The following is a 144,179-nucleotide window of genomic DNA, read 5'->3' on the forward strand; positions in this document are numbered from 1 at the left end:
TAGACTGTCATATTTAGCCTCATGCTGCAGGAAGCTGAGGAACTGGAGAAAATACAATTTGATAGTTAAATTGTTGAAGAAGGAATCTAACTTTCACAGTATGTGTATCCTGTATTTTGGAAGCCTCGGAGTAGAGATAGAGCAAATAGAAAAAACAGTAAGAACATGAGGGCCTTCTATCCTAAATATATGTACTCTTAATATCTATTTTTATATTCATTTATTAGTAGTTTGCAGCAGAGTGGCTTGCTTCAAGGCCATAAGCTCTTTAGAATGTAGATTTTATTTCCTATAGCTTGCATCTTGTAACATCTACAATACTGGCAATTAATGAAAGTGAAATGACTAGAAGCAATTACTCTGGCACCTGGGTTAGATAGCTTTTTGGCAGTACTTAATTCTTTAGGAAATATCTTGTACACCTCTCTAGAAATTGATGATTATACTGATCTCTTCAAAACTACCGTGACTAAAAGTGTTTATCTGGTTTTCTATGAAAATCAACAAGTAATCCTTTTAAAACTGCCTAGCACTGCAACTGTTACGAAGATAGTCATACCTTTGATTTTCCACTGCTTGAAACACAGATGTCCTATAAGGTCAAGACTGAAAAATATCTTGCAACCAACAAATCTTTTCCTTTTCAATGAAATAAGTAGTGACATTCACCAATGATCACTGGATCATTTGTTTATGAATGACCATCCAGCTTTTTCTGTGATGCAAAAATTGCATTTGAGAAATACTTTTGATATGGGCATCTGTAGGTACCTCTCCTGGTAATGTCTTTAATTTTCTTTTAAAACTTTCCTTTAAACAACCCATTTTATCCCTAGAAATATTGCTTTCCAGATTTAATTCCACAAATTCAATGTTTGCATTCCTAAAAAGGTTCTAAATATCAGAGATACTTATTTTTCAAAGCTTAACAACCCTGCCTTTAGTTACTTTATGTTCTTCATAGAAGATGAAAAGCTGAACTTCATTGTCTTTTCCTTCACCATTAGGGTAAAAGGTCTTCTTTTGCTTCAGTGTTTGCCAACCATTTCTGGGTGGCTCATCTGGAGTCTCTTATTCAAAGTTTTGTTTCCTTATCTGTGTTTACTTACTGGGATGTTGCCAGCTTAAATTTACAGATAAATTGTAAACCTCAACCTTTGCATTATAACATGCTCTGTAAGAGCCTAACCTGTTTTCATCTTCATTTTTTCTAATTGAATCTTTGAGTTTTCTAGATTTTTTTTTTGCTATTTGTAATGTTACTGATAATTCCACTGCTTTTTGGAATACAGCAAATCTTCCCTGTTTCTTCTGAGAATGATTCTCTTTAAACATATTGTTGATTTCACAAACAGGTCTTTCTTTAGAATGTGCTTTAAAGTACTTTCCAAGGGCATGATAGACCTTCACTCTTTTTAATTCTGTGGCATTTGATATCTATTGTAAAACAATGCCACTCATTCTTTTATGAAAGTAGATTTGGACAGCAGTGCTTGTCATCAATTTGTAGAGGTATCCAAAGGTGTCATGCATGTCTTATGAACTTCATTGTTTCCAAGTTAGTCAAAAACGTCTTACTTTTCTGACCTTTGAAATGGAAGCAAGACAGGAACTGTGTCCTTTGTTTCCCTATGTCGTCAGAGATGGCCTCAAAGATGTAACATTTAATCTTCCAAAATACTCTGTACTTCCCCGCTCCCCCCTAATTAGAAAAGTCACATTTTAATGTGTTGGTCCATCAATAAAAGGATGCTTTTGAGAAACTAGAGTAAATTTTTATTATAATGAAATCTCAGCAGTTTCTTTCTAGTATTCAACTTAAAGCTTGAGAAATGCAAGTGTGTTGTTATTGACACCTATGTTTTCCTTACTTAATTCTGACTTGCATCCAAAACCAAACAAAACAGGAAGAGAAACATGAAAAATTTAGAAATTTTTATTTCTTATATTCTACAAAAAATACTGTTTTATTTTTCAGTATTAAAGCTTATCATATTATTCATGATTTTGGATGTATTTCACTCTTTTGCAAAAAAGACAGATATACTACTTAACTTCGTTTTGTATCTGAACAGGCAATGTCATCCTGACCACTTTTCCTTACATGATTCTCGATTTTGTTAGAAAATTTCAGTGGAACCTGAGGCAGTATTTTCCTCTCAAAAAACTCTGCTAGCTCCTTTCCAGACTGTTGTCTTTATGTGGCCACTAATTTTATTTTCCATTGTGTTTTCTATCAAGTGCAAATAACATCCTACAACTTGCTGGATTTCTTCTGGTCTTCTTTAAAAAGAAGAAAGGCATTATTTTATTCACTTTTCCATCTTCTGTTATCAAGGCACTACTAGAGCAGAGATTGTATGTAGAAACAATTGAACTGAAAACTGTGGAAAAAAGCCTGGTCTTTCTACCTTTTTCCTCCTCTGGATGACACTGCTCTCAAGAGAGATGGTGCTGTGATAGTACTAACTGAAACAGAACAGGATAATATTTCACCTCAATGCCAATGTAGTAATATCCTGAAGGTGGCTGGAAGGTACAAAGACCTAAGAGCAACAAAAGCAGGGATGAAGAAAAGAACTCATCAGTGACACCTCCTCAACAATTCCAACCACTGCTCACAGGTTGAGCTGTAGGAGCTTTTCAGATAAAAATGGGTTATTTGCTACTCTGCATCACAAACAGACAGGTTGTGGAAATAAATGGAGAGCAAGAAAACTGAGGATTCTTTAGTAGTTCTATCAATCCAGGTGTTTCTTACTGTAGTTCAATGTTATCTTTTCTGCCATCATAATGTTCTTGAGGATCAAGGCTGAAACTCAGTGCTGCACTTACTTCTTCTTGCTCTACGTTTCTTAGAACATTTTTTTTTTCCAGTTTTCATTGATTCTTCAGGAAAGGTTGTTGTTTTCTTAGAAGTATTTAATCTACTATATCTTCAGCTTATTAATTAACAGTTGTTAAAGGAAACATTTATTTCACTGCTTGGGGTCTACCATGGACATTTTGGAGTTTGAGTTTTTAATGAATATTGTTGTTCTGCAGAAGGAATTCAATTTTTCTATTCAAAAAGCTCTGTCTTACCATCTTTCAGAAAGCTATCTCAAAATAGAACTGCTGAGAAAAATTTTACTTAAAGGTGTTTTGAATCATGCTAAATTGAAGAGCACCCAGGGGTTCTTTGTGAAAGGCACTATAGGATTGTATTGTAGTGTTGCTGTAACTCAGCTGGACTTCTCAATATCCTTTGCAAGTACCATTTAAGTATGAAATTATGATTACTCTAATGCTGATTTCACCCTTGTTCTCTTTTTTAGTAATACTTAGACATTTCAGCTTGCATTTGAGTAGAGACTTCAAGCTGCTACGTTTACTTACGTAATAAAAGCAGGCAAATTGTGCATTTTTGTGACCAATGAAGTGTATCTGTAGAAATGCCAAAACAGTTTTATTTTAAAAGAGACAGAAGATACTGCCATGCATCAAACCCTGTAAGTTTTAATTATATTTTACTTCTAATCTGTCTGAAATAAAGTGTTTATTTACTTTATTGAAGCAGTTTTATCAAGTAAAAAAGTTTCCATCGTCTGTTCTTAAACATAACGAGGTCTGCTTAATGTGTCCATTTGCTGTTTAAAACATCACAAGTTTTAGTGTAGTTTAGATGCATGTCTATCTACTTCCTGAATGCAATAAGTTGCAGACAAACACAGCAGAATCATTTGCCTTTCAATCATGGCTTGACTTTTGGGGATAGATTTACTTCTTGCAGCTTTTCAACAGCCATGTGTTGTTTTGGGTTTTTTTTCATTTTTTTATCTTGCTCAAATGATATTGAAATATATTCATAAAGGACTGTCACTGTTTAAGTATATATACATGTATATATACACATTCAAAAAGTTATATATTTAACTACATATTGTGGAAGAGAAGGGAAGTCTATAATGCTGGTTTAATTTGAAGGATTTATTAATTATCTGATATAAAATCTAAGACATTTCAGACTTTGATAGGAAGGTTTTTCCCTCTTAATAATGAATAAGGATAGGATTTAACAGTGATGAAACAAAGCATTGATATATTTTTTTCAAGGTAGTGAATAAGATCTCATTAAACTGAGTCATAATTTCTTTTATCCTTGAGCTGTATTGCAACTATGTGCTTTAGTTCCACAACAAAACTCAGTTTTCTGAGTTTTGAAAAAGAATTGTATTGCTTTCTGAGAAAGAAACTGCTATGACTTTCAAGTGGTATCTAGCTGGGACATACCGCTTAGTATCCATCTGTGTAATGTCACTTCTCTCAGTATGTTATCAGTGACTTATTTTGGTGTGTCATACCAAACTAATTATCATTTTGGAGCTAAAAGCTGAAGCTAACACAATACAAGATATCTATCCATGCATACAGGTGTTAATGTCTGCAGAATGCTAGACATCTGGAGCATTGCTTTACCTTGTGATTTTACTGATCTCTCATTAATAATACAAATTAAACTAGTATATTTAAATGACAGACATTATGGCAAAAACGGTATCTAGAGATTCTTCTGAAGACTCATCAACAAAGGAAAGGTCATTGTTTCAGTTGTACAAATGGCTGCAAGATGAGAAATTACTGTGTCCAATCTGTGATTTGTGAAACTCAGCCATAAGAGAGTTGATATTTGAAATTCACAAACAAGGCATCTTCAGAAACAAATCCCTATTTATTAATCTGACAGTGTATGGAAAACTTGCCTTAGCAGGAGCAAAAGTTTAATTTCTTGTTAATTTCACAATAGTGAATGAAGAGCGAGTAGAAAACTTTAAAGTCTCTTTCACTATCTAATACAGAGTTAAAACCTTTCTATTTTCAGCAGCTGAATTTCTCTTCCAGCACAAAATGCTGTTATAAATTTTAATACCAAACATATAGTTTCACTATTTATATCAACCTGTATTTAGAACTTACCTTTAAGATTTTTTTTTCAACTCTCCATTACTCATGATTCCCTTGCCATCTGCCTTTTCTGACCTCCTTTGAATACCCTTTACCCAGCAGGTTGAGCATCCAGCCCTGTTAGCCTGCTGCTGCTTTCACCTGCAGGGACTCAGCTGCACTGATCTGTGGAAGCCTTTTCTCCCACCTGCAACTGTCAACAGGAAATGCTGCTGAAAGGAATTGTGAAAACTCACTCATTTTGTATGTATAACCTAAAGAGTGACTCCTACTGCTAAGGAAAATTTCTTCATTGCTTAGATTTTAACAATATTTTCTTTTCTGAGGTCTGCTGCATAGTCTGAATTATTGCACTGTATACAAGGCTAGACAGAAGGATGGCAGAGGGGGAAGCTTTTTTGGTTGTGGTTTTGAGGTTGTTGTGAGGTTTTTTTGAAAGAAATTAATTTTGTTTCCCAGTTTCACTTTGTGTAGGTATCCGAATTAAGGGATAACTGCAGTCATACAAGAGCTTCTAGATCTAAATTCTCATGTGTGACTACAGGTGTTTTGAGTTGTATTTTGGGGTCTTGGATTAATTGTGACATTAAAAATGACAGAAAAGACTTCAGCAAGAAAATAATTGTTATAAGGTTTAATTTAAATGGCATAGTGCACAGATTTTATTCTTATCTCCAAATATATGCCTCTCCTGCAAAGGAAAAAAGTTTAGTTCAGTGGAGTTGTAATTTGGCAATCTAACATATTGAGAGTTGTATAGATGACTAATCTAGAAGGCAGCAGCTGCACTTACTCAATCAGTAATGTCATCTCCGAACGCATGCCTCACAATTCTCTTTCATCTGACAGAATTTCAGTCCTTTTCCTGTTATGATTTCCTTTGAAGATTATTATTGTGAAATATTTGTACAGTGCTTAAATATTTCTCTCTTAGTGCGAGAAAGCCTTGTTACTTGTATTTCATCTCCTGCAGCTTTGACTTGTAGCTCTTTGTGATCAAATGTAAGCACTTTGAACTTGTGTATTCTGTTCAGTACCTAAATGGCCTCTTTTTCCTCTGAGGGATGTGTAAAATGATATTCACCTGAAAATAGGGAATTCTTTCTTTGTTCTACTATTAACCGACGTAGAGTAATATAAATCTTTCACAGAATGCCATTTGGAATCTTTGTTTGCTTTAGAATCCTACATTTTTCCTTCAAAATAGTGTTTATCCTGTTCTTACAGATTGGTAGTATTAGAGCTCTCTTTGACTGCTTCCCTTTGAAATCAGTATCAGTAGGGACGGCAGAATAAGGACCTTCATTATCTAGATTTCTCTCCATAGCCTGCTGTCTGATTACAGACAATAGAAGTAAATATCCACTTAATTACTAAGTATATTGCAGCTAAAGCTGTCTGGTAACTACAGTTATAAATAGATTCTATCATATCATTTCATTTGTATTTGTAACTTCTTTTGTTTGCTTATAGATGAACATTTGGTCGAATTAAATTTATTTGCAAGCATGTTTGTGATAAGTACAAATGCTGCATATGGGAACTCGAGTAAATATTGGCAAAATACGAGACCTCAGAAAAGAGCTTTCATGACCACTTAAAGTTCATCTCTTTCTTCTCAGACAACTTCTATTTCTTCTTATGCTGCAAAATACTGGTACTGAAGTAACTTACAGGCTGAAAGAGTTGGGGCTGTTCAGCCTGGAGAAGAGGAGGCTCCGGGGTGACCTTATAGCGGTCTTCCAGTACCTCAAGGGGGCCTACAAGAAAGATGGGGAGAGGCTGTTCAGGAGGGCCAGTTGTGATAGGACAAGGGGTAATGGTTTTAAAATAGAGGGAGGTAGATTCAGGTTGGATATTAGGAAAAAATTTTTTACCATGAGAGTTGTAGAACACTGGAACAGGTTGCCCAGAGAGGTGGTGGATGCTCCATCCCTGGAGACGTTCAAGGCCAGGTTGGATGAGGCCCTGAGCAACCTGATCTAGTTGGAGATATCCCTGTTCCTTGCAGGGGGGTTGGACTAGATGACCTTTGAAGGTCCCTTCCAGCCCTAACGATTCTATGATTCTATGATTCTATGATTCTAACTTAAATATCATTATGCACACATCTTTCAACTTGGAAACGTATCTATAAAACTGTTACCTCTTTCTCCCTGCTATTCTATTTCTTCTTCCTCTAGCTGTCTTACCCATTTCAAACAACCTTAACAGATTTTATTTTGAACCTCTCACATAACAAAAACCAAGGATCTGATTAGAACAAAGCATGTGTTTTCTTTTAAAAAAAAAAAAAAATCTAGGGTCATGCTGCATAAAAATGTCATTTAGAAAGCTATGTGCTATGAATTAACAAACTGAACAGTACAAACAAACTAAAAAACAACTACGATGTGGATACACTCATGATCACAAATGCAATTTCTCAAGAATCCTAGGTCATGAGAATATTAAAACCTTTACATATTTCTACTGGAATATGAATCCTTTAAGGTTTGTCTACATGGAAAATTTACTGGCGTAGTTTTTACTGCTATAGTTACATTGCTCTAATTCTCCCTGTAGATGTTTATTTTAGAATAGGTACCATGAGAGACAGATATAAATACAGTAGTATGGTTACATTAGTATATTTTTTTCCTATAGATCTTCTTTCTGGTAAATCTTTGGTGCAGCACGTAATTTCTATACTCATTTCACAAAGGTACAGAGATTGTGGCTTACCAGCATAAAACTGTGGGGCTGGTAGCACAGCTGGGAAAAAAAAAGTCCTAATTTAATCACTGCTGTCTCTGTGTGTACTTAAGGGCTACAACTATATTAGTAAATTAAATTGCCTGAGAACATTCCCCATAAGTAGAACAAATTTATTTATGCAAGTAGATATTTAGAAATCCTACTTTCATCAGCTTGGCCCGTGCTAATCACCAATCTTCCCAAACAATTCCCAGCTACAGTTCAGCAGTTAAAATGTCTCTGGAACCTATTTCTGCCCTCCAACAATATTCAATAACTCCATATAGTGTAATCCCATGCACTCCTTCGTGCTGTTGTGCTGCTCTGCAGTTGCACTGGATAGGCACTTAAAGTATTATACTATGTATTTCCACTCTTAGGGGTGCAGAGCAGCCTCTCGTCCTCTCGTCCTCACAGCAGGGTAGAGTTACAGGGGAAAACAACCTAAGGTTTAAGGAAAACACACTGGATACAGCTTTGGAAAGATCTCTCTCATTACCTGTACTAGATTGCTCCATATATGTAGGTGGGATGCTCTCCTCCCTTGCCTGGAGGAGAACAGCCACGCTGCTGAGAAGATAAGTGGTAAGAGAAAAGGATAGGCAGTTCATGCTCTATTCTCTTCCAGATTTCTGTTTCCCTCATGTCTCTTCCCTACGTCTATGATATCCTTTGATGTGTAAGCATGGAAAATTCCCATTGTTGTTATGGTTTTCTTTGCCTGGAAAACAATGTGGGGTATATAGTTGTATTCCTTTAAATGAAGGAAGAGATTTGGGTGTTGTGATCGGGTATGTTGTGATTTGGTATGTTGGATAGCAGTGGCATGTAGTCGAGGTCAACGCGATAAACTGAGGAGAAGAGAAAATTTCCTAAACCCTTGTAACACCGTGACAGGAAAGCAAACATTTCATAAGAATGCCTGCCTGTGCCATATAGACATATGAGAAACAGCACTTTTGGCAGAGGTGCAAGTAAACTCTGACTCAGCATCTGCAACCTCCAAGTGTACAGTACAGACAGCTCGAAACAGTGGGATCTAGAAACTATTCAGCTGAGTGTGGGTGGTGGATGCCCAGGGCTCATCCAGAAAGTCTGTGTGTGAGAAGTCTGTGGAGGCAGGTGGGAAAGGGCTAGAACAGTTGGGAGATGGCACTGATTTAGCAGAATGAGTGTTGCACTTTATCGTCACCTATCAAATGGGCTGTGTTGCACGCAGATGTGGCAAGTGAGAGAAGAGGGGTCATTAAAAGCAAGTGGTCTATATTATATGACAGAGCATAGAGGGAGTGCCCATTATAGATTTTCAGATTGGTTAGTTTGTCTATTTCTTCTGGTGTTTTTGTGGTTTTTTTTTTTAAGTCTAAGGAATCAAGGTACCGCAAAAGAATGCATTGGTGCCATGTAGAGCACGGGAAAGAGGCCAGATCTATTTTTAAAACCTGCCTTGGGGTATGGTTGATGGAAAGCTGCTGCAATGCTCATGAATATTTTGATGGAAAAGCCTTCATCTAGACAGGGGCAGTGAGGTCAGGCAAGACATATATGAGCTAAAGGATCCAATCCTACTGTGAATCTTCCTTTGGAAATAGTTTGCCTGCATTCTTATGCAGATATATAAGGTGCTCCAGGTAAAAGGTGTTTGCACAGCACTAAGCGTGCTGATGTCCATCCCATCCCTCACAGTTTTCTATTTCAAAATCAGCAGGCCAAACACTGCAATGAGAGGCTACAGGATCACAGGTCCTGATCCAAATGCAAGTCTTGTAGTTGTTTGAATGGCTTCAAGTTTCAGGCAGAACCAACCACAGTATGTGTGATTCTTCCCTGAGAGGCTAACAGCAGCCTTCAGGATGCGTGACTATAAGACCCTTTAGTTGCTGTAGGAATTCTGCAGAGGCCTGTGACTGCAGAGAGAGAGGAAAGGAGTATGTATTTTCAGTGGGTTTACCAGTGTACCCATTTTAAAAATCCTTATGCGACTGGGGTCGTACAGTATCTTCGCACTAGGTTTGTTTGGCCTTGTTGACATTGTGACCATAGAATCGCTTAGGTTAGGAAAGATCTTAAAGATCATCAAGTCCAATTGTTAACCTAGCACTGCCAAGTCCACCACTAAACCATGTCCCTAAGCACTACATCTACATGTCTTTTAAATACCTCCAGGGATGGTGACCCAGTCACTTCCCTGGGCAGTTTGTTTCAATGCTTGACAACTCTTTCAGTGAAAAAATTTTTCCTAATATCCAATCTAAACTTCCTCTGGTGCAACTTGAGGCCATTTCCTCTTGTCCTGTCACTTGCTACCTGGGAGAAGAGACCAACACTCACCTTGCCACAGCCTCCTTTCAGATAGTTGTAGAGAGCAATAAGGTCTCCCCTCAGCCTTCTTTTCTCCAGGCTAAAGAACCCCAGATTGCTCAGCCGTTTCTCATAAGACTTGTGCTCTAGACTCTTCACCAGCTTTGTTGCCCTTCTTTGGACACACCCCAGTACCTCAATGTCTCTCTTGTAGTGAGAGGCCCAAAACTGATCATGGCATTGAAGGTGCAGCCTCACCAGTGCAGAGTACAGGAGGACAATCACTTCCCAAATCCTGCTGACCACACTGTTTCTGATACAGGCCAGGATGCTATTGACGTTCTTGGCCAGCTGGGCACACTGCTGGCTCATATTCAGCTGCCTATTGACCAACACTCCCAGGTCCTTTTCCACTAGACAGCTTTCTAGCCACTCTTCCCCAAGCCTGTAGCATTTTATGGGTTGTTCTGACCCAAGTGCAAGACTTGACACTTGACCTTGTTGAGCCTCACACAATTGGCCTGGGCCCATCGATCCGGCCTGTCCAGATCCCTCTGTAGAGAATTCCTGACCTCAAGCAGATCAACACTCTCACCCAACCTGGTGCTTACTGCAAACTTCCTGGAGGTGCACTCAATCCTCTATCCAGACCATTGATAAAGATACTAAACAACTGGCCCCAACACTAAGCCCTGGGGAACACCACGTGTGACCGGCCACAAACTGGATTTAACTCCGTTCACCACAACTCTTTTTGGGCCTCGCTGTCCAGCCTGATTTTTTACCCAGCAAAGAACATGCCAGTCCAAGCCATGAGCACCAGGGAAGCGGTGTCAAAGCTTTACTAAAGCCTAGGTAGATGACACCCACAGCAATTTTCCTCATCCACTAAGTGGGTCACCTTGTCATAGAAGGAGATCAGGTTAGTCAAGCAGGATCTGCCTTTCATAAACCCGTGCAGACTGAACCTGATCACCTGCTTGTCCTGTATGTGCCATCTGATAGCACTCAAGATGATCCACTCCATAACCTTCCCCGGCACCCAGGTCAGACTGGCAGACCTGTAGTTCCCCAGATGCTCCTTCCAGCCCTTCTTATAGATGGGCATCACATTTGTAACTTCTAGTGAACTGGGACCTCTCCAGTTAGCCAGGACTGCTGATAAATGATGAAAAGTGGCTTGATGAGCACTTCTGCCAGTTCCTTCTGCACCCTTGGATGGATCCCATCCAGCCCCATAGATTTGTGTGTGTCTAAGTGGTGTAGCAGGTCGCTAACCATTTCCCCTTGGATTATGAGGGCTTCATTCTGCTCCCTGTCCCTGTCTTCCAGCTCAAGGGGCTGGGTACTCAGAGAACAACTAGTCTTACTCTTAAAGACTGAGACAAGGAAGGCATTGAGTACGTCAGCCTATTCCTCATGCTTTGTCACTATGCTTCCTCCCCATCCAATAAAGGATAGACATTCTCCTTAACCCTCCTTTTGCTGCAAATGTATTTATAGAAACATTTTTTAGTCTTCTATGACAGTAGCCAAATTAAGTTCTAGTTGGGCTTTGGCCCTTCTAATTTTCTCCCTGCAGAACCTCATGACGTCTTTGTAGTCCTCCTGAGTTGCCTTCCTCATTTTCCAAAGTTCATAAACTTTCCTTTTTTTCCTGAGTTCCAGCCATAGCTCTCTGTTCAGCCAGGTCTTCTTCCCTGATGGCTTGTCTTTCAGCATATGGGGACAGCCTGCTCCTGTGCCTTGAGGATTTCCTTCTTGAAGAATGTCCAGCCTTCCTGCATCCTAAGTGACTCTGGTAAGTCCCCCTTGAGAACAAGGGCTAGCGATTTTGAGACTTCTTCCAGCTGCTTATAGAATATTTCGTCTGCCTCTTCATCCTGGTTGGGTGATCTGTAACAGACTCTCACCACAATATTTGCCTTGTTGGCTTTCTCCCTGGTTCTTACCAATTAACACTCAAACCTATCATCACCATAGAATCACAGAATCATAGAATGGTTAGGGTTGGAAGGGACCTCAAAGATCATCTAGTTCCAACCCCCCTGCCATGGGCAGGGAAACCCTCCACTACACCAGGTTGCCTAAAGCCTCATCCAACCTGGCCTTGAACACTTCCAGGGATGGGGCATCTACAACTTCTCTGGGCAACCTGTTCCAGTACCTCACCACCCTCTGAGTGAAAAATTTCTTCCTTATATCTAATCTAAATCTGCCCTCTTTCAATTTAAAGCCATTTCCCCATGTCCTATCACTACATGCCCTTGTCGCACATGAGCGCACATTGCCGGCTCACGTTGAACTTCTCATCAACCAGCACTCCCAAGTCCTTTTCCTCAGGGCTGCTCTCAATCCATTCTCCACCCAGCCTGTACTTGTGCTTGGGATTGCCTCGCCCCACGTGCAGGACCCTGCACTTGGCCTTGTTGAACTTCATGAGGTTCTCACAGGCCCACCTCTCAAGCCTGTCAAGGTCCCTCTGGATGGCATCCCTTCCCTCCAGCGTGTCCACAACACCACACAACTTGGTGTCATCTGCAAACTTGCTGAGGGTGCACTCGATCCCACTGTCCAAGTCACCAACAAAGATGTTAAATAACACTGGCCCCAGTACAGATCCCTGAGGAACACCACTTGTCACTGGCCTCCAGTTGGACATTGAACCGTTGACCACAACTCTTTGAGTGCGACCATCCAGCCAATTCCTTATCCACCGAGTGGTCCATCCATCAAAACTATGTTTTTCCAGTTTAGAGACCAGGATGTCATGTGGGACAGTATCAAATGCTTTGGATAAGTCCAGGTAGACGATGTCAGTTGCTCTTGCCCTATGCATCAATGCTATAATCTCATCATAGAAAGCCACCAAATTAGTCAGGCAGGACAAGCAAAGCATTCCCTAATATATAGGGCTACTCCACCGTCTCTCCTTCCTTACTTATCCCTTCTGGAGAGTTTATAGCCATACATTGCAGCACTCCAGTTGTGCAAGTCATCCTACCATGTGGCACCTATATCATAATTTTCCTGCTGCACAATACCTTCCAGTTTCTCCCTGTTTGTTGCCCACGCTGTGTGCATTGAAGCATATGCACTTCAGTTGGGCTCTTGATCCTGCCACCTTTTTATGGGAAAAAGCACTAATACCTATGTGACCATTCTCAGGTGCCTCCATGGTTTCTAACACATCAATAACCTTTGCATCTATGCTGCCACATGGATCTCATCCCCTACCTCCACTGAGATCGCAGACTGAAGGACCTCAGTAGCACACTGTCCCTCAAACATTGGCTTATCTCTAGTGAGCATGGTTTTATCTCATCATGAGTAGATGATCTGTATGATACTCTGGTATCATACAGATCTGTATGATACTGTACATGGTCATGATTATGACCATCTGTCATAATCCCGCCTGCTATGGACTATCTGACTTCAAACTGCTTGCATGTTGACTGGGAAAATTCACAGGAATGTTCCTTTCATTTTTATGACAGAGATGTGAGATGATAACTGAAAAGGCAAGTTCACGCATAGTAACAAAGCATAGTTTCTACAGTAGTCCTTTCCCATTTAACCATATCTTTTTCACGCACAAGGGAAAATCCTTATTGTCTAAAGATTACAAACGACAAGATTTGAAGAAGAGAAGAAAGGGGATAACTTTTGAGATGGTACTAGAGTAAGAACGGTCAGTTTAAAGTATTAAGTATTAACAAAGTCATACACTGTAGGAATACTGCCCTCAAAACTTAAGGGCGGTCCAAATGCTGATGAAGCATTCCTTACAAAAAGTCAGCATGAAGAGGAAACAGTTGTGCCTGAGTCAATTCCCATCGTGATCTTTTTTGCGGGCAGACCTCAGAAGTGCCTGCTTTGTAACTGATAGAAGCTGAAACTCTGCAGATATCCTTTACAGACAGTGTGTCCGGACACCTTCTGAGTAAGCAATTTATTTATTTCTATCAAAGTGCAGCCTGATGTCAGAGATGAGGTGTGAGCCTTTCCCCCTCAGCAATAACTCTGTAGGTTTTGGTTAGCATTTCTAATTAAAATGCTGTTCTGCTCAACTTTGAACAGATGTCCTATGTTTTATGTCTACACGCAGCATATGTCAGGTGACGATTTAAGCAGTTAAATGAGATTATAAGGCAAACACTGGAACTCAAAACTAGAAAGTATTAGTTTTTGTTAAAAAAGACAGATGTATTTTGATATCAGATCTTGTGAAGGATTAAAAAAATACTCTTTCTAATGCAGTTTGTTCCTGGAAATCAATTGTAGATAGCACTTTGTTCATGTGACTCACTCTTTTTATTAAAAAAAAAAAAAATGATTGATGATTGCTACTGAAAAAGAAATTAACTTTGGTTGTTGCCTTGTAGCTCACTCTGTTCTATCTGAGATGTCGTCATTGAAATGTTATTATTCAGAATAGAGAAATATTAGAGACCTACTGCCTTAGGCAGTGAGGAAGTAGAATGAAGGCTGTTTAATTGAACCTGCTAACAATAACGTTGACTATTCATGCAAAACAGAGGTGCATAATCAGAGGAACTGGCAGAAAGGGAATATATTAATTCTCATTCCTGGGACAAAGTAGAAGCTCCAGATGAAGACATTATATTTTATTATTTTTTTTAATGGGGCATTATTTTTCACTGTATGGAGAAAGTAGGCTAATAGACATATATAGTGGAGCAAATTTCTGTTTGAGACTCCTGCAGAAAAAAAACTGAAATAAACTACTTTGGTTCTTTCCTTTGAAAAGTATAAAGTAATAGATCTTAGTGATGTGCAGTATCTTCCCTCTGTCCTCTAGTCAGTGTGGCTGCTCGATACAACCTGTAGGTGACACTGTGCAGACAAAGGAAATCCTGCGAGTATAGACAGGGTCTGTCAAGCAACAAATCACGTCAAAAGGTTCTCTTTCTAGAGAATGTGGGAGCAATCATGCCCGTCAGTATATTGTAACATGAGTAAATTTACACAGCAGACAACGCACAGCCTCAATTTTTAATTACAACGCAAGTGAAGGCTGAAGTAGCAGGATCAGCTCCTGCAAAATAAAAAGCATTAAGACAGACTGGGGCTGCCTTAATGTTGGGAGGTGTAGCAACCCCCTGAAGTTCTGACCAATCCTTCTGTTTGGTGCCACGCAGGTGTTTTACACAAAGGCACTTTGCCTTTCGCTGCAAAAGGTGCCAGCTCATGGTGGCTGGTGCTCAGCATTTGCACTCCTTATCCTTTTAATGTCAAGGAAGGACACATCCTCTGAGTACTGCGCCCCAGTGCGATGTGGTGTACAGCACACTGTAAGGCTTCCGTGTTTGTTAAGTTTTACTAGGCTGTGTCAGCGTTCCGTGTTCTCCTGGAAACAGCGTCTTACAAAGCGAGAGGTAGTCAGTAGTCAGCCATCTTGATGCCCAGGCTGGACGTTAATATTGTGGTTGTCATGGCAACAACACAGTATTTAAAAAAAAATGCATCTTCAGAATGTGCAAAGACAATACATTTGTGACTAAAAAGAAATTAATAGAATTCTCAGTAAGAAAAAGGAGAAGTTTGCTAAAACTTTGCTAAAACTATTAAATTTGGTACTATGCAAGAGTTGTGTGAATCCCAAATACCATATCATAAAACACATATGAACTGGAGTATCTTTAGATGCCACTGAAAATAAAACAATTCCATGTTATGATAGCATGTAATGGAAGCAGGATAGCAGTTTGTAAGTGGTCCACAATTTTCCTCTGAAATATTGCAGTAGAATTGAAAAGGAGATGATTTGTCCATTGTTAAATATTTGAAGTTGATATTCAGTGACATGGTAGATGTGTAAACAAAGTTCACTCAATCAGAATGAATGTCTTAACTGTAAACAGTATGAAATTACAGCGTAGTGTAATTTTCAAGAAGTTAAAATTTTCAAATAAAGGACAAAACGGCCAAGAGATAATTCTTTTTAGTTCTTAACTAGTAGCCTCGGGAATTTCCAGACAAATCCCTTCGGAAGTTATTATTGTTTACTAGTCCATACTATTAAATATAAGAGATTTTTTGTTTCCCTGGTGAAATCTGAGCTCCCCAAATTAAATCAATGAGATGTAGTACATCCAACAAAACTATTTAAGTACTCAAGCGTCTAGTTTACAGTGCTACAGCTATCAGGACCCAGTTGCTTACTCAGATATTTTTTGGTTGCATAAAATTGTTCAGACATTTGTTTTCTAGCAAAATATTCCATACCAGAAGAGTATCTCTTCTAGTAATATCAATACTTCACTGAGGCTTGACTTTTTTACATTAAGGTTCTGAAAACAGAAGGAGAGAAAAAAGAACAACCAGAAGGCTTTGGGGTTTATGATAACTACAGAACAATAGAAAAAAATCAGAGGAAATATTCACAGCCTAATAGAGCAAACTTTAGGGAACCTCTGCATTCCATAACTTCTACTGACAAAAGCATGTTTTAAGAGGAGCTGTTTAAAAACTTTCTGTTGTTTATATATAAAGCAGGGGACAATAATGTCAATTTGTTTCCATTGCAGGAATATAACAATATAACAACTCATGTATGATTCAAATGGCAGATCTTAGCAGTCCTTTCAATGGGTGGGAACAGTGTGGTCTCTGAATAAGATTGATTTACTGAAAGGAAAAAAAGGAAGGGAAAAAAAACACTCACAAACCTCAAAGCAAAGCTGAGATGATACCTGTTGGATATTTTAATAAATTTTAATGCCAGACTAGGTAAAATGAATACTATATTGGTCTGATTCAGAAGAAAGCTAAATGACTATTTCAAAAAAGTAATTCTGTCAAAAAATAATTGTTCAAACTGTGGCTGTACATATATTTTGATGTAATTCCATTAAACTGTTGAAGCTCTTGACATCCTGCAGGATAATTAAATATTTAATCATCTAAGCAATTACGTATAGTACATGGTATATAGACCTTAAAATTTCATAAATTAAGTCACAAAAATTTATTTGAAAAGAGATTAAACTATTTTAAAAATATACATATTCTCTTCAATCATGAGAAAATTGTGTGTGTAAGAATGTGAGAGACTGACCTAAAATGTCACAGGGTGAAGCCTTCCCAAAAGTATATCTCGGATAAAATGAGACCTTGACTACGCTACCCAGCTCTATGTCATTAGGTGATGTTCGTATATGGGAAAACAAGGAAAACAGAAAATTTTTAAGGGCAGATGCGCCACGTACCTCTGAGTTATATCTGCCCTGCTCTGATATTTTAGGTATGAGTGTGAAAGAAACAAAGCCTCACAGTTTTACATCCCTTTAAAGCAAGTGACCCAGGAAACTGTGCTAACCGTCTGTAGATATAGTGAAGTTCAAAGGGACTAGCTTGGGGTGATATAACTAGCAAGGACACTGGTAGCTTGTGAGATGATCTAAGTCGGAAAGCAACAAATAGTGAACAAACTAGCCTCTCTGGAGAGGATATGTCCACAAGCATCTGAAACCATGCAGATGGCTAAAACCAAGGTGAAACAGCTACACATAGAGGCCAGGCCATCTGCTAGGACTCAAGAACCTCAACCAGTTGCAGGGAGTGTCCTTATTCGCCACTTGAATAGTGCTAGTCGCAGCTGGACCAGAGACCTTCAATGCTGTGCGCATACTTTGTACAGTGTATATGCGTGTGTGTGCATGTGTGTGTTTGTGTTAAATTGCTATTCACCCATCCTGCTTAATAAATAAAACTTGGATTTTATGTTACTGAGTGGCATGGCTACCTCACCTTAAATTCCACCATGATATAAATTTACCCAAGTACATGGTAAAGCCATAGTACATCAGAGAATCATGAGTGTATACTGTGCTCCCTTAGAATATGATTTGTGTTTCACCCTAGCTAAGTGAAAGAAACAGAAAAATTTTATATATAATTGCATATAATTGTGGCAAAAATCCATGAGGGAAGGTTGGGTTATTTTCAAGGTTCCTCAGAATTTTTAGTCCTTAAGACTCAGGGTCTTTTTTTTATGTACTTACGTGTTTAACAACCCTCTATTTTTTTTGCAGTTGATACTTTAAAAATTTGGTTAGGGAAAAGAATTACAAAATTAATTTTACTGGTACGATCTGAAGCCACATATGTCATGATCAATCTGTTTTCTCTACAGATATCTGATAGATTCCATACCAGTATTGTACCTGTTAATTTAAAATATTTTCAAGTCAGACATTGAAAGACGAGAAAACATTTGCTTTACAATGTTGTAATTAAGTATTAATCTCATGAGTTTTATTGGATTGTCTGAATCCATAAACCGTTCATTACTTCTGCTATCAGTGCCGGTAATAACATTATGAACCTAAACCTTCTTATCCTGCTTTCCATTTGCTACAATGTTCCGTAATTACTGTTGATTCTCTTAATAATAGCATAGCCTAACTGTTAAGCCAAAAGAAATTGACAATAGCAGTATATTTAATCTATATGAAAGAGGAACTAACAAAGAAAAAAAAAAGAACAGAAAGGTAGAGAAATTCTCTCATTCTATGTAATCTTTTCAGTGCCAACTCAAAATTAGGATTGTGTCGTGAAATAAAACTGCACAGTCCAAAAATCAGATGAAGACCTCTAGATTAAAAGTACATGAGAGCAAGCAACAAAGTAATAAGCATTAAATATGGTCTACAGGGTCTCACAATATCTGTGAGAATAAAATGGCATTATCAGAGCAGGAATTCTCTCCTTGTGCTCACATGTTTCTAGCTCTCTCCTACCACAACCTTTGAACCAGTAGGAACAGGTAAAGGCAATGTTTCTAGACAGTAAAAAAAAAAAAATGAACAAAAAACACACTAATAATGCTCTCTAGTGGAACTTTCATAGTTTGCCTGGAAGCTATTTATCTATAAGCAATGTTCCGTGCTTGAAGTTTTCCCTTTCAAAAACAAATGGATAAATGTCTATTTTGTGAGTGTGTGTTTTTCTTGAGCCTTTCATTTCCTATACTTTAATTCTCTGTTTGTATAACTCATTCGGTCTGTGTTATTCTTATAGCATTATAGGTATGTTTAGAAATAAATAATCTGTAAATTCATTGAACTGTTTTCTCTCTAATAATCTGGAAAAAAACTGAGAATATGTGTGGCATGTTTGTTTGTTTGGTTTTTCTCTTTGAAAGTGCTACCCTATGCTAAGAATGATTTAACTAATTATTCATAAATATTAAAAAAAAAAAATCTGGCATCACATTAGTAATGAAAAACTACATGAAATGTCAGAAACTCAATGCATGTCTAGAGAAGCCCTAGGTGTCAATAAAATAGAGAACTAAGAATTCAAGTCATAAAATTATTACTCAGGTAGATATATCTGGCTTTGTGTGAATCCAAGGTACGAGATATGTACATAAGGAAATAGCAAGAATTTGTTGTGAGGAATTTCATAGAATTTCTAGGTTGAAAAAGACCTTAGAGATCACCCAGTCCAACCGTCCCTAATCCCCCATTAAACCATATCCCTAAGTAGTTCATCCACCCTTTTCTTAAACACATCCAGGGATGGGGACTCAACCACCTCCCTGGGCAACCTATTCCAGTGGCTGACAACCCTTTCAGAGAAGAAATTCTTTCTAACATCCAACCCGAACATCCCCTGACTAAGCTTATACCCATTTCTTCTTGTTCTATCACTCATCGCTAATGTAAAGAGCCCTTCCCCCACTTCCCCACCATCCCTTCTCAAGTACTTGTAGGCTGTAATCAGGTCTCCCCTCAGCCTCCTCTTCTCCAGGCTAAACAGCCCCAACTCCCTCAGCCGCTCCTCATAAATGTTATTTTCCAGCCCCTTGACCAGTTCAGTCGCCCTTCTTTGGACCCGCTCCAGGGGCTCAATATCTCTCTTAAAGCGAGGGGCCCAAAACTGGACACAATATTCCAGGTGCGGCCTCACCAGTGCCAAGTACAGGGGCAGGATCACATCCCTGTTCCTGCTGGTCACACTATTCTTGATACACGGCAGTATCCCATAGGCCTTTTTGGCCACCTGGGCACACTGCTGGCTCATATCAAGCCGGTAGTCAACCAACACCCCCAGGTCCTTCTCCGCCAGGCAGCTCTCCAGCCACTCTTCCCCGAGCCTATAGCAATGCTTGGGGTTTTTATACCCCAAGTGAAGGACTCTGCACTTGGCCTTATTAAAGCTCATGCCATTGGCCTCAGCCCAACTATCCAGTCTGTTCAAATCCCTCTGAAGGGCCTCCCTACCCTCAAGCAGTTTGACACAGCCTCCCAGCTTGGTGTCATCTGCAAACTTACTGAGGGTACATTCAATCCCCTCATCCAGGTCATTGATAAAGATGTTAAACAGAACCGGACCCTCACTGAGCCCTGGGGAACACCACTGGTGACCAGCTTCCAGTCGGATTTAGCCCCATTTACCACCACTCTTTGGGCCTGGCCATCCAGCTAGTTTTTAACCCAAAGGAGGGTGTGCCTATCCAGGCCAGCAGTTACCAGTTTCGCAATCAGAACACTATGAGAGACTGTATCAAAGGCTTTTCTGAGGTCAAGGAAAACTACATCCACAGCCCTTCTCTCGTCAGCCGGGTGGGTCACCCCATCATAGAAGGTGATCAGGTTTGATTGGCAAGACCTGCCTTTCATAAACCCATGTTGACTGGGCCTGACCACCCAGTTAACCTGTATGTGCTCATTAATAGCACTCAAGATAACCTGTTCCATGACTTTGCCCGTCACCGCGGTCAGACTGACAGGCCTGTAGTTCCCCGGATCCTCCTTCCGCCCTTTTTTGTAAATGGGGGTAACATCCGCCAGCCTCCAGTCCAGCGGAACTTCTCCAGTGAGCCAAGACTCCCAAAAGATAATGGACAGGGGTTTGGCAATGACATACGCCAGCTCTCTCAGGACCCTCGGGTGGATACTATCAGGCCCCACAGACTTGTGGGCATCCAGCTGGCAAAGCAGATCCTTGACCCATTCCTCTTGGATTTGTTGCTCTTAGAGAATTTGTTGCTCTAAAAACAATTCTCTTGTTGCTCAAGAGAATTCGTTGCTCTTAGAACATGCACACCGGGATCTATTCTTGTATAATACCATCAGCTGCAATTCTGATCTTCACTGTCATAGCAAGGTCATGTAGCACTAGAAATTTTGTCTTTTCATCATCAGGTCATGACTAAAGTTATCATCTTGCAATGACATCACAAAGCTCATGTTGGAAGACATTGCTAATATAGCATCCTGGGATTGAGTCTTGCAGGGACAACAGTGCTGGGTTTAGAATAAAGAGGAGAGCTTTATACTGAATTTTAGCATAGACTTAAGAGTTGTGTTTATTGTTTTGCACCAGAAGATGCTGGTTCTTTTTGGATCCCAACAAGAAAGACAGAATATTCCAGAAATTCCAGAAAAGGTGATAGTAAGTTCTAAAATATTACATCCTTGATGATGAAAACCTGGGAGGATACATCACACAGACCTTTCTGGTCAGGGAATGACACACTGTGCAAAATTCCAGTTCACAGTGAGGTTTGTTGCTATTGCTGTCTTTAGAGCTTTTTAGGTTTTCTTCAAGAGGATGTTTTTATGAAAACATGCTCCTTCATTTCAGGGTAAAGACAAGGACATGTTAGTGACATCATCACTGATGCCAGCTGGGAACCAGCTGTAGGATCTTCCATTACAACTATCAAGCTGAGTTTATCCTACACCAAAGTATATGTGTAGCAGAGCATAGTCCATGTGGCCAAGTGATATGTACAGTACAGCACAGGCCTGCCCCTATTCATGCCAACTGTTAGTGGAGCTCTAAATCCTCTATATACAATAGTCTCTCCATCAAGATCACTACATTTATTAAGAATATTTAAGAAATATTTGGTGACTATTTTACCTTTGTCTTACCTGACCTTCAAAAAGGAGCTCTACTAGCAAGCTGGTAGCCCCAAAAGCACCACAGAAACTGTATCGAGCCTCTAGCTTATATCTTGTGAAAGGTATTCTAGACAAAGGACTTGAATTCAACTATTTTGTCTGGGATACTGCATTAGGGTATAAAAAGAGCTTAATGGTAACATGTAATGAATAGAGATACTCCTGGTGAGTTCTAAAAGCTGTCTCGCATGGCTAATTACCAAAACCAACTCCTCTCCTGCCTGCTACATGGTATGATAACATGGTATGAACATATCTGAAACATGGCTAAGAACATCTTGAAAAACCTCTTCTGCAACATTTTCTTTTTGAAGCTTTTTAGAGAAAATAACAGTCCATTCCAAAGTTGTTGAAAATAACTTTTAAGACTTTCACTAGGATTGACCTTTTTTAAAATTTCAATTTTTAAGCTTGGTAGTCTTCTAAATAATTTCAATTTTGGTGATGCTGTTTCAACGGAAAGCGCCGCTTTTTTTTCAATCTCCAAGCCTAACTTTCATCTGTGCTGCACACAAATGGATTTTCACCTCTGAAAGTTCCACTTGGCCCTTAATATCATCCTTAAATTTAGTGACCTGTTTGTTACATATTATTACTTACAGAAAAATACTACTTCTTCATCAAAAGAAGCATGGCCAGAAGGTTGAAGGAGATGATTCCACCCCTCTGCTCTGTTCTCATGAGACCCCACTCAGAGTACTGCGTTCAGCTCTGGGGCCCCCAACGTAAGAAGGACATGGACCCGTTGGAGTGAGTCCAGAGGAGGGCCACGAACACGATCCAAGGGCGGGAGCAATTCTCCTATGAAGACAGGCTGAGAGAGTTGGGGTTGTTCAGCCAGGAGAAGAGAAGGCTCCAGGGAGACCTTCTAGCAGCCTTCCAGTACCAAAAGGGGGCCTACAAGAAAGCTGGAGAGGGACATTTACAAGGGCATGTAGTGATAGGACAAGGGGCAATGGCTTTAAACTGAAAGAGAGTAGAATCAGATTTGATCTAAGGAAGAACTTCTTCACCCTAAGGGTGGTGAGGCACTGGAACAGGTTGCCCAGAGAAGTTATGGATGCCCCTTCCCTGAAGTGTTCAAGGCCAGGTTGGATGAGGCTTTGAGCAACCTGGTGTAGTGGAGGGCGTCCTTGCTCATGGCAGGGGAATTGGAACTAGATGATCTTTAAGGTCCCTTCCAACCCAAACCATTCAATGATTCTATGATTAAGAAAAATTTCATCTTGGCAAATCTATGTTTCTGACTCCTGATCACATTCTTGTCCTTCATGTGTTTGGAAACGGTCTCCAGAAAGACTTGCTTCATCACATTCCCAAAGATCTATAAGAGGGCTGATAAGGCTGTAGTTTCCCAGATTCTCTTTCTTGCACTTCCTGAAGATAGGATTGACACTTTCTTTCTTTCTTTCTTTCTTCCAGATTGCGAGAACCTCTCCCAATAAGCATGACCTGTGTGCAAATTGATTTGAATTTGGGCTTTAAAATTCACATATGTAGGTCCTTACCTTACACTACCAAAACTTTTCAACTCCCAATGATGACTATTAGCACTGTCAGTTTTAAGTGACACTTAAAACTTTTTGAAGAATGTAAGCCTTGATTGGTTTTCCTCTTCAATCTAATTCTCTGCTTCCAACTGTTTTTTTTTTTTGTCTCAGTTTTTCTGTTGAGTGCAAAGGTAGTTCAAAAACACTGATTAAATTTCACTCGTATTGGTTATTGCATCTCACTTCCTTTTGCTACTACGACTTTCCTACCTTTTGCCTATGCACCAGCACTCACATTTGCAAAGCAAATACCCAGTGATGTCTAGTTCTAAACCATCTGCTAGACAGGATTTGTGTAGCTAGGCAGCAATCCCATAACCAATCAAATGTAGCATGAAGGGTTACAAAGCAGTAGAGAGGCTCCAGATCTGTATTACAGGCGTCTAAAGGGCCCATCTGGAGAGAAGATACTTCCCTGTAGCAGCATAGCCTCTCCGCTGTGATGCAACTCAGTCTGCTTTTCATTTACTTCACACAACCCTCAAAGTGGCTTGATAGACAGGCTCATGCTTTTAGTTTCAACAAAGCTAATAACTTCCCAGTGTGGTCTGCTTTCTGATAATCAGTACTTATCTGCATATTAATGCCTCTGGATTTAATATATTTTTATAATATTTATATTAATTATATTAAACCTTCTGGTTTCAATATGCTAGAAAGTAAGGAAAAGTATTAGGAGTTGTAGATTCATTGTGAGTTGTGTGTGTGTGGATACTTAGACCTCGTAAATATTTAGATATGAGAATTAAATATATGCTGCCTAGGGCTTTGGAAAGAGCCCTCGCTGTAGATGCAGCCAACAGTATCCTGGGAAGTTTCCAGAGGAACAGAGCCAGTACATCAAGGAAAGAAATTAAGCCTATCTGCTTGGCACTTGTGACACCACACCTAGGTACTGCAGTCAGTTGCCCTCCCTTGTACCCCAGACATGTATTGCAGGAGGGACATTGGTTAACTAGAATGAGTTCAGCAAAGACCACAGTTGTTGCAGGAGGCTGGAGCACATAACATGTGAGGAGAGGTTGAGGGACCATGCCTGGAGAAGACTTCAGGAAAACCCCATAGCAACCTGCAAAGGCCTATAAATGGTAATCAAGAAGATGGATCCAGGCTCTTCACCAGCAAATGGTGAGAGTACAAGAGACAAAGAATTTGAGTTGAAACAAGCAAAAAGTTTCACAGTGGATAGAAGGAAAACCTCTTTCACTCTGAGAACAGTCAAGCAAAGGAGCAGGTTACCCACAGGTTGTGAAGTCTCTGTCCTTGCTTTACAACACAACTGGATAAAGCCCTGGGTAGCATGGTCTGACCTCATAGCTGACCCTGCGTTGATCAGAAAGTTGGACTAAAGACCTCCTGAGATCTCATCCAACATGAATTATCCTATGATCCTTTATAGTCGCTCACTTATAAAATTCTAAGTATATACAGGATGTTCTTCATCTTTTGAGCATTGTGTTCTTGAATCCTTTGCAGCTTCTTCCTTCCAAGGCAATTCACAGAGACTGAAATGCTGAAGCGTATTGCAAACCTACATTTCATTAGAAACTTCATGGTTTTTTGTTTTTCTTGTGTTTCCTTTCATTTGAAAAATAGATTACATTTTCTTTCTAAAAGAAAAAAAACCACTTGTTACAGATGAGTGGAGAGGAGAAAAAGCAAATGGAAAAGTTCTGTGCCCATTAAAAGACAAATTATCTAAAAGGTAACTTTAATAATATACTAAAATATTATAATAATTTATCAGTTTTGTTTATAGCTTTGGAAATGAAAAGCAGTCGTTTCTAGCAAAGCTTCACTTCATTTAAGATATTAAGATTAATATGTCATTACATATATGTATATTGCATTTTTATGACTCTGCTTTAACCATTGTCATCACTGAATAAGTATACTTTCTAAACAAATTTTGAACAATTTCAATTTCTTGTGCACCAGGTATAGTTTTACAAACTGTTAGTAGTACTATACTTTAATCAAAACAAATATCTTAGTGTAAAATTAATTAATAAAACAATGGTATTTTTAAAAGGAAAGTTAGACTTTTTTATCATAAATTAGCTTAAATGTCCAGAAGAATGAATTATGTTTAGTGGAAGCCTTCATCTTTATATCTATTTTATAGATATAACCACATTTAGCGGTTGTTTTAAATGTTCTAGATGCCTAACCCAGAATGGCATCTATTTGCCTTCAATCTGTTTGCCTTTATACTTTCTTCATTACACAATGAAGATGATCTTCTGGCTCAAGAAAGTCCATACAGGTAAATAACAAAACTTCCCTGAGGTTCACACAGTGAAAGGAACCCAAATAAGAGGCAGTTTTTTATAGAGTTGCTGAAATCTCCCAAAATTCTTGAAAAATCAAAAGATGTACCATCCTAAAAAAAAAAAAGGTATACTGTCCTCAGTCTGAACAGAACTCTAACTTGTGGAATATATGTAAGCTAACCTTCTAAGATGTCTGCCTCATGTAGTAGGTCACTGGGTGCGCTATCTGAAGAAAGTACTCGTACAAAAGCCCAAGTTAAGAATTGCAATACAAGAAAAGAAAATAGTGCAAGGAGGAATGAGCTTTACCTAGTTTTCTCTTTGCTAAGTATTTTTCCATTACATTTTGCCTTCTTCTGTGTTGTCTCTGCCTGTTCCTGTGAGCACTAAATTGCCTGTGTAGAGGCCAAAAGTTATACCCAGTGACTGCAAAAAAAGCTATGAAGACAGAACCAAGTCAAAATGTCCTTTAGCTTGATGGTTAGTAATACTTAGATCTGAACTAATAACAATTCTTATATTAGACTGTCAGTTGCACTAACAATAAAGTCTTGCCTATATATAAAGTATATTCCTTTTCTGCCCTTAAGATTTTGAGGGTAATACAGTTCATATGTTGCTGAACCTCTGCTGAGATGATGGCCTCATGCATATGCGTCACCTTGTTCCAAAACTTCAGAAAACATAAGCCACTTTTGAATTAGGCATAGCTCTTGCCTAATTCTTAATTTTTAACTTGGAAAAAAATCCTAGTTATGATGTTCTCCTAGGACTTCTGGAATAGAAATATGAGTCTTCATGACATTCTTCAGAAAAAAATAGTAAATAAAATGAGTGGGGAGAGGTTGTTTTTATGACTGCTCAAACATGTTCTACTCCACAAAGACTCATCTCATTTACTTATTATATGATAAATAGATTCAGATGTTTTTGTGTTACTACCTCTACACCTTGCTATTGCACTTTTGGTTAGCTTGATAATAAGTGGTAACAGCTGAGATCCATTGTATTCTATGGAAAAGGCATATGTGTGTGTATTATAAGCTCTATGCATGCACTTTTCTCTTACTGTATTTTTAAAAATACCTTTAACTTTAGTAAAAAGATGATTCCTGGTGAAACCTTATGCATAAAAGTTGTAAACTGGTGTTAAGAATGGTTTTATCAATAACAAACGTTCTTACTATATCAAGAATATACATTTTCAGTGTTTGTAGTTGCAATATTTTATTTTTTAAATACTTTTTCTCTGAGTGGTTATGGGGCTGCTATCTTGCTTGAGAGTTTACACAACATTATATATTGCTTAACAGACAATTTATCTATACGATGCTGTTTATACAGATAAAAAGTGGTTTCAAAACTACTTGCGAAAACCTCTGCATAGATTTGTAGTTACATGATGTGGTTTCTTAAACTTTTAAAACAATCCCTACTTGCAATATAGAATCTCAAGTTCTGTGTTTAAGCAAAACTTTCTACAAATACTTCAGATATATTTTAGGAAATTCCACAGTTTCTAATTTAATTGATAGCTTGCAAGAATCTACCGGACAAAAGAGCTGCAATGCTCTGGTGAGAGCCATAAGCGCGGCTAAGTATTGATTTACTTGAAATGTAATATGAGAGAGAAACACTTAATGTTTTGTTGCTATTATGTCTGATAACCTCAAGTATTCAAGTTTATCACCCTGAGAAGTGAAGTTTTTAAAACGTCATTCATTTAGCATTTTTAGATTGTATCAGTGCAAGGCTTTTTATGTGAATTAATTCTTCTATCCATTGGCTAATATAACTGAGAAAAAAATATTTTTAAAATAAGGAAGGAAGCAAAAATGCAGAGATAAGGATTTTTTACCACTTTAAATTATTGCCAGAGCAGAAATTGCATTGGTTTAAGTGATGAAAACAGCTATCTTGCAACTGAAGTTCTCAGCTTCACCAAAAATCTATCCTGTAGTCTGATTGTGTTTTTATTTTTCTTTTTAAACTCTTACAGAATATTTATTATTATTCACCTTTTCCACAACAGAGCTTGGGGATAATTTGCTCCTCTTTTTCTATATCGATTTTAAAGAGATTTTTCCAAAGTCAAAAGTATTCTTCCAGGTGAGACTTCACTTTTTCCAGATGGAGGAAAGATATTTGCACCTAAGAACTTTTTTATCTTTGTGCTTTAATATTCTAAATTTTTTTGCCCTGAGTGAGTCTGGAGCTTATGATTCCTGACTAAGTATGGAACTTTACATTTGTCCCTACATAGTCTGAGCTGCTTTTTTGGACCTGTTCTCCAGCTGTAGTTCTGAACTCTGGTTCTGTCCTTGGTGAAGGAAAGATCTGTTGAGCTGTACAAGCCTGGCTTTTTTTAAGCAGAAAAGCAGTTTCTGAGTACTAAAATTAATAGAACAGATCTATTATAAATCTAGTCATTTCATAATTTATAGACTGAAAGAATAAGCATTCAATATTCTAAGCACCAATACACGAGTCCTTAGTTGGGAACTCGTTCACAGCCTAGTCCCAGTTTACTTCTAATGTTTGTCATTTGCGAACACTTCCTAAGTGATGTGAAGAAATATTTTGCTCATAAACTTATCATGTTCAAATTGATTTTGTTTTTTGGAAGTTTTCGGATTTGAGGCACCTAAAAGCTGGGAAATCTTTATTTTTGATCTATATTTAGGCGACAGAAAAAAAATTAAACAGGAATACAAGGGCACCTGATCAGCAATGAATCTTGGCCTGGCTCTTATGCTGATCATTTTCCTGTATAGCAAGCAGTGTGTGTGTGACAGTGCTCACACACAAAACTGACTTGTGGGTTTTACTGACTTTGCCTTATGTGGTGGTATACTTGATAAATACTTAGTATTTTATTGTTTGATTGACTGATACCTTTTACACATATATAACTTTAGCATATTAAAAGCATTCATCCTCCATAGTGTAAAATAGTTCTCAGATGTTTGTTAAAGAAGGACAGAGGCAACACAATTTTTGACCTCTTTTGTTTCGACTAGGGATATTTTTGAAATGCTGATGTCTAAATATTAGTATTTGACTTTCTTCAAGAACTACAGTGATTATTTGGTCTCCAAACCCTGAGAACTTCCTAAATCAGTGTATTTTTATTTTCATTGAACTTTTGTCACATCCTATTGAGAAGGTTAACTGTGATTGCTATCTTTCAGGGAAATTACACACATGAGAATTTACTTCATTCATTGTGCTATTTTCTTGCTAACATTTGCGCATCTGAGTGCTGAATTGAGTACAGCTTCATCAAAGCCAGAGTGAAGAAATTGGATTTCTGGAAGACACAATTGCACAGACAGAAATAAGTGGTAACTTTCTACCTGAAGAAAATGAACCAAATGTGAAATATTTACTTCTGAACTTTAAAAGTTCCAGGTGACTGAAGGATATTTACAGTAAGCATAAATAATTCAATGGTTGAAACTAAGGCAAGAAAAATACTGAATTGCCTGTGTAGTATTTATTTGAACTAAGGTAATTTTTTACATAGTCTTGCAACAGTATCTTCTTCCTTTCATTGTGAGAATAACCATGAGAAATACACTATAAACATTTGGAGCAATATTGTCTTTAAATATATGACCCAGTTACTCTGATAATATGGCACTACAGTGGAATGGAGTGACAGGGAAATTAGTGAAGCAAAACTCAACTCAGGGTATTTGTTTATAAACCCTTTAAGCAAGTGGATTTTATGCATTCACACTGTCTCGCTCACATACTCTGGCTAGGATCACCTATGTGCAATATGAAAAGCATGCAATGAAGTCCTTATCTATTCTTCTTGACTGGAGATGACAAAAAAGTTCCTGGACAATTCTTTTGCAACCTTTTGGAGTCACTAGATATTATGCCTGAGATTCTTGCTGAGTACTGCTTTCATAAATCTTCGGCTAAATTGATGCCTGTTGTGTGTTTTCCCTCATTTGTGGGTACATGGTTAAAATACGTTTCCATAGTCTGTTCTTCTTTTGAGCAAATGGAAAAAAAGAATGATGTACCATCTGCAGCAAACTAGTTGCCATCTTCCTTGTGTGAAGGTAGTGGCCTTCAACTGGGAAGTCATCTGTGCTGTGACCTTTTCAGAGTGCAGGTCTTGACACAAGCAACATTTTCCTCAGTGCTAGCTATGAGAACAGTGCCTGGGAAAGGATGTCCTTTTATTCCCAGTGCAGGCCACCTTTTAAACCTTTTTCTGCTGTTCCTTGTGATGCTTACACACATGCGTTTCATTCATTCTGCATCAATACACACTGTTTCTGTGTGTTGGGCTTATGTAGTCGGGTTTTGATAGCGAGGAAGGGGCTGGAGGGACAGCCCCTGTAAGAAGCTGCTAGAAGCTTCCCCAGCTCCAAGTTGGACCTGCCACTGGCCAAGCTGAACCCATCTCTGGCTAGGGTCAAGCCAATCAGCACCTCCATGAATGACATGTTTTAAGAAAGGACAAAGAAACCTGCACCATGCGGAACTGCAGTGAGGAGGGGGAAGGCACATGCAGCTGTCTGTGCTGGCCTTCCCCCCACCCCCGGCCTCACCTGGTAGCAGGAAGGCAGCCGTGGCTTGGAAGCTCCGAAGCCCCCCACTCCTGGGATGTCCACCAGAGTTCATCAGACCAGCATGGCTGCAGCAGAGAGAGGAGTGAGATGTGAGAGAAACAATTCTTCAGACACCAGGTCAGTGAAGATGGAGCGGGAGGAGGTGTGTCAAAGCTGAGATTCCCCTGCAGGCCATGGTGAGATGGCACCGACCCCCCTGCCGCCCATTTTGATTAACAGTGGAGCAGTCTGAGCCAGAGCAGGTGGCTGCACCAGAAGAAGACTATGACTCCATTGGAAGCCTGCGCTGGAGATGGAGATTAACAGTGGGGCAGTCCATGAAGAGCTTCCTTGAGTCTTCTTGGTGCTTACAGGTGCTCTGTGCCAATGAAGTAGATTAGCAATGCTCTCAGGAAAGGGGGACCATAAGAAAGACATGGACCTGTTAAGAAAGATGCGGAGCTGCTGGAGTGAGCCCAGAGGAGGGCCACAAAAATGATCAAGGGAATAGAACATCTCTCCTATGAAGAAAGTCTAAAAGAGTTAGAGTTGTCCAGTCTGGAGAAGGGAAGGATCTGGGAAGAACTTATTGCAGCCTTTCAATACTTAAAGGGGGCTTATAAGAAAGATGGGGACGGAATTTTTAAAAGGGCCACTAGCAGTAGGACAAGGGGTAATGATTTTGCTATAATTTCACAGTTTAAAGTAAGAAAATACAAGTTTTGGATAATATTATATAATATATACATTCTGATTATTCTTTCTGATTCTTTTATTAATGTCTGATATGCATTTCCACTGATTAAATCATTATTACAATCTTTAGGACCTGGAAAATATACTCCTACCCTTTAATTTGTCAAAACATGCTCACTTAAGTTTCTATCATTTGCATTGTATTTCATTTGGCTGTTCACAAGAGGCCAGCCATACCAAGCCACTGGGTGTCTTACCAGGAAGGTTAGTTTTTACTTGCTTTTACATATTTATTTATATATGTACATATATATATATGAATATGTTGTAGATCTTGGCAGTTCAACACATCTCAATAATGACAGCAGGAGTTATTTTATAGATTTGTAAAACAATATCATCTCTGTAATGCGATGTGATGTAACTTTATATATAAAAATCTCTGTTACGGTACATATAATTAATCCTATGAATTATATATAGAGATTGGTGTTGCTGTGCTGTTGACAGGTAAAGTTAACCATTCAAATAATCCCAAAATCTGAGAGTCATAATGTTGACAATCTGCTGAGAAAAGTGGGAGTTGGGCTGGTACGTTGGTTTGGGCTGTTTTTTTCAGAGTCCTCTCAGTGGCTGCTACATGGTGGCTGCAAAGTACTTTCTCACTGTCAGCACACCATCTAATCAGGTTATCTTCATCGTCAAATTGCATAGCAGTTGAAATGTGGAGAAAATTGTCACATGAAGATAAGGGTTTAGGTTTTCTTTTAGACTATGTTTCTAGGCCTGGAATAAGCTATTTCACTGAATTTATCTAACTTAACTAATATATTTGGAGAATCTCTTGAAAAATATATATATAAAAACTCACAATTTCCCTAAACCAACATACTGAGCCCCCAGATAACATCTTAAGGCACAAACTTTTGTGGAAACTTCAAGTCTAAATATGATTCGGCTGCAGGAAAATCTAAGAAAGGAAATGAAAGGAGTTGTTTTACCAGGTTTTTGAAGTACTGAAGCTAAAATTATTCTTTATAGTCTAGATTTAATAGAGTGTAATAGAATGGATGATAAAACCAAAATCCATGGTTGACAAGTTGCTCATGATGTCTGAGCTGAATCATAGACAACCTACAATACAAATTTACTTAAGATTTTACACCAAATGAAACACAGGGGAACTCTTTTTTTGACTGTAAATTTTGAGCAAAGCCATACTTTCTTCATGGTTATGCAGACCTTGAGAAACCTTTCAAAACTTTGTATTTATGTAATCATAGAATCATAGAATGGTTAGGGTTGGAAGGGACCTCAAAGATCATCTTGTTCCAGCCCCTCTGCCATAGGGGATTGGCACATTGATGTGACTACTCACTGCTGCATTCATTAACAAAAAAGTAGCACGTAAGTGTTGCTGCGAGAATCCTACTGCTATTAATGGTGTTTCTCTGAAGAACAGGAAACTCATGTGCTGTTGACTTCCAGAGAGACTCTGAGTGCTGACCACGTTTCTGACTTTGACGTAAAAAACATTCTATAATTCAAGGCTGTTAGAAATTGGGCATGTTTGGCTGAGATAATAAGAAATGATTGAGACTGGTTAAAAGCATTGCAGCATGGAGAAAGGTCCTTTTAAACAAGCAGGCACCACTCCTGCAGCAATTATTCAGGGAGCTGGGATGGGTTTAGTTAGACTCAGAACAGCCGTAAAGGCTTTGGACAGACAATCAATGGATATAACTTGACAATAAGTGACTTGGCAAGAAGTTAGGAATTACAGCCCTGAACGTCAAACCTGGTACTGCAGAACCAATTTTTCAGGGAATGTACCTTCAGGAGGAACTTGGGAAGTATTAGAGTGAGCTTCTGAAAAGCAGATTACCTGACAATTAAATTATTAAGCTGTACTGATCTGGCGAAGAATCAGTAGTAAATCAAGAGGACACCAGATTTGTGATTACCACATCAGGCAGAAATGAGATGAAGAACTGGGGACACTTGCTTGGAATTTCTTTTTACTATAAATGACCCAATTAGGTGCCTTCAGTGCAGGAACTTCCTCAGTGAGGAAGAGATTGGTGGACTTGAACAATAGAGTCAGCATGACATGCCAGTTCCCATCTCATCCTCTACCAATGTCAATACTCTTCATACTCATATGCAGTCCTGCTCTATACACCTTACTTTTGTCTCTTCCCCTCAAGTTGTTCAGTCTTTCTCCTTTGTAAAAAAATTGGCCTACCCTTTCAAAGGGCAGATGAACAAACTAGCATCATTCTATCCCTCTGCATCAGTAGCTGGAACAACGGTTCTGACTGGACTTTTTTTGAATAATCTACTCACAATTACAATAATAATAATAAACCCAGCAATATATATTTTTTCCTCACAGTTTGATTTAGGTGGGGTTTTTTTATATGGTTGTACATATAATGTAAGCAGCAGTAAGAGGATTTTAACCTAATGTTGTGACAAGCTAAATAGCAGTATTATCAAATTTGAAATGCGATTAAATCTTGAAATCTCTTTTTGAAATGTCAACCAGGATGTTATGAATGTGTGCTGAGTTACAAATAAATAGCACACGAATCTACCCTGAGCTGATTAATATTGTTCTCTGTAAGACAGCTACCATAGAACTCTGCTAAGATTTGGAATTTGCAGCTTTTCATTAACTATTTTTCTGAAGCTTCTTTTTTCTCCATGTGCTCAATTCATTATTAACATAATCTAAAGAAAATATACAGGCTTTATTAGCCTCACCAGATATATATGACTTGAAATCTGTTTTATCTTAATTTTTGTATTATAAACGCAAGAAAAGTAGTGTAAATACAACAATTCAATTAAAGGTTTTGAAATAATTTATACCTACGAGGTGCCACTGAATTCTATCACTGCAGAGGTTCTAAACTACCTACCTTTAAAATCAGATGAAATGTGATTTGTTCTTTTGCAAAGCCTAAAACCATGAAGCTTTTATTTTCTACCTTCTTTACCATTTACAATAGTTTCATAGCTTCCTTGAAATAGATAAGCAGCTCTTTACAAATACAACTTTCAACATTTTAAATAGATTTAGTTCTTCATAACCATTAAATACAGTAGTTCTCCATCCAGATGATTTTTGTGATCTGGAACTAACCTGTGATTCTCTTATTTTCTGCATTACGTATTGTGACCAGGCAGTTGTCAGCATGATCTTTCGGAATTGAATTACTAGACTGAAATGACTTAAAGATATTATGTTAACCTTTCTTGATAAATAAATCCATGCCAACTAAGTCATCTGTGTTTATCTTATGTCTGCCCTCACCGACGTTAAATACATGATCTTACTCTTCTTTCATTAAGTTTCAGCACAATTGCATAACCTCCCAAGGAGAGCAAGCTAATATGATATACATGGATATTTACCAAGAGAGCAATATCACAGGTGACATCCACTACTTTGTGAAGCCCTTTTGATTCAGACGTGCCTAAGTGAAGAGCTGAAATTTGATGCTGCTCAAGAAACACTTCATTGGCCTAATCAGTCAAAAGCGTAACACAAATTATTTCCCAATTTAGACCAACTTGAAAATATCTTTACTTTTGTTTAAAATTAGAACTTTTGAAAAATTGAACGTAATTTTTTAGCAATACTAGATTAAACATTTGCAAGGGTTTATTTTTAGAATGACAAGAACACTATTGATTTGATATTAGACTTGTAATAGCAAGAGAAGAGATTAAAAGTAAAAGCCAGAATATGAAAAGGGTAATCTTAAGAATATAGAATAATTTTTTGAGTAACACATTTTCATTCATATACTTTTTTTTCAGATTTGTTGTATTTTTTATGTTTGCTATTTCTTATATTTCGTTGTAACACACTTTATGGTATCAAGGCCTTCTCTGTTTCTCACTCTGGTCCCCCAGCTAAGTAGGTGGCAGGTGGCGAGTGTCTGAGAGGGAGCACAGCCAGGATAGCTGATCCCAACTGACCAAAGGGATATTCCATACCATGTGACGTCATGCTCAGCAATAAAAGTTTGGAAAAGAAGAATGATGTGGGGGGACATTTGGAGTTATGACGTTTGTCTCCCCAAGTAACCATTATGTGTGATGGAGTCCTGCTTTCCTGGAGATGGTTGAACACCTGCCTGACGATGGGAAGCAGTGAAGGAATTCCTTGTTTTCCTTTCCTTATGCGTGCAGCTTTAGCTTTACCTATTAAACTGTCTATCTCAACTCATGAGTTCTCTTGGGCTTGCCCATTCAATTCTCCTTTCCATCCTATTGGAGGGGGGTGAGCAAGGGGTTGTGTGAGGCTCAGCTGACTGCCAGGACTTAACTACAATAGTAGTTCTTCAGGTTCTTAAAAATGAGTTTGGCAGAGCTATTTGCACCACAGTTCTAGTTATTCCTGATTCTTGTAGTTTTGGCCATCTCTCACTTGTTACCAAATAGCCTTTCTTTTTAATGTTCTAATATTTAAGTGATGGTTTATGTAGTTTAATATTTATGCATAATTATTGGGATGTATAAAATTAGCAGGATGTCCTAGTTTTGACTGGGACAGAGTTAGTTTTTCTTTTTAGCAACTAGAAGAGCTCCGTGTTTTGGTTTTAGTCTGGGATTTGTTACGAGAGGAATGTTGATAGCGCACTGATGTTTATAGTTGGTACTGAGACATCAAGGACTTTTCAGCTTCTCACGTTTTGGCAGTGTGCAGGTGTACGGCAGGCTCTGGGAGAAGCATAGCTGGGATAAAGGGCTCACAACTCCCCTAATGATTTGAACTTAGACTTAAGATTGAATGACAAATTGGCTAATGAAGTATTCCATATAGTGCAAAGTCATGCCCAGTATATAGATGAGAGTTGACGAGCAAGTACTCTTGGTCTTCCAGGAACTCTCTTCCGAGGGCTCTCTCAGACTCCTGGAGTGCTCTCTTTCTCTTGTTCTTTTTTTAGGCCTCTCGCTTGTCTGGGATTGCAGTGTTGGGACTTATCTGTTTTGAGAATCATTTACCAGGATAGGACATCTGTTGGTGACCAGGTCGTGAGCAATTACACTCTGCATCACTTGCTTGTATATATTAATATCAGTGTGTATACACACACACATATATAATTATTATTACTTATAATTTTGTATTATTATTATTATTAAATCATTCTTGTCTCAACCCACGAGTCTCTTTCCCTTTTCCCTTTAATACTCTTCCCCATTCCCCAGGGAGTCGAAGAGGATGAGTGAGTGGCTGCATGGCATTTAGCTGCTGACTGAGCTAAACACGACACAGGCTCATAAAATGTTTAAAAGAATTTTACAGAAATATAAACTGTAAGAATAAAGTATTACTATAAACATTTGCAAATGTGGGTGTATCTGTAACTGTGGGAACAAAACCCAGTGGCTTAGAATGTGGCTAAAAATTGCGTGTTGTATTTGCCCACTATTTAATTCCTTCAAAAGTAATTCCAAAAACCTTTCTAAAAATTCTTTAATTCTGCCAGTATCAGCTCCTTTAAAAAAAAAAGCCATAGTAGTTTCTCAAAGCATTTGAAACGCTGCTACGGCAATGGAAATTTCAAATAAGAATTTTACAAAAAGAATATAGTATGACCTCATTAACTATCCCATGGCCATCTGCAAATCTAGAACCTGGGGAAAAAAAAGCAGTGATTTAAGACATGTATATGATTGCTCTAACAACTCAAGCTTAAAACAATTTCCATATTCTCATGTGTTGGTCTTCTTTGGGATTTATTCTAATTGCTTTTTATCAATACATTTTTCTTTCATTTCATTATTCCTGTTATAATTCACAAGGGATATCCCACTCATTAATGAGAATTAGCAAGGCATTATTAAGATCAAGTGCCCTTTTTCTTTTTTGCCCTTTTGCTCAAGGGCAAATACTACAGATCTTTCTGATATCCTGGGTAGGAGTAAAAGTAATTTATTTCATGGTAAATTATCCTTCAGTACCAGAATCCCAATGTCATATGGGGCACTCGGTGACAATCCTGTTCACAATATTATCAAGAGTATTTAACAGCACTCTTTTACTGATGATTTCTCTCCTGAAGGTTGAAATGTCTCATTGCTGGAAGCAGCACCACAGCTGGTGTATGAGATGAGAGAGATAACCCTGCTCTCTGTCCTAAAGGCAATTAAATACAGCCCTGAAGGGCACAGAAAACTGAAAGTAGATTTTTATTCTGAATGTACAATTTCTGTCAAAACCCACAGGTGTGAATTCTATGTTATCAAGAGCAGTACTTGGACTGTAGCTTAGTGTGTTAAATCTACTACTGTTTTCAGTAGAAAGCAGCAAAGAAGATTCTGCTGTTTTTTTCACCCTTGCTAGAATTTAGTGCTTTCTTTTGCTCATACTATAATAAAATATTTAGGGCTATAATATAGAAAAACTTCTTGATTTAGACATAAATTCAAATTAAGGAAATTATTTGTATTCACAAAACTAAAGATCATTGTTTCTAGAAATTGTTTTAGTTGATACTAGATAGTGATTTGATCCAGTATGTTTTGCCTTAACAGCTTCCCAAGAGGTTTAACTATGGAGCTTCCTTGTTTTGAGTTTTGTTTGTTGGGGTTTTTTACCTTTTTAGTCCATGTAATTTTCTCAGCATTTACCTGGTATCAACCCACAGTAGCCTTCCAAGGGGCTGAGTTCATGTGGCTTTCTGTTATGTATACGAACATATGCACTCTGCATACAAGCCCAGTTAGATTTGTTCCAGCCCAGCTTAAATGTTGCTCTTTCAAGCATTTTTGGACCTTCACTTTTTCTGCACACCAACCATCACAATATTAAACTAATTAAGAGCACAACATACTCTGCAGATGTCTTTTGTATGCTTTTTTTTCTCCTGTTATCAAATTTAAGGAGTGCATCACACAGTATTTATTGTTTAGTCTGACATCACCTCATGCACAGTCATGTATTTTTGAATTTGCAGGTATTCTTTTCTCTTCTGTGGTTCATTGAGCTCCATCTGCCATTAAGTTGTCATTGCCTCATATGTTGCTATTTCAATTTAAAAGGACTTGCATATGTACTTCATTTTTTAATATGCACAGCGAATTTCCATTAGGTATAGACTGGCATTACTGATGAGAGCTTAGGTATGCAGAAATAAACTGGCCAAATGAGTCAATCAAAAACTAGGATTGGAAATTTGTGTTTTCACATGCCCACTCAACTGACTTCTTAAAAGACCTTCTTACCTGAAACTTGGAATTCTTTGGAAAGAGTGAAATGGTTAGTCTTGCTCTAAAAAAGTATTAAGTCCATCATACAGTGCCTAAATTCGGTGGTAAGCTTATAATTTTCAAAGTATACATAGAGGAGTAAAGGGCTCATTTTTTGTGGAATTTTAGTGTGTAAATTGAATGTCTGACTCCTTGAGGTACCCTTACAATTAAAGGATTTAAAATAATTTTTACACTCCTTGAGTGTTGTATTTATTTGTGACTGTGATGGTGAAACTGCACTTACGAAGTCTTGTGCTAACTTTGAACATTTAATACAAAAGTTACATAAGGAGTGAAAGGAAGTGATATGCAGAAATCATCTGTAGGCTTTGAAACAGTTTGTTGGTTTCTCTAATTACATCTTATCTCCTATTGCATCACAACTAGTTAAAACAGCAAGATAGAGATCAAAAAGATAATACAGATGAGATACTGTTCGCCCAGAGTTTCAAGAATTTTTCAGTCCCCTTAAAGCTAAGGTGTCTGGAAAAGGCAAGGAGGAGAAGTAAACAGTGCTGTCATGATGTTGTGGTTTAATCTTCTCTGGCAATTAAGAATAACACAGCCTCTCGCTCACTCACTCCCCCGCGATGGGTTGGGAAAGAGAATCATAAGGGTAAAAGTGAGAAAACACATGGGTTGAGATAAAGACAGTTTAATAGGGAAAGCAAAAGATACGCTGTCGTGGTTTTAGGCCGATCTGGCAACTAAACCCCACGCAGCTCTCCCAGTCCAGTAAAGTGGAGAGGAGAAAAATATAATAAAAGGGCTGAGGGTTGAGACAAGAACAGAGGAGCACCCACCAACCACGGTCCCGGGCAGAAGAGACTCAGTTTCCTTAAAGCAAAACAATTTATTAACAGCTACCTACAAAAAGAAAAGCAAACAAAAATGGTTACTTGAGAGGATAACAAGAAAACAAGGCCAAATACTAAAAACAACACCACTCCCCCCCTTTGCCTTTTCTTCCCGGCTCTACCTCCTCCCCCCAGCAGCGCAGGGGGCAGGGACTGGGGGAGTGCAGGTCAGTTCATTCCATGTTGTTACTGACGCTTCTCTTAAAGGAGAAGGAGTCCTTACACCATTGTCCCGTGCTCCAGTGGATCCCCTACTCACAAGGAAAATCCACAGACTTCTCCAGCGTGAGTCCTACCCGCAAGATGCAATCCCATTGGATTGCTCCAGGTGTGGGCTTTACTACAGTCTTGCATTCTTAGGGAGTTGTTGCCACTCGCTCTGGCATGGGTCGTCATACAAACTTTAAATGTGCTCCGGCGTGGGTTGTCATATAGACCTTAAATGCGTCTCCGTACAGACTTTAAAAGCGTAAATGCGTCAACGCGTAAATGCATCTTGACCTGTGCCCATTATTCACAATAGTCTCAGGCTCAGGCATCTCCTCTGAAGAAAACACCTCCCCATCGGCGGGGGTCATCCCACAGACTCTAGATGTGTACCGTACTCAGGCTCTGGCATCTCTTCTCGACGTAGGTTGTCCCACGGGCTGCGAGTGGGTCTCTGCTCCCCCAAGGACCGCCTTTAGCTGTGAGGGGGAGCACTCGCCGTCTTACCACTGGTTGCAAGGGGAACTCAGCTGCGGCACACATTGTCCTGTTACATCTTCACTGACCTGGTGTCGGTGTGGCCGTTTCTCTCAGATCTCAGTCCTCTCTGGGTGAACTTGGCCCGGTGGGCACCCTGGGAGTGGAGCTCTCCCCGAGTTCCCCAAGTGGCTCCGCCGTGGCCATCCTCAGCAGGTGGCACTGGCCTGACCCGGACAGCCGCCCGGCCGGCCGGGCACCGGGGAGTGGGGGCAGCGCCCCCCTCTCTTCTCCTTGCCCCTGGGCAAAGGGCACACCTTTCTGGTTCCTTCGTCCCAACATAAATAGGGCAATTCGCAGAGGCGATGATTGGCTCAAGCCCCAAGGGGGATGGGAGTCCGGTCTGATGAGCAGCTTCTGCCACCCGGACCTCCCCCCCCCCCATAAAACCATGACATGCGCACATGCAGGCAAAGCAAAACAAGGAATTTGTTCACCACTTCCCATTGCCAGGCAAGTGTTCAGCCATCTCCAGGACAGCTGGGCTCCATCACGCCTGATGGTTACTTGGGAAGACAATCACCATCACTCCAAACGTCTCTCACTTACTCCTTCTTCCCCCAGCTTTATATGCTGAGCATGACACCGTATGGTATGGAATACCCCTTTGGTCAGCTGAGAACAGCTGTCCCAGCTGTGTCCCCTCCCAGCTTCTTGCGCACCCACAGCCTGCTCGCTGGTGGGGTGGGGTGAGAAGCAGAAAAGGCCTTGGCTCTGTGTAAGCACTGCTCAGCAATAAGGAAATCATCTCTGCATGATCAACACTGTTTTCATCATAAACCCCAAACATAGCCCCATACTAGCTACTATGAAGAAAAATAACTTTATCCCAGCCAAAACTAGCACTCCCAACAAAATAAAATTTTACTAGATAGTAATAAAGTGTTTTGGATTATACTGAAAGATAGAGAAAGAAGGCCTCGCAGGGTATCAAGGACGAGAATATAAGCTTTTTACATAATACAGCTATCCTGGTCTTCTATCTTGTTTCCAAGGGGAACGAAAATATGACTAGCAGCTGAAAACTTAACTTTGTTCAAGTTGCCTGTTATCCTTCTGTATCACTAATTTCCAGGAGGTTTTTTTTGTTATTATACCAAGAAACTTTTTATTAATTAACTACATTTCGAGGAGACACAACTTTCCAACAGATGACTGAGAAGTCTCAACAATCCTACTAATTCCTGCTGATTTTCTGCAAACTCTCATCTAATGTCATCACTCTCCCTTCTCCAGAAAAAGGAGTGTACCCTGAGGCTGCTTATTTTCTCCACTACTAAAAATATTTCCTGCTGTCTCAAAATGAGAATCCTACTGGACAGGACAGAGACCCTTGTGACCCACAACAGAATTCTGGTATCCAGGGATCATGCTCGGAAAACTGTCACTCTAGGACTTTAAACGTTTGGGATGAAACTCAAGTGATGTCCATGCTCCAATCAGGTAGACCGCAAATATAAGGTTACAATAGCTAACAGTGCTTCCAAACGTATTTTAGAGTAATAGGCAGCAACAATGAGTAAATGAGCTGCTGAGTATCTCACCTTGTTCCCACTGTTGAATTAGGTTTTTGTTTGCATCCTTTGTTTCTGTAAAATGCTGAGCTGTCTAATAGATTACACGTTGCTTTAACCCATACTTTGTAATCATCAAATTTGTTGCGTTTAGGGTTGCATCTGCCATTTAATCTTTATATTCAAATATTCAAATGAAAGTTTTGTTTGATTTGGTTTGGCTTGGCTTGATTTGGTGTGGTTTGGTTTTGAAAGGAAGGAAAAATTACTACCTAGACTGAAAATATTGCCAATTTTTCAGAATTTTATTTGCTATTAAAACCTATCTGATAGAATTCACTATCATTTCATATCAAAAAGTTTATTTCTTATAAATGAAACATGTTTACTAGTGTGTTATTTCAAAATCCATATGGACAATATCGATTCCTCTTGCTGTTACTTATGAGACAAAATGCAGTTATTTCTATCAAAGGAAACTACAAAAAGTAGTATATTATGTGGTGGAGTGTCCAAGGTAGCATCAACTTTGAAATTTTGAAGTTAAACAGTATTTTCACCAAATTAACTCTATCCTCCAAGGCGAAAATTCTTCTATATTCTTAAGACAAAGTACTTTATTGTACACAGGACTTTTGAAATCACGCTTCTTATCACATAGTAGTTTTAAAGGATCTGCATAAAGTAAAGCAATTGTTTAGCAAGATTATTCAGCACGTCTTCTGATCCAATAAACAGCGTGTATCAAATTAAGATAACAGATGACAGGTTCATAACAAGCTAGAGGTTGTTTTTCCTGAAATGGGATGTTTAAACAGCAGAACTGTGTCAATAGGATATTGCAGATACTAAAATCACTTGGACAGATGATACAAGAACAAGGAATACATCAAGCATTATTAAGTATATAAACATCAACTTTGACTGATCAGTCATGACCCTTCTTAAATTCTTATTCTGCTTTCAAATAATTACTCCCATCAATACACTTCAATGCTTTTGGAGACTATTGTTTCTGTCTTGGCCACTCCATTATCAGGAGTGATTTCAAATACCTGTGTTCCTGCTGTCAGAGAGTGCTGTGGGGGCTTTATGCTACCTCCCATCTTGCACTGTTTCGCTGTGCCTGAGAACAACAAAGAAGCTGCAGTTGCAGGGACTTTGGAAGTCCTACTAAAGCTGTGGCACAAGCCTTTAAGACATTCTTAACCTGATTAAGAATGACTCTGCAATAGCCTAGAGTGGCATATGCTTATACTACTTCAATCATGTATCAGACACCGCTAGATCATTACGTCAGCATACCTAGGTTATTAAGTTTCTCTCTATTAAGTCCAATTCAGACTTTTTAGCAGAACCATGGAAAAGAGTCTGCATTGAAGCTTCTTTTGATTTTGGCAGCTGGGAAGGAATGAAAAATCTGTATAATTTCCAGTATTTCCAATAGGAAGATGCAATTTCATTTCTCAAGATATCTTAGCAAGTATCTGTCAGGGTTTGAGAATACCAGTTGTCACACAGCAGTGAGGCATATGGTTCATAAGATAGTGTGTTGATGTGCTGTGAAGAGCATCCTCTTGGGCACAGGAAGTAACATCTCCCACCCTCACTCCGTGATGCTGTTAAGTCATGGCTGGGAAGGAAGGGCACTGGCAGATGACTCTGCTTAGATGCTTTATGTGACACTTACTGTGGTACCCTGGGAAAATGAAGAAATGGCAAACAGTGGAATAATTCTATGATAAAATTGGATATGGTAAATTATATTCTTATTGGTGATAACACTATAGAAATTTCATGTAATAAAGATATCATTATGATGTCAACAAAGATTATGAGCTTTAGGTGTCAGTATAAAAAGCATGACAAAACACTCTGTGAAAAGAGAAAAGGACAAAAGCAAAGGAAATTTTCAGAAAGAGTCAAAATTTGTGGTTATGCTGTCACTTTATCTGTTTCCATAGCAAAGGTTAGCTGGTAATATGGGTATCTAACATCCTTCTGAATGCATATGAAGTGAACATATTCTAAATCTCTCACCCAAGCATGTTTTTTTAGAGCTGTAAGTGTTCTTTGTGTGTTAAACTTCGTGTATCGGTATTTTCTGCTGTACTGACGTTGAAACTTCAGGTTAGTTGCAACAGAGCCTGACCAGTACACCCACATAGCCTGGCATCTTTTCCCTTAAGGCATCCCAGCCCAGTTACCAGAACTTTATAAAACAATGAAAAGAAGAAAAAAAAAATCTATCAAACTAAATAAGACATTCAGTAACTTAGAAATGTTTTGATTTTGCACCTGTAACATTTGTCTAAGTGTGTCACAAACTGATAAGATAGTACCCGTTCAAATGTTGTTAAGAGGGCTTCTTGATTTTCTTGTCTAGGCATTCTAGTTCATAGCTTTTAAACATGTCCTGAGCATGGGAATGTCCAGTATTCAAATTAAAGATATTAACAGCAAGCTATGATTTTATAATAAACCACAAATATGCAAAACCATTTCTTAAAACAAAGCCTAGGGTCCTTACTGGTTGACTCCCAGAGAAAGTCTGTGAATTAACAGTAAGATTTGTTCTGTTGCTGGTTTTAGAAATTCCTCCAATTAGAGGATACTCACTAAGCATGATAGTGACATATGTATTTTTATCTGAAAATATGAAAGGCAAAGGAAAATATCCCTCACGTTTCTCCTTTAAAGCAATCATTGCTAATAGTTATGTCCATAATAAGTGCTTTATAATTTAATGTCACTTCTAACAACTTGGATTATTCACCCACAACAGAATTATAATACCTGCAGTTTTATCTCTAACTAATCAGTACAAAAGTAGGTTCTTTACCTGTCCTATTGGATGAGCAAACAAAAAAAATGAAGCTGATCTTGTTTAAAATACATATATATTAAGCATACTTATTCCTGCATCTGCCTGAGATTACCAGACCTGTAAAAACAAGATCTGACCTGTCCAGTACAATGTTCTGCATCAGGAGAGGAAAAGGCAACAGACAAGGTTGTACTCAGCAATAAAATAAATAAAAAAAAGAATCTAGAAAATAGCAAACCACCAATAATTTGTTGCTCCACAGACAGTTTTGTTCTTTGCTTACCTAGTCTGGAGCAATTCTTCCATATAAAGTTTTCAGCTGCCTATTTGTGTTGCTGCTGCTCTGCTCTCTGTGTACCGCTTTAGCATAGTCGGATTTCAAATACCTGAATAAAGTTGTACAAGTAGAGGAAGAATTTAGCTAACTGCATACACTTTTTCCCTGGTGAGGTTCTGCATGGTATCTGATGGAGAAGGAAGGAATGTCTACCAGAGGCCTCCCAGACTCCTTCAACAAGTGCTTGCTCTAGGGAGTCAATTCCTCATTCCTCCGCTTGTGTTAGTAGCTTCCAATTTCCTGATGGTCAGTCTCCTGACTGTAGCTATAAATTGCTTGCTCTCTAGACATGGATTAATTTCTTCTTCTTTTTGAAGCTTGACAGAGATGTGTAGCTTTTCCTTAGTTTATCTTGTGCTGTGGTCTCTTCTGTGGTTTTGGATCTCCAGTTCTGGTCACTGCCTGATGTCTTATAATGGGTTCTGTCAAAGTTCCATAGTTGTCTATCTATCTGAGTCATTAATTCAATACAAGTAATAAATTAACCAAAGGATTCTGCCTGCATATGTAGCCTCTATTAAACACGTATTTTATAATAACCCCATGTTTCTGTTGAGGTGCTATAATCTTTAATCTGACTAGATACAATTTCATAGCTCTCTCATCCTAACAAATCTATTAGCATTTTTAGTTTCACATAAATTTCTGAATGTTGCTATATGCTGAAATTCTCTTTTTCAGAGAATTTCTTTTATCCTATATAGGTGTCAGAGCCTTGCTTGAATACTTTCAAGACTCTGCAATAATGCCTGTTGTTCCAAATCCTTGGGAATTCTGTTTCCTCCCCTTGTCTTGCTGGAGTAAGATAAGAATAACATTGTCTTTTTGGTGACCATGCTCTCTTGGAACACTAGTGACTGGTACTGGGTTCTTGAAGAAAGAGCTTAACTGGATTCACAGTAAAAAGGAAATGTTGGAGTTCCTGCAAAATCTAAAATTTATTTGCAGACAGACTGCTTTTAGGAGCTCAATGGATTTGTCTTCAGCAATTTTCTGTGCACCATGAGGGAATGTATGCAATGTTCCCATTGTTTTAGTAATATGCAATTTGTGGCCATCAACATCTTCTGAAGTCTTGGCCTTCACAGTCAGTGGGAAGTTGGTTGGAAAATAGTTGCCCAGGTGCTTTATGCATAAACGTCAAGTCAAAAAGTGATGTTTGCTGCACCAATGCAAGGCTTTTATTTCTGCTAGCTATAACCTGATTCTGCATCACACCTACGTCTTCCAGCACTCTAAAGACTGCTGGACATTTGCAGCTGTACAGATTGACTGTGACAGCATGTATTTTACCCAGTGGAAAGTGGTTTAGATAACATTCACTTTTTCCCATGTTAAAGAGATTAATGCAATATAGTGCATAAATACTGCACTGAAAGACACGTTAATAATCTCATTTTAAAAGTCAATATAAAACATTAATAATCTCGCTTTACAAGTCATACAAACAATGTAAGTTGCATTTTATATATCTGTTTAGCAGCAACATCATTAAATGACTTCTGCATTTTCTGCAGGGAAGTTTGAAGCTCAATAGTCTTTCAAAACAAGTGTGAACCCTTTCAATGTATTACGTGTCTCTATGCCCATCCTTTGGGTTTGTCTCAAGTGAGTATAGACTGCCTTCACACTGAGTCTTACAGTTCCTTGACAGAACGGATTTACTTTCTGAGCACTGTTAAAAATATTTGGCTGCCCTTTTTTCACGGTTTGGTTGTTTTCCAGAGCTGCTTATGCAGAGTTGCTGTTTCTGTCAGATGAAATATACAGGCACATTACCTTGTCTGACAGAAACAGTAAGCATCAAGGATTTCCTGAGAAGAAACATCAATATGCAGCATGTGAAGTTTCACATTTCCCAACACTACTAATTATATTATCACCCAAACATCGGCTTCTAATAATAGCTATTACTAAAATGTGTACTGCTGTTTAGCTGCTTTAAAGAGAATTCATCTGACAGACTGCACAGCTCTTTTATCTCAGCCATTGCCTTAAAGTGACTCAGAGCCTATTCCAGATGAATCAATGGCAATAATCCAATTTACTTCAGTGGTGGGAAGATTAGAAGCACAGTGACAGGAAAAATGTCCTTCTCATACATATAGTGTGATGGGACTTAATATGAGTCTTTTAAAATTGTGTTCTTGGGGTTTTTTTAGTTTTGATTTTAGTTTATTTTCGGTTTGAAATCAGGTGTGGCATGCAACCTGACTACAAAGACAAGTAGGGCAGCTGTCAAGAAATGTGAAGTTTATTGTACAGAAAGGATTCCATGTTATACCTAATCTCAGTTATCTATTCAGATCATTTTTTTAAATTGTACCTGATATGTATCTTCTTTTCTTTTGAGAGGGAAAGGATGTAGTATCTAATGAGAGGACAGCAATATGTAAATGAAAAAAAGAGACCATTCTCTGGATGAATATGAAAGAAAAAACTTTTTCTGTTTACAAAGGTATGTTATATGTATATACATGTTATATATATGTATGTGCAGCAAAATAGGTAGTGAATTCAGGAAGTGACTAAAGGAACTAATGCAACCAAGTGCAGCATAGTGTTTCGAGGGTACTTAGAAGATACCAAAGGTTTATGAAGTACACATACAGAGTGGTTCATAGCAAGTGACGCGAGTGTTCAACAAACAGCCTGAATAAACTGTGCTGCAAATTCTAGACAAAATCACAAAATATTATCAGAAGGAATTAATAGAAAATGATGGATGCTGAACACATTGAGGAAGAACATCAACATCTATCTTGCACATAAGCATCATTTGCAAAAATGTCCGTTTCACAGCTTAATTAACTAGAAAAGCAGAGAACTAAAGGTATAGCAAATACAAGTTTTATAAAAATCTACTGTTAAAATACCTAGGAGAAGACAGAAACAACTGCAAATTTAGCAGGGAAAGAAAGTGGACATATCAAGGGTGAGGGTGCCAAGGCTGACCTAAAGCATCTACGGCATGGCAGCACATAAAGCTCTGCATGAGTGGGATGGAGAGAAAAAAATGTAAATGAAATTTTGAGGTTTTGCTGGAAGAATATGGCAAGAGCTATTGAAGTAAGACGGAGGCAACAGGAAAATCACTGGAGCACAAAACCATGAAAGTCCAAGGAAGCAATAGATAAGCCAGAAATAACTTCCAGTGTTTGAAAGCACTTCAGTGATCAAAGGGGGAGGAGAGCAGAGAGAACATCTTTGGGTATAGCCAGCCCCAGTTTATTAGTGAACGCCAAGAAAGTCATTCAGAAGAATTTGAGAGGTAACAACAACAGGCTACTTATCTTCCCTGACATTATAGAGAATTAGAGTGAAGAATGTGAATTGAGAGCTTGGATGACAACTGTCAAGTATACACAAACCAAGATTGTAATAAAGATTCTGAATTCAGTTAGCAGTCAATCATGTTTGGAAAGCCCTTAAACTAGATGCAGAATAAAAGGATGCAATTTCTCACGCAATTGTTCACCCTCTGCTCCTTTCCTCAAGTACCAACAGAGCTGACACCAAACTGTTCAATGCCTCTGAATGATCACTTCACATTACAGCTCTTCCTTCTTCATCCTATAGAAATTTTGTTGAATAACCCGTTGCGCTCTGATAACATCTTTGTGTTTAGCAAACATTAGTTATTATGTTCTAACGTTTTACAGTGCACAGTTTGCAAACTACACAACTGTTACACATAAAGTTAAAAAATTTAAAGGTTTGCAATACTCATGTTTCCTAACTCTTCCTGAACGAGTATCTGTCATGTCTGATCTGACATCAGATCAATGTCTTTCAGCATAACAATAATTTTAAAGCTCTGCTGCCTCCAGTTTCTTCCTTATTTGCTTTCATTGCATAACAATAGGGATTTCACATCCTGTGGTAGATATGTGGATTTTCTTAACAGAATTCGTACAGAATGTATTGATACAGGCATGTCAGCTATAAAACACAAAAACACATGAAGGATTAGAAACATAATAACATTTCAGGTATACTCTTGAGAAGGAAACTGAAGCTACCAGACTGTGATACAGAAGCCTATTGCCATAGCAATTTATGTAGCTTCTCCATAAAAAGAACAGAGTTCAAGTCTATTAGTTACGCCACAGATTAAGCAGCATGTCAAGCTTGTCCACACTGTGTAATACTACTCTTCCTAACTGTCTTATAGTACATACTACAACTACTGAGACTACACTAGGATTTTAGAGATGTTATTAGGATTTATTAGACCTGCTGGAAAATAAACAAAGTGAAACAATATCTTGAAAGTAATGAAGTATCTGTGCTAACTTTCTTTCCACAACCTGTTTGTTAGTGCTGTGGTTTAACTGCCCTTGTCTAATAGTGAAGGACACCATAAATATACAAAATATACTCATTTCATATGAGTGGCTCAGCAGGATAGAACACATATACCCCATTGTTTATCTACTGTTCAAAAAATTGACTAAATACAGTTGGATTGACATTTAGGGGAATCAAGGTTCAGTTTCTCAAAACAGCCAAGAAAACCATGATATTTAAGTTTATCAACCCATTTGGAAAAGAAGCAGGAATTTCTTCAGCAGCCGTGGTTTAGTTTTAGTTCTATTTTGTATTTTTTTTCCTTAAACTACATCTCATATTCAATGGTTCTGATATTTAAAGAAATGAAAGAGGTTAAACTGATCAGAAGCTCTCATAGTAATCACATATTATGACTATCTCAGGTGCATGGATAGAATAGTGAAGGTAAACCTCTTGAAATATTTTGTAAGAACAAAATGGAAAAAATGACATTGAACCCATTACAATAAAAATTGTCATTGAGGAGGAGAGGATTTAGATGACTTGAGTTTTCATGGGAATGCAAAGCAAGATTTGTATCTTCTGGTTTGGCAGAACACAAAACTCCTTAAAGTACTAAAGGAGATAAACTGAGTAAATGAATAGTTTTGTTGACTTTAAGACTTATTTCTATATAAATGGTCTGAATGATGAATATTTCCTTTGATTCAAGTTATCTGTTATATTCTATTTATTTTCATGAAGACCGCCTAGATTTGCTAAGGCTTGCAGTTTTGGGTACTAGAGGTTTGATGTTTTATCAGGTGTTATAATGGAGGGTAAAGAGAGATTCTGGAAAGTGTATCTGCATTTTAAACTTTTTATTTTTTTAACGTGTCACAGAACAGGGCTGTCTGTTCTAAGGGAAGAGAAGGTGGGAAAAAGCAAACAGGGTTGAGCATGCAAGGACCTGTCTTTTAGGTAAGCCCTGATATATTTGATGAAGACATACCCAAATGCAGCTTTATAGACTCATCTTCTGCCTTGTCTTCTATGGAACCTCTGTTCAACCTTGGTCTTTAGAAAGTTTGAGATGTGGGAGGAAGGAGCAGCCTCCTACAGAACAAATCAGAGATATGGTACAGAACCTTTCATTGCTAAGAAATTACTGGAATTGTGATGAGATTTTGTTGAAGTCTGTTCAGCTTCCACCCATGTCCTGTCTGAGACTGAAGCGCTTGACATAACCCTGAGATTTCCTATGCCAAACCTACTGTGTACAATCCACGTGGCTGAATGGCATGTATTTACAGCTTGTGGCTGAATAGTAATGGTGTCTTCGTCAAGCTGTGGTTAGTACAACCTCTACTAAACCGCATGTTAGCTGCAATCTCTGTGTAGAATATCTTATGCTCACAAGTTGTACAACAGCATTGCAGCAAGCTTCTGTTGGCTAATGGATCACCTAAGCAAAATGACTGAGAAGATTGCAGCTGAATTCCCATTTGACAAATGTCTTAATCATAAAATGTAATAAAAATTGTCACTTCCTCCTGTGTTTCCTATACTTGGAGAATGGTGGCCTTGTCACATCAAGGTTATATATTATGTAGGTGTATTATGATTTTTGTACAAAAAATAAGGAACGTGTACGATTAAAAAAACATTGATGGTCGCAGCAAGTGCGACTGTTGTCTTATTTTTTCCTTCTGATTTTTGTTGTTCCTGTCACAAAGAACTGTTAAAGGAGAGATTAATGGGAAAAGTAGGAATGTGTTGTTAAAATTTTATTTTTAATACAACTTTTTTGTTGTTGTTCTTTTTTTAATTAATTTTTTTTTTGTGTGATTTTCTTGATTTTTGTTGTTGGGTTTTTTTTTGTAACATGGTTTAACTTTCCACTGAGCGACAGCAAACTGCTGGGTCTTAGCAGGACAACTTCCTCATAAGGAAAATTGCTCATGTACGGTGTCAAAATATTTTATTTCACATATAACGATTCTAAGAGTGATGGCCAAACAAACAACAATTAATTCCCTCCTCCTTTTGTTTCTCATTTAAATGTCAATGCAGATGTCTGAAAAAAACAAAAGTAATCTCAGGAAAGAGACTTAGTCAAAAACAAACAAACAAGCAAAAACTTCTGAAAGTATTTCTTTTCCTTCTTCAAAATTTCCTTTCTCTCTAGCGGCTTCTCAGTCATTCTGTGTTTAAGTTATGTGCTTCCTAATTACATGAGCCTCTGTCAACGTTAAAAGTTGCCCAAAAAAAGATGATCCAACAAAGCAGAGTTACATGACTTTGAACACTATGTAGAGTAATGAAGGCTTTGGAAAACTACTTAGGAGTTTCAAACAATATAGCTCAGAAGTTGGGGTTTTTTGCTAAATATTGAGGGTGGTGGTTAAAAAATCTGTGTAAGATTCAAAAAATCACAGGCCAAGTTCACAATAACTATTGAAACAGAGACTGCTCACAGGTAAGTATGAATGCATGGTGCTAATTCCGGAAAAAAGGTGAAGAATCTTCTATCACTATTTGACATTTACTTCTGCAAGTTTATTCATTCTTTGTCATTCAAAGGGACTTTTGTAGCCATCTCTGCTGTGCAGCAGAAGGCTTTCTGACAGAGAAAAAGGAAAACATGCAAGACCAATACGTTTTTATTTATTTGAAGTGATTTGAAAGAATGCAGTAACCTAAATATTCCTTACAGATGACAGGAAAGAAAATTCTGTGAAAACTTATGTCCTTCCAGAAGGGTCTTGGTAACTTTTAAGTATCAGATAATTAATAATAGATCTTTTTGACACTACTATGTCAGTTTGATTTATGTAGATTCAAGAAACAGATATATTTATTCTTGGAGATTAATCCTAATTTCAAGTAATAATTTTCTTACCCAAGGACATGGATTTTTTTTTAAGCAAAATATTGCATTGAGAATTATGTTAAACTGTGGTTTTTTTCTGCTTGGAGTCAGTTAATTATTTTTTTCTTACTTAAAATATCTCTTCATATTTAATGTTAAGAGTAATCAGATAAGATATAGGAAAGGATGTTATTTTATTAAATCAGAGACTGTATACACCATAATCTAGCAAACTATTTAAAAAAAAGAACAACCATCACCTTGCAAATTCCATCTAAAAACTTCTTATATGAATAATTAGAAGTTATTTGGTCATCTGTTATTATCACAGACTTTTACAAACTAGAAGGCAATGGTCTTCCTTTGTACACACGGAGTTTGTGCTCTGGAAGAATGAATTTAGGAACCTGACCAACCTTGGCATTTTCTGATCCTCCAGAATGATAGACTAACAGTCCTCCTGTGGTCCATGAAAGATCGTGGTAAATCCCTGAAAAGCAAGGCAAAGCCTGAGGATATTTTTGTCTGATGACTGAACAATAAACAGGGGGATAAAGGAAGAAATGTTGCAGCCTTTTGTTTTCTGGCCCTGAAGACACTCCTGCCATGAATCTCCAGCCATGCGATTCTTTTCCTACCAACTGTCAGCCTGACCTTTGTCTGTGTTTGTGATGGCACCTCCAGGAATACATTGCTTCAGCTGATAATTGTGTGGACTTCTGAGTTGATTTTTTTATTTCTCACACTTCTTTCTGGTAAAAGATATGGTGCAGATTAGGGCAAGTCTCAATAAACTTGAATGAGTGGGTGTTGACTGAAATACTTCTGCTCTGATTAACTTTTGCTGCAAAGTTATTGTCTGCAGGACTTGTGTTCATCTTGAATTTTGAACCCTGTTGTTGGTTCAAAAGGCTGGTTTAGGTTTTCTGTGAGTGTCTGATGCCCTAGACAGATCATGTAAGTGCCGCTAGTTCCTAATGATGTTTCTGTTACAGATCTGGTCGGTGGTCTATATTTTGTAATATTCAACCTATCCATGCTTCTTTGCCCCAGATCTTTAATAGGAGCCTCTAGCAGAAGTTATTTTTTTCTACGTTCCTACTTCACTACGTTGGTGTGAGCTGTCGGAAGGAACCGAGATGAAAACGCTGAGACAGGCTATTTAAAATATCACAGCTCATGACTTGCGCAGAAGAAAAGATACAAAAAACATGACCATGTTCTGGTCAACTTTCTTTTCAAGGCTTTTTTGACATTTTTAGGGACTTTACTTAAAGATAGAAGTAGTATTCCTAATTCAATGGAAAGCTTGTTTTGCCTCATAAGGATGAAGAAGGAATGTTTATTACAGAAATCCTATTAATACCTAACCAGTCGTTATGTTGGTCTTTAGTTTGCTACCCTACTTACCTAATATGAGATTTGTTTACTTGTATGTATCATTAAAATCTCAAATTAATATGGAAGTTTAATAATTATTTCTTCATGAAGTTTGTGCCTGTTAGGAATTTGTTATATGCTGCACGTAAAGATTGGCATCACACAAAGACACAAGGAAATAATAATCATATTTCTGCCTTTTATATTGCTTGTTAGTTTTTAAAGTTTTAGTGGAAATCTGTGTTCTAAAAGACTTTTGCCTTTTTAAGTGATTGTGTTTGACTTGCTTGACACCAGAATTTTTTAAAGGAAAATGAACTTGTTTCTGCTTGTGACGGATTTGAGTACTGTGTAAACAACCATTTCTCATATACCTTGAATCTTTTTTGAAGATGCATGTGCTCTATTTCACTTCTTTACATCACTTTTATACGTGTTTCCCACGTTACTGTGTCCACTGTATATCTATAAAACGATAACTTTCCATTTGTTAGTGACATTTCTAAGTTCTTTTAGTTTATTCTGTAGCTTGTTTAATACTTTTGAGAAACAAAGTGATGATGCATAGTGCTTTTATTGTGTTTACAGTAAAGAATTTATTTTTTTTTAATTGTGCTTCTCTCTCACATAGTGTCAGTGCTAGTTAGTGTCTTAGAGCAGCGTCCTCAAGTCTTTTTATTTCATCTCAGCTCTGCTACTTGCAGATTCTTCCTAGATTCCGTTATGCTTTTTCAATTCCAGGTTAACATGGTAGTGATGAAAGTCTTCTTTGCAAGGCCTTGTTTTGCCTTGCTATACAGTTTAACAGGAGTCAACTCAGTACAGTGTTAAAAGATTTTAAGATCATTATCTCTATTCAACAGTTGTTCTTGTTTTGCATAGGGTATGATGTGGTCCAGCAGGTGGATATTTATGGTACCCTACACTTCTGCTCTTTGGAGACCTGATTTATCACAATAACTCATTGAAACTACTGAAGTTAAACAGGTGTAACACTGTAGTGACATAGTGATGAATTAGGTTTTTATTGTAGTTGTGCAGAACAACCCAGACAACTCCAGAGATAATAAAGTATGTTGCTCTCCGAATTTAGGAATCAATCTAAATTCTCATGCAGTAAACTTTAACATTCTCAGCTTGATTCTTCAGTTATATTGATGTTTAACTGAAGTCACAAAATAAATCAGTCTCAACAGATTAATCAACCTTTCTTTTGAGTTTCTTTTATTGATTAAATATAGGTTTCTATGGAATACTGCCACAACTGTTGTACTATGCATCCGCATGCAGCCAGAACATCTGGGGAGCTCGCCCAGAATAAAAATGAGGTAGAGAGAGAAAGAATGAGCTATGCTACCATTTCTTACTTGTGGTCAGTTTTCAACTCTACCAGAAATGAAGGAACACAAACTTCCAGAGAACACTGAGAGGCAGAGTTGTTAACTTGACACAAAGTATTTAACATGAGGTTGAATCTAACACATTTGTGGCTTTGGCATAGGAGAAACAGTACAGATCGCTTCAGTAGACCAGGCAGTATCACTAATAACCAGATAAATCTATTTACAGTACAACTGTGGTGAGTGCAATTCATGTCATTAATAGTAAAATTAATAGCAAAAATTGAAAGATTTATGATAGACCTATGATGGATTTAGAAATATGTGCCTTGATCTGTGAACAAGCGCACACGGAAGCTTGGCTTACAAATTTAAAGAGAAGAAACAAAAGCTTTCTTTTAGCACCAGCCAAAATCAATAGGGTAAATATAACCTGTTTACCATATACACACGTAGAATATATCTGCAAAGAAAATAATGATGTTATAGTAGAATTTGACATGCCTGTGCTGGTCTGCTCAGCAGTCCAGACGTACTGGGAAGACTCACAGGCATGTTATTACATCCATAAATCTAGGCCTCTGACTTCTTTGCATCATCGTGTGACCTGATGCCTCAGCAGAACTCAAACCTTATGCTGATATTCCCATCAGAACTGCATCCATCCTTATATAGCAAGATTATTTTTTTAAAACATTACATGAACTAAGGGTCTTGATACAAGAAAATACTTTGCTGACATTCCTGGACTGAGCAGGAAGAAGGAGTCCATGGTGGTAGTCCACTGTCATACCTAGTTTTCAGTTTGCATAAAGTAGGGTATAGCACTTTGTTACGCCTCTTAGAGCATTCAAGGATGTCCTGTATTGACAGACATGAAAAAAAAATACTCTTTTAAGACTCGTTCTGATGCAAATGGAAAAAGAAAAAGACACTAGTCTTTCTTCAAATGCAGGAAAGCTGAAGGCATAAAAATATTTGAGGGATATTTCTCATCATACTGTTAACCACAGCATGAAATAAATTCTGTCAACAGCTGTTTTGCTTCTTTGCATCAAAGAATATTTTATACAAATGGAAAAGAGAGCTAAAAGTATAGGTCTGGGGTTCTGCTGCATCTGCCAGCTTAGACTGCCTTTGAAGTACTCAGTGATACACATAAAAAGTGAAGACTATCCTGTATGTTTATGAGAAAATGTAAAGGGTGCAAGGAGATATACACATAGGTGATTTTTCTATACCTGAAACAATTATATTTTACTTGAACAAGATGAAAGATGAGCAAGCTGCTATGAATGATTCGCCTAAAAACCAAAACCAGAATGAAACAAAAAAACAAACAGCAGGAGGTTAGTCGGCTTTGCGTTGTCTATCTGTGTTTAGCAACTCAGAACTAACAGTCATGAAGGAAAAGTATTCCACTTCCTTAGGATACTGAACTTCAACTGGTTTTTGGTTAAGGTTGTGAGGATTCAACACTCAAGACACTTAGTTAATGTCATCTGCTCAAAAAGACATTTGCAGCAAGCCAGAGGGGACTTGAAGGACATTATGTGACTTGTGCTGGGTTCTGACTTCTCACCTAACTTAAGCTTCTCTCTGGGGTCTTGGTCAGTCAGCATGTGAGAGACCTTCTTTAAGATTTCATTGTAATGCAAAACTAAGGAGAATGTTTCTAGTAGTCCAAAGCTAGAATAAAAAGTTGTTCTGAACCTTCGTCTTCTTCTGCAGTCATCTTTGTACTTCTTTCAAGTACCAGGTTAGTGGCTATTTTTGAATACCTAGTGTCTACATGAGCTCCCTCCTACTCCTCCTTTATCCCTTAAATTTCAGGGATCTTGGTTCCACCTGGACATAGAATAAGAGATTTTTGCAGCATTTCTTACATGCATCTTGTTAGGATCTATTGCCCTGGTTTAGTCTGGGACAGAGTTAGTTTTTAGCGGCTAGAAGAGCTCTGTGTTTTGGATTTAGTATGAGATTTGTTATGAGAAAAATGTTGATAGCACACTGATGTTTACAGTTTGTGCTGAGACCTCAAAGACTTTCAGCTTCTCATGTTTTTCTAGTGTGCAGGAGCACAAAAGGCTGGAGGCAGCATAGCCAGGACAAAGGACTCACAACTCCTCTTGTGATTTGAAATTCAATTTAGGATTGAGGGCCAAATTGGCCAATGGTATATTCTATATCATGCAACATAATGCCCAATAAATAGATGAGGGTTGACAGGGAAGTTAGAATCAATCTCTCTTCTGGGGGGACTCTCTCGGGCTCTTCTCAGACTCTTAGTCTCTCGAAGTTTTCTCTCTCTTAATATCCCTCTCATCCATGGAATACGGTATCAGGACTTAGCTGTTTCAGGATTGCTTGCCAGGATGGGGCAGGTGTTGGTCACCTGCTGGTGAGCAATTTCACTGTGGACCATTTGTTTGTATATATTACGATTATATATATTCATATGTTATTATTGTCATTATTACTTATAATTTATTATTATTATTATTACTATTATTATTATTACTACTACTACTACTACTACTAAATTTTTCTTATCACCTTACCTTTTCCCCTTTAATTCTCTTCCTCTTTCCCCAGGGGGCAGGGGAGGGTGAGCAAGCAGCTGCATGGAGTTTAGTTTGCCATTTGGGTTAAAACACAATATCTATTTACAGATCTCTTTTAAAGCAAAAATCTCATTAAAAATGAGACAGCACTGTTGTTCTCAAGCACTGTTTCCATTTCTGGTAGTTTTCAAAGTCTTATCTTTCTACCTGTTTTGCTGCCATTCCTGGGGTGTTTTTTTTGATTTTGCAGTTTTCTTTTTAAAACAGAGGCTTATGCAATCATGTTTTATCTGTTTGTTTGCATGTGCTGTAATAAAAGACTATTGAGTCATGTCTAGTGTTTTTCTTTTTTTTGTGCACACAAAATAATCAGCCCACAAACCTCCAGATCTGTGTGCGTAATTCCCCTGGCACTGCCAGCCTCTTTCCTATAAAACAATAGTTTTTTTCAGGAAAATGTAGCAGTTTGTGTGTGTGGCATAGCACAGTTGCTAATGTGAACAGGAGTGATCAATATTCTTAACACCTTAAATAGCAAACTAAGAAATCTTTGTTTTCTCCACCAGAAAAATACTGCCACTATACCATTCTTTTAACTGTACTGTAAATAGCAGGGATTACAAGCCTCAGTGTTGACTAGGTGTGCAACTGCATTAAGTAGCAATGGGAAAAAGTTCAGATCAGACTAAAACAGTTTTCCTGTTTTTTATATGATGCTAGAGACATTTTTTTTTCCTTTATTTACAGAAATACTTTTGCAAATAAGAATGTCTACTTTGATGCTAAACAATTTTCAGTTTGGCTGCTGAATGGTTTTACTGATTATGCATTAAGCAAAAATGCTGAATCCTCCATGATTTTTTATGGTTTCTATTCACTATATATCACCTTTCCCACCAGTGAATAATATATAAATATATGGTTTGAAAATATTTTCCTTTGATACAAAGAAAGAACTCAGTGTGGGACCTGTGAATGCAACATTTTTTCCCCTCTGAACTGACGGTTCAAGCAGTTCTTTGTCTTCAGCATGAGGTCAGACATCTTCTGCTTTTGTACTTGCAATAGATATAGAACTCCTGAAAAATATCCTTGCAATTCATTTTCTAAACTGAAATAGTATTGCCAAGCAGTCTGGTTTTAGCCAAACAGGCTATCCAAGGTGCAACAGGACATTCAAAATGATGAATCTCTAATGAGGCAATGGAGACATCTGACTTATGCTGTGTTACCTGGGGCATAATACCAAAGGTGCTAAGTACCTTAACTCTGGGGGTAGTCTTGAACTTGTAAGAAATTGTTGCTGTTTTAATGCTTCCAAACTTCCTTTTCTTACCAAATCAAAAAACTTTCCTTTTTGTTAATTTCGTATTTTTATTGAGAAGCTAACTCATCTGGACATAGCCAAAAGAGAATGATGTTTCAGTAGGTTCTCCTGAAATCCCATTTCACTGTAGGCAAACAAAATACTCACATCACCGTGAGCACTAGCTGCTCCCCACCATCTGCCCTTAGCTATAGCCCTGAAAAGAGCACTGTGTTCTCCCTGTTGCATAATCCATTGTTCTTACATTTGCTGAGCCTGTGCAGTTATTTACATTGAAATAAACATAGTACCCCTGAGCAGGAAATTTTTGTGAAACATCAGGACTACATTATTATCATTCCTCAGATATCACTTTTTGATTACATTACCCTGTGGGTTACATAGTGTTAGCGTTCTGTGGAGCATTTATTTTCTACTAAACTTGCAGAAAGACCCACTCATATAGGGCATTACTTTACCAAATCCTATTCCATCTAGTCATTGTTCATGTTATGTTTTTCATGGATAGCAATATTGAATTGTCTAACACAATTTCTTCTTTTTTTCAATTTATTTTTTTTTATTAGCAATTGGGGTTACAGGAAAAAGAAAAGGGTTAGCTGAAAAGTCATGGTTAGAAAGAACAATTGAACTCATGCATGTGGGAAAACACAAGAAAAAGTGGCGGTTTTTTTTCTCCCAGAAATGTGGTGCTTCAGAGCTATTTTTGTTTTGTTGTGGTTTTTTTTTTTTTCCTCAAGGCAAGGTTCAGATGTGTGAGATAAACAGTAATAGCCTTAACAAAAGATTTGCTTTATCAACTAAAAACTACTGGAAAATGTGCTTTGCAGCAACTATGTAGCAAAACTAGAGAAAACAGGTTAAATATCAAGAAGAAAAAAAGAATAAAATACATTCGTAAAAAGTTCAGTGAAAAAAATAAGCGAATATATTTTACTGATATTTATAACCTTTTAAATATCTCATTTTATAAATGCTTGGCTAAGACACTTTCTATTTACATGCATATACATGAGGGAAAAGTGAAGAGATTACTTGTAAATTCATGACTTTTTCACCAGTTTTAGAAACATTTTTAGAAAATGTTTTATTATCTAAACAATATCTTAAAAATTTATTAGTATGAGAATTCTTTTAAAGCACAAATTGTTGCTAAATTACTGTGATTAGTGAAACAGCAAATAGTTAATAGTGACTTAAAATAGCAAATAGCACACATTCTATAGCTAAAGAATGAGCCAGGGTTTAAACTTGCTGTAAAAATGCACTTAAAATTGTGAAGAGAAAGAAGGTCTATCTGCAAATAATTTATAAGCAGAGGAAAAGATTCAACTTTGAAAACGTTCACATCTTTAAGCATATTCTAATAGATATGCTCGTGTATGGTTTAAGAATATCTCTGCACGATAAGAATTCTAAATCCACTAGGATAGTGTCCATGCCACAGTTGGGACTTCCACTGAAGTCAACTAGCAGCCCCTAGGATAAACTCTTCTTAACAACTTTTTTGTTTGTTTTTGTTCAATCACACGTATTTGTATATATAATGTCATAAATGAACCTGACTTGTTTAAGAACAACGTCTCTGAAGTGGATAGAAAAGTATCATTGTCTAGAAATTCCTAAAAGGTGAAAGAGCCTTCAGATTTTTTTTTTTTGGTAATTTTTTAAAGCAAGTTATTGCAAGAATATATAAATTTGGAAAGTTTATTTTTATGGCAGTATATGCAAAAAGGTTTCTCCTTCTGTAAGAAAGAGTCTTACAAAACAGACCTGTTAATCTTGACACGCGGTATCTACATCTATATATAAAATTCACTGCAAATTCAGTAAACACACTGAAGGCACGAGATAAGAGTTGAAAGTTTCAGAAGAAATAGGAATTATACACACTACTGAGCACAATAAATCAACAATATGGAAATTGTCCAGTATAAAAATAAACTCTTTTTCAAATACTCTGAATACAAGTAAACTATATCATATATAACAGAGAGATAATTGGATTGCACTGCAATTCATGTTAAAAAAAATAAATCTTGTAAATTCTTAAGAGTGATATTATCTATTCCTCACAAGTCTTGGAAATGATGACATACCTGAATTTCCAAGTATCAGCTGAAAGAAACAACAGTAGTCTTAACAACATAGTATAAAAGAAAGCTCCCTTCTATCTTCACTTTTTAACTACTTTTCTTCTTGAAGGAAGTAAGGTGAAATTCATATCCTGTAGAGGATGGAGGAAGTAAGGATATAAGGACAGATACACTGTATGAAAGCAAGAAGTCTGCCTAGCCCACTATTTTGTGGCCAAAACTAGAAACCTAGAGATGATGATGTAACAGTGTAAACATATGGTGATGCATCCTGGGAATTTTCTATGCTGAAAAGATTAAATATTTGGAGATTCCATGCATTATAGATGATATCTTTGTTTTTACTCATATAAATATTAGTGGCTTTTACAGTGCTGCCTTATTCCATGAGTATATCTAATTGATTAATGAACTCTTCGCATCTTGCAGTAAATAATTCCTCAGCTTAATTACAATGTGCCAGGAAAACAGCCTCCGCCTGATTGTTTTGAACCTGTCACCTCCTAGCTTTAATTGATGTTGCTGCTACCTGTACTGGAAGACAGTGAAACACATTTCCTAATTGCCTTTTCCATGCTGCTCATGATTTTACAAATCTTTGTCTTCTTCCTTTTTCCACTCTCATTTTTCTCTCTTTCAAAATTTAGAAACAAAACAACAAACAAACCCACAACACTTACGTATAGAGGTGTCTGATATGGAATTCATTCCAGACCTTTGATTGTCCTTCACACCCTTCTCTGAACCACTTCCAGATTATCTGCTTTCTGAGGAGAAAAGACCAGAATGCTACGAATTCTTCAGGATGGGAGAGAGACATGGATATATACAATGGTAAAATCGTGATAATTTCTCTCCTAATAAAGTGCTTGGATTGATGTAACAACAAGGAGACAGTGTAAACTACTCTGAAGTTCATTATGTGTTCCAAGGTACTTGTGCCTGATGTTAAATAAGCCTGTTACATTGAGTTGCTAATTATAAATTTTTTGTAGTAGTGGAAACTTGTTCAATTTCTAGATATAGTCACATATCACATTGTTCTTATTGAAAACTTGTGTCCTATTAATTTCAAATACAAAATGTCATACTTAAATTGTAGTTAAGTTTCCCAATCTAGCAGTTTATTCTCAGTCCAGTTTTTCTCTATAAATTCAAGTGATGCAGATATTTCATGCTCTCAAAGTGCAGCTGGTGGCAGCGAGGCCAGTCACAATTGTAGCTAGTTGGTACAAAATGGTTTCAAAAGAGACATGCTAAACACCAGGTGAATGTTCATGGTTTCAGGAATATCTGAATACGTCAGGGTAATTCTTTGGTAATTCCCTATAATTCCCCGCAAAATGTTAGTCCACCTCCTCTGAGAGTTAAAATAGGACAAGTTTAGTGTTAACAGCTGTGCTTTGTCAAAAACAACAAGTCTGAGAACGTTGAAACTGGGCTACTTTTTATTCAGTTACACTAAAACAACAATATGTAGTAGCCTTGCCCTTAAAGAAAGTGCAGTCATGTCATGGTTGTGCAGCAGTACAATGTAAGTGAAATACTACCTCTCTATTCACTCTGAGGGTGGTGAGGCACTGGTACAGGTTGCCCAGAGAAGTTGTAGATGTCCCATCCCTGGAAGTGTCCAAGGCCGGGTTGGATGAGGCTTTGGGCAACCTGGTGTAGTGGAGGGTGTCCCTGCCCGTGGCAGGGGGGTTGGAAGTAGATGATCTTTAAGGTCCCTTCCAACCCAAACCATTCCATGATTCTATGATTCTATCTGTGACTACAGCCATATTTCCCGAGAAGAGCTAGCTCTGTTTGAATGACAGGTTATACAGTATTAGATAAAAATGATTACGTCATATCATCATCTCCTTGCTCTGTCGTATAAAACCACATCCAAAGATGAACTGTTCTTAGGAGAATCTGTGACAAAGTGATTCCAGGGACAATTATTTACTACATCCATCATTAATGTCTGACTCACTGTAGGCATCTCAAGGGGCACTGACTGATGCACTGAAGACTGAAGTCACCAGCTTCACAGTTTTGCTACTTGTACATGTTGTCTTCAAATCATAACTAAGTATTTCATTCCCACTTTCTATGGCACGGACCTCTCTTGTTCTCGTTTGCATCTTGATAAGGTTATTTTCTGATCGCACTTTATGTTATAAAAGTGATTCTTTTCTCCTACTTATAGAGTCTTTCTGTGGGCCTCCTAACCTAATAATCTGAAGGCAGTCATATCTTCTGTGCCAATACATTATTTATAATCTAATAATGTTGTTATTTGTACATAGTAACAGATGGTGTGGCCTCTCTCATCTAAAATTTAACATTTATTTAGGTTTGGTTTCAACAGAGTTTTATTACTTTGTTTCTGCAAGACAAAGGAACTTTTTGAATTTTTGTTTTAGAGCTGTAAAGGGAAACTTTTTAAGCTGGAATGCATTCTATAGCACTCTTTCCACATGAACCATCATGCCACCTCCAAACTCCTCTCTGTCTTTCCTTTTCTGCCCCCGATTGCCTCAGAAGAGGAGCTCTCTCTCCCAGAGTCCCATTTCACAGTCCCGCACATGTCCCATTCCATTCACCAGATCAGATGCTTCAGAAGAAGGCAGAAAACCCCAAATCTTTGCTGCTGTGACTGATGCTGATTCCCCACTACCAACCTCAGCTTATGTAAATCCACTTTTTATATTGACTTAGCTTTTTGCAGCCACAACTATAATATTAAAACAAGCCGTTAAACGAGCCAGCTTGAAAGAAACTCAGAAATGAGCTTGAGCAGGAGGGGTCATGCTTTAAGAGCAAACTACTTTTTTTTTTTTCATGAAGTAGTGTACTTGTTAATATTATCAAGTGACACAAGAAATAAGACTTCAATACTTATACCAAATATTGACTTAAGATAAAATTGAAAAATTTAGCAATGCTTTATGGACAAATTTGAGAGTTCTTGTTGCTGTTGGATTTTTTTACTGGCCTAGAAAGTAATGGATTTTTCTTTTTTTTTTTTTTTATGAGCTTTTTATTGGCTACTACTTCAGGTCGTAATAAAACAACTTATTCCAAACAGATCAAGGGAATGTTTTAAGGCATAATTTTGAGAATGTTAAGAACAACACCTTCTTTCTATAGGCAACGATACCTGACTCAAACCAAAACTAGAAAAGGATATCAGTTGAATTAATATTTGATACATCAATTCATAAAATTATTGTGCAAATATCATTAAAATTTGGAAAGCATTTTTTGAGTTTTATGGCTGCCAGTCATAGTTGCTTCTGCTTCCAATCTTAATGAGTAACATATGCCAAAAATTTTTACCATGAGCTTCCTACTTTTAACATCCTTGCTCTTTGCTTGAAGTTAGATGTGGTGCAAAAGGGAAGAATAAGAAAAGATTTAAGAAAAATAACTGCAGTTTTCTTCCCCATATAGATTAGTGCTTTTCCCTGTGAGCTCTTTGTAGTTCATACTGTCTAGACTGCATATGAGTAATATTAATCTTTCTAAATAGAGATTTGTTTGTAGTTATTTGTCCTGTGCTTTCTTTTTGCATCTGTTTGGGTGTGAAGTGCAGGCATCAAGCTGTAAGACTGTAGATAATATTTTGGCATTTGAATGTAAGTTTCCAATTTTTCAGTTTAAATTGAAAATTTATGTAGAAATTCATTTATTACCGCAAAATGGTTCAGCTGATGGAAACTCGTATCCAAAAGTAGAAGACCATAACAACCAAAGTCTGTCTCTCCAAATCTGATATTTCTGTTTTTTCACATAAGTCTCTAATAACCAGCGTGGTTCTCTTAAAACCATAATTTTCACACATTTGCAAGAAAAACAGGGTTCATGAAAGTAATAAAATGCATTTTGTCCTTCATTGTATTATTATGGTTCAGTTTAAAAAACTACAAACCATAAACCATATGGTTTAGCATGGTTTAATCCTCTTACATTTCTAAATTGCTTCAAGATGAAAATTTTAATCATGTCAAATATGTTATTTCTTATTTGCTCCTCATTCAGCCTTCATTTTCTGATAAGTTATTTGCCAACCCATAAAATTCAGATGAGGCAAAAAAAAAGTGAAAAGTTTTTAGTTTCTGTAAGCTATTACACAGTGGAATATACTGTTTTTGTAATGCAGTTCTGATAGTGTAATGGTTACTTTGTGAATTAGCTTTTCCTACAAATTTTACCTTTGCATTTATCTCAGTGTTTAAATCCTGATGAAGATTTTAAAAACCATAAATATTCTAGATTCCATGTCATAATGGGAAGTCATAAATGCACTAAGAAGGCTTTGAATAGCAGTTCTTTTGAAATTGAATCCTTATTTTGCATCCTTCCTTCCTAAAAACCTACTTTAATTGCTCTTTCTGGCTCTTCTGAAGTGCTCTTCCTGTCTTTCAAATTAATACTTTTGAATCTGGTAAATCAAAGGTGGCAGAAAATTCATAGTGGACTAGGTGACACAATTAAAAACAGCACTTTTTCTAGATTGCTAATAAACTAAATTAGCTATTAGTAGGCAAATATTGATTTTTAAATAAATACATTTTATTTATTTATACTAAAATTTATGTGCTTGGCTTTAGCCAGCCAAGAAATCCTGGCACATAAACAGTCAATGGGAAAGATTTCACTAAATATTTCCAACTGGAATATCCCCAGATATAAATTAGATATTTACTTATAGAATCTGTCATTCCTGACATTCTTCTAGATGTTATAAAGATAATCCTGGAATATGTTTGTACAGGTAATGAATAACAACAATCTTAACTTTCTGTCTATTGCCATAGGTAGACAGATCTTCACTTCTATTAGGAAAAGAAAAATAATCTAATAACTAAGATGAAAAAGATAGAAACAGGTATTGGTAGCCTGCTTTAATTTTCAGCACATTCCTGGTGCTACTTGAACAGCGAATAGCTCAATAAGGCTAAGGTTTTTATTGAGTAAATTGGTAAAAACAAAAATAAACTGTAGAGGTAGTGGATATATACAGCATATTAGACAAGTTTAGAGACAGGAAACTAGGTGAAAATAAATAATCAGTTTTCATGTTGAAAGTGGTTAGCAGTGAAGTCATGCTAGAGGATCAATACAAATATCTCTAAAATCACAAGAGGCTGGAGAAAATGGATAGGGAAAAACTGTTCACTTTCTGTTCCAACACAAGAAACAGATGATGTCATTTGAATGTAGCTAATGGTAGGTTCTAAACAAAATTAGGAATAACGTTTTTTATAGAACATGGAGTAAAACTGTAGAACTCTGTCACAGCTCACTGGGGATACTGAAACTACATGTGGCAGATAGAAGTCCAGTATGTGTTTCTGTTTGTGTAAAAGTAATTTAATGAAAAGGAGTTAAGAAAAAGAAAGAAGTTGTGGAATAATACACTGTACATATTTTCTTGTACCTCCCTGGAGTTTTTTTTGCCTAATAATAAGATAAGCAACCATCTCTTTATTCATAACATGTCACTATTCATAGTTTGGGCATTGTTTACACTGTTCATGTCCAAATGTAATGGAATTTGGGTAAAACAGTAGTGTTTGATAGTGGTAGTATCTAAATAGCTCCCAGTGCATACACTTTTTTAACATCAGTAGATTTTCAGTGTTGCATTTATACATTGGTAATTTTGTAAGTTTTTATGGCACTGCATCTTTGGTGGCTTATTGACTGCTGCTTAGGGAAAATGTTCTGCTATAGAATTGCTGGAGAATATTTCAGTTCTGCTACAATGCAATGCCCTCAATGAGTACTTGATGTTTACTAAAATTTATTACTTTTAGACTTCTTGGGTACCCTAGGTATTTTCTCCATTTTCTTATTTCATATAAAGATAACAATTGAGAATTTATTTGTTTAAGAAATTGGAAGATTTTTCGTTTGATCGTTTGATACTCTTCTACTGTATGATTACACCAGTGCTGATCTCTATCATATAATATAGCAGCTAAACCATTGATATAATTCTGTTGGGTAATTACTATGCTTCTGATACAGGCATATACAAAAGTATATTTATAATGATTAATCATTGTATACCAAAGATTAATGTAGGTTGTTATCCTTGTAAGTTTACAGTAGCCACAACAGAAATTCCTGTAGTCCTAGGATATTAACTACTCAAAAGGCAGAGCTTTGAAAAATAGTTTTATAGTTACGGAGTATGAAGTGTACAGTCATTATGTAAATTACTTCCCTTAGCAAATAGACGTTCAGGGATTTACATAATTGTGATATATCTGCAGTTATGGATCAGTAACTGTATAGCACCCTGTCAGTGTGATGGGATGAGACTAATACGCTTAAGTATAACCTGGAACAAATTTGAGTCTATTCATCTCATCATTGTCCTTTTCAATTTTCTAGTCAAAACTACCCATAAAAATTTTTGAGAAGGAGGAAAAAAAAAGAAAAATATTTCTGCTGTTGATCCAGGACATATCTTAGCTGTACTGTTTGATGTAACTAGCCTTTTTGATAGGTCTTGGACAGTAGGTTGACCTTTTCCTCTTAATACCTCCTAGCATTCGTGTACTTCAGAAATGATGGCTTTTTGCTTGCTTTAGCTGTACTTACTTTTATGAACACAGTGTTTATTATCCTTCTCACTGTAATGTCAAATTGAACGGCAAACATTTGCTGTGCTATTGCCATCTCTTTTCAATATATCAAAGGCTTAAACTATGAACTCTCTATATACTTAAGGCTCCTAAGCATATGAAGTGAAGTCTGATCTCACTTTTCTTTGTCAAGCTAAAACCAGTCAGAAAGCAGACAATAAGGTCACTTCAGGTAAGATCAGTACAATTGATCTTTCTTTATTGCTTTGAGTGGGCTAAGGGAGGTGAGGAGACTAAGAGAAAGAAATGCAGCTGACCAGTGGCTATTCTAACCTACAAAACAGGAAAAGTGGAGTGGATCATGAGTAGAGCAATAACAGTTTTGCTTAGAAATGGAAATGCAATTCTCAACTTACAGTTAATGAGACCATTATCGTGTTCTCCATAGTTCTGAACACTTAGAGGCTGTTGTGCTGGATTCTAACTGATTTGTATCATTATGTTCCGTAAATGATGGAAATTAGCATAAATCGCCTGAAATGTGCAATTTGAAATGCCGTACAGAGCAATGCAGAGGATATTGTCTTTCCACTTTGCAAAGCATTAGTATGTAATGACTTTGTATCCCTTGTGCTAATATTCCATGTATGTAAATGTTAAATGCTGCCAACAAAAATTATAAAATAGAAAAGTTTGTTTGCTTTACGTTATATTCATCCTGGTAATGAAGGATAAACTGTGTTGGGTAGCAAAAACACTGCTGGTTAAAGAGGCACAAAATGCATGAATGGAAAGCATAGTTCATACAGTTCCATATGCTGGCTAAACTCAATGTAGGGAATTTAATGATAATATATTTTTCTAAGAAGTGATTTTTGTGATGAAAAGGAAGCTAATGGCAACATTTTTCTCTCAGGCTTTGGGAGGAAGTCAAGGAATCGTAAGCTGGCACACAGTTCTTTATGGGTAACTGCTTGTTACTAAAGATAGCTTGAAAAAATCCTTGGGGAAAAAAAATAATTGTCTTCCATATATAGTATGCCAAGTGGTCCACCTGCTTTTTTACTTTAGCCAGATTGGCGAGAAAGAAAGTTTAGATTACTTTCATATATACTTAGGAAATTTAGAATGGTTAAAAAAAAAAGGTGCAGTAGGATGAATGCTCTGAAGAACAGTGATTGTGTAGTCATCATATCAGGTTGTTTTAACTTTGACTACATTTGGACTGGTACTACATAAAGAAAAGAACAGTCGGTGAATCTTTTCATGTAATAACAGATATTTGAACACTCCTCTGAAATTTTAGGTTTATCCTCTTTTATCAACTTACTATGATCCCCTTTAAAATATTTCATTCATCATCAAGACTCCTTTATTTTAAGCTGCTTTGCCTTACCCTCTGTATTGGGTTTGTGTGGCAAGGTTTTGTTAGCAGTGGAGGCCACAGAGCTTCTGTGAGAAGCTGCTAGAAGTTTCCCTACGTCAGACAGAGCAAATGCCAACCTACTGCAACACAGACCCACCACAGACCAAGGGCAAGCCAAATAGCAACGGTGGTAGCACCTCTGTGATAACATAGTTAAGAAGGGGGGAAAAAAATGCACAACTGTAGCCATAGAGAGTTGTGAGAATATGTGAGAGAAACAACTCTGCAGACAGTGTGGGTCAGTGAAGAAGGAGAGCAAAGAGGTGCTCCAGAGGCCGGGGCAGAGATTCCCCTGCAGCCCGTGGTGAAGACCCTGGTGAGATGGTAGGCTGTCTCTCTGCATCCCATGGAGGTTAATGGTGAAGCAGAGATCCACCTGCAGCCTGTGGAGGACCCGACACCAGAGCAGGTGGATGCCCAAAGGAAACTGTAGCCTTGTGGGAAAAGCATTCTGGAGCAGGCTCCTGGCAGGGCCTGTGGACTTGCGGAAAGAGGAGCCCACACCGGAGCAAGTTTGCTGGTAGGACTTGTGACCCCATGGCAGACCCACACTGGAGCAGTATATTCCGGAAGGAATGCATCCCATGGAAGGGATCCACACTGGAGCGGGGGAAGAGTGAGTAGTCCTCCCCCTGAGGAAGAAGAAGCGGCAGAAGCAACTTGTTATGAACTGACCACAACCCTCGTTCCCTGTCCACCTGTGCGGCTTGAAGGGAGGAGGTAGAGAAAAATTAGGAGCAAAGTTAAGCCAAGGAAGAAGGGAGGGGTGGGGGAAAGGTGTTTTAAGATTTAGTTTTTATTTTCTCATTATCCTACTCTGATTTGACTGGTAATAAATTAAACTAATTTCCCCAAGTCGAGTCTGTTTTGCCGGTCATGGTAATCGGTGAGTGATTTCCCTGTCCCTATCTCGACCTTCAAGCCTTTTGTTATATTTTCTCTCCCCTGTCCAGACGAGGAGGGGAGTGATTGGGCAGCTTTGGTGACCACCTGGTGTACAGCCAGGGTCAAACCACCAGACCCTCCCAACCTGTAATAAGGAAAAGACAGAAGAAAAAGAAAGACAACTTTGTCTCCACTCCTTAAAACTCTGAATATCTGCTCGGTGCACATAAGTATATATTTAATTGTATCGGCTTATCATAAGTCTCTATATGCTGCTAGCTGCTCACTCACCTATAATTTCTAGCAGACATATCAATCATCTTCCTCTAGAGTTAGCTGTACCTTAAAAAACTGTGAACACGAATCTCTGCATAAAGTCTCTTCTGTTTTCTCAAAACCTTATGAAACAAAGCTTCTTACCTTCAAATTGCATATAAAAGTTTAAACTGTTTATACTTGAAATCTCAGGAAAAAAATGATAACAGTTTCTACATCGAAACATGAGTTAAAAATATTTTCCCTTTCACCTAGCTCTCCTGCTAACATTGAAGCAATGCATCCCATACTACAAATTATAAACTATTGAGCACTTACTTTGTCAAATTTATCAGCAATTTTTAAAAAAATCTTCACTGATCAGCACTACTGAAGAATCTTGTTTTCTTACCTATCCATATTTCTCCTTTCATTTCTGAATAGTTTTAAAGTTGTATATTTCTTATAAATTTTTTCACTATAAAGTCTGATTTACTTGATATGTGTGGCTTTGACAGTTTAAAACTGCATTTCTCATTTACTAAAAAGTTAATGTAATTGTTAATGCACTACTACATATTAAAAAAAAAAAACAGACAAAAATCATCTATGGCACACATACTGAAAGTTTAGTCTTGTCATATCCATTTGGAAGGAATGATATATCTAAGATTCAGTTTATGAAATCATTTTAGTTGCTACCAACAGTGAGAGAATGTGTTCTTACTCCTTCTATTCTTTATTTCATAGATAGTACTTGTGCCTTGTACCCTTTAGTACACAGATAGCACTTCTGAAAGTGTGAGGGGAATGTTCTTGGATAAAAAAAAACAACAACAGAAATATGCAGCAACTTTGTCCTTAAGACTTCATGCGCCATACTCATGACAATATTACTAAACAGTATCTGACATGAATTTCTTTCTTTGTCACCTAGTGGAAATGCATATACTTATTCCTCACTTTTGATAGGTGTATTTTTTCCAAGGGTCTTGAATATATGATTTGTTTTATTGATTCCTCTTTTGATTTTAAATTTTCATTGGATAGCTATAGCCTTTCATTTTCTTCCTATTTCAGAATAGCCTGGTAGTCTCAAAAAGGTCTCAGACCTTCTGAAGTGAACCAACAAGCAAAAATAAAATATTTTTTAAAAAAAAAACAGACAAAATGTGAAAGCCCAATGAAATGAATCTTCTTTAGTTTTTGTCTGACCATAAGTTACGTTTTAGCAGCTACAAGGAAAAGGTATTGTCGAAAATACTGTATAATTCCCTATAAATCATGATTTAACATAAAAGTGATACTCTTGGTAGTTTCCCTAAGCATTACATGTTTTTCCAAACTTTATTTACATTAAAATTCTTCAGAGGAGTCAACAGACATGTGGATAAGAAAAATCTTTTTAATACAGCCTGCATTTATCTTTTTTTTTTTTAACAATGTCTCTCACCAAAGGCTTTCTAGGAAACTTAACAGCTGGAGCATAAGAGGGAAGGACTAAGAAAATAGAATTAAATCAATTTAAAAATTGATTAAGTGATTAGAAATAGAATGAAGAAGCAAAAGGCAGTTCCCATCAGGAAGGAATTAAACAGTAACATTAAACAGTAAAGCTCATAACAAAGGACCGAATAGTGAGATGATAAGGTTTTTTGACAATACCAAGTTATTCAGCATAGTAAAGAAAGGCTGACTGTCAAGAACTGAAGAAAAACTTTACAAGACTGAGCATTGAAGTGAAAGGTGAAATTTACTGCACATAATTGCAAAAGACTTTACAGTGGGAAAAAGGTACCCCAGCTTCACATATAAAACACTGGCTACTAACTTATTAGTTATTACTGTAGAGGACAGGTTATGACAGATAGTTTCTTGAAAATTCAGCTCAGTGATACCACTTGTGGTCACTTGATGAAAATTAGTCATAGTCATAAACTCAAATCAAATTATAAAAGTTAGTAGGAAAGAAATAGAGAAGAAAACTAAGAACAACATTATATTATTGTACAAATCCATGATTCACCTGCCTTTTTGGGTACTGTATGCAGTTTCTTAACTAGTCCACTCATCTTAAAACGGATATATTGGAAATGGAAAAGGTTCAGGGCAAGTTAAGAAGTATGACTGAAGGTGTCTGTGTGTAAAGAGTTGAATGAAACCATTCAGTTTAACTGAGAAGGGTCTATACATTCTCTGATAGAGGAGGCTAAAAACTCCCCAGTGAAGTAGACAACACAGATCAATTATCTGGTGTTACTTATGATGAAGGCACAAAGGAGATATCAAGTAAGCTAGAAGGAGGAAAGTATAAAATGGCTGCTCTCATTCTCTATTAATTATGTTTATTAATAAGAAGATAGATTATATTATTAGTGCAATTATTAATATGTATAAGAGTCCTAGCTATGGATCAGTGCATGTCTAAGTGTATGAAAACAGAAAAATTACTTCCTCCTTTTGTAAGATGGTAATCTTCTCTTTGTATTTTAGTTGGCAAATACTCCATGTCCCCACCATGCTAACAGTTAATAGTCTTCATTTTATTGTAAAAATGGTTATCTTTAAACTTTTTAAAATTTATTCCTCAAGATTTAGAAACAGTTCCTACAGCTTTTGTTTCTGTTAATGTCTGAACTGATTTAAATGACGTTTTAAAGTCCTGAAGTGAATGTAAATGAAAATTACAACCAAAATAGCAAGAATGATTGATTTCAGTTGAAACTGTAGTCACATTTATCCAGTGAGTGTATGATAATTTTACAGTATCATACTGAATTCACAAGTTATTGACTTGAATGCAGACAGTTTATGCATTTGGAAACTAATTGTCTACACATGTTGCACTGCTACACCACCAGTTAGCAAGACACTGATAATAAATTCTTTGATATATCAGAGTGATAATACCTAGTGTTCAGGAACCTCGTTGGTCTTTATCCGTGCTGTTGTAAGATAGCAACTTCCAAGACACGTTTTAACACTTGTATGTCTCATCTGCCCTTTGAGGAGTAACACATGATAACAAACAAGCTACTGGCATATGTCTATTGTTTACAAGGTCTGAGCTAGTTGCACGATGATACTATCCTTTTATAAGCACCAGCGCATACTAGAACCTGTGATTCCTTCTTCAGGATTCTAAATTGAACAGAAATTAAACAAAAAATGTAGTGTAAGTGCTTTGCCACATGAGAACATGTGGAATTTGAATGGTCTCAAGCTAAATCACAACAGATATCCATCTAAGGGAATAAGAAGTATGCAGATATCTTTTTATTCCCTTGTGTGGTACTCTTCAAAAACACCAACTGTGATTTCTTTTCAAGTCTGAATTTATTCAGGTCACAATACGCTACCATAACAGTTTGACACTTCAAGTGCTGGGTGAGGAGAGACACATTCCGAGTTCAAATGTTGCGTCCTTTCAGTAGAATTTGGGAAGCATTTTGAATAGCAAGGATAGGCTTAAACACTTTTTTAGGTGGTATTAAGTGGCAGGTATTGCTATTACTTTTAAGGTCTTGTGCAGTTGAAATTGAAGGGATCCGCGAAAGGGACAAAGCTGCATATTAATTCCCAACCCAGGTAATATATCAGACTGCTCAGGAATGAGTGAGAATTTGCACAGAGTGGGTGAGATGATTTGCCAATCATAGTTTCTAACAAGGTAGAGGAGGAGACAGATTATTTTATTTAATGTCAAAAAAACACACATGGAAAATAAGCAAAAAGTCAAGAATGTAGTTATAAGAACAAAAGGAAAATTAGCTGATAGTACTAGTGGCTCCATATTAATTGGAAGGATATTTCTAACTGTGAGTAAAAGCGTGTGTGCTTACTGACAGCTTCCTACTGTGTTCGTGGAAAGAGAACTTGGTACATCCTTAATTCATAAACAGGATTGCCTTGAATCCTTCCTATTTATCGTTTCCTAATGCTTACCTGCCCCAAATCTGTAGTTGACTCATAGGTGAATAATCTAACTCAATGATTAATAACTCAATAGAAATGCTCTGTGAAATAAACACACTTTATCAGACTCTTATAGCTTTATCAGACTCTTCTTTTTTATTCTCCTGTTCTTAAGGTTCAGGTGGATTAATTTTTTTCTCTTTTTTAGCAGTGATTTTGAACAACATTGCTAAAATAAGGAACTTGTAATGTTTTCCTGATGGCGCTTACTAAACTGTGCCTTTAAAGTTTTAGGAATGGGGGCTGAATGCCAGTGGGAGCTGTAAGAGATCAGATACACAGTTTCTTCTGGCACTTTACAGGATCACATCCTCTTTATAGTTCTTAAAATGTGGACTTACATAACATGCTCTTAATATTCTATGAGAAAAACATTTAAAACTTCTCAATATATCTCTCACGCAGCCAAGCTCAAAATTAAGAACCTACTTCTACAAAGCCTTCTCATCTTGTTATCCCTTAACATTCATCGAAGATTGGGACAGTCTGTATGTCTGTAAAGGTACTTGGTTCCTCACAGATGAGTACTGTACTTCAGAATCAGAGTTTTATAGTTCCTGCATGTTTGGATCCACTATGCATCTTCCCAGAGGACCTTAATCAAAAATTGTTCTTTTCTCTTCTATTTTTTCAAACTCATTGCCAAATACTTACCCCATCTTTACAAGTCAAAAAACTAAACTGCAAATGTGTTTTCCCATTTTAAGGAAAACATTTTAAAATTGATTTGATTTTATTTAGCATGCATGTTGTATTTTCTTTGTATGGTCACTGATTATCTTCCGAAACATCTGCTATGCTGGCTGACCTCTGCTCTCAGTACCCAGTCATGACATTAGAAGGGACTATTTACTTGAGAAGGCCAAAAGTGTATGGGCCAAATAAGCCTCATTTTCTTCCAAAAATATTCAGAGATAAATCGTTATGGAAAAAAAAATCCTAAAGCCAGATGTGTGCTTTTCTTATGTTAGCAGAATAAGAGTTAACTTAAAAAATACCTCATTAATATCTCCAAAATTGTCAGTTTGAATGTTCATTTGTCTGATCAAAAATCTGCTTTCATTCATTTTACTGACATACAAAAAGGAAAAAAAAAAAAGCAAACCAACACTAAAAGGAGTAGTCGTGGATCCCTGCCGATAAATGGAATGTACACCTTAAAAGTTCTTTGAATTTTTTTTTTTCCAGAAACTATAAAGCGCATTATAAAAGACATGGAAAAATGTTTTTTGTTTGTTCAAGGGAAAAAAGTCTCATCATAACATTTGCCTTTTTTACATCACATATAAACCCCAAAAGCTTGGGATGATTTTGGAAGTTTAACTTGAAGGACTGCACTAGGCCATCTGGGATGAAAATATCTGGGGAATGTGAAATAAAACAAAGCACTGCCATCTCCACAGCCCATATGTATGTCTCATATACATACGATAACAATAACGTTTGTAGTAATCAAGGTGAAAGTCAACAATTCGAAAAAAAGATAAAAGCAAAGAAATGTCTTCTCAAAGATCCCAAAATCTCCATAAAGCATCAAGAATTTTGCCACACATTAAGGGGATTCATTAAGTTACCCTGGAAAAAGCTGACATATACCATTTCAGCTAGTAATGAAACGTCAAAAATAGACACTTTGAATCATGCATTGGTGCTGAAGCGCTTTTTCAGGGAGACAGAGGCCTTATCCACTTCAGCAGCATATCCAATAAGAGGTATAAAATTCCAGCCCTGGTGACTGTGGTTAGGTACATTAGGAGATGGCCAGTGTCACCTTTCTTGGCAGATGATCTGTCTCATTCTCCAGAATATAAAAAGTCTTGACCTCATTTACCTACAGCGAAGAAAAAACTGAAAGCTGTGAAAAAAAAAAAAAACCAAACACGTCTTTTTAAGAGACAAAATAATGACATAAACAGGAAAATTGCAGTTAGTGGTAGAACAGACGAATGAGGCAGTTCCTGTTCAGCTTTCCACCACTGAGAAAGACTGGCTCTGGTGGCATCTCTCCAGCTGAGAATCATCATGAGGATGGGACACTCCTTCGTCGGTACAGAATGCTTGGGTCCACTTCCCTTCTACCCAGCCACTGCAGGGGATTTGGCACAAGAAAAATAAAGTATTTCAGAGGGAGAACAGTTAAGCTTCAGTGATCGCCTCAACATGTTTGGGAAAGCAGCTACACTTTCCTCAAGGCGATGCTGCTCCACAACGGAAGAGGTCTGCGCAGTCCCTTGATATGCAGTCACTAACTTGGCTTTTTGAAACCCCAGCAGTTTGGAGCAAGGGAAGAAATTGTCCCTGTTTCATTTGTTTTATAAGAAGGAAATACATGTTTTAAAGAGGGACAAAATAAGCACATTTGGATGATCAAGTCTGTATGCTTAGGTATTTTTACTATAGATCAGTATTATATGTTTCTATCAGTCTGTGTCAATCAGTTTCTGTCCCAATTCAGGTATAAAATGATATTTTAGTTCAAGCACTTTTCGGAAATTCTGTTCCATAATAAACCTGCTCTGTAGTTTCTTATTTCTTTTTAGCTATATGTTTTTACTGAAATATTTAGAAAGCAAAGTAAAAATAATAACAGCAATGCATAAAGTCCATTGAAGATGAAGTTATTGTGAAGAATATTTATTAATTTTTATTCTGTAAATAAAAGTTGGTTTTTTATGTTGACTGTGAAACAGATATTATTCTTGCATGTTCATTTGTTCTGATTGCCCTTTTTAGTGATTTCATTTCAAAAACAGTATAATAAACAAAGACTGTTGCTTAGCAACTTTAAATATTTCCTTTTTATACTGAATGCTTGTGGCTGGAAACATAATATAAGTTCAGTGTACAATGTGTGATAAGTTATTGGAAAATAATTAGCTTCCTTTTTCCTGGACTTATTTCTCAGAAACATATTTTATGTATCTAGTATTTGTCTAGGGAGAAGGAATTTGTCTAAACTACATTAATGTATGGAGATTTTGCTAAAAATAAAGCAATTTATTATCCTATATATCATACGATTATTTTTTCAGTAATTAACGTTTAAGTAAAATTTATTTTCCTTGATGTGTATAGAATAATCTCAAGTCACTAGAATTCTATAGCTTAAATGTACTCCCTGTAGCGAGATTGTCTTGTATCTCTCTAATGAGTACTCAGTGATGTAACCTGTTCAACCTGTATAGCTACACTTTGAATTTCGGGGTTTTGTTAGGCTTTTAGTTGTTTATCTGTTCAGTGATACTGAAGTCTAGTAGAAGAAATAATAGTTTTTGCCTTGTAATAAAATCACGTTGTTAGTAATGGCTAGTAGGGATATATGACCATTAATACAGGTAGGAATATGTGGTTATTATTTTGACTATCTTTCTTACCTAGAAGATTCTGTGTATTGCAAAAAAAAAGACTATATGCAGATGAGTATATAGTTTTATTTTCAGGAATTAGAAGCCATGGCTTTGTTTAATTAGTATCTTGCATGTTGTTTAAAACAGGTGATTCTGCCCCTTTACTCAGCTCTTGTGAGACCCCACCTGGAATACTGCATTCAGCTCTGGAGTCCGCAGCACAAGAAGGACATGGAGCTGCTGGAACAGGTCCAGAGGAGGGCCGCGAAGATGATCCGAGGGCTGGAGCACCTCTGCTATGAAGACAGGCTGAAAGAGTTGGGGCTGTTCAGCCTGGAGAAGAGAAGGCTCCGGGGTGATCTTATAGCAGCTTTCCAGTACCTAAAGGGGGCCTACAGGAAAGCTGGAGAGGGACTTTTTACAAGGGCGTGTAGTGATAGGACAAGGGGCACTGGCTTTAAACTGAAAGAGGGGAGATTTAGATTAGATCTAAGGAAGAACTTCTTCACTCTGAGGGTGGCGAGGCACTGGAACAGGTTGCCTAGAGAAGTTATGGATGCCCCATCCCTGGAAGTGTTCAAGCCTGGATGAGGCTTTGAGCAACCTGGTGTAGTGGAGGGTTTCCCTGCCTATGGCAGGGGGGTTGGAAGCAGATGATCTTTGAGGTCCCTTCCAACCCTAACCATTCTATGATTCTATGATCATGGCACAGATAGCTCTAGAAATTCATATTCCCCAGGTGAGAATCACCAATTATGTTTTCCTCAAAACTCTTTTTTTTTTTTTCTTTTTTAATTGAAGAGGGAAATAACTTTACTGAATAAGAGTTTATAATTTTTACCAATATGTTTCTGTTTTAATTTCCTTCTGACTTAAAAGAGTAGATCAATTTCTAAATAAATAAAGACATAGGTCCTAGGTTAGAATGCAAGATGTGCCCAAAAGTATGTGTTCTTTCCCCATCTTCATGAGCTGTTCATGGCGCAGTGTTTTTGCCTTGCCTCCTCCTTCCGGACTATCTTCTGTTAATGGGCCCATCAATGCCTTGCCCATGACTCATGGATAACCCCCTCCAGGAGCTATCTCTGTTTAATGGGCAATCAAGGATCTGCCACCAGACTCGCAGAACACCAGCCCCATGGTGAGATGTTCCAGCCGGGATGGGAGGGGGCGCCTCGCCACTGCGCCCACGCGTGGGAAAGCGGCGGCGGCGGCGGGCGGTCGGGCTGTTGCAGTCACTGGGGCAGACAGACGGGCACCGCTCGCTGCTGGGTGCCTGGTTGGCACAGAGCAGCCGCTCGAGGCCCGCTGTGTGCCTTCCTCTCAGACCGGGGGGGCCTGGGTCAGTCGGCGTTGACCCTGCAGAGGAGCAGTTTTTCTTCTCCGCCGGGTTCCCGGAGAAGGCCGGGCCCACCCACGGCACCGCCGGCCCTTCGAAGGCGGCCCGCGCCCTTCGGCAGGATCGCGGCTTCAGCGGAGCCACGGCTGCCGTTCCAGGAGGGCTGCAGCCACCAGTTTGATCGAACTGCTGCCAACACCCTGAGCAGCAGGGTGTCAGGTCGTATTCTGACTCTGTCAGTGGATTTGGTGGGGTTTTTTTGTGCTATTGCATTTGTATTTTTATTCTCCCTTCTCTTTAATCTTCCTATTAAAGAACTGTTATTCCTACTCCCATATCTTTGCCTGAGAGCCCCTTAATTTCAAAATTTTAGTAATTCGGGGGGGGAGGGGGAGGGGAGGTGTTACATTTTCCATTTCAAGGGAGGCTCCTGCCTTCCTTAGCAGACCCCTGGCTTTTCGAACCGAGACAACATGAGAGGTAAAAATGTTGTTAGTAGTTTCTTTGATCAGAAATTGCAGGCATGAAATAAGTGTGGATTGGAAATACTTCCTTTTTTGGTCATGAGTTGTCTCTTAAAATTTGGTGAAAATTACTGCTTAACAGTTGTACAATTCTGTGTGCAGCCATCCACTTCTTACTGATGCTAGAATCTATTAAAGGGAATAAAATGGTAGAAGCTAGCATTCTTGGTTTAGAAAATGGACTATGAAATTGCAGAAAGCTGACTTACAATATCTTCCATGCCTTGACTGATACCAAAATGCTAAGCAGATGCCCAATTTAAAAGAAAAAATATAATTATTTATTTATTTTAGTTTCAACTTGCACAGTTTGTCTAAAGCACATACATGAAAAAATTTAAATCATGATGGTTTTTGAGTTTGTTAACGGCTAGATTTGATCAAATATTAGTAACAACAAAATAGTATTATCAGTGGTATCAGCTGGGATTATCATTTCCAGTGCTAATGACAAACTATACAAACATTTTGAAACTTAGGATATTTTTACCTGGTAAGTCTTCCATTAACTCTTTCAAAACCAGTACTTTTTTTTTTTCTTTTTTTTTTTTTCCTGCAAAATCAGTATAAGGTGAATAGATATTGTGGGACATTTGTTTCATACCCAGCTCTCTACAGTCTGATGTCTGTTTGCAATACAATTTTGTATGTTTTGCCATTAGTGCTCTGTATATATTTTACATAGGTCAAGAAAAGCTGTGTGACTAAGAAACAAAGGCAGCTGTGATTCAGGAGAAGATCTCAAAAAGTGCCTGAAACTATTATGAGGATTAATCTTGCAATCTCTCTTTAAGCCATTTCTGTCATAGACATCATAATTAACCATTTAGCTCAGATTTCCTAGCAGCCCCTGCCATCCTTGTGGTTTCACTTCACAACTTTTCATGAGCCTGAACTGACTGCTGATTGCACACCTGAATGCACCTTTCTTCATGTGGATGCATTTTGCTCAGCTCAGGTGTTCTTGCTAGAGAACATTTACAGCAGTTCTGACTAAGACACAGGAAATTGAGACTGGAGGAAAAGTAGGGTACACATATATGTCTAAGCGCTGGTGTTTTTTCTTGCTACCCAAATCAGTGACTGGATGTTTGTGGTAGCTGGAGAAAAAAGTAAGTAAAATTGCACTTCCCAACTCTTTTGTCCATGACATACAGTCCCATTATTTCTTCCCTCTCCATTTTTACGTGGATTTTTCTTTTCGTCTTTCTTCTGATTGAGTTCGTATTTACTTGCAGTGAGGTAAAGTGTTTTCCTTCAAAATGCTGAGTATTATATAAAAGAAAAATTGTAGAAAGTGAATATTCATTCATGATGGTTGGTTACCTTACATAATTCTTAAAACTCAGCTTTTTTCTACAAGAGATTCTAGAGAAATGGCATTTTTTAAATTGATGTTTTTCTCTTCTTGTTGTTTTAAAAGAAGAACTGGTTAGCACATTTTCCAGATAAGTATTTTTACAAACTAGAGTTCAAGCATGACAGAAACAGGCTTCAGGAAAGAGTTTCAAAGTTAAACTTTCTCCTGGTTGCTTTGCGTCTTTCTGCCTGTCTCCTCCAGCCAGTCTTGAAACACTTTCCCGTCTGTACTCAAAACAACTTCACACTTAAATATACCAGTTTGTATTTCTAAGGGAAAAATCACATTTATCTTCATATTAAAATACAATTTTCTAACTGTCTGTTCACAAAACTTCTTTTTTGAGGGTTTTTTTTTTTAGTCACATTTAGGTTCAGGAATATTTTCAAAATCTGAAGCTTATGATGTAACAGAAAAATTGCTTAAATAATAACAGAACCACTGTATTTCACAACCATTGAGATAAAATTCTAAGACAGAAGACAAAAAAACAGACAATGAGAAAAGAAGCATGCATTTAACACAGTATGAAAGTAAGATGTGATTAACAGTGAGTTTTCCACTAGAAATAATGGGATATAAATATCTGAATACTTATGTATCTTTTTTTTTTACATATATTAGTGTCTTTTTAATGTACATTATTAACTTTTTTATTTTCCTATGACAAAAGGATAATATTATTAAAAGAGATAAATTGTAGGAGAAAGGACTTGGAAGACATCTAAAACGTACAGCTCCCAGAATGGAAGCAGATGCATCAACTGAGAGAACATTTGTACTTACTCAACTTGAACGTGTGTTCAGTAAATATTTGTAGCCACGTAAGAGGGGCCAGAATACTCAACCTGAGATTCAGATCACATGTGATAATCTTCTAAAAGCAGTAAGTCTCAAAATACTAACAAATAAAGAAGGCAAAAATAAATACTTCTAATGAACAAGACAACTAACAGGAAAAGAATGAAACTTAACACATTCACAATTTGGGAAAAATGGATTTCTGATATAGTGATTTAAAAAAACTATTGTTTTAAAACTAAACTTAAATTTGTTTCTTTGAATGACAAAATATTTTCTTAAAATATATAATTTTTCCATCACAGTAATATTTTATGCAAATATTCAGTCTATCCTGAAGTACATTTGTTGTTCTATCATAGTTTATTTTATTAAAATATTCTAAGCTTTTAGATCTCTTGTTATTGAAAATCCTGGAAAATGAGTTTATGACTTCTGTGGTAGGAGTCTGCTAATTATTACTGTTGGGTATAAAGTTGCCCATCTTAAAAAGGGTGAAAATTAAATACAGAACTATTTATCCAGTTCACTTCTGTTCCAGTTTAACCAAAGTCGACAGTTGTTAGGATGAGATTAGCTATATGATTTAAAAGATAAAAGAATATTTAATGTTTTTATTTTATATGGTAGAAGTCACATTCTTCACTCTTCGTTCCCCCTCACCACTCCTTTTTTTCTGGTTTTATTGTTTTTTTCCTTCATGTGCTTGTGGTACCAAACCCTATTTTTACTCATGCAATGATTAAGAAGAGATCATTTAAATGTGTTGGAAAATGAAACGTTTTGTTGAATCAGGTCCATAGTGTCTGGTGCAAGACCTATTGTTTCCAGCATTTATTACTGAACTTCAAAACCAGAAGTTACAGATGTGAATTGTGCCTTTAAGTGAGTACATCTTCAGTGTTCTGCTGTCTTCCCACTGTTTCCCATGTTCTGTCCTTAATAGACAGTATTTTCTTTTCTCCTCTGGCTCTGTCCTTCCCTCTAAGTATCACATCATTCACTTTGCAGATCCTACCACTAGCTTTGTGGTCTTTAAATGACCAGCCTCAAGGATTTCTTTCCCCTATTATGCACCCCCAAAATCTCTCTCCTATAATCGCCAGATAATCAGCAGTAGAACACCAGCAGACGTGAGTCTACATCTCTCAAGACACATTTTAATCAGTGACCAGAGGAAAGGAGCAGTTATCTGCATATTTAAAGAAAGAATTTCACAGGAACTATTTTCTAATACAACACAGTCTATGTATGTGGGACTTCTCTCCGCTATGGAGTCTTTAATGGATTGTAAAATGAGATTTGCAAAATAATAAAACTAGCGTTTTCATTTTAACTACAACGTTAACAACAATTTACCCCATGTGTCTTTTATTGAGTTGACTAAGTATCAAGCTGTACCAAAACTGTTTACATAGTATAGGCACTCAGAGTATTTCTCACCACATGGACATTCTGGTCCTGAAAAACTGCAGATGTCCAAAGGCAGCAGCTCTTGCATTTAAAACTTATGTGGTGCCTAAGAAATCATCTGCTGATTGAAATTTTCTCTTGAAAATTATTTGATGTAAACCATTATTGTTTATTCTTTGGCTTGTGCTTAGAATCATAGAATGGTTAGGGCTGGAAGGGACCTTCAAAGGTCATCTAGTCCAACCGCCCTGCAAGGAACAGGGATATCTCCAACTAGATCAGGTTGCTCAGGGCCTCGTCCAACCTGGCCTTGAACATCTCCAGGGATGGAGCATCCACCACCTCTCTGGGCAACCTGTTCCAGTGTTCTACAACTCTCATGGTAAAAAATTTTTTCCTAATATCCAATCTGAATTTACCTCCCTCTATTTTAAAACTATTACCCCTTGTCCTATCACAACTGGCCCTCCTGAACAGCCTCTCCCCATCTTTCTTGTAGGCCCCCTTGAGGTACTGGAAGACCGCTATAAGGTCACCCCGGAGCCTCCTCTTCTCCAGGCTGAACAGCCCCAACTCTTTCAGCCTGTCCTCATACGAAAGGTGCTCCAGCCCTCTTATCATCTTTGTGGCCCTCCTTTGGACCCTCTCCAACTGGTCCATGTCCTTCTTATGTTGGGGGCTCCAGAACTGGACGCAGTACTCCAGGTGAGGTCTCACGAGGGCAGAGTAGAGGGGGAGAATCACCTCCCTCGACCTGCTGGCCACGCTCCTCTTGATGCAGCCCAGGACGCGGTTGGCCTTCTGGGCCACAAGAGCACATTGCCGGCTCATATTGAGCTTCTCGTCCACCAGTACTCCCAAGTCCTTGTCCTCAGGGCTGCTCTCGATCCATTCACCACCCAGTCTGTATTTGTGCCTGGGATTGCCACGACCCAGATGTAGGACCTTGAACTTGGCCTGGTTGAACTTCATGAGGTTGGCACGGGCCCACCTCTCCAGCCTGTCAAGGTCCCTCTGGATGGCATCCCTCCCTTCCAGCGTGTCAATGGCACCACACAGCTTGGTGTCATCGATGAACTTGCTGAGGGTGCACTCCATGCCACTGTCCATGTCACCGACAAAGATGTTGAAGAGGGCCGGGCCCAACACGGACCCCTGAGGGACGCCACTCGTGACCGGTCTCCACTTGGACATCGAGCCGTTGACCACCATTCTCTGAGTGCGGCCATTGAGCCAACTTATGCTTGTTCATCGCTTCTTTAGCAAAGTGATGGAAAATACTGCCTGGAGAGATCCTTTGCAGCTCCCAGTAAGGTTCCAGTTCCTGAGAATATTCTGCTGAAGTTTCTCACCTTTCATTTTATTTTGATAATTAGATGGAATAGACCCCATCTGTAGTTAGTACTTTACATTTTGAGAGCAAAATTCCAGAAAATAAAAATGTATAGGTTTTTCCAAGTTTCCCACCTTCCCTAACAATTTCAAATGAGCTTCAATTATGAAAAACTTTACAAATAGCAAAGAGAAAATTTGGACCAAAAAGTAATGTTACACTCATTTTTGCAGTCTCTGTTCTAGTCTTTGTTTAATTTCATGGTTAAAAAAAAAACCACAAACAACAAAACAAATCCTTCAAATTTTGATTGTTAGATAATCTTCAAAATTAAAAGTTTTCTTCTCAAAATGGTCAATAATATGCTGCAGCCATTTTGATGCTTTTCTTTTGTTTTCAAATTAGAGGCTTGTCTTGTAAGCTGTTTCATTTTGAGTAAATCTCAATTTTCTGACTAAAAACATCTTTCTGAAGAAAAAAAAGCAAAAAAAAAAAGAACATTTCTTAATGTATCAATATTTATTTTATCTTCCTTCGCTATCTCTACTTGCAAGACCCATGTTCTGCCTTTCTTGCTGCAAGTTCCTTCCTACATCTATCTGCTAGGGTTCATGGATTTTTTTTCTCCCTTCTCTCTCCTGCTTCTTTCATAATGTCATTAATGTGTCTATGAAGCACTTTACATTCTTTTGAATTCTGAAAAGATAAAGCTGTAAATATTCTGCTTTCATTTTAGATTTGATTTTTTTTCAGGTGGTACTCTAATCTGTGGAGTGTTAAGTGTCACAGCAGATAAGCTAAGTTGTAAATTGAATTTTTTCTTATCCATATATTTATCTTTCAGCATTGCCTTTTTCACTAGGTCTTGCAAAAACATACATTTAATTCTTCCCGGTCACTCATCAGTGTTCGTTCATCTTTCAGATGAATCAGAAGTCTTCTCCTAGAAAGTAAAAATGCATGTCATAGGTTTTATGAAGAAGTAAGCTCTTTGAGTTTAGATCCTTTTTAAGCAGCTGAAGGGAAAGATGTTTGCTCTGAGAAAAAAAAAAAAATGATGAAGTCTTTATGAGAAAAGGAAACACCTACTGGGAATTAAATCACAGTCAGTAGAAAGGCTTCTTCTCTGAAACTGTTGTATCTCCTCCCAAGAGACTGAAATCATGTTATTTGGCTTCTGGGAGGTACCACACAAAATTATTTCTGCCCTAAGAGAAAAATTCCCATTCATCTGAAATTATTTAATGTTGAATTTTTCGTACCCTCAATGATAAAAGCTAGAACAATTCTCCCTGCAGGCTAAAAAATATGCAAGTATCTTTTCTATGTGGTTTCAAAATGTGTGCCTATGTCTGTATGTGCATAGTACGTACACAGAATAGAAACTACAATAAACTATCGGCTCAGACATTTAAGTGCTAGTAGCTGTCATCATCCTATAGATTTTAATTATTGGAAAACCTGATCTGATATTTTAAGATAATGTCACCCACTCTTACTAGACAAATCAGGAAACTTTCTAACTTAAAAAATAATTGTGAAGGATAGAAGCAATTTCAGTAGCTGAATGGCATAATTTTCAAGGCAAAACAGTTAAAAACAACTGAGTGCCCAGAATGCTTTCTTAGTATTTGATCCAGCAATTACATGTTTCTCATCTTCTCTCAGATTTAAGGAGGCTACTTTGTTTTCAAACATAAAGCCATACAGAAGGATTTGATATTCTACAGTCTCTTCTTGTAACTGTGTCTTTGTGGTTTTCTACATAGTATGACTCATGGCTACAGACATCTGATACTAGGTGTATTTCTGCATCACCTATCCAGTGTGGATAGATAAGGGCTGAAAAATATTCATGAGTTAAGAACAAACACCTGCTAGACGACATTTATTTCTAAAGGTATGAGGAGACTAGACCGTCTCTTTTTCTTTCCATAAAAGACAGTATTAGTCTTCACAGTATGCAGCAAATACTCATGTTAGGACATCATCTTTAAAACTTTGTCTTCCCTTCCTCCCCTTCTTTAAAGATTTGACTAGAAGGTCTTTCAGTCAAATTTGAACAGTCATGATTATGATGCATAATGTATCATGATGTATACCATAATGTATTATGATGTATACCATGTGCAGCGTGGTAACAGGAGAGAATTTAATTTCTCAAAATAAGTTACTTACTATCAGTAGAACTGCTGAAAGAAATGGTGTGAGCTGGCTGGTTGTCTTAGTAAGCTTGAAAGCTCCTCGGCTGGTTTGGTGTTTCCCCAGCTGCTCGTACTCTTCAGTCCAACATCAATGATACTTGCTACAATCATCATTTTTCAGCAGCTGTCAGTTTAGTTTCCTTAAACCTACAACTCGGTATCGTTTCCTGATAATCCAAGAACAAGTGAATGGTGATTGCTATAAACTGAATCTTTTGATGAATCTAGGATTCATCAAAATCAGAAAAGACTAAATGCATTATTTTATGGTTTCTCAGATTTATTTTTTGTTTCAGACAGTTTCCAGAATACTCTGTATTGCCACTTGCAGGTCGGCACAACATTTAAAAGCAGTTAATTGAATTTGTACTCAGTATAATTTGATTCCTACTGTGGCAACATGAATCACATGGAATTTCTTCTGTTTCCTGATTGGATGAAAATAACTTAGATTCTGTTGCGAAAATGTTGTCTTTACATATATAATTACTTTTTCTTCCTTCCTTTTAAAATTTTCTGGTTTAGGAACATTTTTCTTGGTAAGCTTATTTCCTAGGATATTTTCAGGAAGAACAAAAGAAAGTAATGGACACAACAAAGCTATTTGAATTTTGTATCTAAATTAACATGAAAGCAAAGTATTGTACCTAAACTTTCCCAAGGTAAAAAACCCCAAAACTTAGTCCCTCAAAATCTCTATGTCTGTCTGTGTGTGTGCATGAGTGTGTGTATGTTTTGGAAATAACTGGAAAATATTTGAAGGATGGCCAGACTATAAGCAATAATTATTCTCAATAACTGTTCTTTGTGTATCACTATAGTACTATGTGTGATTAATTATTTTGTTCCTGGTGTTTTTCTTGGAGGAGAACAAAGGTGTCCATAAAACATGAGGCAATCATGTCAGATGGACTGATTTCTTACACGTGAATTTTGAAAACATACTTTTTTTTTTTTGTTAGGAATTACAGTCAGATTGCTAATTTATCCTGGAAATTCTTTACTGTTTTGAGTTCTTTGATCATAACAGCATAAATTTTCCTGTTCACAAGGATTTGAGAGATTTTTACTCCTTAGGTTCATACAATAATTTGGATTGTAAGGGACCTCCAGTGGCCATCTACTCCATCTCCCTGTTTTATTTTACATTGTAAGGAAATAGTCTTTAGTGATAACTGACTAGTATTCTGGTAATTTTGAGATGAGACTTTTGCAGAATATATAAATGAATGAAAAATCGTAGGATCAAATTTATATCAAAAACGTTAATATTTTAAGTGTTGCAAAATAAGGAAAAGTAATGTAAAGTGTGTTGCATTTAGTTGCTTAAAATACTAATATGTGTAAGTATCCTTCAGGGACCCTGTTCATGAATCAGTACTGTAGTCTGATGCATACTGTATAATTACATACAACGAAATTATCCCTACTTTCAAGGCCTTTTAAGCAGTATAGTCTACATACAAAAGAGACAAAGATACACAATGATACATAAGACTTTAATACACATCATCAAACTAGTGATTATCATAAGTTTTATAAAAATCCAGAGCAAAGTAGTATATGGAAAGATGATATATAAGAGGATGGATGGTGGAGTGGTCTGTAAATATTTATATGGAACTTCTATGGTGACTTGACCTGGTCTGGCTGCAAGATGCCCACACAGCCACTTTCTCACTGACCCTCTCAACAGGACAGGGGAGAAAATAAGAAAAAATCACAGGTCGAGACGAAGAAAGGTTCATCACTGACCAATTACTGTCGTGGGCAAAAAAGATTTGACTTAGGGAAAATTCATTTAATTTATTGCCAAGGAGAAATTGAGTTGGACTATGACAAACCTAAAACACCTTCCCCTAACCAAGCTCCCTTATTCCCAAGTTCAACCTTGAGGCTTGCAGGGCTGATTCTCACAGTTTGCCTCATCTGGGCAGAGTTTTGCTCTTTCTGACCCAGGTTTTCCCCAAGATGCCCACCCATGGCTGAGAGGCTCAGCTGTGCCCTGCAGTGAGTCTGTTGGAGCTGGCTGGAACCATCTGTGTCCAGCATGGGGCACCCCTGGCTGCTCCTCAGAGGGACTGCTCTTGCAGCTCTCCCACTTCCATTACCAGAAACTTGCCACATAAACCCAATAAAATTTCTCAAAGATGCAAGAATAGAATAGAAAAGGCATAAAGATTAAAAAAAACTAACAAACAACAAAAAAGACAAAATAAAACCCCCAACTATCTAGAGGTAGAATATTGGCTTAATGGGATAATTGGAGTCCAAAGTCATACTCTTCGTGCAAAAATAGAGATGATATATGACATAGGAAAGATGAAGGATACTGAAAGTAAAGATAAGCAGTTTATTTGAATGTAGTACAAAATAGCAAGACAGTGGAAGAAGACAGATAAACAGATGAAAAGTCTAAAGCCAACTGGGAAAACAGTTCCAAACAAATTAGAAGAGAAAGATTGAAGGCTATGTTGCAGAAAATCAGATGCAAAATGAGACTCCAAAAGAGTTCTAGCTATGTATTTGAACAGAAGAGATCATAGCCTACATATTAAGAAAAACTTGGCAAGTTGCACTATAAGAGCCTGGACTGTTTCTAAGAAGGGAGTCCTCAGTTAGTGTGGTAACTGAGAAGCAGTCTGGCGAAAATGTCTTCAGTGACAGGAGGCAGGAGAACAGCTGTTTAACCTTGTTAGGTAGCCAGTAGAGGTGGCTACCTACCCACAGAGAGATGTGAAAAGAGACGGAAAAAAAAACCCTGAGGTAACCAGGTTAATGTCTAGGCTGTCCTCATGAGGCAGGTGTATAAGGGAAGGAAAAGGAGGCTGATAATAGGGACATCCACCTCATACTTCAAAAAAGAGCTTTATGGAACTGATGCAACAGTGAAATGTGAGATAAACAGCTGCAGGGTCATGGAAGTCATTTGAGGAGATATTTTCAAGAACTTTACCTCCTTAGCGTATGGGGAACATAAATGCAAGAGTAACAAGGAGTAAGTATGGCTGCCAGCACTTACTTATTAACCAGTGAAAGTTCAAAGCACTAAATTAAGAGTTGGGATTTTGCGGAAAAGTTGGTGTATACCTTTTTGTTCAGTATGTAGAAAATAGCTGGTAAATAAACTATGACCAATCATGACCTGTATTATCTTATGTCTCAATCACCTTTTATCCCTGAAGACTTTCTTCTCCTTATGTTTTTGAAGAAAGGTTAATTGTTGGCTTTCATATCTTTTACTAGTTGTTCAGTAAAATAACCTTCTGGCATGCTTTGTTGTTTTATCACTTTTAACTTCCTAGATTTTTTTATTCTCCCTATGGCTTTTATTTGAACATATTCAATTTTTTTGAAGGATACGATACCACTTCTAGTAACTCTCTTTACCGTGGTGTTTAGTTGTGCTAACATTGGTCTGCTCTCTAAAATCTATCCTGATGGTTTGTACACATATAGTTTGTGTTTCCAATGTGGTCCTCAAATAACCTCCATGCTGTCTGCAAAGACTTAAATTTCTTATCTTTTTCTTTTACCTTCCTTTCAACTACTTTGTTCACTTTTATGTTGGTAATCTTTTCAAAGTTGACTGCAGCTGTGGTGAGCGTCTGCTTTTGTTGCTCCTGAAAGAATACTGAATTAGAAAAATCAGTCACTGTTGCTGACCTGGTCTCAAGCATCAGCATTTAGAATCACATTTGTGCTGGTGAGAGCCAAATAAAAAATTACCCTTTCTCTTGTGAGTATTCTGTGATCCTTTCCTGGTTGAAATAAGGCAAGCGAAGGCTGACATTTCCGTTGTATGTCCTAATCTCAAAGCATCTCTGATCCCTTCTGCATGTCACTGTCGTTGCTGCCTTTGTGGTCGAGGAGACAGTAATTTAAACTCAAACTTTTTTTTTTTCATCTAGGTCTGGACTTCTAATCAATAGGGATTTCATGTGGCTTGTTGACAAATTTTGCTTTTGAAAAATATAATTCAAAATACAGTAATAAATATAGATCACTATACAGATACTTCAATTCAGTCATGAATATAGATAGCCAAATAGAAAAGCCCTTCACAAGTCTGCAACACCAACAGTTTGAAAAGTGTAGAAAAGCACTCTTTAAAAAGCATTAAATAGACTAAATGCCTAAAATAGACTTAATCTCTTGACTTTCATTAAAAATGTCTGAGTTTACTTGAATTTTACAGAATCACAGAATTGTTGAAGTTGGAAGGGACCAATGGGCTCGTGAAATCTCCATCCTTCAACATACTAAAACCTAAATTAGACAAGGGCCTGAGCAACATGAGCAAGTTTAAAGTTAGCTCTGATTAGAGCAGGAGTTTCAATTACATGATCTTCAGGAGTCCTTTCAAACTTACTCATTATATGCTCCTATGAACTTTGTGCCAAGTCCATTTTTATTGAAGAACTTAAGTGCAATGTTGATGACGACATGAAAACTTTGAGTTACCTCTGACTATAGTTCTTTGAGGGCATTTTGCTTTTATTAAGAAAACACCTTATTTTGAAAAATAAATCACATTTATTGCTGCAAGTGAGAATTCAGATTGATTCTAGAAAAACTGTTACAAGGGCAGTTTAGTTTTTTATTTTCATTGCCAGTAATTTGTTGTGAACAGAATCCTTTTAATTTATTATGCTGAGATTAAGAAATAGATATTTTTAGTAATAGATATTTTTAGTAATGTAGTGTTTGAAAGAATTCCAGATCTCAGGATAGTTTTTACAAGAAGAGAAAACAAAAATCTGCAATGATAGAGGCAGTCTCCAAATTAAGAAAATAAGTCTGTTTCTTAATTAAGCATTGCTTCAAATGTTCAGAGCCTGCAGAATAAATCTCTAATCAAATTAAAGGAGCATATTTTGCCTATTTACATGAGAAAATTTCCAGAGAAGTTAAGAACTCTACTGAACTGTAGGACTGTATGACTGTATGAATATTTTCTTTAGATTTTGTTTCTAAATCTTCTCTCTCTCTCTCCAAAGTGTTCGTATTCATAGTGTGAATTCAATGCACTTAGAAGAGTATTGACCCCACAGTTGTTTGTTATTCACATTCCAGATTCAGATGCTATGATGGCTCGTGAGATTAATGTGTACAATTTATTAATACAAATGTTTTTAAATAAAGTTTTCTCACACACTTTCATTTCGTCATTTTTATGGTTACAGCTTATATTAATATATTTCAACCATACTATGTTTTTCAATAGCTGTGTTTGTGAAACTGAGTTTTACTTTTAAATATATATTCATTAGAAGTTACACAGTAGTGCATGATTTGCATCATAGGCATAGTCTCAGTAACAAGATGCTAAGTCTAATGTCAAATACCACTACTTTACTACAATCACCAATGTTCATCCACCTTCTAGATATCATCAATTCAGACTTTGTCTCAAAATTACAGATTCTTTCTGAAGAGTTTTCACTAATATTGCAGTTAAGGTTGTCCTGTGAACTTTCTCTATTTTAGTAGGTATGCCTTTTTTAATGAAAGAAGAAATTTTGTAATAACAAGGAAAGGAACAGAGGAAGCTGACGAATGGAAATGTCCTTCTGAGATTAATGCAGGAGTATCTTCACTAAAACAAAGTACTATCAGCCTAGAGTTGGAGCTCCTGACTTTTTCAGCTTAGTACTGAAAAATTCAAATGAACAGACAATGTGGCTCTCTTGATTGTAAAAACTCTGAATAGAGGAATGAGTACAGGGTAGTTCTAAGGTAAAAAAGTCTGTTTATTTGTGTAGTGAAATGACAGGTTTAACCTAGAGATCAGACCTTGATCATGTAATGTCTAACTTACAAAAAAATGAAGCTTACAACTGTGAATGGTACAGGCAGCAGGGCCAAGAAAGTTCTGGAGAAAACTTAATGCCATTCCTGAGTGATGAAGAAATTCAACATCATTGAAACCTCTCTTGGTCAGTATTAGAAATAAATGCAGTAAAATATCTTGAGTGTGTTAAAGTACCTATTCATACACACCTAATATTGAGGTAAAACATTGCAGAAATGTACCTTGTAGGTATGAAGCAGTGGCCTACTATAACAGAGAATGTCTTTGCCAGAAGTAAGCTATGGTAACAGGATTTTCTAGAACAATGCAATTATTTACTGATAGGGAAAGTAAAGATTTTCTTTTATGGGAATGATTAGAGGACTCCTCATAGACCTGCATCACTGGAGAAACTTCGTAGAACTTACTTTAATCTTCAGAATTAGAGACAAAATTTTTCTTTTTGTCTTTCAGACTAGAAAATAAAAGAATCACTGAAATACACCAGAATAGCAGTGGAAAACTTTCACATTCACAGCCTTAAATGCATACACTGAGGCACAACAGAGACAGTTGTGCCTCAACATGTGTTGAGATGGAAAGATTATCTTATCACAGGTGAAAGAAACTAGAGTTTAAGAAGAAAGAAGTACCGTATGGCAGAAGAAAATAATGTAAATAATGAAAGCTTAAAAAGACCTTCAGTTTAGCCAGCAGCAAATCTTTTACACAAGAAGCTTAATGCAGTACCAGAACAGGTTACCCAGAGAGGCTGCAGATTCTCAGTCCTTGGTGTTTTTCAAGATGCAGCTGGACAGTCATGTCTGACATGATGCAATGTTGGAGTAGTCCCTTTCGGAGTTGGAGAATGGACTTAATGATATCCAAAATTCCCTTCAAGCTACTACTCTGTGACCGTATGAAAAAATAAGAATGCAGATTATTTGAAAAGAGAGCAGATAATACGAGTTGGAGGGGAGTGAATGATAAAATAATATGGGAAAAAAAATTATAAGATTAGTAGGGTACACCAGAGATTTAAGATTTGCCTTCTCATTCCCTAGCCCTTCTCCAGAATGAAATTGTTCTGATTATAGATGTGGCTAAAATCCTTTAGCTCTTTTTCAGGTTAGATAAAAGCAGCTCGTATTCCCCATATGGCTAGAGCAAAACTTTCAATCTCATTAGAAAATTCACTTAACAAATTGTAAAAGAATAGTAAAAGAAGAATGGTAAAAACATTCAGGGGAAAAAAAAAGTACTGAAGAGTATAAAATATTCTTGGGTATCTGAACTTATATAATTTCAAAATAAACACACTAAGGTTCACTACTCTTGAGTTTGAGGGGACAGGCTGATGTTTACACTGCCAACCAGCAGAAAATTCTCTGCAAGAACAGTGTTGGAAAATGCTTTAGTTCTGTCCATTGTAAAGTAGATGTTACGTTATATAGAGTTTACTACTCTTCAAAACCTTTAACTAAATGAAAAATAGTATTAATCTGTTATTAATAAGTCAAAAATAAAAATTATTATATGGTACTCCAGAAAGCACTAGAGTTCAGATATCTAAAATTAATCAACATATACAACTTTTGATATGGATAGTAATAACATTGGCATTGTCTAATAAAATGTTACTTTAGAGGAATACATAAAATTAACCAAAATTAGTTTAGAAAATTCATTTTACTCTGAATTTAATTGGAGATATGATAATACTTTTTTCAAATATTTGGGAAACCTCAAGTTAGGGAATATGTTGAAAATTTAAAGGCTATATTTAAATATTCTGAAGTTTACATATTAATTAAATATTTGAGCACTTTGTAAACTAAGATCTAATCACCAAGTCAATAATCTAGACTGATTATGTCTTCATCCTTTTGAATAGATACTTGAAAAAAAATTTAAAGTTTAGGCTTGGAATATAGCAAATTTGTCATAGTAGCTCAGCTTTATATAGTTTTCCTTATACAAAGCATTATATATTTATCCTAAGTATTGCAGAATGTTTAATTGGGATATGTACATTATCTATAGTCTTTATCATTTATTAGCGAAAGGTAACAACTTCAGATCATGAACACTGTGAGCAATTGTTCTTTTTGAGGCATGAAGTATATAAGAAAAGTAATAGAATTATAGAATACCACATTCTCTATTAGAGTATAACAGAACATAGAGACAATTAAATAGATTGAAATGTAGTGAAATAGAAAACAACAGCCACCAAAAGAAAGGAGAGAGACATAATGATCTAATATGAAATTATGAAATGTTGCTAACTTGTAACTGATAACTTTTCCTTGTGTGAAAGTAACAGAATTTACCAGTCTTTTATCTTCTTTTAAACTATATTCCTTAAAGATAAATGAATAGAAAAGTGTCCAAAGAAGAGGGATCAGAGATTTAGCAAATATGATCTACAGAGTAAGCATGTCTGTCAATGTGTGAAAAATTTTCTGAAAGAAAATGGTAGCAGTTTTTTCCAGTTTGTGCATATCCCTGTATATGCATATATACTAGGATACTACAAAAAGCTCCGGGGAAGGGAAAATACCACAGCAAGCTGTCTCCAGAAGATTTTTCAGAACGGATGAGACAAATATCTATATAGTGTACCCCAGCGCATCATAGGGTTTAGATTTGGATAACCTTGAAGACTAAATAGGAAGTAGAATTTGCTTTTAAGAACTAAACAGGAGCTATTTCTAAGTATTATCACTAGTATTTAGATATTTAGATTTTTAGTAGAATTTTTTTTTTTAGTTAGTTACTCTGTCTGCGTCTTCAATGTAGTGAAGCCTTAAAGGCTACTACTTCTAAAATATTTGCATCTATGCTTTTGAACAAAGTTCATAAAACAGTGATTAAAAATATAATAATGAAAAATAATTGGTCAGTATATTAAAGTCGTTCGACACTCTTGAGAGCTAAGGAGAGGAATACACGTTTGTGTGAATGACTGAGGTTTCATCACTGCGTGTTGGTACTAACTTTCAAACTGAGAAAACTGTAAACAAACCAATATTATGCAATCTATCTTCATGCTCAGCTTTTTTTGTACTACGGACTTTTTCTTAAGTGTTCTAAACAGGGCACTTGCCAGTGATTGTTCACATTTTTATTCTCATTTTATGCAACTAAAGAATCCTAGTCATTAAGCTCAGTTCTTATGTGGCATGCTTCAGATTGTGACTTCCACAAATTGGATGGAGACGTTGAATGTGAAATGAATAGAGTGAGCGTGTGAGAGCTATTCATTTTAATGAAGAATTTTTAAGGGTCTATGGATGACTTCCCTTATTAACATCCTACTTAGACTTAAAATTTTACTAAAATATGCTTTTTTATATTGACAGTAGTAGTAGACAACATCAAAGTGGAAAACACTTTTCCTTACTGTGCCATTAATTTAACAAGTGCATAAGTTTTGCTCTACTAATAACTTCTCCATATGTTAAATACATGACTTCAAATTGCTAAACCCAATGTAAAACAATACTCTTCACACTATGATATTTGACTCTTCTGTCATTGAGTCTCTATAGCAGAAGTAAGTTTCTGTAAGCGTATGGTGAATTATAGTCTTAAAGAGAACTAGATCTAAAAGCTGGAAATAAAAAGGAATTTACATGTCCAGTCATCAATGCAGTATGCACAAACACACTTTTTAAAAAATGCATATGATTCTATGAATATGTAGACTTACTTTTGTTATGCAAAAACTACAAGTTCCCATTTCTTAATCATAGAAGCATAGAATCATAGAATGGCATAGGCTGGAAGGGACCTTAGAGATCATCTAATCCAACCTCCCTGTCATGGGCAAGGACGCCTCTCAACTAGACCAGGCTACTCAAGGCTCCATCTAGCCTGGCCTTGAACATCTCCAGGGGGAAAATCCACAACCTCTCTGGGCAATCTATTCCAAAGTCTTACCATCCTCATACTGAAGAATTTCTTCCTAAGATCTAATCTAAATCTGTTCTCCTTCAACTTAAACCCATTTCCCCTTGTCCTATCAGTGGACACTCTTAAAAAAAGTCCCTCCCCAGCCTTCCTGTAGGTTCCCTTCAGGTATTGGAAGGCAGTTATTAGGTCCCCCCAAAGTCTTCTCTTTTCAAGGCTGAACAACCCCAGCTCCCGCAACCTGTCCTCGTAGCAGAGGTGCTCCAGCCCCTGGATCATCTTTGTGGCCCTCCTCTGAACACGCTCCAACAAATCTATGTCTCTCTTATGGTGGGGACACCAGAACTGGACGCAGTATTCAAGGTGAGGTCTCACAAGAGCAGAGTAGAGGGAGAGAATCACCTCTCTTGACCTGCTGACCACACTTCACTTGGTACATCCCAGGATGCAGTTGGCCTTCTGGGCCGCTTGAGCGCACTGCCGGCTCATGTTGAGCTTCTCATCTATAAACACTCCCAAATCCTTCTCTTCAGGGCTACTCTCAACCCACTCTGTGCCCAGTTTGTATTTGTGCCTAGGATTGGCCCGACCCAGGTGGAGGACCTTGCATTTTGACTTGTTGAAGCTCATGCAGTTATCACTGGCCCATTTCTCAAGCCTATCAAGGTCCCTCTAGATGGCATCTCTTCCCTCAAGTGAGTCCACAGCACCACACAACTTGGTGTCATTGGCAAACTTACTGAGGGTGCACTCAATGCCGTCATCCATGTCGCTGACAGAGATGTTGAACAGCACTGGACCCAGAACAGACCCCTGAGGGACACTGCTTGACACTGGTCTCCATGTAGACATTGTGCCATTGACCACAACTCTTTGACTGCGATCATCCAGCCAGTTCTTTATCCACTGAGTGGTCCATCTGTCAAATCCATGTCTCTCCATTTTAGAGACAAGGATGTCATGTGGGACAGTGTCAAACGCCTTGCACAAGTCCAGGAAAATCCATTGCTTTACCCATGTCAACCAGCGCTGTAGCTTTGTCATAGAAGGCCACTAAATTAGTCAGACACGACTTGCCCCTAGTGAAGCCATGTTGGCTGTCACCAACCACTTGGTTATTTTTTAATGACAGAATTAAGTCTGAGAGTACTGCTAAATGGCATCGGAATGTGGCAAAAATAATTGAACTGTTAAATATTTACAAATCTTACGAAATATGTATATGTCACACATACAACGAGGATTTGCATTTCTCTTTGATGTATGGAACCTCACTTAGGAAATGAATACTGGCCTGAGAAGATTTTCCAATTGTGTGTTGAGAACATCAGCTTTGATCGAGAATGGAGTCGCTTCAAAATATTCATAGTAGAATGCAAAGAAATCAAATAATTCTTGTCACATCATTATGGACTGATGTTTTAAATTCAAATTAAAAAGATATATCAGAATTAATGGCCATGAAAGTAATACCTGGCATAAGCAAAAAAAGCAGCTGGAGATCTTGCTGTAGTTGATTGCAGCATGTAAACAGAAGCACCTGCCTTTTACAGAAAAACAGTGTCCCAGGTAGACCTCACCATACAGCATGTTTCATTTGAGTTTAGAAAAGAAAAAGTTGAAACTTTTTTTAGTAGTAAACTATTAGTATATTAAATTGATTTATAATTTTTAATAGCATTTATTTTCTTTGAAGTGAATTATATGCATAGGCTAATCCAAATATATAAGTATGCAGAATCTGCCTTCCTGTTTGGTCAGTAAGGACTAGTTAGCTAGGTAAATGCAGCATAACCCAGAGTAGCCATCAATGAATTTGATATGTTAGAGTGTCTCCTCAACTGTAACAGCACGTGTAATGTGTGTAAATGAGTTCTATCTCTAAAAAGGGACACTGCATAAAAATGAGGAAATTGCCAAAGAGCTGCAAGGGCCAGCTAAGATACTTAAAAGTATTGAAGAGAACTTTCAGAAAGCAAACAACTGACAAACTATGCTTATTACGACCAGTTCACTTTTTAACATCATTTATTAGTTATCAAGGAAGACTGTCTTACAACTAAAGAAAGCAGTTAACTGTCAACAACAGAAAGCATCTAACAATGTGAACGCATTAGAATGCCAATCTAGCTATTATTTTCCAGCAAAATTTATTTTGCATAAAATAAAGGTATTTCTAGATTCTAAACTCCTTTACAATGATTTAGTGAAGCCTTATTGTGAAAAGTAGTAAAAAGATAGAGAAATCTGATATCCTACTCTAATATGAAATTTTCACTGAAAGGAAAAATAAAAGAAACTTAGCAAAGGTATATTCTTCTTTTCGCATGAAAATGCTATAAGGAAATGACCATTGAATATTTTCTTTTTCTAGGCTCCATTAAAATGTGATTTGACAGTATATATGAATGCAGGCATATGCTTGAATAACACTTCATACATCAAATTTGGAAATAACTTCACTAGATGTTGCTGTTCTTCCCAAATTTCCATCACTGTGTTCACAGACCTGATTCTTCTTTCCCTCACTGAACCCTAATTCAACAGTCAACCAAAATGTCAGTTGTTCTGGCTGTATCTATGCTATATCTTCTAATCAATTCTGGAATGTCCCCCAGAGGCCAAACTGAAACTTTTTTCTAAATGCAGTATATATTTCTGGATGATAACAGTCATGAGGCAAACCAAGATATCAGCTATCAATCTCAATATACTGGCTGAGAGGTAGTGAGGAACAAATGAAATTCCTCTTTACTGTAAGTGATCATATCAGGCTACTGCTTCCCTTCCAGTACAAAATCAAACAGATTATTGATAAAGCACAGTATAGGTGAGCTCATTTGAGTGTCTGATGAAAAAGAGTAGGAGTACCACTATTTAGAGACGGCACAGACTGATGGAAAGTGTAACCACTCCATTTCAATGCAAAGTCCAACAGGCAGCAAATTTTGTTTTATTGGTAACATTAATAGAAAAATCTCTGCTTTCCTGCGGGATATGAATATTATAGCTGCATAAAAATTGCTTTGTTTTGAGCTACACCTGGAGTTGAACAAGATTAACCCAAGAAGGTACTGCTAGTTACTCAGAAACAAATACAGACTTGGAAGTTTGCTGGGCTCAAGGCTTAGTTAATGCTCAAAGACACACCCCACAGAGATAAAGCAATCGGATAAACACCAGTCCACAAGACATGAAATGGCAACCTCAACAAATATTTTTTTTTTATTAGATTTCATTTTTATTCTGTGTAATTTCAGTGTCACAGGTGTGATTACATGGCTGGCTTTTACATAATGTCAAAACTCACTTTTGAATAAAGATGAGACTAGTTGATTATTTCATGATTTTGCCCTTCCAGGGGAAGAAAGACAGCTTGTAATGAAAAATAAAAACAGTTGCCATTTTTGATTTGACAGTGAAAAAAAATACAATAATTTCTTTTTTTTTTTTTATTTCCTTCAAGCTAGCAGTCGCTTACTGTTTAAATGAATGAGAGGAAACTCATAAAAAAATAAACTATCAATCAAGGCTGGTAGCATAAATTTTGAGCATTTTTACTTTCTATAGCATAATTGTGATTGTATTCTTTTAAAATTCCTTGCTGTTATATCCACCAAAACAAAACCAAGTACATCCTGGATGGAGTTTTGGGTTTTTATTTTGCTATGTTTTGTTATCGATAGCCCTCACTCAGAGCAGTTTTATTTCTTATAGAAGTGAGCATCTACACAAATTCAAGACAGTCAGGTTACTGTTCCTACTAGTACCATTAGCCATTTCCAGCTTGTTTCACTAAAATCACTTTTGCCTGTGAAGAGAAATTTGAGGCTCGTTTCAGATGTTTTTCAAATTGTGGCAGAGAGCAACTTGTTCACCTGATGGCATTTTGTGTCCCGGTATATACAGTTAGTTTTCCAAATTCTTCTAAAAAAAGCAGAATCGTCCTGATCATATCTCAGTATTACATTGAAAAGAATCGTGAGTTCCTTTATGTTCTTTATAACCTAGGAATCTCTTGCTCAAGTTCAGTCATTTAGCCTGAGATAGAATATCAGACAAATGATTCAATAGTTTAATCGCTAATGATCGTATCCCACAATCTATCATCTTAGATTACTTTCTATTCTTTGACATTAACACTGTCTAGTTATTACCAGGGTCTCTTTTACTGGTACACAAAAATTATACAAAATCAGTATTCATCTTGTCTCTGTAACTTGGCTGCAACTGACAAAACCTGAAGGTAAGCTTTTGAAGTAAAATAAGAATTTGAATGCTATTCCAGGAAAAGAAACTAGAATGCTTTGACAGAGCCATTTTTTTTAATGGAATATGTGTTCAGAGACTTCATCCTGCAGGTTAGAAAACACTTTCTAAAATCGATCAGTTTTTAAGGTTCTAAGAACCTCCAATATTGCAAGTAAGTATTCACCTAGATACATATATGAACAAACACTAAGGAACTTGAAAATCATAGCAGAAGTTTCATGATGTCTTATAGAAGCAAATGCAATGCAACATAACAAAAATAATGAATTATAAGTTCTCTAAAGTTACAATTATCAGAGAGAACACAGAATTTTATGTCATCCATTATGAAATGTATATAAAAATATTTCCTCGGCTTATGAAAAACAAGCAAGTTCAATTCATTTGAATTAGAATGCCAAATTATAGCAGGAGGCAGCTGACTAGAAACAAGGGATTCATTGTCTGTCCTCCCTCTCAGAGGAAGCTGGTTTTGTTTTGTGTTTTATTTAAATAAAAGAAAAAGAAAGCTGGAAGCTTACCTTTATCTTCAGCAGCAGCAGGAGGTTTTGGAGTATGGACAAAATTGTTGAGAAATATGGAAATTCTATTAAACTATATAACATACTTCGAAAGAAAAATAATTTCCCATCCTCCTAACAAAGCCAGAAGTATCTGCTCACAATACACTCACATAGACATATCCCTTGTTTTTACACATTGAATCAATCTCTCAGGTTATTTTTCTTAAATATGTGAGTGACATCAGCTTATTTTCATACACATAATATATTTGAACCATGGAAGGTTTTGTGGAGTTTTTATTTTTGTTTTGCAGTTCTCAAACCATTGAGCGTGGGAAATGCAATAGAGATTTCCTGCCTTAGAGTTTGCTGCTGATGTAGCTGACTCTCTGAATGATTCTCATTTACAATAGAAAGACTAAACCTGCACTGTGAAGGGTGATATATTTAGATATTGCAGTACATGAAGATGTTATCCTTATAAAACTGTTATAATGTTCCAATTTATGTCCAAAATACAATAAAGGCGGTAGATATGCATTGATCCTGCTGATCTGTGACTGTAGAGGAATAAAACCATAAAACCTAATCCACAATTAGATTTGTACAAAGATGATATTTTCAAGCAGTTAATAGAACATTATAGTCTTTTTTTTTTTTTTCCCCTTACCTACTTGGCAGCATATCAAGGGTGATTTACAGTCATTCAGTCCAAGCAGAACAGGCCAGATCCTGTATAGAATGATGCAGAACTGTTGCAACTATGGATGATGATTTAGAAATTGGTCTTAAACCAAGCAAAATTATTCAGAAAAATCATCTTGTAGACACAGAATTCTTTGATCTGTACTGCTCTGACTTAGAAGGAAGCTCAGATGAGAATAGTAAGTGAAGTACTGCTTTATTGTGAATATCTCAAAGTAGATTATTTATTAAATGGTAGCAGCAAAAGTTTTACTTTCCCTCCTTTCTGAGAACTTCTTCGTTCGGGTTATGTTTTGCTCCAGAAAAACTCCCTCAGTCTATTTACAGAGTTAGTACAACTTGGAGTACAAAAATCCTTATTTGTATTAAACGAATATATCAAAGATTAGAGAAATATGTATCAAATAAATCTGTGTACTACTATAAAGAAGGAATATTTTCTCTGCTCTCCTCCACAATGCCCTTTCCTATTTACAGCACTGTAACAACATCAATAAGGCATATCACGTGGGACAGTAAGAGAGCACTTTGCTTTCCCTTCCCATTTTGTGTGGTCATATTAATGAAGTTTTGGTCTGGCCTTACAAAAGTAAAATGAGAGTGGGAGATCTGAGCTGCCGAATATTTTATGTTAATAAAGTAGGGCGTTATTTTGTTAGCCTTGAAGTATTTCTCCAGGGTCATTTCGATACATCTAAGAAGACATGCATAAACACACTTTCTGATGTGCTCTAACAGGGCTTAGGATTGTTTCGTATTCATGTCCAAAAATCTTATCTTTGAATTTCGGTTCAATTGCTTTCTAAAAATTAGCTCTGTTATACTATATAACAAAACCAGTTCCTTGTTTTATGGAAATATCTCTTCTTAGATTAACTAAACAGAAACTATTCCTCTGCTGCAGAAGAATTGTTAAAGATAGCAGGAGTCTATTAATTATTGTTCCTTTTCCAACTTAATCTTCTCTGAATGGTTTTCTAGAAGATCTTTCTCATTTACAGTCCTTAATTTTATATGAAAATATGTTGTGATTTTGTTTTGGAGCTGCTACTTATTGGAAGAAGTTTTTTTTCCTGGAAAATTGTTTAACAGAGTTTGAAATATTGTGACTACATTATGCATAAAAACATCATAGAGTGTTGGAGCTTACTGTCAAGCCTTCTAATGCCATACTAATATCATAAAAATGCTTTATTTTGCTTGAGCTCTTGATGGATTTGCAGAACATAGCATGAAATGTAGTATTTCTTTCATTCTTCTAAGTTCATTCCTTCTGTCTTTTTTTTTTTTTCACACTCAGCATCTGCAAATATCTGTGCCTTAGTTCCTTCTCAGTTTTCTCACTGTGAAGGTTGAAGATATAAATGTGTATGTCAGGACTCACTTTAAAGTATAATAACATGATGATCACCTGAAACTTTTATCAGTGTTATAGTCTAACCCCATCGGCAACTAAGCCCCATGCAGCTGCTCAAAATCCAAAACACAGCATCATACAAGGTACTGTAAAGAATCATAGAATCATAGAATAATTTGGTTTAGAAGGAACCTTAAAGATCATCTAGTTCCAATTCCCTTGCCATGGACAGGGACACCTTCCACTACATGAGGTTGCTCAATGCCTCATCAACCTGGCCCTTGAACACTTCCAGGGACGGGGCATCCACAGCTTCTCTGAGCAACATGTTCCACTGCCTCACCACTCTCAGAGTGAAGAATTTCTTCCTTAGATCTATTTGAAATCTCCCCTCTTGCAGTTTAAAGCCATTGCCCCTTGTCCTATCACTACATGTCCTTGCAAAAAGTCCCTCTCCAGCTTTCTTGTAGGCCTCCTTTAGGTACTGGAAGGTTGCTATATGATTTTCCTGGGGTTTTCCCTTCTCCAGGCTGAATGACTCCAATTCTCTCAAGATGTCATAGTTAAAGTTGAAGACATGCATTTACACTTACTGTTTAATTTTCTATATTAAATATTGCATTTTGATAAATCAAAATTAAATTTTCTCATTGCAACATACCTAATACATTTTCTGTTGAAAAATCACAACATTATTTTTTTTTCTGTCACATTTACTGTTAAGATTAATCTTATAAAATATTATGGGTGATGCCCTCTTCCGAGTCCTTCATAATGATTATAAAAAGTGCTTGCTATCTTGTCTTCTGTGATCCGGCACTAAGCAGAAGCAGTCTGGATATGAGAAGGACAGAGACATTCCTTGTACGACTGCTTTATGCAGTAAATAAGAATGACAATTGCCGGTGATTGTCAGAGATTACAGATGCATATCACGATTTGTACAATCACAGGGTAGTTCATACTTGGAAGACATCTCAGGAGGTCATCCCGTTTTGCCTCTTACTCAAAGCAGGGTCAGCTTTGAGGTCAGGCTGAGTTGCTTAGAGATTTATCCAGTCAGATCTTAAAAACCTCCTGGAGACTGCACAAATTCTCTGGGCAGCCAGTTCGAGTGCTTACTTGTCATCGTGGCGATGATGAACAAGTTTCTTCCCCTTTCAGACATGAAAATAAATTGAAAATAAAGTTATGAGTTTATGCAAAGAACATTAACTTGGTCTACATTTTTCTACTGAGCCATGACAAAATAAACTATTTTTTCCAAGACCAAACTCTAGTTTTTAGATCATTTCACTTTTTCATATGTTCCTGTTTCCTTAAAGTTTAAAAAAAAAAAAGCAAACAATCTGTAAGAATTAATTTCACTGTATTCTTTGATCCACTATTGGGCAAAAGTAGTTCTTGAAGTATGCCTGTTATTTGGGATTTAATGTCTAAGTTCTCATGCCTGGGGCCTTTCTTTGCTTGTTTGTCTCATGCTCTATGTATTTCTGTTGTTAGATGCCATAAGATTTCAGCATATCACAGCACTGAGAAGTGTACCCAGTCTTCTTATTTTTCATTTTAAAAAGTCAACAGTTTGTTACGGCTTTCTAATTTTCAGAAAATGGACAATTACCGGGAATGATAGCCACCTCATTTAAATTTCATGTCATGTATTATGTCTTTCTAGCTGTATTCCTAGCTGTACTCACAAATACTCAGCTGATAATGGGTTTTGGCTACTAGAATAATGCAGTTAGAAAAAAATACTACTATCTTAAAAATGTGTATTTTAATCATCATTTGCATCAAGTTTTAAAGGTAACACAGGCTTGCAGCTCTATTAACTGAAGGTATAATAAACTTTCATGGGTAAACCACAGGAAATAGTCCTTTTGACTTCGGTCATTTACGGAAACAAGAAGTACAAAAGTGAGATTTTTTAGATAAAAAGCTTATCTGTCTGTATTTCCTTTTTTCCAAGTAACTCTGCAGCATTTGTTACATCAGGTGGTACATTTAATACCTAATTAACATTAATAAAAAGTACTTCACTGTACCACAGATTTAGAAAGGTTCTATAGGTTAGACATTACATGATACAACTGGAGTAATCCCTGGCTATCACCTTTAGATGGATGCAAGGAGTCAGTAATACAGCATAGATTTAATATCCTATTACTGCTAATTAGGTTTGCTTCACTTGCTTCACTTTCTTTTGCATCCTTGTCCTTTAACTTGTCTTGTCCTTGATAGATGTAGATGTCTAGAGACAAAATATGGTCATTGCCAGATATACCCCTGCTTTCATCAAGTGAAAGTTCTTTAAATGTTTTATGGCTCATTCTTTTCCTCCTCTGCTGTACAGACTGCTGTATTAAAATGATACAGTAATGTTAGTATCTGTTTAGGTACAGCATGTAATACATCAGCATACTAACTCCTTTGCCATCAAATAATGCTTATCTAGGACTATAAAGACAGAGGTTTTATTTTCCTCTGCAAGTCTGTGACCTCTCTACCAATTATCCCAGGCGCAAGATCAGCCAGGCAGCAAGAGAAACAGCATGAGACAATGGCTCAGTACTAAAGAAAAGCCTAAACATTTCCCAAAAAAAACCAACAGGCTTCATCTTTACCAGGCAGGAGGTCAGTATCATGAGCAAAGGATGAATGGTTACCTACTGCGGGATAACCAGGGTTTCAGAAGCATCCAAAGCTTTTCTGCTGCTCCAAAAGCTTACCACTGTTTAACAGCTGTCACAAGAAGGCTAATGACCGCAGGGAATGCATCGCATTTCCTGTCTCTGAGACAGCAATGTACATATCTATCATTCTATATATAGACCAAAAGATACACACGTTCATTTGTTACTTTCGCTACTGTTATTCACTGATGGCAGTATTAAAAATGGAAAAAAGAGACATTTCTCCAATGAGTCTGATTTGAGAGACACAAAATGCACAAGGTTAATGAATTAAAGACAATGAAAACCTAGATAACACTTTTAGATGTAAAATAGATGTATAGAATGTACCCATGAAGAAGACAAAACACAAATAATATGGTTCTCTTGAGTCACTGAAAATCAGAATATGAATAAAAATTATAACGTACCAGTGTAAATTATAAAACAAATTTAAGATATAATTTTTGTTACTGATGTCCATACAAGCTTATGCAGGTATTTCAGATTTAACTTTCTTACTCTTCTACTACATACATATAGAAACCAGGAAAGGTCACTCTTTTCTTATGGAATTTGTTTTTCATTCTGTCTTCATAGTATGTAAGTACAGTTGTAAATTTTACCTTTTTTATAAATAACTTAGAAGAAGCTAGAGGAGGCTGATGGTGAAAAGGAACCTTTTTTTCTGAGATTGGGTGAGAGGTTTTTTGGTTTTTAATTTGTGTTTGGTTTTTTTAAGGCTCTTTGAGACATAGGACACTTTGGCTGCATCTTCTATATTTAGGTAAATGAAGATGTGCTTTCTTGGTTGCCCTTTGCCTGCAGTTGCGCATATAGGCTACAGTACATAGTTTTTTTATATCGGTTGCTTTTTATCAGACAGTTTTTTGTGGTTTTTTTTTCTTTTGCTTTTACAACATGCATACGTATCCTTACTTACAAGGAAATAGTGACTGATTTATTAGATGACTTGTCCAAATTTCCATAATAAACTCACTGACAGACTCCAGAAAACTGTCCTACAGAAAAACTGTCCTACTCCATATTGTCGTACAGAAAAACTGTTCAATAATACTTGGAGTCCCATGTGTTACTCCCATATACATCTCAAATGCAGAGACGTGATTCTACATGCAGCATTTCACAGGATTCCAGCATCTAGAAACGGCACTGGTGGAGGCCTATTTCACACCTTGTAAGGGAGAAATTCACACACTTCTGTGTGAATCAACTATTGGCACTGGTGCCTATCAGATTGTTCCCTGAGCAGGTGCAAAAAAAGACATAATGTCTTTTAAAAACCATAACAACCTTAAAACTGGTTTTTGCACTGTGAGTTTCAAGTCATTATTAATGACAGTTCATATCTTTGCTCTTCTAAGGTAAATGGAATTGGATTTTCTAGCTAACAGGTGCTAAAACTCCATTTTGTCTTCCCCATTGGACAGTACAAGACAAATTTCCAAAACTCAGCTCCTTCAGATTGAGAGTTCTTGGTTCCATCTCCAACCTGTAAAACTGAAATAAGACTTTTTCACTTTGCAGAAATATTGTGAAAATTAACTTCGTAATGCCTACAAAACACAGGTACCACAAAAATGACCAATGCATAATCATAGAATCATAGAATCACAGAATCATAGAATGATTTGCGTTGGAAGGGACCTCAAAGATCATCTGGTTCCAGCCCCCCTGCCATGGGCAGGGACAACTTGCACTACACCAGGTTGCTCAAACTTCTTTCTTCATGAGACAAAACTTTTTCCAGTTAGAACTTATAAACATTTCATAAATTTGAAGAAATTAAGATTTTAAATTTTGGCAAACAAATATAGTATACTCTCCTCCCTCTTGCAATTTGCTGGGTAATATTAGATAGCTTAACTGTATGGTTAAGACAGATTATTTCACAGGATGCAATGACCTTCCACTCTTCAAAAATGTCTTAATAATGTCTAGCAATATATCCTTTCCCTCTTTTATGAAAAGTTGTGACTTCAAAATTACCATGTTATAGACTCTTGTATGCTTTTTAGTTTTTTACTGCTTTGACCTTTGCTTTAAGTTTATAATTATTGTTTTGTGGTGGTAGCTCTTTATCTGAACTCGAACAAAATATTTTGAAATTTTTCTCATATTTCATTGACTTTCCATGATAATCTGGGTAGCCAAGTTAACACACGATAAACACGAAAAAGAAAGGCAAAAGTGAAAAAATTGTTAGTTTCTTGAGGAAATATTAGAAGAAGAAGTCTTGCCACTGCTATGATTAAATGAGGAAAAATTTGGACAAAGGAACTATATTTCTGCTTGTACGGTGAGGGTATAAGGAAGGCATTGCACCTTTAAGCAGGGCACCGCAAAATCTGACCCTAAATGTTCATTTGCAGCAGTGATTTGACTGCTGCCTGACCACCATCGAGCAGACTGTGGACATTGCAGGGAAGCTATGAGATTTAAAGGAGCTCCTTACTTACTTATAGCAACTATGAAGTGATCTGTGGACAGATAGAGCAGTTTAAGGATTTAAGTTGTGATCTGATCCCTTTAGAAGAGTAATCACTGGCTCAAATTTAAAGTTTGTGGATAGGCACAACGGAGATTGTTACTGAGAAAAAATTAAGATTGCCACCTACCAAGGACTTGATCCAAGGTCCTGATACTTGTTTGATGTCTTCTCATTTCCTCAAACGAGCTTTTGATTATAGTCAAAGTGCTCAGGTTGGAGTTTTCGAATCAGTTAAAAAAAAAACCAACACCAAAAAAAATATATAAGGCAGGTAATACTGTGTTTGCACGGAGACAAGAGATAAATTCAGTTAGGAAAACCTTCCTTAGCTTCCCTTCCCACCTTGTGTATAAACATCTGAATATTGGAATTTTGAAATAATTGATCCATAAATGGGGGAGAACATGTTGGAATCAAGAACGGAAGATGGAAGTAAATGAAGGAATGGAAGGAGGAATCCTGCATGCTACTAATCATGTTTATATGGTTTATGAGAATTAGTCACATGAAGAGCAGTATTATATTACATCTCAGACTTTTATGGTACAAAATGAAAGTTCACCCTAAGATGACTATATGAGATTTTTACATAAAACTGCATGAGAAGTCACGGAGGATGGGTAACATGTCCAATATTTGACTCAAAGTTACCAAAAGAATTTAGCCAAGAGTATGGTAATCCTTTGCCATGCAGACATAAAAGTAGAGTGGAAGTTCATCCTAGGCAGAAGAGTATTTTGCAACTGAAAAGAAAGTAAGTAAAGTAAGTAAGCTTATGGAAGGTGCTGGAAGAACAGTCCAGTTGTTGTCAAAGGCTCCTTCTGGTGGAAAATACTGTTACTGTATTTGTCATGTATTTGAAGCAAAGCAATGAGAAAGTGCATGGTTTATTTTTTCTCGTGCCTTACTTTTGTCATCTCCTGACTGCATTATACAATCAAAACAGGGAATAAAGCCTAAAGGCAATGGAAACTCTTGTTGCTGCTTTGTAAGTCTTGATGGATATGTTTCTGAAAAACAGAAGTTTACAAAATGAATTTTGGTTTATACAATGGTTGAAGATGTTTCATCACCTTTCAGCAGGTGGTGAAAGAGGGACCTCTTATCTATTTGGGTGTAAGAGAAACAGAAAACCAAAGACTTCTCTTAAATCATTAGGAGTCAAATAAGTCTCTCTTTAAAGGAAAAGAGATGTTGAAATTTAGATCATAATTAGCTGCAGCTACATTATTTCAAAAAGGCCCAAAAGCTCATTTTACTGTATAACTGCATCTACTGAACAACTGTAGATTGTACTGCATGTATCCTCTATTATTATAAAACATCCTAGGCTCTATAAAAAACAGAAAGGTCTGATCCTTGCATGTAGATCAAGCAAATTGCTCATATTAAAGTTGTTTTATCTGGTAATTTTGAGTTTGAAAAGAACCTTATTACCTGTTTAATGCACCTTTATGTTTAAAGTGAAAACAACTGCAACAAATGAAATATTCCTTAAAATATTCGGGGCAGTAGCATACGCCTCAAGAGATAAGACTTTCACTGTTAGTTTAATTAAGAGACCAAAAAGCAAGCTTCAAGTGTTATTTACAGGTTCTTGACATATTCGCTAATGAATTATAGAATGCTGTAAAGGTTATTCTGCCTATTACAAAAGAAGGGCACAATAATTGTTTTTAAACTAACTTATTTTCTTCACAAAGTTTTATTCTGTTCATGATAGATCAATGTGCTTGAAATGGGAAACAAAGATTTTTTTTTCACTGTTTCAGCTAGCTAGCTAGCCAGCTTCATATGTGAGATAGAGTACAGTGGTACATTGTCGTGTTCATTGTTGTACATTAAGGAGTTAAACACACTACTAGCACAATTTTTACTACTCTGTTTTCCAGAACACTTAATTAATTTTTAGGAATATCAGGCGTGTTTGGTGCCACTGCCAGCACACTAGATAACGAGGGATTACCAAAATCCAATATATTCTTTGCTTTAGTACAATCTATCTTTATTTTTTCTGCATACATATTTATCAACCTGATTGGTAATTTTTTTTCTATTTCTTTTTCTGTTAAGATTTTTCTCATGCACACACATACATTCTCTCTTCAGTATTTGTCTGTTGCATTAGATAATCTCTCACCTAAAATAAAACAACAAACAGCTCTTCCAAATAAGTGATTTTAGGATTGATAGATAGAGCATTCTGCCTCTGACATAAGGGGTGTTAGACAATGTATAATATCGTCTGTATTAGCATTAGGCCAAGATTTTAATAGCTCTAAATACGACATGCCTTACATAATAATGTGTTGCTCCTCTTCTTCTGTCTTCTAAAGAACAGACGTCTGCTTACATCAGCACTGTCTTGCTACAGGACAGATTTTGAGATACAATATTTATAGTTCTTGTTTTCATTTAGAGTGCTGTCTAGATTAGATAGCCAACATTGGAGAGCTATTAACTTGTCCCTATGAGCAAGGAACCTAAGTGCATCAGAAGATCAAAGATTCTGTATTTTTCTGCTTGGACCATCTTTGCTGTTTCTCCTTTATTAAAGGGAGAGGGAAGAGCTAATTTTATAATAAAGCATGATTAAAATAATATTGTTATTATTCTTCTTAAAAATGAAAAAAATAAAATCTTGCCTCTCTTTACATCACCAGGAATTAAACGTTAAAATTTTATCTGAAAAAAACAACTGACCATACTGGACATTGAAGGGAGAAATAGCAATCTGAGCTCATCTGAGCTATATATACTCCAAAAAAGGAAGAGAAGCTAACATTCAAACCTACTTCAAGGGTGACTGTGAATAGCAAATTAGATACAGCTTATGGTAAAATGTGGCTGGAAAAAGGCCATACCTCTCCTGGCTGAGATTCTTAGATACATTTCCATGTCTCCTTCAGTTTCCCTGCCTTTTGTGCACTGATCCAGATTTGCCAGTCCCTGGCAGCCAGCAAGGGTACAGAAAAAAATGGAGAGAATTACATTTCCCTTAGCATCAGGTGGTTTCCCTCTGGCAAGAGATTTTCTGGACCTTAAATGGGCCCATCTAATTTTCAGCCATATTCTAAAAGCTATGTTTAATTTTGGAGGAGACTTGTCTTCAACTCAGACACTCATTCTGATGTATTTGTGCCAGGTTATGCCCTGAAAGATTCAATTACATGAGTGGATTTTGTCCTCTCCACCTGCCCGATAGCCTCTTCCACCAGCTGTGAGCTTGTCCACATTAAGAGTTTTACCACATCTGCAAGCCCCTCTGCTCCCTTCAATGCATATAAGGCAGTGGAAATCTCCTTCTACAAACCAAAGAGTCAATTAGAATTGAAAAAGAACTGGCTTTAAAGCCAGCAACCACTTCTTTTTTAAGGCTATGTGCTTCTGACAGCAAGGATCAGAAATATGCCTATCATTTCTCTCTGTGTCAGATGACAAATTCTTGGTAAAGAAGGAATGCACTAAGGAATGAGCTAAACCAGCACAAATTTCAGTAACTTGGTGTCCGCAGGTCTCCCAAGATATTCTGTGTAAATTAAGTTGTTTTTTTCTACTCATATACTCCCTTGCCATGTGCACTCATCAGTCTGAACCAAATGATTTTTGTTTATGGACAAAAATAGAATGTATAGCTTTTGTCAAAATTCTTCAACCAGATATGTTCCAGAGTGCCTTAGGAGCAGTGAATGTGTTTGAGGACCTGCTTTGTGCAGAGCCCTTAAAAACAAGAAAAAAAAAATCAAAAAACCTCTCTCTTGATTTCTGTTACTTAAATCCCACTGTACATTGTTTATGTTGACTACATTACTAAATTTTGCTCCTGAGATAAAGTACGAAACTCAAAATTTTGGTTAAAGTTTAAGTGCAAACCCAACTGCTATCTAAACAAAAAACACGTTTTATTTACAACAAATAAAAATCAAATTATTCTTGTAGATCCTACTCTTTCACACAGGCTTATTTTAAACACCTTTTGGTGAGTCCTGCTAATGGCTTCTGCATCTTTCCCTCTTTTCTTTTGACAAAGAATTAGAAGCTTTTTTTGACCACTGAAAAAAGTAGATGTGAAACAGCAGTTTGAATACTGCACAGGACTTTCTGAATAGAAACCTGTAACTCTCATGTTAGATTCGGATATTTCTCTAACCATACACGTTAAAAAATCAGTCGTCCACCTGGATTTAAAACGAAAACCTAAATGAAGCAATTATTGTTTTCTGAGCCCCAAAAGAGCAAATACATTTACTTTGTAAGTTAATATAAAGTCTGTAATTTAAATACAGACTTTAAATGGGTGAAACATGCTTTGAATTCTTGCACAGTATGCTTATGGCAGGTATGTAAATGACAGTCTAGGGAAAAAAAAAAAAAAAAGTAAATCTCCATAGTAGAGTTCTCAGAATAGTAAGGGAGAGATGTTGTATAATAAAAGTTTCCTTACGGTATCGGTAGTTAAAACATGTCTTGGAAATGTAGATCTAATCAGGTGAATCTTCACTTGAAGGAAGGATAATCTCTATTTATTTACTCTCTCGTATTTCATAGAATCATAGAATCATAGAATGGTTAGGGCTGGAAGGGACCTTCAAAGGTCATCTAGTCCAACCCCCCTGCAAGGAACAGGGATATCTCCAACTAGATCAGGTTGCTCAGGGCCTCATCCAACCTGGCTTTGAACGTCTCCAGGGATGGAGAATCCACTACCTCTCTGGGCAACCTGTTCCAGTGTTCTACAACTCTCATGGTAAAAAATTTTTTCCTAATATCCAATCTGAATCTACCTCCCTCTATTTTAAAACCATTACCCCTTGTCCTATCACAACAGGGCCTCCTGAACAGCCTCTCCCCATCTTTCCTGTGGGCCCCCTTGAGGTACTGGAAGACCGCTATCAGGTCACCCCGGAGCCTCCTCTTCTCCAGGCTGAACAGCCCCAACTCTTTCAGCCTGTCCTCATAGGAAAGGTGCTCCAGCCCTCTTATCATCTTCGTGGCCCTCCTCTGGACCCTCTCCAACTGGTCCATGTCCTTCTTATGTTGGGGGCTCCAGAACTGGACGCAGTACTCCAAGTGAGGTCTCACGAGGGCAGAGTAGAGGGGGAGAATCACCTCTCTCGACCTGCTGGCCACGCGCCTCTTGATTTCTAATATTAGCACTAATTCTCACAATTATTTGAAAGCTAAGATATAATTCCTCTATCAAGAAAGAAAAACAGAAAAATCTAAACAATGCTGACAATATAGCTATGGTGATCACATGCAAATTTATCAGATAAACCTTTGCTTTTTACATGAACTTTTCATCAAATAAATTTAGGAAGTGACATTGCTTTTCTTCTGGCAGAACTCTTCTCCATACTTGAGAATCCAAAGAATAATAGAAGAAATAATATAAAGAGAATAATAAAAAAGACAACTGAAATAATGTAAGTAATCAACATTGTTGCAGAGATTCACATGTAAAAGAGGATTTGATTTTTACTCTCAATGCTAAAAATTCCACTAACATGGTACTGCTAAAAAATGTCCTGTCCAAAAAACAGGAAAATATAGAAGCGTCTAGCTGTGAGTATTTTTTTATTGAATAGTGGAGTCTAAAAGACTCACTTGTCTAGAAAGAAAATCCGATTACCCGTAAGAGACAGAAATGGAAATGATAAGGCTCATGGTTTCTTGTTAGTAAATGACACTTTCTATGCTCTGCAGTGGTATCAAGGAGTGGTTCCTCTCGGCCTCAGAGTTAACGTACCACATGTTTTCTTTTGTAAAAGTTGATTTGATAGTAGAAGTTATCTCAAATGGAGGGAACCTATGTGAAGAAAATATTCCCAGAATACCAAAGGCCTCCAGCTGTTGTTCTTACCTCAAGATGTAAACAGACCCAGACATCCAGATATTCAGTAAAATTAGAAGTATGGGGCTTACTATACAAAAAACTTTTTTTTTTTTTCATTTTATGTGGCGTGGATACATTTTTCACAAGTATTCTTCACTGTGTCTAACATGAGTCATCAAGATAACACCTTTTAAAAGGAAACATTAATGCAACATTATAAACAGTCTTGGACAGCTGGTACTGGGTAATTTCAACAATTTTAGAGAAACGGGAATGGTTTTTAAACTGAACAGTTACTACAGAGAAAACTATTGTTTCCTGCAAACTTTAATGTTTTCTTTGGAATTTCCTTCAGTGTCAACCACACTGCTATATGTTCATAATAGCTGGGTCTATTTGGATTTTGTGAGGGTATAATAACTTGCCTTTCTTCTAGCGTATTCTAAACTGTATGAAATTTGTTTAGAAGTTGCTGCCTATTCTGTTCTTCTGTTCTCTAATACAGAAAACTGTACTGTTTCATAGTCTTACGCACAACAGGTTCATATTCATACGGGATGCCGCCTTTGTTGTAGAAGTATTTACTAGAATTCAGACTTCTCTCTTAGCATGTTGTAATTTCATGGCTTCATAAAATTCACCCTATTTTGAATCTTATATCCTTTCATACTGTCATGCTGTTCTTGGTGTGCAAAGCGGAGGAAAAACTTATTAACAGCTTTTTCTATGATCCCACTGACCATTGTTCTGGTTTGACTGAGCCAAGAATTTCATAGCCTTTAGGCAGAGAGAGAATTTAGCAAAGTTATTCCTCTGTATTGGGTCTGGCTGGGATGGAGGTAACTTCCCATAGCAGTCCTCATAGTGCTGTGCTTTGTATTTGTAGCTTGAATGATGTTGATAACACTTCAATATTTTGGCTACTGCTGAGCAGTGCTACCACAGCATCAAGGCTTCCTCTCCAACATCACCCACCCTCAAAAGGCCAATAAGCTGGTGGTGGGCAAGAGGTTGGGATGGAATGTAGCTAGGACAGCTGACCCGAACTGACCAAAGGGACATTCCATACCATATGACATCATGTTCAGCAATAAGAGCTAAAAGAAAGGAGGAAGTGGGGGGACATTCTTTATTAAGGCATTTGTCTTCCAAAACAACCACTATATATATTGAGGTCCTACTTCCCAGGAAGTGGCTGGACATCACCTGCTGATGGGAAGTAGTGAATGAATTGTTTTGTTTTATCTTGGCCCATGAGTTTTTCATCTTATTTTCTCCCCCGGTCCCACTGAGGAAAAGGAGTGAGAGAACAGCTTGGTGGGCACCTGGCAAGCCAGCCAAGGCCAACCTACTACAACCTCCTATGTCAATCTCTTATATCTCCTGATCTATTATAGGATGAGGAGCAGGCTAGTTACACTGCTATGTTATAACCGAGTGCAGGGTACAGCAGAAAAGCCTTTCATCCTGAAGATGATTAGATGGTTAGATGCCATTCCTAATGATTTATCTTGGCCTGCAGTGTTGCAAAAATTTGAAGTCTGAGAGCATCTTTTACAAAAGCTTGTGATACATCCTTTTCCGGTTTCAACTAGTGTCTTTTGCTTCCATGACATGAGAGACATCTATCTCTTTGACTTTGGAAATGTAACTAATATTTGGAAATAATATTCCTATTATACTTGACTGAAGTTCTGCCGCTCAGTGGCATGGGAGTAGAATTAGGCCTGCTGTACATTAACAGTTCTTGTACTTGGTGGTGGTTGCTCTAAACAAACTAAGGGCTTTTTTATTAGAGTCACAGTGAATCAAAGTTGACTCAAGATGCAGCTTTAAATCAAACTAGCTAAATGTGTAAGGTTTCATAACTTCATTCAGTGGCATGATTCAGTTTCCTTTAGACTGGAAATAAGAATAAATTAAACAAAATTACAGACACTTTGGTCCTAAATTACTATTTCTATGCAAGGGTTTGTCATTGTTTAAGTCATAAAAAAGTTAAACCAGGTCATTTTTCTTCAGTGGCTCTACCCAGACAAGGCTTAAATGATTGTTTTTGGCAAGCATGTCATCACATGATAAAACTCATGTTGTGATTAGGGTTGATGTAGGCATTTATCTTCTGCTGACAGCTTCAGACAAAAGGAAGATAAGTGAAGCTGTTGTAATTGTAAAGTGACCTTTCCGATTTAGGGATATTGACAGCTATCCTCATATTTCTATACAGTATGTTTGCCATCATGATAATTAGGTGTTTGTTAGTCTATTGTTGGTTTTTATACTTACAGTGCTCTCTCTTGAAATGTTTGTAGATTTCACCTGGTTTATTCAAGATAACATTTACTATGTACCTGACAAAATGTCAGCAAATAGTAGTACATGTTTTCTTAAAAGAGCTCTTGCTTTTTTCATGTTCATATCAAACTATAATTCTGCTGCCCAGAAAAAAAAGCTCTTTCTTTTTCAGTTTTAAGAAACATTTTTTTCATGTATATCCCTTTGGGATCCATTTGGCTAGAATGCAGAAGAGTAGACCAACTGAAAATACTCATGTGTAAAACAAGAAGGCATAAAAATTATCTTTTGAGTACAAGAAAATGAAGCTGTATTTGCAAATCATTTTTCACAAACTGCTTAAAAACTCAGACAGCTATAGGATGGAAGCATTTATTTAGTGATTTTTAAAACAAAGCTTATCTTACTGCAAGCTCATCTTGGGACTGTTATTCATTTTGCCAACGACAAAGTTCCAAAAAGGGCTAGACCGTAAGAAGTAGACTTGAATTCGATTTGGCATCAGTCAGGTAACTAAGACAGCCCTATTACATTTTCATTGTTCAAGTATACATGAATAAATCTGTCTTTCTGCCTGCTGCTCACACTTTAGATGAGATCTCTGGCAAGGTGCCGGCACTGAGCATAGTTGTGTCCTGACTTTCCATCTTCTTGGTCAGTACCACTGAATAAATGCAAGGATTATCCTGAATTACTACAGCTATAAACTATCAGAAATTTACTATCCTTTCTCAGGGGAGTTTTGACTTAACAGTCTGACTTACGTCATAAACTAGATGTTAATGTAACTCCTCTTTGACAATGCCTCTCTGTGGTAGTCAACTTGATTCAGTGCTGCCCAGAAATAGAGATCAGCAAATAATTCACAAGGCTTCGTCCTCAGCCTCTGCAGTATCTGTGACTTGCCTGCTGTTTCCTAATATTAATACATTATTTGTGTGTTTGACAACTACCTTTTTAGTGACTGCTATTTGGGTTGTTCATGATTGTACGCATGATGATGACTTGTGAATAAACAGACAAATCCCATGCCTGAGAAAACATGCTATAGCTGATGAGTAGATACTTTCCCCATAAATTTTGCCTTCGTTGTATTGTGAGATCACCACTACTTCAACACTAGCATTATAATTTATCGACATAAATTTATGATTTAGTGTTAGGCCATTTTAATCTCTTTATAGAGAGATTCCATCCTATTCTGTTGTGAGTAAAGTGAATTTTAACAGTAAAGATTTTCAAAAGCACAAATACCTCACTCAAAATCTATCAAACTTAGCCATCGAAAAAAAATCCAGATAAGGAACTTGGAGGTACCGTAAGCTCTTCTACATTTGTACTTTGATGTTTATCTTTACATACTGTGTATATGATGGGATTCGTGCTAGAATCGGGGAAAAAAAAGAAGTTTTAAGAAAACACTCTAAAATGCATCTTCAGGAAAATATTCCTGAAGCTATCCCAACAAATTCTAGCTTTCCAAGTCAGCTACAGATGTGGAAACAACTGTCTCTTTAGAACAATATATTATATAAAATAACTTACATTCTATAGTTTATGATGAAGAAAACATTCTGTATGCCATAATGACACTGACAATAAAATTCATTGAAAAAACTCTTTCCTTATTTCTTCGTACAATATCCTTATTTATATCTGATATGGCATAGAAGATCTTTTGTTTGCAACAATCTCCCTTTTAAAAATTCCAATGATAAGAACCATTTATTTTTTTTTTAGTAATTGGTAATCATTGATCCTTTACATCAAACATGTAGTCTTATCTTCCTTTTATACATGTAGACTTCAAAGTTTTCATTTCTTCAATAATTTTATTACTTTTCGTTCAGTGTGTTTGATGTTTTCTTTTCTTAAAAGACCATCAGCAATATTTGATAATAGGCTACTGTCAGGCTACTGTAGAGATAGAAAGAAGGAAGATTACTGGATTTATTAATATGAGAATATTGTGTGCTAACAATGATAGGCTTAATGTGTGATAAGGACCATGTGCCAATACACTCTCTAACCAAAAGCATCACTCCATTCATGTAGGTAGAGTCTCTCAGAACCACTGAAAGACCCCAGGTTGCACGAATCAAACATTGTCAGCTGCTGTTACTTAGTTTACCTTAAGAAGGAGCTGTCTTCTGTCAATGAGAATTTTTGCCAGGGATAGAAAGCAGTAGATATAAAGAAAAAATAATTATTTTACTTTCAGAACCCAAAAGGGCTCTCTGCAATTGGAATTCTGACTGAAATTCTGCAACTGTGGAAACCCACATAGGTGCTTACAGACCATTTTGTATAGTGGTGTTCAGGATTTGATCCACACTAATAATTTTTTACTATTTGAATCATCCTCATAGAATCTGTTTACTGTTATTGGAGGCAGGCAGATAGAAAAACATACATGTATATAGAATCTTTACGGACAGAAAACCATATAGAGTAATATTCATGAAATAATCTACACCTAACCTGGAAAGATTGACAATCAGTCCAGATTGGGTTTGGGGTTTTTTTCGTTCTTTCAAATGTGGCAAAGGAAAACAAAAAATATATCCATTTGTTTTTTATAAAAAGTTCTTATTAGGGAAAGATCAGTCAGAGACAAAAAGAAGACAGATGATGGTACTGGCAAACACTATGGTAATACGCCGTGTAAGCTCTCCAGGTACTATCATGGTATTTTGAAGCTTATTTTTCCACTTAGAAAGAAACCAAATCAACCAATGTGGAATTTTTTTCTTTGGTATCGTAATCTGGAGATCTATACCAGGGACATGGACAAACTCATAAAACTTAGATCTGGATCTGAATGCAAACTTCTTCAGGGACTGTAAGAATCTAACATGGGAAGTTAGGTTCAACTATTGTTTCAGTTTCATATGCTTATTCTAACTACCTGTCTTTTATGAAAAGCAGACAGGGTTAATTTGGCCTTGCACTGTCCATATGTCACTGCCTGTAGTAAAAATTTAAGTAGTTTATGCAAAATATTATAAAAGGATATGTCATGTGCTGTGATGTTTACGCTTGTTACATGGATTTGTTCAAAGAGCCTGTAATAACTTAGAGTAATTCTTCTATTCTTATGGGAGCAAAAAAGTGAGTGAGGAAGTATATAAGTTGCCTAAAAGTCTCATCCAACTTCTCTTTAAATCTATACTTTGGAGCTGCCAATGTCAAAAGCTATGATGTAATGTGTAGCAGGAATATGGAATTATCCATGCAGAAAACATAAAGAAATGTGAGTCTAAAGGTGAGCTTTAGAGTAGTTACTTATTCTAGACAGCAGTCTCTATAAAATGATTTTTTCCCTGATGCCAGTAATTTTAACAATAAAAGTGAAAGGATAACAAATCGGTCTTTAAAGTTGACAATGTGGTGATTGAAATGAGTGATGTTCCTACACATAGAAAGCAGCAAGAGCCTTTCCTCTGTCTTTAGCGGTACATAAATCAATCAGTCTTGCAGAGCCAGATTCAGAATTTTTTTCTCATGATTAGAAGATCCTTTATATATAAACAGATTCTTGTAAAAATAAAAGACATTTGGCTGACTAACATCTTAGCACAGCCACAAACAATATTGCTGTCTCACCTGTTGTGATATATATAAGCAATAAAATTGAAATTGGTCATTCCCAGTTAATAAAAAATACTCTTTCAAGAATTTTAAACTGAAAACAAACTCAATTTATTACTGTCTGGAGACTCCATTTTATGATTGTGGGAGGAGTTCAACAAAACACTTCTGCAGACTTTTTTTTTCTTGGAGAGGAATCAGATTTAGTGGTATTCAAGCATTCTGTAAAGTCGCTACGGATTTGCCTGATGTAGTGAAATAGCTGCTAATAGCATTCAATGTTAATAAATTGATGCTATAAGGAAATAATCTAGATTTTTTTATCTCAGAAGTCATCTTTCCAAAATCATATTCTTATAATGGAAACTGTGTTTTATTGAGCAAAATTCTTCTGATGCAAATTTTTTTTTTAATTGCATTGAAAGAAAAAGTCAGATGTTTTTTAGTCCCAGCCTCAGAATGAGATTTTATGGTCCATTCATCGCAAGAACTGTTTCCCTGAAGGCTTTAATTCCAGGAACAGTCATTCAATTTTGATGGGCAAGTTGATAAGAACAAGAGGGAAAGAATTTTGCTGATCTATCAGTACAGGTGAGCAAAAGAATAAATTTTAGAAATGTAATCAGATAACTATGTCCCACAAAGGATGCAGCAAGCCATGCCAGTGAAACTTATTAGGGAAATACCTGCTGGAACTAGAAGCATTGTATTCAGAATCATAAAGATATTTTAGTACAAACAGAAGAAACAGGAGGAAATTTCAGGGATGGACTCTGAAAAGTAAACCATTTTTTGGCAGTAGAAATAGAGGTTAGCTCAAACCAAATTTCAGACAGAAGCAGTTCTTGAATTTTTCATGTAGTTGGCTCTGGAGCTCCATCCTCTTTTTCGGATGAAAAATGGCAAAGTAACAAGTATTTGAGCTTTTATGCTTGTAAATTATGATACAGCAACAGGTTCTTCTACTTATCTTGCATTTCTTTTCTTGCAGCCTGATTGCACTGATCTTCCAAAGCATTGCTTATGATCTTGAAGTAAGTATTAAACAATTGTTGACAGTTTTTTCCTTACAACTTTCCACTTTACTTCGGCTTATCAGTCCTCTTCCCATTCTTTACTTTTTGGTGATACTGTTCAGAGACTGTCCAACAGTCTCGGTGGGTTAAAGATGTGGGTGTTAATGTTGTACAGACCTGTAGTTTGTCTCTCTGTATATATACATGATTATATCTCCATAGATGAATGATTACCACAGATCCTCGTGCAAGACCAATTTTTTTCTTTTAATGCATACACTTTCTTAAGCACTATATCTAGTCAGATTACCTTCTTTACTGTTGTGCTAGCTGATAAAATGTACCAGTCATCCTAAAATAATACATTTCTGCCTCAGCCAATCTTTTCTTTTTCATTGGCTTGTTCACTTAGAGACTTTTACATCTCTTCTATGGGGATTAGCTTTAACTCTGAGCATTTACTTATACAGTGCTGGAAGAGAACAGAAGGTCAAGGAGAAGAGAGAGGAAGAATTCACAAGAAATAAAACTAGAAAAACTAGCTACAAGGGCTTGTGGAGACACTGTCTATGTAAAGATAAGTTCCCTCTATAGTGTACAGGGCAATTTCTTTCTTAATGTTTCTTTCATTTTATTTTTGTACCTTTGCCCTGACCCAAACTTTCATCTCTTTTTTTCAGAGAGTCCATTACTTGATCTTCTCATTTCTCCATTAATCATTTGTCTCCAGCAACATCCAATACTGCCGAGAATGTAAACCTTCTCCTATGTTGGCTATGATTTTTAGCCCTGTTGACAGGTCTAAAATATAGCCTCTTGCAGTTTATATAAAGATGAGAAGCGTAACAATGTTTGAAGAGCATGATCTGAAGTTTGAGCTTTGTGAATTTACACTTTAACACAACAATTCTCTTTTTCCTGTGTAAAGACAAATGAGCACATGCGAGGCATCTTCAGCTACTCACCAAAATACCTGTTCTTACAACCAAAAGATATGCACGTGTTTATGAGAGGGTGAGCACATAATCTCAATCTGACTCAGGGCTAGATTGTGTCTTGAAAAACAGGAAGGAGGAACACAACAGCAAGGTTCTTTAAGGAATAATGGTAGGCTTATTTCTAAGAATTTTAGGACAGGTCAGAATGCTGTGAGGCTACAATTCTGCCTTTGTTTCCTTCTGCCTCTTCAATTATCCCAAAACAGCTAGAAGATTACATAATTCCAGTGTCTAAAAAACTGAGTTAAATATCCAGAAAGATTTAAGAAATCAGATTATTCCCCATATCTGATGCTTGCAGATAAGTTGTGTTCCGAAAAAAAAAAAAAAAATGCACCGAGTACTGTGCTCTTAAACTTACACTGGACTCAGCTCTGGAAAATCTAGTCCTGTTGAAACTTGCATGTTAGTATTAGGGCATAATGCTGGGTGCATGGAGGAAGAGACTAGCTACCTCTATACTTGAGATATTCACTCAAGCGAATTCAAGCACATGCAGAAATATCTGTGGACATTAATTTGGCCGATGCTAGCTACTGCCTTCCCCAAGAATTCCCAAGCACACTTTGACAATTAAAATGCTATCACAGAATAAAGTCACAGAATCATTCATGTTGGAAGGTGTCGCAGAGGAAAGCTATAAATTTTGCATGGTTTAAACCAAAAGCAGGTTTGAAACGGTTTATTAGTTTGCAAATGACATGTAATTAACAGCAATCAATGAGCTATACATGCAGGATGAATATTATTAATATAGCTGATAAAGGAGAATACATTTACAAAAAGTTAATAAATCCATACAAATTTCTAAATATGTCTTTATAACTAATCCTAAGGAGTTCTAATCACAAACATATACACAATTTTACACACATGACCCCTTCCAGACAGTACATGTGGGTTACAAGTACCTCACTGCTCTGTCTGGAGGTGCCAGCTCCACTACTTGCCCCCTCATCCTGCGGGAGTTGTGGGTGCTCTAACCTCATGGAGCTCCGTGCTGCTCCCTGCAGCTGGTGCGGCTGCACCTATGAGCTCATGTGTACCCCAAGACATGTGAGTCCCTTCTTGCGGTAGCCTGCACTGTTGATCTGTGGCCAGAGACCTGGCAGTTCATGATAGCTGACCAGACTGCTCTGTCTGGCCAAGGCAAAGGTGTGATGCCAGTGGGATGACTTCTGGCAGTGTCAAATCAGGTTTTTATTGCTGCTGTGTCTACTTCAAGGTCTCTACTCACATGTTACAACTCGTCTTGCTTCTTTTCTGATTCTTTTCATACTGAATTCTGCTTCATTTCAAAAGTCCTTCTGTAATTCCTTAGTTATTATTTTTCCAGCTGATGCCCGTCTTCCCCTTTTACATTATTAGTCGGGGGTTGATAATCTTTCTGTTTAGCACTGTGAGCTGTGGACAAATGCTCTAAGTTTTGCATATTCAACCCAGCACACTCATTAAATAGCCTCGTGTTCTTACCCTAACAGATGCTGTTATCCAGGCCATTTGCCAAGGGTAGGCTGTGAAAACACCTCACCAAAGAGATCTTGCAAAGCCATCTAGTCCAACCTTATGCTCAAAACAGGTTCAACAAGCAAGTCAGATAAGTTGTCTTAGAGTTTTGTCCAGCTGGGTCTTGCAAACCTCCAGATCTGGAGATTATACAATCTCTTGGTGCAACTACCTCCAGTTCTTAATTCTACTGAGCAATTTTTTCCTTGTGCCTACTTGGAACCTGCCTTGTCATAATTTAAGACTATTATCTCTTGTCCTTCAGCTGTGCACTTCAGTAAAGAGCTTGACCCTGTCTTCTTTCTTGTAGAAGTTAGAAGGCTATTGGCAGGTCCTCTCAAAGCAATCTCTTCTCCAGGCTGTACAAGCCCAGATCCCTTAGCTTTTCTGTACAAGACACATGCTTTATTCTTTGACCATTTTGAGGGCCCTCCAATGAACACACACAAGTTTATGTTTTTCTTGTCCTGGAGGGCTCCAACCTAGGTGCAATCCTTAGGACATGATCTTGTAAGAGTTAAGTAAAGGGGAGTGATCACTTCCCAGTGACATAACTTCCCAGTAATACAACGCAGGATGCTGTTGGCCGCCTTTGCTGCCAGAGCACACTGCTGACTCACGTTTTGCCTGCTGTCCACCAGGACCACTAGGGCCTTTTCAGTGAATGTTCCTGATGTAGGACTCTGCATTTGTCCGTTTTCAATTTCAGAAAGTTCTTGTCAGCTCACTCTTTTATCCTGTGTAGGCCCATCTAAGTGGTAGCCCTGCCCTTCAGTGGCTGCACATCCATTTTGTTGTTCAGATTCTGGGGAGCATTCTTGTTTGCTGCTATAGATGGTACCATGCCCCTTCCATGTCCTCATTCTCCCACTGCCCTCCAACAGTGTCACAGTAGGCATAACAACTTCACGCGTCCATCCCATGTGGTCAGAGACACCAGAGACCAGTAGATGTCTAAGCCATATACCAAGAAACAGTTCGGTTCATACAAATGCTAAAGGAGATACAAAAAGTCATCTAGCCTGAACATGAGCAGCGAAAGAGGGAGCAAGTGGACTTTCCGGAGCTGGAGTGTCCAAAGACACACTGATAGCAGTTGTGGGATATGTGCTGGAGTACTGAAAACTCATCCAGGACCAAAAACCTCAGGGGAAGGTGGAGAGGGGTGGGGAGCGGTGAGGGGCAGGCTGTTGTACTAGACAATTATACTTGTAAACAGTCACAGAAGACTGTGGAATATGTTCTGTGTCAGGATCTGTGTCAGCTGTTTTTCAGTCTGATCAAGGCTTGTTTTGGGAAACAGGAAATTAAAATCCTATAGAAGAGGCTGTTCTGTGCCAGTGGCATAAGTGACAGAGGATGCTCCTGAATATGTTTAACTTACTAGTGTAAATGTAGGCTATATGCCTTCTTTTTCCTGTTTCCCTTTCCTACAACCACACTGTGCAGTAGCTCAAGACACGTGTTTTCTCAAACATTCTCTTAATTTGATTGTCAATGGAGACTAAATTCTGACTTATGTGTGTGGTAAACCATTGGGTTTCAGTGGGAAATTACACTGAAAGATGAAACTGTAAACTGAATTTTTATTTTGAAATACATATAATGTAATATAATTCCTTTCACATTATAAATAATACAGCAGTGAGACTGCTTATTTCCTCAGAATACTTTGTTTATATATTATCAGCAACTGAGTTCAGTAAACAGAAAATACGGTTTTCTTTCAAAGACTGACAGTTCTATGCAAGTCCAGTGCTCAAAAATTCCTTAGGGTAAAGAGTTTGTATTCCCTTTGTGTAGAAAAATGAGAAAAAGCACAAGACATACATCACCCACTCACACCTCCTCTAGGGATATTTGGAGACAGAGTCTAGTAATCAGAGCTGATGAGCAGTGAATTTTCCACTTCACAGCAGAAGCCAAAGTTTTGCATTTTATCTCTTTTTGAAATGGAAACTAGAGGTGCAACCATGTTTTCCATCTGAAAATTTCCAGGCAGCTCTAATACCTTGTGCTGGTTTTGGCTGGGATAGAGTCAATTTTCTTTGTCATAGCCAGCATGGGATTTATGTTTTGGATTTGTGCTGGAAATAGTGTTGATAATACAAGGATGTTTCAGTTACACAGAGTCAAGGCCTTTTCTGCTTCTCACACCATCCCACCATCAAGTAGGCTGAGGGTGCACAAGAAGTTAGGAGGGGACAGAGCTGGAACAGCTGACCCCAACAGACCAAAGGAATATTCCCATATCATATGATCTCATGGTCAGCTTATAAAGCTGGGGGAAGAAAAAGGAAGTGGGAGGCATTCAGAGTGATGGCGTTTGTCTTCCTAAGTAACTGTTACATGTGATGGAGCCCTGCTTTACTGAACATGGCTGAACACCTGCCTGCCCATGGGAAGTGGTGAAATAATTCCTTGTTTTACTTTGCCTGCATACATGGCTTTTGCTTTCCCTATTAAACTGTCTTTATTTCAACCCACGAGTTTTCTCGTTTTCACTTTTCCAGTTCTCTTCCTCATCCCACTGGTGGGGGAGTGAGCGAGCAGCTGTGTGGTGCATAGTTGTCAACTGGGGTTAAACCATGGTATACCTGCATATGAACTTAGAGACTAGGAGGATAATGAATGCCCAGAAAGGCTCAGTGAACGAAAACATCTCTTACTCAAGAGTTCATTTTTCAGCAACCAGGCTTCTATTCGAAAGGACTAGCTGCTCGTTACTGTTCTCCCATGAGGTATGTGTTGCTGCACGTTGCACAGACAATAAGAAACAATGCTGACTGAGACAACTTTTCTCAGAGACATGACACAGAGGACACGCTGTAAGAAATGACACAACTAATCAATTTACTGCGAATGTCACAGAGGTGGCCTCACCGTAAAAATGAGGATCTTCAATACAGTAGCAGAGGTGAGCAAACTCTGGATAGCTCTTCTTTCGTCCCTCTGCAAAACAAATACTCAGTGCAACTTTAAAGTGGGTTCTATGGTTATTCCTCCCAGCACAACCAAAGAGTCTGGAAGGCTCCTATATAGGCTGGATCTCATCAGATGCCCCTAAGACTCTTAAGCAATATTGCTGGTTATTGAGTTTGAGGCTTGCTTGCTTAATTGTCATTATTTTGTACATTATTTCCTGTACTAACTAGCATGATTGATACTGTGAAGAGCTGGGCAAAATAGGAAAATGTGATTTACAGTAACCATGTCTGCTAGTCAGTGAACATTTTTCAACTGCTCAGAATGCTTGACTATATTAAGATGAAGTATGCTAGTACATGTGCCTTTGTGTAGAGGGAATAGTCTAGATGCATGTAATGTCTTGTTATTTTATGTTAGTGGAAACTTAGTAAGAATGAGACATCAATAAGGCACAGACATAGCTGACACATTATAAGATAGCATCAAGAAATTTTGAGGTATTATAGTCATTTCCAGAGAAGACTTGTTCACGCCTGCTATCGTATTTTCAGGACTTTCTACCAAGTATTAAAACCCTTTACCTACTCCGGCTGTGGCCTGTGACCTTTTGTGTCAAGCTCTTTGTTATATAAAGATAAGGTCAACCTGTTAGAGACAGTTTAGGTGGTAAATTAGATAATGCAATATATGGACTGTTTCGGGGGTAAATGTACCTTCCTTTCTTTGAGGATTTATAGTAGGAACTAATGCTTGTAAAATGAAAAAAAAAAGAGAGTGCTGAAAACAAATGTGAATTTTATGCCTTCCTCCACAATGTGATTATGAGTGTCATTGTGCAGATGTTAATCTAGAGCAGGCAATGCCTGTCTCAGACCAGTGAGCCTTGTCATCAGAGGTCAGATAGAAGCTTGCAGCTGGGGAGGGTCAAGCTAATGAATGAGAAGGAAAAGCTCGCTGAGACCATAATCCCTTCACTCATGTCAAAACAGATTTGAGCTATTGTTCAGCCCGTGGAACCTCTATTACCTCTAGAAGTCATTCTCTTTGAAAGCATTCAGAAACCTATGGATGGGAAATTTGAATTGAGCACAGTTGAAAGGAATTCACCTGTGCCATTTCAAGGAGAGAACAGCTTGTGCCCTACAGTTAAGAACATAAAACACAGGCACAGTGAAAGTCCACTGGTTTATGAGTTTCGGTGTTAGAATAATTACAATCATATAGTTTTGATCGATTTTTCTAATTGTTATCATTTAAAATATAAATAAAGGTAATTACTTGCCTTAATCTTGGTCTGAGGGGTAAAATTCCTTTAGTTATTGGTAGAAGCAGTACTCGTAAATCAGACATGAACTGCCAAGCATTACCATACTGCACAGCTGAAAAGCTCTTCTAAGTGAGACAAGAAACCCAGAAAAAAATTAGAATCCATTGAAGGAGAAGTAAAGCCCACATAAAGGATCAAAAAAAGACAAAAAGTTGGAAAGCATTGCTGTAGCCTCAAGAGAGCTCAGAAGTTATGTAGAAGTTAGAAGGGATGCAGCATGAGAAATAGCTACTGAGGCTGGCCAGGCATGAGCTCATGACTTCTGGGAAGTTAAATATTAACTTTTTAAATAGAGATAAAGAAGAGTAGTAGAGAACACAGGAGTTTGGAGATCAAACTATCTTCTTTAAACTGATGGCCAGTAGGGCCTAAACAGGTCTTTTCATACTCTCTGAAATCACTGTTGAGACAATTATCAGCATTTAGTCGATATAGAATCATGGAATCAGAGAATCATAGAACAGAAAATCATAGAACGGTTAGGGTTGGAAAGGTCTCAAAGATCATCTAGTTCCAACCCCCCTGCCATGGGCAGGGACACCTTCCACTACACCAGGTTGCTCAACACTTCATCCAACCTGGCCTTGAACACTTCCAGGGTGGGGCATCCACAACTTCTCTGGGCGACCTGTTCCTGTGCCTCACCACCCTTAGGGTGAAGAATTTCTTCTTTATATCCACTTGAAATCTACTCTCTTGCAGTTTAAAGCCATTGCCCCTTGTCCTATCACCACATACTCTTGTAAAAAGTCTGTCTCCAGCTTTCCTGTAGGCCCCCTTTAAGTACTGGAAGGCTGCTATAAGATCACCCTGGAACCTTCTCTTCTCCAGGCTAAACAGCCCCAACTCTCTCAGCCTGTCTTCATAGCAGAGGTGCTCCAGCACTCAGATCATCTTCATGGCCCTTCTCTGTACTTGCTCCAGCAGCTCCATGTCCTTCTTGTGTTGGGGACTCCAGAGCTGAACGCAGTATTCTAGGTGGGGTCTCACGAGAGCTGAGTAGAGAGGCAGAATCAGTTCCCTCCACTTGCTGGCCATGCTTCTTTTGATGCAGCCCAGGACATGGTTGGCTTTCTGAGCTGCCAGTGCACATTGCCGGCTCATGTTGAGCTTCTCATCAGCCAACACTCCCAAGTCCTTTTCCCCAGGGCTGCTCTCAATCCATGCTCCACCCATTCTATATTTATGCTTGGGATTGCCCCGACCCATATGCAGGACATTGCACTTGGCCTTGTTGAACTTCATGAAGTTCTCACAGGCCCACCTCTCCAGGTCCTGTCAAGGTCCCTCTGGATGGCATCCCTTTCCTCCAGCACGTCCGCAACACCACACGACTTGGTGTCATCTGCAAACTTGCTGAGGGCGCACTTGATCCCACTGTCCAAGTCACCAACAAAGATGTTCAATAACACTGGCCCCAGTACTGACCCTTGAGGAACACCACTCGTCACTGGCCTCCACGTGGACATTGAACCGTTGACCACAACTCTTTGAATGCTACCATCCAGCCAATCCACCGAGTGGTCCATCCATCAAAACCATGTCTCTCCAGTTTAGAGACAAGGATGCCGTGTGGGATGGTATCAAATGCTTTGGACAAGTCCAGACAATGTCAGTTGCTCTTCCCTTATCCCTCAATGCTGTAACCTCATCATAGAAGGCCATCAAATTAGTGAGGTAGGATTTGCCCTTAGTGATGCCATGTTGGCTGTCACCAATCACCTCCTTATTTTCTATTTGCCTTAGCATAGTCGCCAGGAGGATCTGCTCCATGATCTTGCTGGCCACAGAGGTGAGACTGACTGGCCTGTAGTTCCCTGGGTCTTCTTTTTTCCCCTTTTTAAAGATGAGGGCTGTGTTTCCCCTTCTCCAGTCAGTGGGAACTTCACCAGACTGCCATGACTTCTCAAATATGATGGATAGCGGCTTAGCAACCTTATCCGCAAGTTCCCTCAGGACCCGCAGATGTACCTCATCAGGTCCCATGGACTTGTGCACCTTCACGTTCTTTAGATGGTCTCGGACCTGATCTTCTCCTACACTGGGCAGTTCTTCATTGTCCCAGTCCCTGCCTTTGCCTTCTGTGACTTGGGCTGTGCCACTGGAGCTCTTGCCAGTGAAGACTGAGGCAAAGAAGTCACAGAGTACCTCAGCCTTCTCCATATCCCAGGTAGCCCAGTCTCCTGTTTCCTTCCAGAGAGGGCCTACGTTTTTCCTAGATCTCTTTTTATCTCTATCAGGCTTAAATATTGACTGATATTAATGATTAATATGAATTAATAATAATTAATAAATTATTAATAAGTACATGAGCATCAATCAACATAGCGAAAGTAGAAACTGATGACATGATTTGACAGAAAACACAAAATATCTATATGTATTGGTCATAAAATAAAGGGCTACATGGCTTCTTTCAAAGAATCCGAAAGAATGGTTTGTTTGGGTTTACAAGAAAGCTAGGCATACATGCTGGGTCTCAGACCAGGGCCATAATTCTCAGCTGTCTGTTTTAACCAAGCTTCTAGGTAGAAAGAGAAGAGAGGAGAAGAGATTTTATTCTTTGGCAGGAATGATCCTGGGAGACTCCATCTCATACAAATTGATAGAGAAATGGAAGAGAACAGGGTAAAGGCAGGTTATTGCCTTTGTTCTTAAGTGTAATGAATTGTCTCTGTTTTCAGCTTGTTTGAGGAAGAAAATAAAAATAAAAATTAAAAAAAAAGATTTATCAAGAGATTTTGACTGTGACACTGCCTGGTTGGCAGGAAATGCTTTTAGACACCTCGTCTTTTCTTTTACGCTCTCTTCCTTTACATTTTCCCTCCAAAGAAAACCTTTATCACCTCACAGGAAGAACAAGGCTAAAATCTAATTCCAACTCCAAAATTCTTTTATAAGAAATTTATTAGATCTGGGCAACCACAGAAAGTCCTAGAGTCTATGAGGGCTGCAAGCAGGGTTTCCAGGTTGCAAAAAGGAGTGTAGAAAATAATACAATATGAAAAAAAAAAAAAAGGGAAGGATCCACCATCAAAAAAGAAGTGGTAGCTGGCTTAAACGTCAAATTTCCTTAAGAGTCAATATTTTTTTCCAATATGAGTAAGAATAAATTGTCCATCTGAAAACCTAATGGAACTTAGAGTTCCACAACAGATTGTGGAAATTAAAGTGGAAAGTTCCTACAGTCTTACTGGTGATAGCTTCATATAAGGAACTCTTTGAGAGCTTAACTATGTGAAAGATGGGATTCTCTGCTTGTGATGAACAAGACAGATTTAAATCATCTCTTTGGTGCTGAAAATTTACATTTGCCGGTACACCAGCAGTAAACCCAGGGTCGTCTTCCTCATGATTTCAATTACATTACCATGTTATTCCATGCATCTTTTACCACAGTTTTGACCTCCTTTATTAGAGACTAATCAGGTCAAATGCCAGTACATATAGATCAACTTTGATGGATTTCAACTTAATCATAAAAGCCACTCATAAGCCACCAAAGTCTGCAATGGGTATTGAAGAAAGCAGGATCTACTTATGTGTCAGCTTTTACAAGAGATCCTTAGAAATTGCTATTACCAGAGATAATCTTCAGTCGTGGGAAAATTGACATGAACTCCAACATAAACGCGTTGCTTCTTCTAACCATGATCGTAGAAGGCTCACACTGGGGTTGTGTTGTGTAAGTCAACACACAGTCACCAGTATTCCACACAATGCTATATCTAAAACTGCAAATAATGTGGTTTCCTTGGAAACATTTCCTACTAAAAGAGAGGTGTGCTTCAACTTGCTGTCAGTGAATTAGCACAATCTCAATGGAGAGGCTAACGGAATTGGATGCACATGGCACAAACCTGTTTGTCTGATGGTAACGTATATCTGGTGCTGAGTTACACTGATATAGCTAGTCTACCTTCTGCAATCAAATGGATTAAGAACAGTTAGAAAAACCACCAGTTATTGTATGGAACAAACAAACAAACAAAATGCCTTAGTTTCTATAACAGAAACTTTCATAAACTACATTGATTACTGAAGTTGAGAGAGAAAAGGAGAGGCAGAAGGAGGAAGAAATTGTAACATTGCCTGAAATCAAATAATCTAAATTGTTCCACATGGAGTGGACAGATTGGTAACATCTTGCAACGTGCTGCAAAAAATGCAGACAAAGAAGGATCAAAGCTACCTTTCAAAACGTCATGTTTCATAGGACACTTGAGCCTTATGATTGAGTTCAGATTAAACTAGATAGCTGCCTACCAGATCTAAAAGAAGTTAACTCCTACCAGTAGTAGTCACAACTTTCACAAAAATATTTGAGACTCAGCTTTAGAAAACTGACAATCCCAAGTCTCTTCAAATAAATGACCACAATATGCCAATAAAAACATGTAATATTTGTTGTGGAATTTGTGTATTCCTAGAATCAGATCAAGAATTCAATTTCAAATAAGATGAAGCCAACTGAGCTGTGCTCTGTATGGGATGAAACAATGATTACAACTATTAGGGAGGTGTAAGATCAGACAGGTCTCAAAAAAATCAGTCCTGATCATGACGACACCCGAGAATACCAGAAATTCTATTGCTTCCCTAAGAAGCTGCAATGGCTCAACTGAAGAAGGCTTTTTAATACTATTGGCAAAAGTGAAAATGCAGTTGTCAGACACCTTACTTTGGTGCAGAGAGGAAAGCAGCAGTATCAACCAATTGATTTTCTGAAAAGATAAGCTTTTTAAAGTAAGTAAAGGAACTCCTCAGCATTTGTCCATGGGAACATATGTTATTAAGGGAACAAAACCACAGCAAGGGATTAAACTTGAAGAAAGAAGTCAGATAATAGTAAGAATATTAAGGGAAAAAGGATCATGCCAACTTCTATCATGCAGAAAGATCCTGTGTTATTACTTTCAAACTCTTCTGTCTAGTGTATTCCTACTTGAGAAATAGAAGGTGGTTGGAGAGCTAAACCCCTTGGTCTCAGCAAGTCTCCTTCCGGGCAGAATGAAGTTATTTTCTACCTTTTTTGTCTTTTTTTTTGTTACAGCAACCTTACATGCCACCTTGTGTTTCAAAACTTTGAATTCAATATGATTTCCTATCCATAACAGGGCAGGAGGAAGGTAGCATTTTATTTGTTCAAAGTTCTGCCAGTTCACAACACTGAATTAATAGGCTAAAATTAATTGGTCTATTTATTGGTCAAGCTTTCTTGGAAAAATCAACCACACTCAACTAAAGAACCTTTCATTTTAAAGTAGAGAACTTTGAAATAATATAAAGAAAGACAAAATATTCTCCAGAATACGCAAAGATTTAACTCTTTCCTAGTGAATTAATCTCAGCCCTGCACTGAATTGTAGAACCTTTATGGGCCTTTACTGCAAGTCAAGTGCAGCACTACCCATAGTAAAAAGGTGGCATTAGTGGTTAGTAGTTAGAACTCATCAACAGTATACTGTTTTTTTCACTGAAATGGTGAAGTTTAGCCTACTATATTAATCTTGGAAAGCTTTTACCCCAAACCCAAGAAAGTAAAATATTTTTGTTGGGGCAACAAGGGCAGACGCTGACTTTACATATCAAATTATTGCCTACAATATATGTAATGAATTTAAATATATGCTAGAAACTGTTAATGTTACTAACACTCTAGTAACTTTGCAAATAATAAATATTGCTATGGCAAATACATTGATTCCTAGTCCCAAATTAATGACCATTCCTTTTAAGTTCTATCTCCATGTTTTCCAAGCAGGTCAGAAGGTTCTCGATAACTTAATAAACAGTAGATTGTGCTTGAGATGGTCCAGTGTACTAAACCAAATTACAGCATCAGTGCTAACCTCTGACGAACATTCTAAACTTTGGTGGTTATAATTATTTGGATACCGGAGCTGAAAAACACTCCTGGATTCCCTAGGTTTTACACATTAAAAACTTCGGTTCTGTCTCTCAGTGTTGTTTTTACTGCAGGATGGGAGCTAAACCAGAAACAGATTCAAACTTCATCCATCTTGAAAAAGAAGAAGACTGTATGGTATTTTTATACTACATAGTTCAGCGTATAGTGAACCACAAATTCAGACATATCTACAGAATAGTGCTGTTTATGAAAGAATAAATCTGTAATCTTCTTTTCTTACAGTATACTCCTTGTTCAAAGACATTTGCTTTGAAAGTTTATGGTACTTTTCATTAAGAGCACTGAGTTAACACATGGTTATATCACTCTAAGACAGTATTTTTTTGTCATTTTATCTTACTGATGCCAACTCTAAAACCCATTTACTTTTATAAGAAACATCACAAAAGAATGCTCAGCAAATCAACACTGTCCAGACTCCAGTCATTTAATTATATATATTTTCCTCTGTACCTTATGATGATAGAATGTTGTCCATAAGACGAAGTATAGAGAAAATGGAGAAACTTATTTTTTATTTATCTGACAAAGATACATTTTTCTGATAGCATCACTTTTATTTTAGAAGCATATTATCTCAGCGTGGAAAACTGACAGCATGCTTCTCCTGGTTTCATTCATCAGTCTGAAGCTTTTTCATGGCCTTGGCCTCTATCTTCTTGTGAAAGATAACTATATGTCTAATAAGGCGACAGAAGTGAAATTTTATTGTTTCCATGAACTCCCACGAGAGTAAGAAAGACTTAACATCAATGTATTAAGCACATTCACTTTGAGCGTGGAGGAGAGGAGTGTTTTGTCTGTTGAGATCTAAAAATCTCTAAAGCTTGATAGTCATAAGTATATGTCTCTTTTCAAGATATAGTAATAAAAGTCACACAAGGTCAGATAGGGCAAGATAGAGTCCATGAGGATGTGCTACCATGAGTTCTGTTGCAAGAGTGGAGCCCAGAAAATCCTGTAGAAAAAAAAGAGTTCTGCAAAGAGAAAGAGACTCACATTGCATGCTGTGGTGGCTAAGGCTTGCTGATGGCTGCTGACAATCAATCCATTGTCTGATTAGGAATGAGTGGTTAGGGAAGCACAGAAAAATGCCTGAACTTCTCCATTGGCACCTTTCTACCCTTCTACCATGTTGATATTAGCAATGTTTTTCCCTGAGTGTACAGAAGGCTTCACATCAGGATACAACTTCAGTGAAGAAAATGTCTAAACAGCCAATGTACTGTAGGTTTGCAAAGACTGGACTCCAGCTTGCAGACTTTTCTGGCAATTAAGCCAAACTAAGTCCACCACAAGGTCACATGAGCTGGCTACAGCAGCATCACAAAGTCTGCAAAAAGAAATAAAGAAAAACTAACAATCTGAAAGTGTTTCTCTGCCTCTTTCTGTCTTAACAGCTCACCAACATCATGGTGCTCTCAAAGACTGGAGCCAATATAGTAAAAATTCAAGAGATAGATGTTGCAAATTCATTTCTGTTACCATTCAAGGACATTTTTAACTTATTGTTGAAGCTGAAGAATCAACTTTTCAAGCATGCTAAAGTTACAGAGATATTCAAGCTGTTGCATCCGAACATAACTCTGCATTGAATTTTCAGGGACATCTGCTACCCTCTTTTTAAAAAAAAAAAAAAAAGGAATTAAGCTATCTCGCATCTTGTTTACACAATAACTGTGACATCATGTTGGAGATGATAGGTTTTGCTCCTGATGCTGTTGGAAAAGACACCTACAAAAGTTTTCATTTTTATCCAGAGTGCATTGCTATGGTCAAGTTTGTGCTCTTATCTGAATTTTTACCACTCACAAAGCACCCAAACCATAAAACAGTGGTCAAATGTTTAACTTTTAAGGCTACACTAAGATGATATACTGTGTAAGGCAGAGGGAACCTTTCTTCCACATTTTATGGGTTAAGGTTGTAAGCAGCTACAGGGGCCCTTTCCTGGATATTGCTCCAGTTGTGTTATATTGAATGACTTCTCAGAAGAGATGAGGAGACAGAGAAGAGGGAAGAACCTTGGTTTCTACCTACCTACTCACTCCCATCTATCTGGAGAACCCGTGTAGTAATAATGAAAATGTTAGAAATGGCTGTAATAAGCGCAGCAGAAATGTGCTTCACTGAGCTCCTGGTACCGTTTGGACTCTCAACAACACTTGCAGTGGAACTTTAACTACTCCATCAGAGCTCTACTTTTTCAGGCCAATTCAGTGACAAGTCAGCAGCCATATATTTTGGTCTGGGCTGGGACTACAGCTGAAATACATTCACTTATTTCAAATGGGATCCATGCTGTTGCAAGATTGCCTGATTTGGAAGCCAGGAGAATTTAAGCATAGAAGAGGCAGGGCAGAGAAACAAGGTAGGAAAGAGAAATAGTTATTCAGAAACCTTTTAGAGTATCTCAAAAGGAAGACTTAGTGCAAATTTATAAAGCTGCTGAGAGAAGATAATGACCAATTCCAAGCTTCAACACAATGGATATTGTTTGAACAAGGAACTCTATGAGTCAATCACCGCCCAGTCTGCTGTGCCCAGCTGGCCACTTAGGATGGCTAGAACAAATTTCAGACAAAATTTAGTTCTTAGGTTCTTTTATGTAACTTTTCACTCACTTCTGCCCACACAGTGTGCTATTTAAACAGCAGTGTAAAATACAGCTGCATGAATCACATACACTATTCCCGATTAGTGGGGAAATGTGAAGGTCTCTGAAACAGATCTTATCAATACTAAGTGCTAGCATAAAGTAGAGATTTAGAATTGGATTCTGCTTAACCATCATGCAAATTTCCCTATGGAATCAGGAAAGACGACATACGTAAGACATACACGCTAAAAAAAAATAAAAAGAGAGCAGAGACCTAGCTTTGTGCCAGGCCTGTCTTCATCTGAAGATCTGTCTGGTTAGACAGGCAATGGCATGCAAGATATAGTACAGCAGTGCTAGCACCATGCATCCAGAAATCATGCTGGTTGCCCCACGTATCAAGTTGTAACATCAGTTAAAAACAAGTAAAAAATTGCCAATATAACAATACTGGACTGAAAATCTTTCTTGGTTTTGAGCCTTCAGAATTCATACTCTTGAGTAACTCTTCTGTGACTCTGAAGCTTGTCTTGCTTTTAGTTCAGAACAATTTGTCATTAAAAAATAAAATCATGTCATGGGTTGTAATGTGCAAGTTCACAGTGTAAACATTGTTCTACAGATCATGAGAGAATTTAAGGGTGATGACCCAAAGAGAGAATATAACATCAGCTTGTTCTTTATCTCCTTTGTGAATAGTTGTCACTCAGTATTAGTCGTTTATATTTTCTCCATGTTTGTTCAGGTTAAAGAGCAAAAACAGTATAAAAAGATTCATTTTACACTTGAGTCCAGATTGTAATAAAATGCTGGCTGCTACACAAAATCCAGCTGCTTTTGTCATATTTTCTCTGAGGAGTTGAGGAGTAACTGCTCTTGTAGATCTTTTTTTTGCTCTGATGCCTTCAGAGGGCCTTATTCTTTTACAGGACATGTTCCTATTTCTTTAATCTTGAAAGATTCTTCTTCTTTTTTAGTTCTCATGTAATTTTCTTGCTTTTTTAATTTCCCCCTGCCTCAGACTTCTTCTCTGTTCTTGATTTTTTCTTTTCTTCAGTGTCTCCTGTATTGAAATTTATAATTAATATTTATAATTATTTTATTAAAATTTATAATAAATTATTTTTGTTGTTTAGGTCTAGTTATGCTTTTTAATATTTGTTTTATTGTATGATGATTTTTCTTTTCTCAGATCATCTCTGCCTTGAACAAGGATAATGCAAACTCCTTTGACGTCTTTCAATTTGTAGCCAAAACTCAGAGATTATAGTCAAAATTTTTATCTGAAAACATTTTTTTTTTTAAATAATCTTTTTTCTTTAACCTTTACTGTGGCTTGACAAAATATTGTTTCCCTGGTTTTATTTTTCTTAAAAATGTACCTTCACACATTAGAACTGTGGCAAAAAGCCAAGAAGGAAGGAACTGGAAAAAGATCTTACTAGAAACGTTGTAGTCAAGAAAAGAGGGGAGCATGACTGTTTCATTTATTGTCATAAAACTTATTCACTTTCAGAAGCAAGTAATTGTTCCTTGATCCTTTTTATTATCATATAGTAAACACCTACTTTTGTTTTTCTTTTTTTATTGTTTTAAAACAGTTTGCTGAGATGGAACTTCAGAAGAAATAATCAGTAGCGGTCAGGTAACTTGCAGTTCAGTGATTAAGGTTACCTCTTCTTGCTCTTTCTGTTTGCTTTTGGATTTGTTTTTTCTGTTTGAGGGTGGTTTTTTTTTTTCATTTCTTCCTTTATTTTCCCATTTCACTTAAGATGTGAATGTCACTAAGGAATGGAAGCGAGCACAAAAGTAGAGTTCTTGTCCAGTTTTGAGTTTTCCCATTTTTTCTAGATTTCTTCCCCAGCTTCCTTCTTTACAAATGGGAAAAAAAAAACACAACAAAAAAACAATCACAAACAGAAAGAGGGAAAATAAAACACAAACACCAAAACACACTTTTTTTCAGCTTTTTCATCTGAATTATTTAAATGCAGCACCTTTGAATATGAAGTAACGTTCTAAAAATTAAAAATGTTGAATGGTGACTTTTTAAACCAAGAGGAATAATATTTTCATAAATCATTAGCTTCCTCACCAAGATACTCAACTCACCTTTAACAGGGTCTCTGGTGAGACCCCACCTGGAATACTGCATCCCACTCTGAGGCTCCCAGAAGAAAGTTGTGGACCTGTTAGGGCAAATCCAGAGGAGGGCCACAAACCTTATCAGAGATCTGGAACATATCACCTATGAGGAAAGGCTGAGAAAGTTGAGTTCAATCCGGAGAAGAATCTGGGGAGATGCTATTGCAGCCTTTCAATATATAAAGTGGGCTTATAAGAAAGATGGAGAAAGACTTTTTACCAAGGCTTGTAGTGACAGGACAAAGGACAATTGTTCTAAACTGAAAGAGGGTAATTTTAGATTAGACATAAGGAGGAATTTTTTTACCATGAGAGTTGTGAGACAGGTTGCTCGGAGAAGTTGTGTATGCTCCTTCCCTGGAAGTGTTCAAAGTCAGGTTGGGTGGGGCTTTGAGCAATCTGATCTAGCGAAAGATGGCCCCGCCAACTCAAACAATTCTATGAAAGAAATGGAAGTACACAAGAGGCGAATTCTAGAGAAGCTGTGGAAATAAATGAGTAAACAGAAAATACAAACAAGAGTAAAACTGTTGAGAAAAAAAAAAACAAACAGGAAAAAATTGTCAAAAACTTACATTTTTGGAAAAAAAAAATGCTCTTGATCTTAACTAAAATAAAGCTAAAGCTAAAATGAGAGTTACCTTAACAAAAGATTATTTAGATTTAGTCCTGTGAAACTGGAATTTTAACAGGGTTAAATGAAGATACTTGATCTTCATATTGTTACATACTTTGACTTTTTTTAACTGACAGAAGTCAAGACACATCTCAGCCCTATGCAAAAAATCAGTATGCAAAAAAATCATTTTACATGTGTGTGGATTTACATGCACATTGGTGTATGTATATGTGAACATAAGGCAAGACAGAAAAGTAAACAAAAAATGAAATCTAAAATGAATTTTTCACAAAATCTTAAATTCTATATCTTACTTGTTTTTACATACGAGGGAAGCATTTCATAATCTGCTATTTCTGGAGATTTCAAACCTGCTTTCACATGTCTTTAACTGTGTCATGATTTAGCCCAGCTGGCAGCTAAGCTACCACACAGCCTCTTGCTCAGTCTTCCCCTACACACACCCCCCAATGGGGTGGAGAGAGGAAAAATATAATAAAAGGGTCAATATACGAACAGGAAGGGATCACCAACCAACCATGGCCTCAGGCAAAACAGACTCGGCTTTGCGACAAATCAATTTAATTTGTTACCAGTTCATTCAGAGAGAATAACGAAAAACAAAGTCAGATCTTAAATACACCTTCTCCCACCCCTCCCTTCTTTCCAGCTCTACCTCATCTCCCCAGCAGTGCAGGGGGACAGGGAACTGGGGTTACAGGTCAGTTCATCACACGCCGTTTGTGCCACTCCTTCCTCCTCAGAGAGACGACTCTCACTCTTCCCCTGCGCCAATGGGAGAAGCCTTCTCACAGGAGATAGTTCTCCATGAATTTCTCCAATGTGATTCCTTCCTATGGAATCCAGCCCTTACCCATCAGACTGTTCCAGCACAGGCTTTTCCCATGGAATCACTGCTTCTTAAGGTGCAGCAACTCACTCCAGCATGGAAATCTTCATGGACTGTAAACGTATCTCTGCTCCACCGTTTTTCTCATCAGCATGGGTTCCAATTCCCACAAGACACAGTCCTCTACGAACCTCTCCCAGTACAGGCATCTCTGCTCCAGCATGGGGTCCTCCACAGCTGCAGGTGGATCTCTCCTCCATCATTAATCTCCACGGGCTATAGGGGAATCTCAGCTCTGGCATACCTTCTCCCACTCCATTTTCACTGAACTTGGTGTTTGCATAGCTGCTTCTCTCAAATCTTACTCCTCTCTTCGTTGTAGCCGTGCCAGGCCTGATAAACCTCTGCAGTCCCAGCAAGACAAACTCATCCTAGCGGGCACCCTAGGAGTGGGGCACTTTGGAGCTTTCCAAGCCACTGCAGCCATCTCCAGTCAAGTGGAGAGGGCCCAGCATGTACAGCCCCAGAGGCCAGTCCTCGCCTCCACCCTCTCTTCATTGCAGGTTTCCCATTACTCAGGTTCCTTTGTCCCTCTTAAATATGTTTATTCACGTTTATTCACAGAGGTGTTGATTGGCTCAGTCCTGGCCAGAGGCAGGTCCCACCTGGTCAGGGGCAAGTCTGACTTGGAAGCTGGAGCTGGGGAAGTTTCTCACAGCTCCTTGCAAGGGCTGTCCCTGTAGCCTTTCCTCTGCTACCAAAACCCTACCACATAAACCCAGCACAAACTGGAACAATTCCCTATTTCAAAACAGAAATTGAAAAAAGAAAGTACCACAGGAAGAACATATAAAATTGAGCAAATATGTATTTAATGAAATACAAAGCTTTTGTAATTAGTTGTATTTTATAAAATGATATTAACATATTATATTGCTCTCATTAACAGCAACAAATCGGAATGTAGCAAAGCATAGGAAAGTATAAAAGTCATCATTTTGGTCAAGACTGCAGAAATTGCAAAATCATTGTTTTTATGCACACTCAGTACATACTACATTCTCAGACTGCAGTCCACTCTGCAGGAAGAAGGTGAAAAACACTGTGTGATAAAAGATGCATTTTAGAAGCAAGCATAGTTTTAGAATTAAATTGTAAGCCTCAGGTAAAGAGGTTGTAGTTTTTTTCCTTGTTTTTGCTACAAATGTAAAGCAAGCTCTTAAAAAAAAAAAAAAAACGAAAATGGTAATGCAAGCCTATTAACTGTGTGAGAACTCCTTCCATACAAAAAAAGAGGAACTTGAAGCCTCTTTTGTGATCTTAGGAAACTCATTTGACTCCTGTGGATGAAATCCTGGCCTCACTCATTGAGGTCAAACTGCTGTTGAGTTTAGGATTTCTTTTGCAGTGTCCAACTTCTGCATCTGCATGCTGGAGATAAAACTAATTCTACACATCAAAGGGATGGTAAGAGGCTTAATTCATTAATTGTTCTAAATTGCTTTGAGGTCTTCAGATAAATGCTGTGGAGTTGTTATTAATTCATTCAATTTATGAAAGCCAGTAGTAACTATTCACACCAGGTATAGCATGCAGTTGCAAAAATTTACATTGCTAATTATGTGTCAGAGCCCTGAGTTTCCCTCTCCTCCCTTCTGGGGTTTGGCTGCCTGTGCTCAAGGCCAGCTGTGATCTGGTGCAGCTGTGGGACCCAGGGTCGGAGTGCTGGGAAAAGAGCTTGGAGAGAAAAGGCTTTGAGAAGCCTTTTTGGCATTCTGCTCCTCTTTGCACGAGGTGCTTTCAAGCCAAGGTGCTTAGCCTTGTTTTTGCCAGAGCTATCTTACAGCTTTGCCTGTGGTCACCCATATGTCTTGCTGCTCCTGACCTGTGAACTTGACTTGCCAGCTTGACCTTGGACCTGCCCTTTGGCTATGGGCTAGCCTGGTGATCTGAACCATCAGCTAAACCCAGTCACTGGACCTGCTCTTTTTTCTTGGGTACCACGGGACTATCCCCTTTATCTTTGAGGATGATGCCCCTCCTGCTCTGCTGTCACTCAGCTACTAGCTTGCCTTCTCTTCTGGAGTAGATGGTTCCTGCCACTTTCTGACTCTACCTGCCAAAGAATCATAGCACATGCCATGGACTGCTCATCCCCTCCTCTGAAAATAGACACATAGTCATCATGTGTGGCAATAAAAGACAATCTATTATGGGGAATCTAATAATACTATACCTCAGAAATCTTCCTGTGAAACTCACTGGGACAGCAGAAGACCTAGACATCGAAGCTTTTCAGTAAAGATCAAAAAGCAATCATAGCTCTGCTTGGCTTCAGGTGCCTGAATGTAATGCAGCCCAAAGAAGGAAAGCTGTGAAGATGCTGCTATTGGTAATACCAGTAAGTTAATATTAAGTGTAGTAACTTATTCCTTTCTCCAGTGATAGGAATCTCGCCAGATCAAAACAGACTGAAATCCTAACAAAACTGAAATTCTGCATTATCTTTGAAGTAGCAAGTGCAAGCAGGAACTACAGCTGGTATTCATGCTTGCTAGCTGTTATGTGAACACACTGGCTGTGACATAACTTGATCTCAATAAGAGTCCATTATTCCTATCACATATTTCCCAGAAAGTTTATAACACGGTGTGGTTCAACCATTAAAATATTAGAGATACAAGATTTTTTTTTTTTTTTTATCACAACCCTCACCGGTTAAACTGCATGAAGAACAGTGCTGTTCATAGCTTGGAGTCTTTACATTGTCCCTTATTCTGTCACCGCCCTGAAGACACAGCAGCAGCTGCCAACTTCTGCAAGCTTCCCACAGAACGTGGCAAAGAATCTTCTTAGTATACTAATTAACTGACTGCAAAGGCATAGTGTCTTAATGGCATAATTTAAAGGGCTCCATGTGAATGCAAAGTACCTTGAATTTGTAGCTCACTGGATAAATGGCCTTAGCTCAGGAAACTAAAGGTGCTTAAAATATTTCGAGATGTTCTTCTTTATCTGAAAAAAAAGTACAGTATAATGATTATTTAAACAGAAAGTATGAGTGAAATTCCATTTTTGGTTTGTTTGTTTTTAGTTATCAAATAGTTTTACAAGTTTTGATAGCAACCATTGCAGGTGATAATTGCTGGAATGTTAATACACACTAGAATTCAACTGAGTTTTTTGTACTCTCATGTCACATACAGAACAAATCTAAGGTATTTTGCATGTAGCTAACATTGCTTTCTCTTCTGACCATAGCAACCATAATCATTCTAGGTACTGCATACCTTCTGAAGGTCCAGATTTTCCTAGCTTGCTTTGGCTTTCAATCTCAGACTTTTCTGAAAGAGCATGATTTTTTAGAAGAATCAGTTCTGTGTGTTTTCTTGTAGCTGCATGCACTAGCCAGCACTGTCTCTTACCTGAAATACACAAGCCAGAAACATTTCTTTCTTTCTTTGCAGCCAAAACTCTCAATTTTTGTAGTTTTCTCAGTTACATTTTTACTTTGTAACCTGGAAATTATTTTTGTCTCTGCATATCTTAGGTGCACCACTTTCCTGAATATTAGAACAAGTTCTATAAAAAGAGAGTATTTATGGAGAGATACAATTTTCTGTTAACAGCTAGAGCAGCTGTAATGCCTGAGCTGCTTACAGGAAGCAAACCTTCACAGTTTTGTATTCGTGCCATTTACAGCAGGTCAGACTGGCAATGATGAGCTGATAAACAAGCTGATTTATTTTTTGTTGTTCTTCAACTCCATTTATCCAAGTCATGCTCCAACACCAATCCTCCAATAGCTGGCTGTGCCACCTTCAAGGGCTTCTCCCTGCTGCACTGTCAGTCAGGCTTATTAACCCTTTGCACTGAAACTGTCATCTCATGGCCAAAACACAGGGGATGCCAGTCCTATATTATCAAGAAGAACGTGCTTTTTCCTTTAATTTAAGTGAAAAGAGTAGGACTTTTTAGCTACTTACTTACTTAGTGTTTTGTAGACTTTACAGGACTCCAACTTCCATGCCTCATATTCAGCTTAAATGATGATTTCTCTATTGACAATTTATGCAGAACCACTGGGTGGACGACGCTATTTTTTTCTGAGCTGAACAAGTAAGAAGGAAATATTCTGGCAAAAAGTCAACTACTTGATAATCCATTAGGGAAGATAGAAAAATGTATCTGTCAGTTTCGCGTACTGTGTAGTACGTTTCATCCAGATTTGAACATTATTATTGCTCATTCAGAAAGTTTGAAAATGGAGGTACAGAGGGTAGCCTTCCCACTCCTCTGTTATTCACAATTCAATTCAGTAAAATCATTTAAATGGCATAGCATGTTGGGAAAAAAAATGCTCCAATTAAGTAATTGTCAGAGTGACATAAAGTTATATTCACAGACAATTGTTTTTATTAGATGAATTTCCAGAATAATACCTGCAAGTATCATCCAAAGTATTTGAACATTAAAAGAATATTCTGTAATGAGGCTGACTATATGAAAGCTTCAATACAGATAGGACTGTTGGAGAATCGTAAGCCCCACAGAGGAATGCATACACCATGATAAGGGAGAAATTCTTGTAATTAGGTTTACCAGTCCATGCAAGAATGAGGTCAAATGTTGCCATTCAGCTCTTTGCATATGTATAGCAGCAAACTCCATTCTTATAAGTAAAATACAAAGGCTTATCAAGCCAGCTGTATCATGCTAATAAAAAGGACTGCTACTTATATAAAAGAATTGTGTTGTTATTCATACTACATTATAACACGGTAACCCACTATAAGCAAAATACCTTTGCCACAAGTCCTCTCACAGCAGGGGGTAACTTCTCAAACTGCATCAATTACTAATGCTGGAGTCATAGCTGACTCCTATTGCAGCAACTGAATCTCAGCAAACACGTGGGGTTTTCTGTGCAGTGGTGGGCAGAT

This window comes from Tauraco erythrolophus, chromosome 3, assembly GCF_009769465.1.
Source record: "Tauraco erythrolophus isolate bTauEry1 chromosome 3, bTauEry1.pri, whole genome shotgun sequence".
Classification (NCBI taxonomy): Eukaryota; Metazoa; Chordata; class Aves; order Musophagiformes; family Musophagidae; genus Tauraco; species Tauraco erythrolophus.